This window comes from Hemitrygon akajei, chromosome 5 (genome assembly GCF_048418815.1).
Source record: "Hemitrygon akajei chromosome 5, sHemAka1.3, whole genome shotgun sequence".
NCBI classification, from domain to species: domain Eukaryota; kingdom Metazoa; phylum Chordata; class Chondrichthyes; order Myliobatiformes; family Dasyatidae; genus Hemitrygon; species Hemitrygon akajei.
Genome location: NC_133128.1, coordinates 58829452 through 58973630, shown reverse-complemented (window position 1 = coordinate 58973630; position 144179 = coordinate 58829452).

The window sequence follows — 144179 nt, the reverse complement described above, 5'->3', positions numbered from 1 at the left end:
ATGTTCCAATATATCAGGTGCCATTTCTCTACTTCATTAGCAAAATGAGAAAATGTTGTTTTCTCTTTGACAGGTGTTGGTGTTGGCTATGTCACATGACAAAGAAAATAGTCAACAGACATTAAATGGGCCTTGTAGGGAATGGGCGAAGTGTTGGTTGGCAGTTGATACAGATAGTAGAAGAATGCTGATGCAAAGCCAATGCTGGAGTGGAGCATTCATTCCCTGTGGGAACTGGGAGATGGTTACAATTTAAACTTCAGTAATTTATACTGCTCACAAACATACAGTGGAGTGTCTTAAATAGCACACACTGCAATTCCTTTTGTGTTGGAGTATCTACATGGTTGAAGTAATATCAGTGAAGTGTTGAAAATTGGCCTATTATAGGACTAGTTCAGATTTTTTTGTTGTGTTTATTCATGCATCTCTGAAGGTCTTTTAAATGGGATAACAAACAGTGAGTTATGCATGGAAGCCTGGTGGCACATTGCCGAACATCTGTTTTATATAATTTATACCAATACAATCTCTGGAACATTTTAAAGTTACACAGAATATTTTGTTTAGGTTGTCTAATATGATTTACTGAACAGCATTGATTGTTTTTGCAGAAATCCTGTATATCATTGAAAATGATTATAGTTATTATATAGTGATTACTTGGAACCTGTTCAAAGAAAAGTCCCTTGAGGAACAAGGCACAAAATTTAGAGTGCATAATAATAAGAGGCTTAGTGGCATGGTTAGGTGCTTAGTTTTATCAAGTTTCATGGCTATGAGCATAGAGGAGAGCAGTACTACAATTCCCTTTGGATTAGAATCTTTCTCGAATAATCCTCCTGAAAGTATACAGCAGAAAAAGGTCACATGGTCTGAATGCAACTTGCGAAGAGCACAGAAGTACAATTGAGTTTTGCATGATTGAGATCAAACTGCATTCAGCCACATCCAGTATGTTTGCAACAAAACCTTTCTCATTGAAAAACACTTGACACTCAGTTATTAATTGGGCACCTCTTCTATATAATAACAAGGAAGCTAGTGGTGTACTTTTTAAAATAGTGACGATAACATCAGCTGCTGCTTGATCCCCTTTTGGTCAACTGACTGCCATCAGTTCTCAAAGTTCACAGTTGAAGAGCGGTAATACGCACAAGGAATCAGAAGGTAGCTTATATCAAGGGACTGCACTTGGTTAATGTCTTAAAGAGAAAGTGAAGGGAATTGCTCCTTATCTTTTGTTATTAACGTCACTGTGTCATCCAATTATAAAATTCTTTTACTAGACTGCAGGGAAGGTTATAATGTTGCAGCACTGCACTAGATTTATAATGAAAACTCTTTATAGCTTTATTTGAACAGTAAAGTAAGTTTTATGGAAATGTCACATTCCTATTCCCACGTTAATCTCATGAGCCAGCAATTTTTCAATGTGAAGGTGATTTCCTTATATTTCTGGGCACATTATATATGTTTAACCTAAACATATATAATTTTGTTGTTTGTAAGACCATCTTGTTGGTCTTACAACAACAAAATGTCAGTAAATGGAAAATTAAGAAATAGAATGGAACTTATTGCTGGGAGGGCAGTAGTATTTGAATATAATTGTGGAGTTCAGATGACAATGATTCATAATTCTTTCAGCTTTTAATATAACCTGATTTCAAAATTAAAGCTGCCACCTTCATTACATTTCCCAATCAGTAACATTAATAATATTGTTAACCTTCTAGAGTGTTGTAGCTTTTCACACTTAAACAATCTGGGTGCATCTTCCTAGCTGGAGTCAACAATTTTGATCAGAGCTTCAGCTTTTGAAAATTTCTATACATTTTAGAAATGAACCGCTGAATGCAGATGTTCGAGAACTATCTGACAGAGAAATGACAGATAGAATTTCATCCCAAAGAATATGTGGTGATGCCCAATATAGAACCAACTAGATCTTCATACTTAAAGTTCATAGATGAAGGTAGCAACATGGATAGATAAGCTGGTGAAGAAGGCATGTGGGATGCTGGCTTTCAGTAGCTGAGACTTTCAATCTTAGAGCACAGAGACTATATCCAGCCTTATATTTTTTGGTTAGGCCTTAACTGGAGTATGGTATGCAGTTGTAATAGCCACACTACAGGGAGGATGTGATTCACTTGAGAGGCTTAAGAGATTTATCAGGATGTTGCAGTGATGATGGAATATTTCAGTAATGAGGAAAGAAGATAGACAAGGTTTGTTTAACTTAGTGTAGAGGCTGAGGGAAAGGAGAGTGCTAAGGTGACTTGATAGAGAGACAAAAATATGAGAGATATACTTGAGGAAAATGTGAGAAACTTTCCACAGAATGATTACGATGAGCATTGTTTTATGTAGTGTACCTCTAGTCTTATAAACTTGATCGAGATTTTTGAAGCAGTGATGAAAATAATTGATGAGAGTAGGGCAGTGGATGTTGTTCATGGTCCATGGACTTTTGTAAATGTCCATGTGCAAGGCAGCTACTGTCTTACAGATTTAGTCAGTTTAACCATCAAAATGTTAATGAATTACATTACTCTAAAATAAGGAATGAAATAGATTATATTTTTTGCCAATAAACCACACAGTAAAACAACTGCAGTCTATAATCTTGGGAAAATTATATGAATTTCCTGGAAAATTTATTTTAGAAGCAAGTTAGTACTCAAAAGTGTAGCCAATGTTATTCATTTGTTCATGTAGGGATATAGGAATAGTCTAGGAAATAATAGGGTGCTAAGCGTTACATTGGTGGTAGGAAAGCCTCTGGAGAAAATCAAAGGAACAGGATTTAAGCACATTTGGGAGGATATGTCCTGATTAGGGACAGTGAGCACAGATTTGTGCAGGGCAGGTTTTGTCTTACTAATTTCCTAAGAGTTTTTTTGACAAAGGTGATAAAGGAGATTGCTGAGGGTAAGGCAGTGGATGTTGTCTGTTAATTTCAGTGAGGCATTTGATCAGGTTTCTCATTGTACCCTGATCCAGATAATTAAGACACATAAGATCTATGGTGACTTTGTAGATTGACTTGGCCATTGAAGACAGTTTGTAGGAGTGCAGGGGTGTTTTCTGAATGGAGGACTGTGACCTGTGGTACTCCGCAGAAATCAGTGCTGAGACCTTTTTTCTTCGTGAAGTATATTACTGATTTAAGTCAAAATGTAGGTTAGCTGACCAGTGAGTGTACAGATAATATAAAAACTGGTAGAGTTGTGCTCAGTGTGGGTAGTTAACAAAAGATTCAGCAGCGTAGGTCAGTTGAAGATGTGGGCAGGGAAATGGTGAATGGAGTTTAATCTGGACAAGTTTAAGGTGGAAGGGGAAAATATGTAATTGCAGGACCCAAAGGAGCATTGATGAACAGAGGGATGTGGGGTGAGTCTCTGTAGCTCCCAGAAAATGGCTACACAAATAGATTGGGTGTTTAAAGTCGAAAACAGCACGTTTGCCTCAGTCAGTTAAGGCACTGAGGATAAAAGTTTAGATGTCAGGTATCAGTTGTATAAAAACTTGGTGAGACTACTTTCGCAGTGTTGGATATGAAGGCTTTGGATATGGATTCACAGCAGGTCAAATTATATGTGCAAAATGCTGATTTATTGAATTATTTACATGTTTTGTATTCAAGTGGTGTTTGATCTATATTTTAAGGATTGTGCTTTTAACATCAAAATGATTCTTTATATGTAATGTGTCAAAATAAATTATTGGACTGTTTTCTGAATTGTGTTCTTTCTGTTTCTATTGGATCACTGCAGAACAGTTACATTAAATAATGCACTACTAAAATGCAGGCTTTTTCCCCTTGGGTTGTGTGAGAATAGAGCTGGAAGTCATTGGTTTAGGGTGAAAGGTAAAATATTTAAGGGGAATCTGAGGGAAATTGCCTTCAATCAAGAGGGTGGAGCAATTGTGAACTAGCTGGAGCAGAAATAGTAGATGTAGGTTCAATTGTAACTTTTAAAGGAATTTTGGATAGATGCATGCATGTGAGGGGTATAGGGGGCTGTGGTCCAGGTAGATGTGACAAGGCAAAAGACCAAGCTGGCATGGGCTAGATTGGCCAAAGGCCCTATTTTTGTGCTGTAGTGCTCACTGACTGTAGGACTCTAAACAGCATCTGACAGTGCAAGGGTGTTTGAACTGAAATGTTGCAATATTGAGTTGCTATGCTCTTTTAGACGGAAAGAAAAATGAGTTACAACTCTGTCAAGTTTCAAAATGCAGCAGTTCAAGAGGAAAGTGTTTGTTACAGACATACGATATTGCATGATGTGGTAAAATATAGCGTGTATTTACTTTAATAATATCCTCCATGTGGAAATTGTCTTGCTTATCTTGATAGCTATCCTTTTCATGAGGTTCACTTTAGTTGCCTGCTCTGTAACCTTCATCTTTTGTAAGTTGTTTAGGAGTCCACTGCCATTTCCTTCACAAGTTGGTGTTGAAGATTTTTTTTATGCTGGAATTTTAAAATGGGTCTCTTTTTACACAGCAGCTACCTAAATTTGAGTTTTCACATAATTTCCCTTTTCCATGTTCATCCTGTTCCATTCATGGTACCTACGGTATTTTGTGCAGGAAATTAGTGCTATTATCGTTAGTGTAATGCAGAATGGTGCCAGTGACCTTGGTTCAATTCCACCACTGCCCCCCGATGGCCTGTGTTTCCTCCAGGTGTTCTAGTTTCATCCAACATTCCAAAGACTTACTAGCTCATAGGTTAATTGGTCACATGACTGTAATAGGGCAGTGCAGGCCCATTAGGCTGGAAGAGTCTGATACTCTGCTGTAGCTCTAAATAAATAACATGTATATCTTGCAGGTATGTGAAGATCCAATCGAAGTAATCTATGATTAGATGAAATTGGCAAATGTAACTCATGATATTATAATTGAAATGTACTTTGAATTTCTAAATGGACTTTCACTGCCACTGTTCTCCAAAGATTTAAATTTCACCAAATGCAAAGAAAGTTCCAGAGGAATTGACCCATTTTTAAATTACAGCATAAAAAAAATCTTCAACACCAACTTGTGAAGGAAATGGCAGTGGACTCCTAAACAACTTGCAAAAGATGAAGGTTACTGAGCAGGCAACTAGAGTGAAGTTCTCCACATTCATGTATCCAATGTTTGAAAATTGCCACTACTTTAAAAGAAACAAATTAACGTTTCCAAATCCAAGTGGTCTTATTTACAGCCTTCTTTGATAGGAGCAAAACATTTTCTTCAATCCAAGTTGAACACCAAGACTTCAATGACATGTTTTCTTTTCATTCGTTCTGCATATTATGATGCAGTTTTAGTTTATGGACAACAGAGAAAGTGTGAAGAAAAATCCACATTGAAACTTGCACTGTACTAATAAATCATTTAGTCTGTCAGTTTAATTTTATTTAATAACTTCAAGCTACTTTTCCTCTTTTTTTCTAGGTAAGTGGTGATACGATTGCTTTTTCATCCAGAAGGAACAGAACTTGAGAGGGTGAACATTCTTGTGCAATCAAGTACAACCAAGTATTGCAAGGGTATTCAAATTGTAATTTTATAAATTGAAGCTATTTCTCAAAAAAGGAGTTATCTACTAGACTTGTGTATTGTTATACAGGCAAGTAAAATGCATCAAATATTATCTTCCATTAACTTCTGTGGAGAATATAATCAGGCTGGCTGTTAAAACCATAATGGCCTACAATCTTGTCCTTTTAATGATGAAATGAGTGCTTGTTGACATTGAGTTTGAAAACTTCATAACATTTTATGCAAGTTCTAATTTCAATATGATATTAAAATAGATTTGTGTATTGATACTGTTCTGCTGTGCATTAATGTGAAAACCTACCGTACATGAATATGATAAATATGGTTAAATGAATACAAATGTTGTGTAAGCATTGTGAGCTCCTTTAGTGAAGTCATACTGAAGTAAATATTGGCCTCTGTTGTAAGGGTAGTCATGGGAGATCCATGCATCCTTGGGTGTGAGACAAGGAATTGGAAAGCTCGACGTGCTATTAACCTGCTTCCCATCAGAGATTACTCCTCAAATATAAACAATGCAATCCTCTTGTGACTCCTGCTGGCACAGGTCTATTATCTTCTTGGCCAAACAAGAATACTGATGTTTTTATTTCTGTTACATAATTTCATCTCTGCGCAGTAGCTTTCCATATATAGGGTTTCCCAGTCAGTGTGCACTTAGAGTAATCTAAGCAAGTGGTTTTAAAATGAGCTGGCCTTGCAATATCTCACAAATATATTGCAGCCTACCATGGCATTGTTAACTTCAGAATAGGACCAAAAAGCTCTCATACAGAAATTTCTAAGTTTTTTTTCTTTTTGCACCTTGTGGCATATCAAGTGGCATTTTTTTTTTCTGCTGTTTCCTTAGCATTTGTCTGCTTTTTCATGAGGCCAAGTTGTTAACTCGACACACAATCCAGCATGGATGGAAAGTGTGCAAGAAGTTGGTCGGATTTGAACCGAGGACCATTTGCTTCGAAGTCCGGTGCTGATACCACTACACCACCGGCTGGCTAGTATTTCTAAGAATGACATGGAAAACAAGTGGCTCCATATATCAAAGTCATAAATATAAGCCAGGCTGATCTCTGTTAGTGGAAATATTTGACATATCAGAAATTGGTCACAATATCTATGGTTCAGAAGGGCAGCAGAAAATACACTGAGTGTAGAAGTTGTCCATTTTTTTAGATAAAAGAAGATTTAATCCAATATCACAATAAAATATGCTGAGCTGCTGTAAGTAAGTCAATTTACCAAATATCTGAGTTTGTGCAAGGCCACCTGGAATCACAATCTGATGATGATCAATGTATTGATTTTAGTAGATTGCTTGAGCCATTTGCAGATTCGAGGTTTGACAGATTTAGCACGTCTAATTTCAATTTCTTCTAGTTTCAAATCAAACTTTGGGATTAGTCATCTTGAATATTGACTTTCCAAAAGGAAACACGCTGTTCCAAGTTTTATGTGGTGATTGGTCAGGAGATGGGAAAGCTTCAGCAATATGCAGACATAAGGGACTGTGGACAATGGGACCTGGAGGGAACTCAGTTGCTGGGCGGCCTCGGTAGATCAGGCCGCATCTATGGAGGGAAATGGAAAGTTGACATTTGGGTGAGAATTCAGTCCAGATGGAAGTTCTTGACCCAAAATTTAATTCACCGGGGAGCTTTATGTAAAGAATCTTAAAGTAGATTGTTCATTTTCTTTAATAGATGTTGATTGACCCTTTGACTTGCTCCAGCAAACCGTTCATAGCCTTCAGCAATAGCTGTTTAAATAACTGTTAAACCAATTTCTGATATCTTCAGCTGCACACATAAAATCCATTTTGGTGTTTAAGGTAAATACAAACTAAGGTAAATACAATGGGTCATTATTGATTATAAAGAAGCTTTTGGAATACAACCAAGTGTTGGTTGGGATTTTAATTCCTCACCTGCTTCTCTGAGTTTCTTCTGCAAAATGTTTACTGCGTGGGAAACACTACCTCAGCTGTGAAATATTTCTGACCAGAATTTCAATTCCACCAGAACACAGTGCAGATGTATTTCATTCGAGTATATATTGCAATGGGTCATTAACAATTTCCCTCATAACAAAGGGCTTGTCAGCTGGCTCAAAATTGCAGCAAAATTTTCTGTTAGCTGTCAATAGCCAGCTTCTGTTACTGACATCCTAGCAAGCTTACTTAGAATAATGGGGGGCATATGCATGCTTGTTGTACGGAAGTAAGGACAGATACACTGAAGAATGCATGCATGCTTGCAGTGCAGTATGACTGTCCAGTACAAAACCCCAATGGTATGATAATGAGTTAATCATTTATCCAAAACACTTCTTTTAATATGTTCTGGGGAAAGGGTCTGCACCAGGGTATAAAGAGTGAACTCTCCCATTTTTATGGTGAGGTGTGAATATTCGTAGAGGCCTAGTCCTAGCTTTCTGTGGCATCATACTCGGGCAACGAGAGCCAAAAGAGATCAGTTTCATCTGCAGGAAATGGACCAAAGATGCTGATTTGAAGTGAGTGGTGAGAGTGCCCTTATGAACTGGTGAGATGGGAAAGGTACTATAAAATTAGTATCAATCTGACTCATATGGGATATAATAGAGTAAGTGTATGCCATATATAAAGATAGGTGAAAAACAGTAGCCCCTCTGAAGGTCGATTGTAATTGTACTCTCCTGCCTTGAAGAAATCCATTGGTGTCAGTATTGAGTCAGGAGAAACCCTTTTCCTGAAGCCTGGTGCAGGGAAGTGAGCCTTTCGACACATTATTTCTCCCTTGGGAATTGCATGCTCAGGTGTAATCTGTTATAATCAGTTGGACACATGGTCTGATGGTGGGCAAGCTCGGGGCAAAGAGCCCATAGATCTCAAGGCCATTCAACAGCAGGGCCAGAGGGTCTCACCTAGCATATTGGGGATGGCATTCTAAATTCTCCTGGCAAGCTGCAAGCAGCAAGTTGCACCCAATGGCATCTAACTGGTGACCATGGCAGCTCAAAGTTCATTGCCAGATTGATCTTAACGAGGTTTCAATTAAACTTTTTAAAAAAACTGAAAATGCTGAACAGGCTGCAGCTGTGGGAAGAGAAACAGCATTGATTTTTCAGCTTGAAGATCCTTCACCAGGCTCAAAGCAACATCATCCAATTGCATAGTTGGGAAAACGAACACAGTGTGAAATTGCAGCCACAAAATCTCTTGTTAATTGTTAGATGCAGAAGGAAAAACTGACTGAAGGCAAGAAAGGCCAGAAAGTTAGAGACAATGAAAAGCTAGATTGTCAGTCAAGTAAGGAGAATGAAGTAGAATATCAACAGTTTATTTAATTCACATTAAGCAAGGTTTCAGATCGATAAGCCTGACCATCCATGGGCTCAAATTAAGAGAAATCTAGCTTTATTGTCAGTTGCACACAAAGAATTGAATTTACAGTTTTTTTTCTTTAGTAGCAGAATATTAATTTAAAATAATTATTTTCTGCTGTTATTCACTTACATTGAACTGTTGGTTATTAACCCTACCAGAGGTTATATTATAGTTATTAAAAATCCTTCTTTGAGAATGTAATTACCAGTGGTCAGTTACTAATAGATAGATAAAACAGCATATTTGACATTATAGAAAACCTACAGCACAATACAGGCCCTTCGGCTCCTAAGGTTCTGCCGAACATGTCCCTACCCTAGAAATTACTAGGCTTATTTATCGCCCCCTATTTTTCTAATCTCCATGTACCTATCCAAAAGTCTCTTAAAAGTCCCTATTGTATCTGCCTGCACCACCTTTGCTGGCAGCCTATTCTACGCACTCACCAGTCTGAGTAAAAGATACTCTCTTTAATAAAAACTCCACCCCTGACATCTCAGCTATACCTACTCCCCAGCACATTAAACCTGTGTCCTCTTGTGGCAACCATTTCAGCCCTGGGGAAAAAGCATCTGACTATCCACACGATCGGCACTTCTCAACATCTTATACACCTCTATCAGGTCACCTCTCATCTTCCGTCGCTCCAAGGAAAAAAGGCTGAGTTCACTCAATCTATCTTCATAAGACATGCTCCCTAATCCAGGCAACATTCCTGTAAATCTCCTCTGCACCCTTTCTATGGCTTCCACATCCTTCCTGTACTGAGGCGACCAAAACTGAGCACAGTACTCCAAGTGGGGTCTGACCAGGGTCCTATATAGCTGCAACATTACCTCTCGGCTCCTAAATTCAATTCCACAATTGATGAAGGCCAAAATACACCGTACACCTTCTTAACTACTGAGTCAACCTGTGCAGCTGCTTTGAGCGTCCTATGAACTCGGATCCCAAGATCCCTCTGATCCTCCACACTGCCAAGAGTCTTACTATTAATACTATATTCTGCCATCATATTTGACCTACCAAAATGAACCACCTCATACTTATCTGGGTTGAACTCCATCTGCCACTTCTCAGCCCATTTTTGCATCCTATCAAAGTCCTGCTGTAACCTCTGACAGCCCTCCACACTATCCACAACATCCCCAACCTTTGTGTCATCAGCAAACTTACTAACCCATCCCTCCACTTCCTCATCCAGGTCATTTATAAAATTCATGAAGAGTAAGGGTCCCAGAACAGATCCCTGAGGCACTCCGCTGGTGAGCGACCTCCATGCAGAATATGACCCGTCTACAACCGCTCTTTGCCTTCTGTGGGCAAGCCAGTTCTGGATCCACAAAGCAATGTCCCCTTGGATCCCATGCCTCCTTACTTTCTCAATAAGCCTTGCATGGGGAACCTTATCAAACAAATGCCTTGCTGAAATCCATATACAGTACATCTACTGGTCTTCCTTCATCAATATGTTTAGTCACATCCTCAAAAAATTCAATCAGGCTCGTAAGGCACGACCTGCCCTTGACAAAGCCAAGCTGACTATTTCTAATCATATTATACCTTTCCAAATGTTCATAAATCCTGCCTCTCAGGATCTTCTGCATCAACTTACCAACCACTGAGGTAAGACTCACTGGTCTATAATTTCTTGGTCTATCTCTACTCCCTTTCTTGAATAAAGGAACAACACTCGCAACCCTCCAATCCTCCGGAACCTCTCCCGTCCCTATTGATGATGTAAAGATCATTGCCAGAGGCTCAGCAATCTCCTCCCTCGCCTCCCACAGTAGCTTGGGGTACACCTCATCCGGGCCCGGCGACTTATCCAACTTGATGCTTTCCAAAAGCTCCAACACATCCTCTTCCTTAATATCTACATGCTCAAGCTTTTCAATCTGCTGCAAGTCATCACTATAATCACCAAGAGCATTTTCCATACTGAATACTGAAGTAAAGTATTCATTAAGTACCTTTGCTATTTCCTCCGGTTCCATACACACATTCCCGCTGTCACATTTGATAGGTCCTATTCTTTCACGTCTATGTTCTTTAGAGTATTTAGAGTATTCTTTACTCTGCTATGTTCCTCTTTATATTTCATGTGCTTTCATGTACACGAAATTATCCCCAGATTTGCCACCTTAAACTGTTATGAGATTATTATAAACTCCGCAACCTCTGTTGCTGCAGTTCAAGATGCTTTCACTGTTGATTGTATTTTTATTAAACTGGAAATTTGTACAGAGCTTTAATGCATAACTTGTGTAAGGTGGAAGATGCTGGGAGAGGGATTGAGATCATTAGGTGACATAAAGCTGTGTAAAGCCTGTTGTCTCACATAACCACATAATGTTTATACTGTTCTAACATTCCTGAGGATTGACGGAACTTAAGTTGTGTGATAAAAAGAACCTTCATTGATATACCCACCTCCAGAAGGCTTGGTAGTGCATTGCATTAGAAATTACATCTAACATGAACAAGAACCAAGAGATAATACATTAGAGCCAGGAAAGAGCAAAAGGGAACAGTTTAGAGGATAAATAACAGTAAAAGGAGGATACAAAGTAAATTTATTATCGGATTGGCATTCACAGTACAACAAAGAAATACAACAGAATCAAAGAAAAAGTACACACAAAGACTGATAATCAATGTGCAAAGTAATGAGCAAATACAGAAGTAAACATATAATAAAATACATAAGTAAGTAAATAATATTGAAACCGTGTGTTAATGAGTTCTTGAAAGTGAGTCCATATGTTGTAGAATCAGTTCAGTGTTGAGGTGAGTAAAGTTATCTACTCTGGTTCGGGAGCTTGATGCCGGAGAGATGATAACAGTGAAAGCTAGCACAATCTGTTTTCTGTTAAACTTTTTACTCATACAATAATTGGGAGGCCTATATGCAAACAGTTGGTTCAAAGACAAAACCTTTATAAAAGCGTAGTAAGGGAATAAAATTATTTTGTTTTCAAATTTGATCTTCAATCTTGGAAAATTCACTTTCCAAGTTGGCACATGAACAAACTGGTTAGAGGGACAACCTGACAAAATCAATTCTCTGATTATTTTCATTATTTCAATTGTCTCTTTTATAGTCTTGTGATGCACATAAACATGCAAGATTTGTAAAGCGTTAACAATGGAAAAGTTGGCTCTTCAAAAATATTTATGTTTCTTTAGGTGCACATTCTGCAGTGTTCGGTGAAAAGTTTTTCATATAAACTCTTCTCATCATCTTTTGCTGTTCTACATGTAAAAATGCTTAAACATATTTTCAACTGTTTATGTAAATACTGAGCTTAAGAGTTTTTTTCCTGTTGAAATTGGACGATGGTTCTGGAGCAGTAAATTCCCATTTCCCATTATTTTATTCCTCTGCTTGTGTTTTGCTGCTGACATGAAGATTAGTATTTTTATTCTTCTTGTTAATAGTTGGGTTGATATTAAATGAAGACTAAATATTTCAAAATGGAAAGAGGGAAAATGATGGTGAAAATAACATTTAGTAAGCAAAAGCAGTTACAACTCCCCATTGTTTTACTGATCAATAAAATGTATTTAATGCAACACTTTTCTGTTTCTGTTGCTTTTGCCATGATCCATCCAATGACCATTTGCATGTGGAATGGGCCTGTTTTGTGCTGTGATATATTTCTCCTTGTTTTGGCTGAATTCCACCAGTTTACATGTTGCTTTTCTTCTTTAAGCAGATTCCTCATATAATAAGAAACTTCAGCATACATCTGCCACAGCTTATACATTTTAATATGTTACCCTTAAGATAAAGGAGCAGTATTAGACCATTTGGTGCATCAAGTCTGCTCCGCCACTCAATTATGACTGACTTATTATCCCTCTCAACCACATTTTACTGCGTTTTCCCCATAACCTTGACACCATTACAAATCAAAAACCTATTAACCTTTACTATAAATATGCCCAATAACATGGCCTCCACAGCCATCTGTGGCAATGGATTCCACTGATTCACCATTCTCTGGCTAAGAAACTCCTCCTTATCTCTGTTCTAAAGAGACACCTTTCTATTCTGAGTTTGTATATTCTGTACCTAGATTCTCCCACTTAGGAAACATCCTCTGGATGTCAACTCTATCTAGGCCTTTCAAAATTCATTGACTGTTAGATAGAATTCTGAAGACCCTAGGAAAGCAAGCACTGCAGCCCATTTCACTACACCGTGCTTTCATGAATGCTCAGATTCTCTGCTGTGGTAAAATCGACTGACGGAACAATATTGGCCTCAGACCATCACAGACAGCTCTCGTTCTACTATACAACGATGCCATGGAATCTTTGAGGTGCATCTGTCAACTGAGGGAGCCTTGGATCAAGAAGGCATCTCTAGCAGTCCAACACCTTCCACCAGTGCAAATGAGGAAAAAGCCAAGCTCTTTGGCAATTCCAGCACCAGGAAATGGACCGATCTTTGGGCCTTATGGCATGTGGCCAGAGGTCAGAGGCCCAATGTCTGAGTTTGCGAGTGCGGGCCAGAGACTGGTCATTTGAAGGCATGGGATTGAAAGCAGGGGAATGATGATCATTAACACTGAATTATATCTGCCACTCTGCATTCTGCATCATATCTCCAGATGCAGCAGATCAGAAACGATTTGCAAAATACTCCTAGAATCTGTATCAGAGCTTGTTGCAGAGCTGCAAACATCCTTGGAAGTTACAGCAAATTATCAATGGAGTTTAATGCCAGTTTTGTTTCAGTAAAAAAATCTTATGACCATGAAGCCTATAAAATGAATGCATATTCACTCAGTCACAAGCTAATTCAGATTCATCTATACCTTTATTATTTATAACAGTTACCAAGGAGTCTCCTCTTTTAGAGAAAGTATGCACCTTAGTGTTGTTTGTGCTGTTGTTATAATCCTTTGAGTTCAACCATGCCTCTGAATATTTTATATATTTTTTGTATTTTTGTGCAGTGTTCAAAAGTAGTTGTTACATTTTGTTTTCAATTTCTTCTTTTGAAACTGCAAATTTGTAATATATGCCAGAAGACAAGGCAGGATAATCAATTCTCTTGTAAAATTCTGCGGTTATTCTGATTATTCCTCATGTCAGCATTTCTCCCCTCATCATATACAGTTACCAAGAAGGCAGTCAGGTGACATTTTCCTATCTCCCTTTGGACTCAATTTTTCTCATGCCTGCTAGTAAATCAACTTGAATGGCTTAATAGTTAATGGCAGTAGGCAGCTCAACTGTGCAAATCAGAGTCACAGATTCCATACCCTGTCCACACAGACATGGCTGATCTTGGCCACAGAATGTGTGAAGCTGCTATTATTATTTTCAGATCCCATGTGAAACCAGTCCTTTTAATGGTCTCTATTTGAAATGAGTATCAGGTTTTTCTTTAATTTAGAAATGTTGTTTCAATGGCCAGTTATTACAGAAATTTCTATTTTAGTTCTATGTAAATAATATTATTATTATCATTATTTTAAACCTTTGACCTCATACTATGTTCTCTTTGACCATTGGAAATTATTGCCACCTTAATCTCCTTTCCTAACATGTTCACTATATCTATAACTATATCCTAGGGTCCTAATTAAAATGTTCTACAAATTCAATGTGATCTCTGGGATTAAAATTTAATACATATAGATACATTTCAATGCTTTTATGGCTTGACCTACTTTGCAGAATCATGGAATATTACAACACAGCAAAAGACCATTTGGCCTATCAAATATTTGCCATTGCTTTTTTCATTGAGTCACACAGTGAATGTCAGTTTTTGTGCTGCCATTTACTGAACTGCCTATTTGTTGACCAAAGCCACTTACTGAAATCATGCAGTTCATGGTTTCTCTCAGCCTGGTGCTGAAATATGTTAACATCACAGTGGGAAGATGGAGAATGATAGATTCTTGATAAACAACGGGGTAAAAGGTCATTCGAGGTGCAAGGAGCTGCAGAGCTGAACTTGAGATATGATCGCTCATAGTTTTATGAAGTGGTGTAAAACATTTAAGCAGTCATTTGTATCCCTACTCCTAATTCACATATTCATATGACAAAAGGAGAGCTGAATGTGTAAGCCTCTCCCTACCGGTACATAGCCTCTCCAACAGCAAGCCTCACGTAGTGCTTCCTCGCAGGTGACTCACAGAAATTGAACTCCTTTTGGACTCGGGCTGAACTACAGAGGACAGAGAGGAGGTCTGGCCCCTGCACATGTAGCACGCATGCCCACCGGTGTGCAGACGTGCCCTTGTGCTTGTGAATCAGATCCCCAGCAATGGGTAAATAGCCCCACTGCCTTGTGGACAGCCTTGGAAGAGACAAAAGCTACAAAAGCAAACCCAGACAGCAAATGTGGCGTGGAGACCCTAAGGTGGCTGGATGTCATTGAACATCCTTCTAGCAGCTCCTGCAGCTAAACTGGTGCCCAATGCATTGCTTCATAAGCTTTCCTTTGGACTATACTGATGAGGCTGAGAGGGGGGATCTTGATGGCTGGGCATCTCAGGATCTCCATCCCTTCTGTCCAGGCTTGTAATGATGATCATCACCACCCAATGTCCTTTGAGACGGACAGGTGCCAACCACTACCATATGACATATGTGATACAGTCATTTGTTTGTTTCCCAGAACCTTTCCATCGTGTTACAAAGTGCTTTGACATCAGTCACGTGCTATTGAAAGGTAGTCCCTGGTGTTGCATGGGAAAGGCATCCCAAAAATAGCATTGTCATAATGAACAGGTAATCTGCTTCCAGTGTTTTTGATTATTGGATAAAAGAGCAAGGTAACTTCTTTGAATTCCTAGGATATCATGCCATTCTTAAGATTTCAGCTGATCAGAGAGGAAAGAAGACACCTTAGTTTAACATTGTATCTGAATGATTGGTCCTTCAGAAGTGTGATAATCTTTCAGTGCTGCATTGATTTATTAGGTTCTGTTTTATTGAGGGAAATACTATTTAGGGAGTTAGTTCTAGATTTGTCAGCCCAAATGCACCATCCCCTATTTTCCTAGACCTCCTCAAAATGGCTAATTTGGCAAGGAACAAAAATGAATGTGGAAATGGAAGCCAGAGTGCCACTAGGCTCCAAGAAAAACCTTGACCTTACCTGCCTTCTCTTCCAGAATGTATCGAAGTGATTGAGAAGCCATTCCAGATGTTCCCAGCAGCTGTCTATCTGAACACAAAATCCCATTCTTACCTAGTCATTTTGTGGCCCCATTCCACTTGGACATGACACATAATGATGATGATTCCCACTTACTTTGGGTAAGATTGCGTTCTGCTAAATAGGACCAAACTGTTAAATTGGATCATCTTGCCTGATAAATCAAAAGCTCCATAGAATGCTTTCTCACCGGGATAAAAATTAAGTCTTTCAATTCATTAAAATCATTTCAGTGATATAGGAGAGACTCTTGTAATTTTACAGTGCTTCAAAGTAAGTCTGCCTTGCCCAAACTTCTCTACCTAATATCTATATTGTATTTTGAGGATGAAACACATGTTTCAGTTTCCAAGTTTTTCAGCAAGTGTTTATTCACAGATCTTATGAACTGTTTTCTCTGAGGTTTCCTCAGAATCCCTCCTTTGAACCATCAAGCCACATTGTAGATTAAAATGTGGAAAATAGTAATATCACTGCTGATATAGAAACAAAAGATGTTGCAAACGCTCAGCAGGTTCTGACAAAAGATCTTCAACATGAAACACTAACAGGAACTTCAGCATTTTCTCTCTTTCCTTAAACTGCATCATTTATGTATACATTGTGTTTGAATAACACTTTGGAATACTCATGTGAATCTGAAAAACTTACATGTAAAGGTTCAACACCAGTTTCTTCCCCACTGCATCATGTTCTTGAACTGACCTGAAAAACCTTAATATTACCTCAGAATATATTTTATTTTCACTGTCTCAATCTTGAAATAGTGACATTATGTTCATTTTGTAGTTTATTTTTGCACACCTTTAATGTATGTATAATTTATATTAATAATATTATGTTTTTTATATTTGATTATAATGTACTGTGCTGCTGCTGCAAAAAGCCAATTTTAATACCACTTATATCTTGTGAACCTGTTACAATAATAAATTTAATCTTGGTGATTGGGATTCTCAAATTGACTAAGTTTGAGGTACACATTGAACAATAATCCAGGATTCTGTCTCCTGTCATTACTGAACAACCTCAGCTAGGTGTAAATGAGTGTGAAACTCGAATGATGGATTATCATCAGGTTAAGCCTAACTTTTATGGGATATCTGTTGGATTTTAACATCTAAAAGATCCATATGAAGAATATATGGACATATACACATGATATGCAAAGACCTGAAAACATATTTATTCTAATGTTCTTATAGACTACTTATCAAATTTTCTAAAACATTGTTGTGCACTGATCTGTATCCAAGACAAGCAATCGAGGTGTTCTGGAAGGAGACTGGGATCTATTAAACTGAGCAACTGATGCCGTGATTAGACCAATTTCAGGATTTCAATGTTTTTTTTGTGGATTCTTTGTATCTGCTCACTGGAGGTATGTTAGACCTTGGGAAACTATTGGAGAAGCTAAATAAACATGATTATTTTTTAGCACCACATGAGATCGATGTTTTACCAGCTCCTTGTAGAATATTGTGACAAGATAATTGCTTGTGCAGAGCCCACTGGAGTTGATCCCAGTGGATTGTTAGTGAGTCTTGTGAAGGGTTTCCCTTTCACTTCTCGTATGAGGCCAAGAAAGACAGATTTTTTTAAACAGCATTTAACTATGCATGTAGAGTTTACACAATCCAGTCAATATGACTAATTGATCACGGAAGTGATTGACTGATGTAGAGGTGGTGAGATCAGAGAAACAATCCTATTACTATGGTGATAAGTGAACTTGCTATAGGTACTAGCAGCAGAATGGAAAGTAGAAGAGAAAGAGATACATTGAAAAAGACAGATAAAGCTGGCTGGTTTGATTCAGCAGTTAAGAGTATAATGATTAATCTCTTGCTCTCATTCATTGTCTGACAGCTGCTGTGTCTTTACCTTAAATTTTAATTGACTTGCGTTTCTTGAGTCTTATTAATGGGCAATTTATCCTTTTGTTCAAAAGAAATTAGAACATTCATTAAAGGATTTATGTTCAAATTATAAGAACTGAATTTATTTGGAAATAAATCAGATTTATCTATTATTACTGCATTTGACCTTTAGAATCTTTTTCATTAGATTTATATCAATATTTTTATTGGTATAATTAGACTGAGTGCAAAAAACTGGTTTTAAAACATGAATTGTGCTGCATGGCTAAAATGCTACAAATGAATTATCTTTCATGATTTCTTTTCAATATTATGGTGAGAATGTGCAGTTAAACAATTGGCAAGACCAGAGTAGTATCACAGGTACAGGCTCATTACCTTTCAGCAGAGTGTGATAGGACTTCTTTATACTTCCATTGTTTGTTCCATTAACCTTCCATCAAATTGGAAATCCTATTATGATATAGTCTGTTTAATAACAGTGACCTTTAATCATGTTGACCAAGTAATAAATTGTGAGAGATGTCTGAAGAAATATCATCTTCAGTTTAAAAAAACAGTATTTACTTCATACAATTTGTCCTCAATTTTGTTGATTATCTGAAGAATAAAATGTGTCTCAAACCTATAGGACCTAAATGGTAAATTGTTTTGATTTTAGTGTAAGCATTTCTCATCACCTTGCAAAAAAAAGATGATAATTTTATTTTTTGATTTTTACTAAAATTATATTTTGCATCTTTGTCTCTGTGCTACCTTATTATATTAAGTGGTATTCAGAATGAACCTTTTCTGCATAATTTTAAAAAAATATTTATGTGAGATGATCAACCAAGTTTCCTTTTCAGAGTTAAAATGCCAGAATTTCACCAGTCTTTCTGCATAACTCAAATCAATACTGTTAGTGTTCAGCCCCAAAGCTCACCTCTACGTTGTCAGCAGTACTTGAATGTTTCTTTTGTTTTACTTTGAGCAGAACTGGCCACAATGCTCAAAGAACAGTCAGAATGGAGCATTAAATCGTATCCTGGCTTGTTCTTTTCTCTTAGCTGGGGAGTTTCATATTCAATTGGCTCTGTTATCTGCTGGTCTCCATTGTTCAGAAACATTAAGAATTAGATCTACAGTTACTCCCTGATTTAGTTTTATTTCTTTGCAGTTAAGTATCATTCACGGAGGTTGCATGTTTTTTCATTTTGCCTCCTTGTGGAGTGCAGTATAAGTGATTATCTGCGGATTTAAATTCAGTCAGACTGGGGAAATGGAAATGTGCTCTCTGTGGTTATAGATATAATCCTAAATGAAATAAGTTTAGGCCCAATTTGCTTTCCTGGAGAACTGAATCCTCAGTGGAAATGTGTTAGTTATTGGAAGTAACTACACATTTTATGGTGCTATGAATAACTTGATGTGAGATGTGGAGATTTCATGCTGCTGCAATGGCAGTATAATATTGAACATCAAACTTTAAATACAGTATATTGAGAGCTGGCTATAAAGATGCAGTCCAAGCAGAGGATTTTTAACTGGGTATTTGACTGTTCATATTTCCAAAATTTAGTTTACTTTTTCAGCTCTAAAGAGATCATTTTTCATTGTCGGTGGCTATCAACAATTGGCTAAAACTATTATGTAGAAATGTTGTTCTTATTGTCTAATTATTGCATGTCTACATAATATTTTTATAGATGTGGTTTTCATTAGCAGACTTGCTTTGCAAGTGCCATTATAGATTATGCCAAATGTAGAATTCAACAGATGTTCATGTTTTTGTACAGTATGTTAATATTCCAGTTCATCATCAATCTTAGAAAGCGGGGCAGTAACACATTCAGAGACAGTGTTGACTGAAGATTATGTCATTGATAGTAGAGGAAGAACTCTTCCTAGCTGCCCCATTGCTTCTGTAAAATGAAATTATTTTAACCTTATTACTATTCAATGGGACCAGTTCTGTTCTGACATTACTTATTATTGCCCAATCTTGGCCTTTCCTACTATTAGCTACTAATTTCTTATTCAGTAGTCAGTTGTTGAGTTCCTGAACATCATCTCAAGTTCTATATTTTGCCTTCCCTATTCCACTTGATTCTGAACCCAACTCTTTGGCTTGGTGGTACCTGATTCTATTTTCTTTCTGCTGATACAGCGTCAGAATGTTCACCTCAGCATTAACTGGCCCTGTGTTAGGTCCAAGTACTTTTGTTACTCCTAAGACTATTGGCAGCTCTGGTTTTCTTCCCCCAAGAGATCCCAACCAAGACCTTGTATTCAACAAGGCTAGTGACATGGATGTGTGATGAAAGACTTCCATGAATGTTGGATTGGATAACCGTGCAGCAGAAGGCACGAGGGCCAATAAGTCAGCGAGCCCAGAGCTTGGGGCTTGGTATTCGTATCCACTGATATTAGTTGTGAAATTTATTGTTTTGTGGCAGCAGTACATTACAGATGTAACAAATTATATTAAATTACAACAAAAATAAACAAATGGTGCAAAAGAGGAATAGTGAGATAGTGCTCGTGGGTTCTCAGACTGTGCAGAAATCAGATAGCAGAGGGGAAGAAGCTATTCTTCAAGTGTTGAGGGTGGGTCTTCAGTCTCCTGTACGATCTTCCTGATGGTAGTAATAAGAATAGGTATGTCCCCGATGGATAAGGGGCCTTAATTTGAGCTGTGCCCAACAGTCATGAGTTTAGAGAGAGTAGAGCAGTGGGTTATGCATACATCTTCGAGGTCCACCTGTGTTGATTGTCAGTAAGGAGGAGATGGTATTTGGTCTTCTGATGAGGATACCATGATCTAATTATTGAGGGAGGTACCAGGGCAAAACCACGGTACTCTGGGAAATCACCAATTTACTTGTAATTGTCTTAGTTGTGTAAGTAATATTTATCATAGGAATATAAACAAACAGTGCTGGAACTATTCAGCACATTGAACTGAGAGATACAGTTAGTATTTCAGGTCAGTGATCTTTTATCAGAACTGTGTTTTGGATTATTGCTTTTTACTCAACATGTAACTAAAGGCCTAGATAGAGTGGATATGGATTGGATGTTTCTCTGACCAGAGAACATTCCTTCTGAATATGAGGATGTCCCTTTACAACAGAGATGAGAAGGAATTTCTTTAGGTAAAAGGTGGTGAATTTGTGGAATTGATTTTCATAAATGGCTGTAGAGGCCAAGTCATTGGATATATTTACAGTAGAGTTTGTTAGGTTCTTGATTAGTAAGGGTGTCAAAGATGATGGGGAGAAGGCAGGAGAAAGGATAATAAATTAGTCATGATGGAATGGCAAAGCAGACTCAAAGGACCAAATAGCGTAATTATGCTCCTATGAATTATGGTCTTGTGCGTGATCCATAGCCTTATGCCTATATGTTTCAGTAACTGTTAGTGGAAACAAACCATCCTTGCAATTAATAATGTGTGGTTATGAGCAGAAGGCATGCCCTTTGTGGAAGAGTGCTCCTTATTAGCTCAAGCATGCTGGAAAACATTTATGGTAGTCATAATAAATGACAGCATCGACAGAATTATGAAAAATAGTAGCTCATCAAGTGGTTCATCAAGTTCGATCTGCTAATCAACATCATGACTGATTCCATACCTCAATTTCACTTACTCACCCAGTCTCTATATTTACTGCTCCCCTTAGTATCCCTAAACCTGCTGGTTTCAGCTGCACAACAAATTTGACAACTGGGCATCTACATTCCTTGCAGCAAGTGAAATCCAATGATTTATAGTGCTCTGTGTGAAGGAATTATTTCTCACTTCACTCCTAAATGGATAACCCCACAATGAAGATACACTCCAGATCTGGAATATTCAGCTGTGGTAAGGATTCAGTTTGTATGTAGGAGCTCCACTTGGAACCTAGAGTACAGAGCATAATGAAGTGTAATTCAGGTGATCCTCGCACTCTTGGGCTGCTTTGGAATATGCACACACTTTTACCCCTGAATTCCATCGTCACCTTCCTCCAGCCCCAAATATTTGCTTCTTTATTGAACTTACAAAAATAAAATAAACTTCATGATTTTGTTTGTAGGTTTATTTGCCAATGGTTATAGCCCTTTCACTTTCTTTTAAATCAGTGTTTATCCACAATCTGGAGCTCATAGATTAACTAAAGTGAGCTCTCATCTACAAAACACATTCAGTGGTACGACTTAAGTATGCGGTGGGTCCTTCAGAAACCAGACGACTTGCATTCTATCACTATGAATCTGATTTAAGATAGGGATGCTTCTTTTTGTTATGCATCACCTTTTCCAATGATCTTAATGCAGCCTATGTGTAATTGCTCTGCTTATTATGAGGTTAGAGAATGTCATAAAAAACAAAGAATGACAGTGGAGACACTTATGAAGCTTTTGTGTGATTGAGAATGTCTGGCCACATAATTTATGGTCTTGGGGAATGATTATATTGCTGTCTCCATGCAGGCAGTAGTTTGCATGGACTAAAATGAAGATTCCTTCTCTCTCTGTTGGGTAGCATTAAATTCAAATGAAGTTGAGATTAATTAATGCAGTATGCTTTGTTACGAAGAAATTGATTTCTGTGAAACATGTTTAGCCTATTTTGAATATATTGGGTATCAACTATATTTTTTAAAGTCTTTAATGTTCTTTTTCTAATTAATTTGCTGCTTCATTCAATTTCTCAATTTATCACTTTAAAATGGTGGAAATACAGTAAATACAATTTAATAATGAGATATTTATAATTCAACAAAGCCTCATTGCAGCTGTTAGCTCTCAAGGATGTAGATTTAAAAGTTAAAAATTTTCAGTAACTAGGTTTTATGTTAAAAAAAATTAATTGAGGAAATCATGGATTTATTCTGGTAGCTTTAGATTTACTGAACTGGAAGTACAATCGAATTCTTGTCATTACTTTCATGTTGAAAATCCTGATGGAAGGATCAAAGAAAGCACTATGATATCATGCATTTTTAAGTATTTTCTTCAGTTTTTGAAGAATTTTATTTGATAGTTTTTCATTCTTTCAATATGGGCATTACAAGCATCAGTTGCGACTGTTACAGAGTTCATGATTTGGTTTTTATTCTAAACTTTAATAGGAGATTGCTCTTTCTCTCTGTGACTGGCTGCACTTCTCACTTCACCTCTGGCTTCCTCCCACATCACAAAAGACATACTATAGCCAAATCAGCTTCTGTAAACGACCCCAAGTGCAGATGGAAAGAAAAGGAATCTGTGGGAAGTAGATGAACAAGTGAGAGAAAATGAGTCACAGGGAAATAATTTAAGGACTAGAACATTTGGAGGTGTTCTGAAATTGAGGGTAGTTCCAAAAGTGACCAACCTCTACATTAGAATTTATGGGAAACGTGTAACTGAGAGTGGATGACAATGAAACTAATCTGGAAAATAAATAGCTAACAGATGAATTAATCTGCAATAAAATATGGGAGTTTGAATACCAAAAAAAGTTATAATGGTTGTGACTTCTATATTTAGGGAGTCAAATGCCTTCTTAAGTTGCTGAAGGTGTATTTCACAGAAGCATTGTGATTCCCCGGTGCCAGATGTCCCTGAGCAGTTGTTAGGCAGTCTTGAAGAGTGAAGGTGAAGTTGCTGAATAGCCAGAAGTTGTAGTCCAAAGCTGTAGCAGTGGGTAATGAAAGGAATAACATCCTGTAGTCAGAAATTTGAAAGTCTGGAAATAAATTCAGAATCAGATTTAATATCATCGGCATATATCGTGAAATTTCTGAACTTAGTGGCAGCAGTACAGTGCAATACATGACAATATAGAAAAAAATAAGGAAATCAATTACAGTAAGTATATATGTGTATTTTAAATATTTAAATTAAAAATAGTGCAAAAACAGAAATAATAAAAGTGAGGTAGTGTTCATGGTTTCGATATCCATTTAGGAATTGGATAGTAGAGGGAAAGACACGGTTCCTGAATCACTGAGTTTGTGCCTTCAGGCTTCCGTACCTCCTTCCTGATGGTAATAATGAGAAGTTGATAAGCAAAATGTGAAAGGTAGTAATTTTAATCACATTTACTCTTTATGTTATTGAGTCCGGAAGTACTCCAGATGGTTGATACTACAAATGGTTATGTGAGTTGCGAGTGGAGCAAACACAGAGTGCTTCAGGTTGCTGAGGAACTTGAATCCAGGACCCACTTGTAGGGGAGGGTGGACATGTTAAAATGGACACTTTCAGCACTGCATAGTCAAGAACAATACTACACTAAAGTTTTTAGATTTAGTGGAGAGGGCAGAAAACATTCTGGGATGGTTTAGGATTTTTAATAGGCGTGAAAAGAAGCAAAACTAGAAATGGAAATTTAAAATTAGCAGCAAATTCTGTGAGGCAGAGATAAAAAGATGCTGGAAAACAGGCAATGGAATAATTGTTTTAAATTTCTTTGTAAGCAGTCCTATGAGTAAGGTTGATAAGTTTAGTAGGTAAATAGAAGAATGATTATTACTAAAATTTGGCTTGAAGAAGAGGAGAAATGCTATCTTAGCATTCTTAATCACAGGCTTTTCGGATGAGATTAGAAGGAGATTAAACAAAAGGGATGGTGATATTTCAGAAAAAATTGTGAAGGATAGGAAGGAACTGGGAAAAGAATCATCAGATGAAATCACATAAGTTGAATTGAATGACAGAAGGCTTGAAGTCATACTGCTGAGAGTTAACTGTAGACCTCCAAATTATCAGACAGTCACAAAAGAGCAAACATGTAGGCAAACTGTTGGGGACTTCATAATTTTGTACATCTCTCCCCCTTGGCCATCTCTGCTTCAAAGAAAACAAATCCAACCTATCCAATCTTTCATCATAGCTAAAATATTCTATCGTAGATAACATCCTTGTGAAGCTCCGTTGCATCCTCACCATTGCAATTCCTGATTAATACTTACTATTCTAAATGTATTTTAAATTCTAAATCCTGTCCTTTAGAGTTATTCCTAATAATTTCCCAACAACTGACATTAGACCATTTTCCCATTGTCCAATGTCCTCTCCTATCAGATTCCTTCCTCTTCAGCTCTTTACCTCTTCCATCTAGCACCTCATGCTTTTCACCTCTTTCCCCCTCCTACACTCACCCAACCTGATTTTACCTATCACCTGCCAGATTGTACTGCTTCTCCTCCCTTCATAGTCTTATTCTGGTCTCTTCCCCCTTTCTCTCCAGTCATCTTGAAACATTAAATGTTTTCTTCCTCTTCCTAGATGCTGCCCAACCAGCTGAGTTCCTGAGTATTTGGTGTGTGTTGCTCTGGATTTCCAGCATCTGCAGAATCTCTTGTGTTTATGATGTTATACATAATTATCTGGCTTCTTCTGCTGTCCTTCTTGTAGGAGAAAGATTATTAATATCTCAAGTCAAAGACCCTTTGTCAGAAATTGGCAAAAGAGAAAACAAGTTAGTTACAATTTGCAGAGAGGAGTGGGATGGATTGAATCCAAAGCACATCAGCTTTGGTGAAATTTGATGAAATTTATCTGGGTTGATAGCCTAATAAGCTAGTTAAGGAGAAAGAACAAATAAAAGTTGTAAAATGAAAGTCAGCTATTGTCTTGTGAGAAAGAAAAATGTGTTAGTATAACAAATAGATAACACTCAGCACTCAATAACTGGACTTTTTTTATTCAACAGGGGAGATAGTTTGAACTTGTTTCTGGAAATGAGAGTGAGCAATAGCAGGCAATGTGTAGAAGATTATTTTGATTGCAGTGATCATAAACTGCAACATTCTAGCATGAATAAAGAAGTGGCTGTGGCTGGAGGCAAAGAATGGGAATAAAGGGAGCCTTTTCTGGCTGACTGCCCATGGCTAGTGATTTTCTACATGGGTCTGTGTTGGGATCAATTCTTTTTACATTATATGTCAATGATTTGGATGATGGAAATGATGGCTTTGTTGCAAAGTCTGCAGACAACATGAAGTCAGATGGTGAGGCTGGTAGTTTTGAGGAAGTAGAGAGGCCTCAGAAGGATTTAGATTTGAAGAATGGGCAAAGAAGTGGCTGGTGGAATACAGTGTCAGGAAGTTTAAGGTCTTGTAGTTTGATAGAAGAAATTAAAGGGTTGCCTATTTTCTAAATGGAGAGAAAATACAAAAAAACTGAGGAGCAAAGGGACATTGGAGTTCTTGTGCAGAATTCCCAAAAGGTTAACTTGCAGGTTGAGTCTGTGGTGAGGAAGGCAAATGCAATGTTAGCATTCAATTCAAGAGGACTAGAATATAAAAGCAAGGATGTAATATTGAAACTTTATAAAGCACTGGTGAAGTCTCACTTGGAGTATTGTGATCAGATTTGGCCCTTTATCTTAGAAATAATGTGCTGAAATTAGAGAGGGTTCAAAGGCAGTTTACAAAAATGATACCAGGATTGAATGGCCTGTCATATGAGGAGAATTTGATGGCTCTGGGCCTATGTTCACTGGAATTCAGAAGAATAAGGGTGATTTCATTGAAACCTATCGACTGGTGAAAGACCTTGATAGAGTGGATGTGGAGAGGATGTTTCCTATGGTGGGAAAGTCTAGGACCAAGGGACACAGCCTCAGAATAGAGGAGTCAATAGACAATAGACAATAGGTGCAGAAGTAGACCATTCGGCCCTTCGAGCCTGCACCACCATTCTGAGATCATGGGTGATCATCTACTATCAATACCCGGTTCCTGCCTTGTCCCCATATCCCTTGATTCCCCTATCCATAAGATACCTATCTAGCTCCTTCTTGAAAACATCCAGAGAATTGGCCTCCACTGCCTTCCGAGGCAGTGCATTCCAGACCCCCACAACTCTCTGGGAGAAGAAGTTTTTCCTTAACTCTGTCCTAAATGACCTACCCCTTATTCTCAAACCATGCCCTCTGGTACTGGACTCTCCCAGCATCTGGAACATATTTCCTGCCTCTATCTTGTCCAATCCCTTAATAATCTTATATGTTGCAATCAGATCCCCTCTCAATCTCCTTAATTCCAGCGTGTACAAGCCCAGTCTCTCTAACCTCTCTGCGTAAGACAGTCCGGACATCCCAGGAATTAACCTTGTGAATCTAACATGTCATTTTAGAACAGAGTTGAGGAGGAATTTCTTTAGCCAGGGAGTGGTGAATCTGTGGAATTCTTTGTTTCGGGCAGCTTTGGAGACCAAGTCTTTATGTATATTTAAAACAGAGTTTGATAGATTCTTGACTTGTCAGGGCGTGAAGGGATGCAGGGAGAAGGCATGAGTTTGGGCCTGAGGGGAAAATTGGATCAGCCATGATGAAATGACAGAGCAGACTTAAAGGGCCAAATGGCCTAATTCTGCTCCTATATCTTATGGTCTTATGGTCTAAATCAGTTAGATTCTGCATATTTTTGGTAAAGGCAAGCATTGACTAGGATGAAAAAAAAACAAATCTAATCTGGATAAAGGCTATCTTACCAGGCTGAAATTTCATTTATCGTGGACTTGAAACAATGATATGAAGGAACAGGAGCGATTTAAGAGTAATAATGTATCTATAAAGAAATGTTAGATGTGCACCCCTGAAGATTTATGGATTTCAAGGATAAAACAAAAAAAGGAGACTTTTTTTCTGATATTAAGAAGTTAACACCACAGACCATCAAGAATATTGTTCAATGCTTTGGTTCCCTCAGCTGTGTAAGTCCAGGGTAGACAATCTCTGGCCCCAGCAGAAGTGTGAGACTGAGGTGCAAGCCCACCCCAGAATCCCCTGTTTGTGTGGATATTGCGTGATTCATTACCCGTTTACAAATAAGTATCATGAAATAACAAACAGTACACCACATGCAATTAAACAATTTAGCTTTATAATTCTTAATTTGACTTAAGGGTTAGTAAAGAAAAAGCAAAAAAAGGGCCCATTTTTAATGAAACGTCTATTGTGCACAAGTTGGAGCTCACAGTTTCCCCTTCACCGGTTGTCTTTCGATCTCCCCGGGCTTTGTTGAATCATGGTTCTACCTCCAATTGAGTCCTACAACCTCTTCTCTCCGCCGTCTTCTCCCTTCATCTCCTGTCAACCAAAAGACCGAGCTCACACCAGTGTCAGGCACACAACACGAAAACACACTCCCTTCTTTGAAAGGCTCACATTCCAAAGCACCCGTTATCTCTAACCATAACCCAGACTCTGCTTCTACAGAAAGACCATTACGTTACAGTGAAACCTTTCCCATGGTGTCAAAATTGCAGAAATGCAAGTGTCTGGTAAAAGAAATAATTTAGGAAACCAAAGAATGGGCATGAAAGCCTTATTGGGAAGTAAAATTGAGGAAAATACAAACCTATTTTCTCAGCAAATGGCAAATAAAAAGATATTTTCTCTATAACTGAGAGATGACTTAAAAATAACTAAAGTTTGAACATAACATATGAGAGAATAGTTCTTAACTAATAGTTTTGTACTTTTCTTCATGAAAGGATGTTTGAGATGGATCAGTATGGAACAATGTTGGGTTTACAGTTCAGGAAGTTGTGTGAAAACTGTCCCAGGTTGTTAAAAGAAGGAAGGGAGGAAATAACTGGGGTTCTCTCAATCACTCTCCAGTCCTCCCTGAATAGTGGACTGGACTCCTGCTAACAATCCTTTGATTTTAAAAAAAAGATGTAAGAATTGACAGAACAATTACAGGGTAGTCAGACTATTCTTGGTGGTGGATGAAGCACTGAAAAAAAATTCTGAAGAACGTTCTTGTTTATTATTTGGAAAGGCACACAAGGACAGACAGCTCAGATTTGTTAAGGGAAATTTACATCTAACTAACAAATGGATTCTTTGTGGAGGTAATGAGGAGAGTCGAAATGGTAACATATTTAATACAGACCAACATTTTGATGATGTCCCACATAATAGACTCACAATAGCAGAAGTGTGAAGGACATTGCAAAATGTATTCAAGGATGTAATAGAAAAACATGCTCCCATTCTTCAGTTCATATTTGTGTCTTTGAATAATGCAATTTTTGTAAGATGAAAAGCAGTCTTGAGATTGCTATAAATTACAGGAACCCATGCATATTAATAGATATGATCTGAAACGATCACAGCAGTATATGAGCATGCAGCTAACTTTTTATTATCATGGCCTGAATAGTGAAGCCGTTGGATGACACAAGTTATGGTAAGGGTTTTAAGTTTTGAATCTTAACGGTGAACTCTGCTGAAATGTAGCAATATATAAAATGCACTGAAGGATGTTTGCCTAGAAATTGGATCGTTAAGCACAGTACTTCAGATGCTAGTAATCATTTCTGGATGAAATTGTACCAATTTCAAAAATTGGTATGTGTGCTTCATGTCTGAGTCATGCATGTTATCATTTTACGATTTTCCTCCTCATTCTTGACTTAAGTTGAGGCATTAAAATCCAAACTGTGGCTGCATTGGAACAACTTTAGTATAATATGGTATACATTGTGCTTGCTTGCTGTTTTGTTTGCAGTTTTCATTACTGTTCTACCAACATTAATAGACTTGACTGGGCAGCTCAGGCATGTTCCATAGTCTAGTGAGCGAGATTAAAATAAAAGTGAGAGCTTTCTTCATTATTTAGGTACTATGATACTCATATAGTAGGTGTCAGAGGGGAGAATCGCTGGGGGCTCTTCATTACTATAGTGTTGATTTGAAGTTGGGGGTCAGGGTTCCCAGGATAGGAGGCAAGGCCAGGCATGCAACAAAAGGTCAGAAGTTACAGTGAACGCAGTATGGTCTCCTTGGGAGCCATGCAGGTTGTATTTTGACAGTTTCATTGGTATAAACTGGTCCATTGATATTTCAAACACATTTTTAGGTTAAATCCATAATTTCTTTGCGGAGAACCAAATGGATGTTGGTGCCCATTACTCATCAATTCAACACACAAAAAAATCTACTAAACCACTCTTCTAAGTGCATTTGTAAGACTGCTTGAAAAGAGATTGACACATAACAACATACATTCATCCAGAGATATAGTATTGCTTAGATTTTTTTTAGTTAACTCTTTTTGTCAACTTGTATTGCTTTTTGGAAGTGCTACATACCCCATACTATTATTATTTAGGTATCCCATCCTGAATTATTAAATAAGACATTTCATACCTCTCACTGTTAACTTTGGCTTCTCCATTGTTCCAGCATCACTTCCTTACATATTTTTGGTTTGTATATCTGATTAGATATGTTTTATTTGACCCATGTTTGTTACTTATTCCTTTACATTCGCACCTCTCCTCAAAAATCCAAATGTATTTGGAACAAGTTTTTGAGAGATTCAGAAGAATATTCATCATCTAGTAGCCACTTATCAAGTTCAATTCTTCCACCAGTCTCCTCTGCTGCCACCTACAAAATTAGATGAGCTGCTGTTATAAATAACTTGAGCACAACAACTATTAATAGTGAAATCCTTCTTTTATTATCTTGTCAGCAAGAGAGCACCATGCTCACAAACAAAACCCAAACTGTGCAAGCCTTAATTCATCCAAGCCATCATAAGTTTTTGATAAATTTGGTAATGCTGTTCCAAGGATATGCAATTAATCAATAACCCTTCTGCAACCAAGTTGTTCGTAACTTTCAACATTCCCTCACCCCATTTTGTCCTCTAAAGACAACCTTAATCGTCATCATGTTGTATGTTCATCAAACAAGTAGAGAGCTTTGTGCTCAGTTACTATTGAAAAAGTTAGATCTGGGAACATGGAGATCACTATGGTTTTATAATTCTAGGCATAGTGCTATCTGGGAGATACAGCTCACCACAATTACAGCCAATGCAATTACATTTTATGAGTTGCTTAACAATGCTTCCTAACCACCCCCCAACATCTGGCATTCATCCCCATCAGTCAAAGGGTTTTTCCACTGCCGTTTTATGCAAAATCTTAAAATGCTTTTGTTTTGTGTTATGAGCCACTCTGATCAACAAAGCAACAGGAGGATTCATGGATAACTGTGCAGACTCCTCTGCCAGCTGTCATTAGGAATTCTAAGGCCATATGGTTCTGAGACAGTATTTTAGATGAAGATTTTACTTCAGTTTCCAGGACCTGTATGGGATCCATGGTATTGTTTAATATCTTTTCAATATTGGCTAAAATATTAATCACAGCCTTCTCCAACTCTGACACCCCAAAAATAGGTAACAACATTTGGATAAACTGGTGATACCCAGTGTTCTGTATGGAAAGAGGATTCTTAACTTCACATTTATGGCAATTCTTTCCAGGGAAATGTTTCTGAAGAACATGTGAATGAATCTGCTTTACCTTGTTAGCCTCAGAGGCAAATATTCTCATAGTACATGTTCCAGCCCAATCCATGGGCAGAGTTCTATTGAAATTGGTGCCACAAATTCAGAATAATCTAAGACTAATAAGCATTTGGTACCACTCAGTGTAGTCTGACAGAATCTCATCCATTTAGGGACATAGATAGAAGAGTCACCTGCCCAGTGAAATGTAGACAGTTCTCACTCAACCTCCTATCATGAACTCAAGAGCTCCATATAGAACTGTCGTTTTCTGAGGGAAATCCTAATATCAATGTATTTTTCTCTGCAGTTTTCAACAGAACCAGATATTATTCTGACATCCATTAGGTTGTATGTTAACTTGAGGATCGCTAAAGGACTTAAATAATTAATGTGCAGGTAACAGAACAATTTTTAATTTGAAAGTCCAGGCACTGAAAATATTCAACATCAAGGAGTCTAGTTTTCAGTGCTGTGTTGTTGAAATAGGAACTGGAATAGTCTCATAAAAAGACACAGTAAATTGTTTCTCTTGGCAGTTCTCCATTGCAACCACTTGAGAAAGTGGTTTTGTTTTGTTTCATGACCTTCCATATGTTCACATTGCATCAGTATGTTCATCTCTACCCAATAATGTCATCCAGATCATACTCTATAAATTGAAAATGAGTGGCAGAGAAGGTTGTATACCAGGACAATACATAACTATTTTCACATGTAAAATCACCTTTTAAAGGAAGTAATCTAAAATTAGAAGCTGCAACATTTACTATGTAAACTACAGGAAGTTGTAGAATTCATTCTTTTTGACAGTTAAACAGCAAGAATATATGACTGCATGATAGGTTTGAGTGCTACTTATTTGAATTACTATATTACATTTGAGGTGGGGTGTTAATATACCTATATTTGAAAAAAAAAAACAGATTAATGAAGCAGAGCACTTGAAGGCAGGTTCACATTTGTATTTCTTGGAGAAACAAAGATTTGTCTAATACAGAAGTAAAGTCTCCATTTTGCAATATGCTAAAGCATTCTCCAGTGGTGTAATGTGAAATGTATCTTCAATACATATCAGATTTTCCAAATGGGTTGAAAAGAAACTTAAATAATTTTTGGACTACCATGTATCATAATTGTAGTTTTGGGTTTGGTGGTGGTGTGATGTGTGGGGCTGTAGAGGTGGAGGTGGTTTTGCCTCGACTGGTCTGGAGTAATGTACTTACCCAAAGGAAGCATTTAGTACCTACATAGTTACTCTTTCATAGTAGGGGAGAGGACTAGAGCAGAAATGAGTCTTTTCCACAAAGAAAATAAAAGAAAAGTTAAAAGTAATTCATACAAAATGTAGGTCAGGCAATTATCCATGGACATGAATAAATACAAAGGATCTGGCCCTGATATTTGGTGGAAGTGGTGTTTATGGTTCTTTAGCAAGGCCTTATAAAATGAATAGGAACACAACAAAAACACTGGAGGAACTCAGCTGGTCAGGCAGCATCTATGAAAAAGGGTAGACAGTCGATGTTTTGTGCCGAGACCCGTCTTGTCCCGAAAGGTCGACTGTCTACATTTTTCTATAGACACTGCCTAACCTGCTCAGTCCCAGCAGCGTTTTGTGTATGTTGCTTTGAATTAACACCATCTGCAGAGTTTGTCATGTTTCTTATAGATTGAAAGCCTTTTGAGAAAATAATGTTTGTCACAGAATGTGGAAATAGCCCAGCATCCTGTGTCATAATATTTGGAAACTTCTGCAGAAAACACTTCATATGCAATTTACCAAAATGGTAGATTGGCATTTACAAAGTAAATCTACCACTGGGGCAGGATGGTAGCGCAGTGGTTAGCACAATGCTTTACAGTACAGGCAATCTGAATTCAATTTTCAATTCAATTTTCGCCACTGCCTGTAAGGACCTTGTATGTTCTCCCCATGACAGGGTGGGTTTCCTCCAGGTGATCTGGTTACCTCCCACAGTCCAAAGATATACAAGTTATTAGGTTGATTGGTCATTGTCAATTGTCCCATTGTTCGGCTAGGATTAAATCAGGGGAATGCTGTGTGGTGTGGCTTGAAGGGCCGGAAAGGCCTATTATGTACTGTATCTGAATTTAAAAAAATTTTGGTCATAAATCAAAGATATCGTCTGTGTGCATGATACGTTTCCACCTATCCTGTGCCAATGTTCTAAAGAACAATAATCTTATAATTGCATTTTGTGCCTACTTTCAATCCATCTCAGCATATTTTAAAATTGGAATTTTGAATCAATAACTCGGCCATCCACATTTCCAGAGGATTTCTGAAACAAAGATATACGGGTAGATAGCAAGACTGTGCCTAATTAATGTCACTATTAAAAGTGATCCCTCCGATTTAGGAAATCTGGAAATACGAGGGGTGATTGATATGTTCGTGGCCTAAGGTAGAAGGAGTCAATTTTAGAAAGCCTAGCACACTTATTTTTCAACATGATGAGAGAAAGCTGGCAGGTAACATAAAAACAGACTGTAAAAGCTTTTATAGATATGTGAAAAGAAAAAGATTGGTCAGGACAAATGTAGGTCCCTTACAGTCAGAAACAGGTGAATTGATCATGGGGAACAAGGACATGGCAGACCAATTGAATAACTACTTTGGTTCTGTCTTCACTAAGGAGGACATAAATAATCTTCCGGAAATAGTAGGGGACCGAAGGTCTAGTGAGATGGAGGAACTGAGGGAAATACATGTTAGTAGGGAAGTGGTGTTAGGTAAATTGAAGGGATTAAAGGCAGATAAATCCCCAGGCCAGATGGTTTGCATCTCAGAGTGCTTAAGGAAGTAGCCCAAGAAATAGTGATAATTTTTCAAAACTCTTTAGATTCTGGATTAGTTCCTGAGGATTGGAGGGTGGCTAATGTAATCCCACTTTTTAAAAAAGGAGGGAGAGAGAAACCGATGAATTATAGACGGGTTAGCCTGACATCGGTGGTGGGGAAAATGCTAGAGTCAGTCATCAAAGATGTGATTACAGCACATTTGGAAAGCGGTGAAATAATCGGACAAAGTCAACATGGATTTGTGAAAGGACAATCATGTCTGACGAATCTTATAGAATTTTTTGAAGATGTAATTAGTAGAGTGGATAGGGGAGAACCAGTGGATGTGGTATATTTGGATTTTCAAAAGGCTTTTGACAAGGTCCCACACAGGAGATTAGTGTGCAAACTTAAAGCACACGGTATTGGGGGTATGGTATTGATGTGGATAGAGAATTGGTTGGCAGACAGGAAGCAAAGATTGGGAATAAACGGGACCTTTTCAGAATGGCAGGCAGTGACTAGTGGGGTACCGCAAGGCTCAGTGCTGGGACCCCAGTAGTTTACAATATATATTAATGATTTAGACAAGGGAATTAAATGCAGCATCTCCAAGTTTGCGGATGACATGAAGCTGGGTGGCAGTGTTAGCTGTGAGGAGGATGCTAAGAGGTTGCAGGGTGACTTGGATAGGTTAGGTGAGTGGGCAAATTCATGGTAGATGCAATTTAATGTGGATAAATGTGAGGTTATCCACTTTGGTGGCAAGAACAGGAAAACAGATTATTATCTGAATGGAGGCCGATTAGGAAAAGGGGAGGTGCAACGAGACCTGGGTGTCATTGTACACCAGTCATTGAAAGTGGGCATGCAGGTACAGCAGGCGGTGAAAAAGGCAAATGGTATATTGGCATTCATAGCAAGAGGATTCGAGTACAGGAGCAGGGAGGTTCTACTGCAGTTGTACAAGGCCTTGGTGAGACCATACCTGGAGTATTGTGTGCATTTTTGGTCCCCTATGACATTCTTGCCATAGAGTGTGTACAAAGAAGGTTCACCAGATTGATTCCTGGGATGGCAGGACTTTCATATGAAGAAAGACTGGATCGACTAGGCTTATACTTGCTGGAATTTAGAAGATTGATGGGGGATCTTACTGAAACATATAAAATTCTAAAGGGATTGGACAGGCTAGATGCAGGAAAATTGTTCCCGATGTTGGGGAAGTCCAGAATGAGGGGTCACAGTTTAAGGATAAAGGGGAAGCCTTTTAGGACCGAGATGAGGAGAAACTTCTTCACACACAGAGTGGTGAATCTGTGGAATTCTCTGCCACAGGGAACAGTTGAGGCCGGTTCATTGGCTATATTTAAGAGGGAGTTAGATATGGCCCTTGTGGCTAAAGGGATCAGGGGGTATAGAGAGAAAGCAGGTACAGGGATTGGATGATCAGCCACGATCATACTGAATGGCGGGGCAGGCTCGAAGGGTCGAATGGCCTACGTCTGCATCTATTTTCTATGTTTCTATGTTTAACATAGTCCCCTCCTACATTTACACACTTTGTCCAGTGGTTGTGGAGCATATGGATCTTGGACCTCCAGAAAGTGTCCACAGATAGGTGATTGATAAGTTTGTGGCCTAAGGTAGAACAAGATGAGTTACACAGGTCTCGTTACATGCACATGCAGGTCATCTCTTTGAGTGATTATGCAGAAACTTTGAAGTTAATAACTCATCTCCTTCTACCTTAGGCCACAAACTTATCAATCACCCCTGGTATGAACTGTTACTTTTCAGGTGGCTAATTAATGAAACTGCTTGCTTTATATCAGATATCTACATATTAGGACAATGGTCACTTCTGCAATCAATCACAGTTAAATTATACAGAGCCAAATATGTTGAGTAAAACCTGAACATTCCCATTGATCAGAGGACTGTAAGTATTCCTTATGTTGATGGCAGAGATTTCAGAAGAGTGCTTGTTGACTCAAAGTGTATGACCCAGTTTGCCACATTTATTGCCAGATAAAATCACAGGATCTCTCAACATGGAAGGAGACCAATCAGCCTCTGATGCATTGCTTGGTCTATGAAGAAACATCCCAAATTAGTCCAACATCCCATTTCTTCTTACAATGTTTCTAATTGCTTCCCGACTCTTATTAACATTTTTGTGTATTGCAAATCATAATAGTATCTTTGTGAATTAATGTCTCCTCATTTCCTCTCCAGCCTTATGCTAATTATTTTAAATATATGACCTTTCATTTTCTGATCCACTTCGAAACAATTTTTCTAGAATTGCACTATCAACAAAAATACTACTCAGAAAGCATCAATACTACCTCTGTAAGCTTCTCTGTAGCAGAGAGAACACTTCAAGCTTAATGGGTTTGTACACAAAATTAATTGGCTCATTCCTACTATTGTTGTGACACATCACTGCACCATTTCTAAAGCCATAACATCCTCCCTAATGCATTTTGTCCTGATTTACAGTGAGTATAAATGCAACTCCTGCTGAAGTCTAACTTCCATTGAAGTTTGTAAAAAAAACACGTGCATGACATTTAAAACTTTGACAAACTTCTGTAGCTGTATGGTGGAGAGCATATTGACTCATTGCATCACAGCCTGGTATGGAAAGACCAATACCCTTGAATGAAAAATCCTATAAAAAGTACTGCATATGGCCCAGTCCATTACCGGTAAAGACCTCCCCACCATTGAGCACATCTACACGGAGCGCTGCAATAGGAAAGCAGCGTCCATACTTTGTTAATAAATTTACTTTGAACTTTGAATGAGTTATAACTTTTTAGCGCAACTTATTTGTTTTTATATTCATTATCCCTATGTATATTCAAAATCCTAAATGCATTCTAAAATGCGGTATCAGTTCAAATTTCAAGGATGAATGAGTGTGTATCTTACTCCTTCTGCTCTTGCAAACTACTTCCATGGATAAAATAGGGTGAATGTGCTCTATTTGATGACCCTCCTGCACCAATCTCCCAGTAGTTCTGCAGCTGTATGCCAATGGCTCTGTGGTGCCAATTGATCTTGAATCCTGGCAACTTCGCTCATCCTGTCAATGAAAGCAGAGTGGGTCACAAACAGTGACAAGGCCTCAGTTGGTGGATACTGAATCCCAGACCCACAATGCCCTAATGAATGCTGCAGTTCATTCCATCTGTGTGCCACCACTTGATGCTGAATCCTCTGGTGAAGCTGACAATCAACCTTTAGCTTGTCTCTAAATTCATTTGCATTGTGCAGGCAGAAGTCAGAGATGAATTGACCTGTAAACAGAATGCAGTCAGTACTACTCTGTGAAACTGTCAGCCAGAGGTTTGCACAGTTTGGTCCAAAACATCCATTAAGCAGTTTCTTCCAGAGTTTGTCGTCCTGAAATGTATTAACATACAACTGCTACGCGTCTGACCATTTTTCTCATCCATGCCCAACCGCAATGCTGCTGCCCACTTACTAATTTCATGGCTTGATATGCAACTCTGCCCATGTCAATAAAAATTGTATGTAAACAATTTCAAGTTTGAATCACGTTAACCCACTGACTTCTTTTCTGCGTTCAGAAGAAAGTGTTTACCATTCATATTCACTTCTAATTTCATTACCAATTGGGTGCCAAAGTTCTCATAACACCTTTCATATCATGATACTCTTTATATGAATGATGACTGATGGACATTTTTCCTGGACTTATTTCACCAATTAAATTGTGCTAATTTATTTAGTGCAATGAAATACACCTTCCTCTTTGACTTGAACACTCCCAGTAACATTTCAAAGTTCAAAGTACATTTATTATCAAAATATGTATACTATATATATCCTTGAGATTGGTCTCCTTGTAGGCAGCCACAAAAGAAACCCATTAGAACCCATTTTTTTAAAAAAGGCCATCAAATGTGCAGAAAAAAAGCATGCAAACAATAAAAGTAAGCAAATAACATTCAGAACAAAAATTCATGGAAGTGAGTGCACAGTCACGAAGCCAGTCATCACAGCAGCTGATGCAGGAGCCCGTTAGTAGCAGGCCACAGCCTCAGTTCAGTACAGAGATGAGTAAACGTCGTAGAGCAGCGAGCTGAACACCTCCCAGTCTCTCACCACTAGTTTCAACACCCTGACCTTTGCAATCTGGCCCCACACTTAAATTGGCCAAATGGCAGGTTGAAACTCACTTTCAGACCCAGGCCCTGCTGCTTCGATGTGCGAATTGGCTCATACCTGACTTTTGAATTAAGCCCAGTGCTAAAATCAGTAAAATCTCTTTTTTTTTCCTCACTCTTGGGCTCTGGCCTGCTGTCTTGACTCTGCTTTGTCTCAGTTTTGCCTCTTCAAATTGTCTCCATGTCCACTCCAGTAGTGAAACATCGACTCATTCCCCACTCCTGTACCCTGACATCTTGATTCGGCCCATAATTGCCATGGCACAACTATCCTGCACCTTCAAGATTTTAGTTCACACTGCAAAAACATCAGGTCGTACAGGCGGTTCAAAGGCTTCACTCCAGAAAGGGAAGTTACAGGCTATTGACTGCAATGATCATTTTCAAGAAAAAGTATGATTAATGAAGTAATTAATAGTTGATCTTGTTGCCAGTAAGTCATCGCTGTGCTTCACCAGTGCCAACTCAAACTGGAATTTGGCAGGCATGTCAGGGCCAACAAAAAGAGAATAGCATGATAATCTTCCGAGGATGTCTTTGTTTTCTTTTGCTGCTTTGACCAATTAAGTCTGAGTTTATATCCAAACCAAATGGTATCATTAATTAGATCATGACTTATTTAGTTTATGAAATTCTTCGCTGCTGTGGAGTTCCTATACTTGGTTCTCCATTTATAGGTAATTTTTTAAGAACTCTTATTCTACTGTAATCTTTGAGTTATTTTTTGTACTTAGAAGCCACATTCAGCAGTTTTGGGTGATTTTTAGATTCAAATTAGATTCATATTTATTTACGAAACATGCAGTTCTGGTAACAACCAGCACACCCAATGCTGTGGTGGTGGCACCTTGCAAGTGTCACCCTGCATTTTGCCTGCAACACAGCATATCCACAATGTTCAGCAGCACAATGCAATCAAGAACTGCAGCAAAACCCACCCACGCATTTTTGGGTCCTCTGGCCTAGCTGATCAATAACCCCCTGTAATTTCGGATAACCACATTCAGCATCTGATACCACCTATTTTCAGTGTCATCCCCCAAACTTACTAAGCCAGGCTTTTGAACTGGGCCTAGCACGACTTGTGAGGCACACTGCAACTCACGTGCCTCCAGTCAGAAAGTCAACCTTCCACCCTCTCCTTCTGCTTCTTACCATCAAGCCAATTGTGTGTCCACTGAGCCAGCTCACCCTGCATCCCATTCCCCTGCGCCTGTTTCCTTGTGCTCATCAGCATTCCGGCCACGTGCAGTTCAATCTGTCAGTGCCTCTCGTCCAGCATCAGCACAGCTAGGTCTCTCTGTTCTCTGAGATGATGTGACTTGGTCTCTGCAGTTCCTTTAGCATGCTGGTGGCTTTAAGTGCTTTACACCTGGAATAAGATTACTTGAAATATCGAAATAAATATACAAAGTAAAGTTAGTAGTTAGAACTTGTACTGAAAAGAATTAATCTGTTCCCCTATATGTGTTCCATTTTTCAAAGCAACAGGAAAACTTGTATGTATGTACGCAGAAGTTACACTTGAGGCTAGGCTATTTTATTTTCTTTTTCACATCATTTGGAGGCATCCATTTAAAACTGGTAGAACTGAATGACTGGTTCATACAGCTGCCATGATTCCCCATTTCATCAGCTTCAGAGCATGTAAGTGCATAAATTTGTATTTGTTTTTGATGTGACCATAATTGGATCCACTGTTTGCACTGCCAGTCTAATTTCCATTTCAATACAACAAAACCATGAAAAGTGCCAAGAGTTTTTGTGTGTGTAGATGTCAAAACAAGTTCTGATTGATTATTTCCATGGACTGTCAGACCCTGCTGGACTTATGATAACTGTGAACAGTAAAAATGAAATGACTTGATCTTTATTAAATAAGGAAACTGATGTGCTCAGAATGATTTTACAGTTTCAGATTTTTTTGTGCAAATCCTGCTGAATTTACCCAAGAAGATTTGCCCACTTCAACTGAAATTCTACCATATAATTAACAATCATGGCATCCACTTTAAATTTATCCTTTATTTATTCACTTATATTTATTTATATAAATATACTGCCTTTATCTATTGAATGGGGAGTTCTTAAATTCTGTGCGGCAATTATTTAATAATACGTTAATCAAAAGCTGCCTTCGGTCTTTAAAGAAGCAAAAAATGTTTCAGTCAGCACAGCTTTTAACCAGCTTCGAGTATCTGCAGTATTTTCAGATGACTCATGTTTTGTGGACCTGCCAGGTTTTGAGAATTTAATATATATAAAAGGGCATTTTTAGGAATGAGTAGTGTAACTTGATATATGTGCATCTTTTCATTTTAAGCATATATATAGTATGTACAGATACAAAAATTATCAGAAGTAGGATGTCTAAATTTAAATTGGTTCATTGCTGTCAAATGTATAAAGGCACACCAGCCATACAGGCTATTTCATCATTTCACTTCCTCTTATCAGTGCACTGAGATAGCACAAGGGAAAACATGATCAGAGTTTGAATCATCATATAAAGCATCCCATCTGGATGCATAATGGCTTGGCATGGTAATTTCTCTGGCCATGACTGCAAGAAACTGCAGAGTTGTGGATACAACTCAGCACATAATGAAAACCAGCCTCCCCTCCGTGGACTCTTTCTATACTTCTTGCAGCCTTAGTGAAGCATAATCAAAGACCTCACCCACCCAGATGTTCTCTCTTTTCCCTCTTTCCATTGAGCAAAAATACAAAAGCCTGAAAGCACATGCCACCAGGCTCAAAGGCGGTTTCTACCCCACACTTGCAAGACTATTAAATATGATAAGGTGAAATCTTGACCTCACAATCTTCCTGGTTATTGACTTGCACCCTATTTTCTGCCTGCAAGTGGTTGTTATAATTTTTCTGCATCCTGTTTTTGTTTTACTTTGTTCTACGTCAGAGCGCCAGGTCATGGCTTGATTTGTTGGAACAGTATGCAAGACAAGCTTTCCACTGTATCTTGGTACATGTGACAAATTGAACCAATTCCAATTCTTATCATGGTTACATAGAAAGTGCAATGCAGGAGAACAATAGGGTACATGGCCATAACAGGGAGGTGTTGAGGTTAAGAACTCACCTTATCGTACGACGCAATTGTCCGATAGAGTTATAACAGCAGGACAGAAACCGAGTCTGAGCTTGATGATACGTGTGTTCAGGCTTGTAAATCTACTGCATGATGGGGGTGGGGGGTGTGAAGGTTGGATGGGTTATTTAATTTTGTTGGCTGCTTTACCAAGATAATGATAAGTGCAGACAGAGTCCATAGAGGAGAAGCTGGTTTCCATGATGTATTGACCTGTATCCACAAATACCATATGACCATAAGATATAGGAGTAGAATTAGGCCATTTGGCCCATCAAGTCTGCTCTGCCATTTCAACATAGCTGATCCATTTCCCTCTCAGCCCCAGTTTCCTGCTTGCACCCCATAACTCTTTATGTCCTGACCTTTCAGGAATCGATATCAACCTCTGCCTTAAATATACCCATTAACATGCCCTCCACAACTGCCTGTGGCAATGAACACAGATTTACCACTCTATAGCTAAAGAAATTCCTCCTCATTTCCATTCTAACTGGACATCCCTCTATTTTGAGGCTCTGTCCTCTGATCTTCGACTCCCCCACTATAGAAAAAATATCCTCTCCTTATCCACTCTATCAAGGCCTTTCAACATTCGATAGGTTTCAATTAGGTCAATCCTCATTTTTCTGAGTTCTAGTGAATACAGGCCCAGAGCCATCAAACACTCATATGATAAGCCTTTCAATCCCGGAAACATTTTTGTGAACCTCCTTTGAAATCTCTAGTGTCAGCACAACCTTTCTTAGGTAAGGGGCCCAATGCTGCTCACAATACTCTTAAGTGAGGCCTCAACAGTGTCTTATAAAGCCTCAGCAATACATCCCAGCATTTATATTCTAGTCCTCTTGAAATGAATGCTAACATCACATTTGCCTTCCTCACTACAGACTTGATCTGCAAATTGATCTTTTGGAGATCCTACACAGGGACTTCCAAGACTCTTTGCAACTTGGATTTCTGAATTTTCTCTCCATTTAGAAAATATCTGCTCTGTTATTTCTTCAACCAAAGTGCATGATCATACACTTGTCTACACTGTATTCAATCTGCCACTTCTTTGCCCATTCTCCTAATTGGTATAACTCCTTCTGCAGTTTCTCTGCTTCCTCAGCACTACCTGCCCTTCCACCTATATTCATATTGTCTGCAAACAATTCTGTTATTCAAATCATTCACATATAACGTAAAAAGAAGCAGTTCAAAAACAGAGCCTTGTAGAACATCACTAGTCACCAGCAGCCAACCAGAGAAGGCTTCCTTTGTTCCCAGTTGTTGCTCCTGCCAATCAGCCAATGTTCTATCCATGCTAGTACCTTTCTTGTAAAACCATGGGTTCTTGATTGTTAAACAGCCTCATGTCTGGCACTTTGTCAAAGCCCTTCTGAAGGTACACACCATCCACCAATTCACTTTTGTCTCTCCTGCTTATTACTTCTTCAAAGAATTCCAACAGATTTGTCAAGAAAGATTCTCCCTTAGGGAAACACTGCTGACTTCAGCCTGTTTTGTCACGTGCCTTCAAGTACCCTGAAACCACGTCCTTAACAATCAACTCCAACATCTTCCCAAACACTGAAGTCAGACTAATTAGCCAATATTTTCCTTTCTTCTGCATCACTCCTTTCTTGAATACTGCGACATTTGCAATTTTCCATTCCTCTGGAACCATGCCAGATCAATTGATTCTTGAACGATCATTACTAATGCCTCCATAATCTCTTCAGCCACCTCCTTCAGAACATTGGATTGTGGACTATCTGGTTCAGTTTCAAGGCACCATCCCCTTAGTAATGTCAACTTCATTCGCGTCTGCCTCCTGACACTCTCGAACTTCAGGCATACTGTTAATGTTTTCCATAGTGAGGACTGATATGCAAGATACTTATCTAGCTTGTCCACCATTTCCTTGACCTCTGTTACTCCCTCTTTAGCATCCTTTTCCAGTAGTCCAATATCTATTCTTCCCTTTCTTACATTTTTATATATCTGAAGCAACTTCAAAGACTCAAAGGTTCAAAGGTCCAATTTACTGTCACAGAAATGCATACAATATACATCTTGAAATGCTTTTTCTTCATATAACAGCCACAAAAATGGAGAAGTGCCCCAAAGAATGAACAACAGTTAAATGTGAGAACCCCAAGGTCCCCTCTCCAGCTCCCCACTGGGTGTAAGCGGCACAAGGCAACGATACCTCCCTCCCCCCCAACAAAAAAAGTGCACCTGCTACCGAGCACAAGTGTGAACTAGGTGATGACAAAGATACAGACCTTGCAGTTACCCCAAAGACGATCACATTACATTTGACATTCAACAAACCACAGGTTCTCTCTCCCTAATAGCAAGTGGGAGACATAACAACAACCTGCTGGTTTACAATGTTAAAAAGTCCGTTACATCGCATTTTACAAGCTCTGTGCCTGAAAATCGCAAAGATCTTGGGTCTTCGGGTTCACAGAGAAAGATTCTCCGGCCTCCCTGATGACACACGAGTCTCCTGCCGTGACACAGAACCACAATCCACCTCTCTCCAGAGCCCTGAGATCTTGGGTTTCCAAACACAAGGCCGACTTTCAGGCTGAACCCTTGGTGTGCCGAACAACAACGGCCGATCCTGAAACTCTGAGACCCATTCCCCCAAAGAACTGATGTCTGCATGTAACTCCAGGTCAGGGTCTTCAAAAGAACCCTGAAAAGGAAAAATGAAGATATTAAAGATGGAATAAAGCTGTTTCTGAAGATGCAAGCAAAGGAGTCACCATTTAGCACCATCTTAACTCCACCTCCAACTTCAATCATCTTCAATCAACTGCTTGTATCATCTTTAATATTATTGACTAGCTTACCTTTGTATTCCATCTCTTCCTTCTTTATAACCTTTTTAAATGGCTTCTGATGTTTTTAAAAACATCATAATCCTCTAACTTCCTATAAATTTTTACTCTGTTACAGGTATGCCCTCTCTTTGGCTTTTATGTTGTCTTTGACTTTCTTTGTTAGCCACGGTTGCATCATCCTGCCTTTAGAATGCTACTTGTTCTTTGGGATGTATCAACCCTGCACCTTCTGAATTGCTCCCAGAAACTCCAGCCATTGCTGCTGTGCCATCATCCCTGCTCGTGTTCCTTTCCAATCAAATTTGGCCAGTTCCTTTCTCATGCTTCTGTAATTTGCTTTACTCCATTATGAGACTGATACAACTGACATTTGATTCACCTTCTCAAAATGCAGTGTGAATTCTATCATATTCTGATTGCTGCCTCCAAAGGGTTCCTTTAAATTAAGCTCTCTAATCAATTCTGGTTCATTACACAACACCCATTCCAGAATAGCTGATCCTCTCATGGGCTCAGACATAAGCTGTTTGAAAAAGCCATCTTATAGGCATTCTACAAACTCTCCCTCTTGGGATTTAGCACCAACCAGATTTTCCTAATCGACCTGCATATTGCAGTCGCCATGACTATTGTAATATTGCCCTCTTGACCTGCATCTTTGCTACTGTTCACAGGTCTGTATACAACTCCCATCAGGTTATTTTTACACTTGCAGTTTCTTAGCTTAATCCAGAATGATTCTACCCTTTTGAACTTATACCATCTCTTTCTAAGGATTTGATTTTAATTTCTACCAGCTGAGCAATGCCATCCCATCTGCCTACCTGCCTGTCCTTTCATGACAATGTGTATCCTTTGATGTTAAGCTTCTAGCTATAATCTTTTTTCAGCCACGACTCAGTGATGCCTACAGCATCATACATGCTGATCTCTAACTATGCTACAAGTTCATCTACCTTGATCTGTATACTGTGTGCTTTCAAACCTTCAGTCCTATATTCATCGCCGTTTTTGATTTTGTTCTCCTTTTACATTGCAACTCATCTCTTTGACTGCAATTTTGTCCCATCATCAGTATGCCCTTGCTATCAGTGTTATTACACACTGCCTCTGTTTGGAAACCAACTGCCCCACCCTCAGCCCTATCACTCCAGCTCCCAACCCCCTGCCAAATTAGTTTAAACCCACCCAAATAACTCCAGAAAACTTGCCCACGTGGAAATTCTTGCAGTCTTGGGTGGAGCAGCTACTACACCAAGCAATGATGCATCCAAATAGGATGCCTTCTATGGTGCAGTCAAGTGCAGAATTAGAAATTTGTAATTATATTGCTGGTTGTCTTTTTTACACAAAATGAAGAGGGCTACCTGGCATTGCCATAGGCATTAGATTCTTGAACAATGCATCAAGTTGACAATTCAAAATATCAACACTAAAAGCATTCTTCCAATCCATATAGACACTTCTCAGCCAGATCTTTACATGAGATAACCTTAAATGATGAGGGTTTTTCAGGCTCTGGTCAGGTAAAGAAAGGAATAATGTGTCAAGTACAGGAAGCTAGGATCAAGTGAATCCCTTGGAAAGGAAATTATAAGAACATAAGATCATAAGGCAAAGAAGCAGAATTAGGCTACTCAACCCATCAAGTCTGCTTCACAATTCCATCATGGTTAATATATTAATATATAATACATTAAGAAGAGGGACGCCTCACGTCTTAATAAGCTGGTAAGGAAGGCGGGCTCTGTCGTGGGCAAAGTACTGGAGAGTATAACATCGGTAGCTGAGCGAAGGGCGCTGAGTAGGCTACGGTCAATTATGGAAAACCCTGAACATCCTCTACATAGCACCATCCAGAGACAGAGAAGCAGTTTCAGCGACAGGCTGCTATCGATGCAATGCTCCTCAGACAGGATGAAGAGGTCAATACTCCCCAATGCCATTAGGCTTTACAATTCAACCGCCAGGAGTAAGATATGTTAAAGTGCCGGGGTTGATTGTATTTAATGTATTTAAGTAAACTACTTAAGAACTTTTTAAAAGCTATTATTAATGCTTTTGGAGAGAGTGATTTAGATGCATATCATATTTTTACTGAGTTAAGTATTGTATGTAATTAGTTTTGCTACAACAAGTGTATGGGACATTGGAAAAAATGTTGAATTTCCCCATGGGGATGAATAAAGTATCTATCTATCTATCTATTAAACCCTTTCAACCCCCATTTTCCTACCTCTTCCTGTAACCTTTTGCACTCTGACTAACCAAGAACCTATCAACTTCTGCTTTAAATGCACTCAGTGTTTTGACCATCATAGCCATCACTGGCAATGAATTGCATAGATTCATCACCCTCTGGCTAAAGAAATTCCTTCTCACCTCTGTTCTAAATGTACATCCCTCTGTTCTGAGGCCAAGTCCTCTGGTCCTGGACTCATCCACTGTTGGAAGCAAACTCTCCACATCCATTCTGTCTTGCACTTTTGATATTCAATTAGATCTCCCCTCATTCTTCTGAACTCCAGCATTTGCTTTCTTTACCACAAACACAACCTGCAAGTTACCTTTAGGGAGTCCTGCACAAGGATAGGATTGGATTTTAAGCTCCCAATATCTTTTACAGCCACGACTCATGCTGCCCACAGCATCATATCTGCCAGTCTCCAACTGTGCTACATGCTCATCTGGCCCGTTCTGTATACTGTGTGCATTCAAATATAACACCTTCAGTCCTGTATTTACCATTTTGATTTTGTTCCCATGTTACACTTCACCTCATCCCACTTACTGTCATTTCGCCCTATCATCTGCCTGACCATCCTTACCATCTCACTTCTCACTGCATTCTCACTTCTGTCCCATCCCCCTATGAACTTCCTTTAAACCCCCCCTCCCCCCCAAACAGCTCCAGCAACCCTGCCCGCAAGGATATTGGTTCCTCTCAGGTTCAGTGAAACCTGGCCATTTGGTACAGGCTAGACCTTCCCCAGAAGAGATTCTGATGATCTAGAAATATGAAGTTCTGCCCCCTACACCAATTCTTCAGTCACTCATTCATCTGTACCATTATCCTTTTCCTGTCCTGGCTAGAACGTGACACTGGGAGTAATCCAAAGATTCTTCAGCCTTTTCCATTTCTCTCGCCTCTTCTCACTTTCTATCCATGTCATTGGTGCCAGTGTGCATCATGACCTCTGGCTACTCACCCTTGGCCTTGTGAATATTCTGCAGCAACTCTGAGTCATCCTGGACCCTAACACCTGGAAGGCAACATACATTCCTGACTTCTAGTTTACAACCACAGATTCTCTTGTCCATCCCCCTTACTACTGAGTATCCTATCACTGTGGCTCTGCCTGACTTTACCCTTTCCTGCTGAGCCTCCGAGATGGCCAGAGTGCCATTGGCCTGGCTGCTGCTGCTGTGCCTTGTTACTGCATCACCACACTTCCCCCATCCCCAGCTGAATGCAAGAATGCAAAGAGGTATACTTGTTGCTGAGGGGAGTGATGGTAGAGGAGCCTCACATTGACTGCTCACACCCTTTTCTGCTCCTTGTGGTCACTCAGTTATCTGAAGCCTGCACCCTGTCTGAACACCTCAGTAAAAGACTCATCCATGAGGCTTTCAGCCTCCTGTATGGTCCCAGGTGCATCCAGATACAGCTCAAATTCTTTGAACTGAAATTGGGTCTGTTTCTTGCAGATGCAGACATCAGGGAGACCGTTAGGTATCCTGAAATGCCACATCTCAGGAGCAGCATTCCACTGTCTGAATCACCAGCCTGCTTACAATTATGTTTCTAACTTCTTAAACTTAAATTCTAGCCTGCACCTTTCCGCACCCAAGCCTGTTGAGCCAAAGCCTAATCATTCTAACGTTGTCTGCTTTCACAACAACTGTTCCAGCAATGACCACTCCACTTAAACCCCACTTCTTTTAATTGAGCTTGAGATAGTTAGTGGGTATATTTTGGGATTACGCCACGTTATAGCAAAGAACATTCTGGATGTCTTAAATGTATGAAGGTAGATAAATCTCAAGAGCGTGATCAGGTATACCCAGGAACATTGTGGGAAACTAGAGAAGAATTTGTGGGAGCCCTAGCATCATTGTTAGCAACAGGTGAAGTATTGGAAGATTAGAGATGGCTGATGTTGTGCCTTTAATAGAAACAATGCAAAGAAATCTCTGACATCTATAGAACAATAAGCCTGATATCTGTGGTAGGTAAATTACAAGAGAGGATTCTGAGGGATAAGATATGCATGCAGTTACAAAGATTGGCTGATCAGGGATAGTCAGTACATCTTTGTTCATGGGAGATCATGTTGCATGAATTTGAATTTTTTGAAGAAGTAACTGAGGACGAAGGCAGAGCAATAGATATGGTCTATATATAACATCAGTAAAGCCTTTGATGATGTTCTGAATCAAAGCTTGCAATGCAAAATTAGATTGCATGGGATCCAGGGAGAATTGGCATCCTGGATGTAGAATTGGCTTAATGGTAGGAAGTAGAGGGTAATGACAGAAGGTTGTTTTTCATACTGGAGGCCTGAGACTAGTGGTGTTCCTCAGGACTCAATGCTAGGCCCACCGCGATTTAACACCTTTATCAATGATTTGGATGGAATTGTATGTTTGAAGATGGTACCAAAGTAGATGGCGCCATTGGTAATGAACATGGTTGTCACAATTGGTGGGGTCTTGAATCAATTGAAAAAGTGGTCTGAGGAATGGTAAATGGAGTTTAATTTGGATAAGTATGAGGTATTGCAATTTGGAAAAACAGATGAGGGTAGAACTTTCACAGTGAATGGTAGGGCCTTGAACAGTGTTGTATAACAGAGGGACCTAGTATAATGTTCCCTAAATGTGATATCACAGCCAGACAATGTAGTGAAGAAGGCTTGCACATACTCCTCTTTGTTGATTGTGCCACTGAGAATAGAAATTGCGAGGTTACAATTGTGCGAGATGGTTGTGAGGCCGCATTTGAAATGTTGTGCTCAGTTTTGGTAACACTGCTACAGGAAAGATGCCATTGAATGACAAAAATGAAAAGATCTGAGGATATTACCAGAAATTGAGAGACTATTTTATGGAGAGCGGCTCAGCAAGCTGGGATTTAATCCTTTGGAGCAGAAAAAAACTGAGAGGTGATATTATAGATGCTCGTGAAATTGTGAGGGACATAGATTGGGCACAGTTCTTCCTGGGATTGGGAAATCAAGAAACAGAGGGCATAGATGCAGGGAGAATGGGAAGAAATTTAATGGGAACCTGAGGGCAGTCCTTTAACTAAGTGGGTGAACGGTGGGTGGAATGAGCTGCCAGGGAAAATAATTGAAGCAGGTATATTAACAACACTTTCAAGGAGCTTAGTCAGGTACATGAACAAGAAAAGGCTAGAGAGATTATGGACCAAATTTGGGCAAATGTTCATGATTCATTGCCAAACACTGGTCCCAGCCACTCCACTGTTCAACAGTACATTTACTTGGATGTCTTCTGTTTGCCACCATTGTTGTGTCTGATATACAGTAAATACTTCATAATTCCAATTCAGCATCTCTGAATGAATTTCCAAACTTTGAAATCTTCTTTTCTGTTCTGTCAAATTGCTGTGTAATTGTTTTTATAAGCCTTGGAGCAAAATGACTATCAAAGTCCAACCGTTCTTTGGTTAAGTGGAACAATTGGCTCTTCTAAACTGACAAAATTATGATGTCATTACAATAACTAAAATTATCTCATAATGCTAGAGTTATTATATTAGCATCTGTAGTGGATTAGCTAAATAGTGGGAATAAGCAAATAGGTATCAGTGAGAGAAAGGCGGTTATTTTCAGTTTGTTAACCTGCGACCACCAGGTGTCCTGGGATCAGTGCTGGAACTGCAGATGTTTACAACATGTATCAATGATTTAGAAGAACCGGGTGAATGTATTGCAGTCATATTTGTGGATGATACAAAATTATTGGTGATTGTAAGGCATGAGGCAAATAAAATGGGTGAAAAGTTGGCAAATGGAGTATGATATGTGAAAATATGAAAAGCTTCACTGTTGGAGGAGAAGTGATAAAACATCATTATTTAAATGGAGAACAATTACAGAAAGCAGCAGCACATACAGATTTGTGGTCCTCAAATATGATACATGTGCATATATAACTGTTCATTGGAAAGGTTAATGCAATGCTTGCGTTCATTTCTAAAGGAATGCAGTATTGCAAGTGTTACGTATCCCGTAACTGGATCACTTACCAGCAAAGATAGAGAGGTCCGCTGAAGTCTGATGGTACCATTTTCAAACGTTTTTATTTATAAAGGGGCACAAAAGTAAGGTTAATACAAACATTCAGATACCATAAGTCGTCAATACTCAATCTAAAGCGCAGGTATAGTAATAATCAATAAGAAATAAGCTCTATCGTTGTCTAGGGGTAATGTATATATTGTCCGCTGTATATCTGAAAGTCTCTTGCGGTCACTGCAGTTCCACCAGCTGCCGTCTTTTGGTGGTGTCGCGTTGGTGCACTTTGTTAAAGAGAGAGAGATAGAGATTAAATGAAACAGTTACCCGGCGGGGTTTTTTTCCAACCTTTAGGAGTTCAATTCGTTGAAGCCTCGTTGGGGAATGGACGCTCACTTGTGGCCTCCCCTGTAGCTAAGCCGTTCTTTCGTGGTGAGGTCGCCAATCCCAGGCAAGGAAAAGACGCACACGAACCCCACCACCGGCTGTCGCTCTTAAACGCTGTCGCAGGATTTCTAGCGTGTCTTCTGGTGTGTCTGGGGGGCCATCTTTACAACCCCTCTTTTATCTGAACTCACGGGGTCTCAGATATCAATCAGGTTGGGATGATGCAATCTCTCTCCATCTCTCCACCCACGTTGCCCTGAGGGTATACATGTAGTACATTTCCCAATTCACAAAGGTGTCTCCACGAGACAATGACCACAGTTGCCAGCTTTGCCTCGCCGTGAAACATGGGACACCGCACGTATCTCTCTCTTTTCTTGGGTCATTGACCCCCCCCCCCCCCCCTTCACTAGGGCTCTGGCGATTCTCACAAAGGAGGGGGCTGGGATCATAACACAAGTGAGGTGTACAATGCATTAGTGTAATCACCTCAAGAATAAGAGATGCACCTTGTGCTTTTTATTAAATTAAAGATGTCTATTGTTTGGTGGCTGTTGAGATTGTGTCGCTAAGGTAATCCTGGGTATTGAAGGAATATCTTCCGAAGGTGTGCTTACTTATTGGTGTTGAGAAGAATGAGGGATGATCTTTTAGAATCAAATAACATTTTTAGGGGTTTGAATGGAATAAATGTTGGGCAGATGTTTGGCCTCATAGGAAACTCTAAGACCAGAGGACACTGTCTAAGAATAAGAGAGTGCGCTTTTAAGACTGAACTGAGGAAGAGATTTTACCCCTTAAAGGATTGTAGGGTGAAAATTATTCAAATTCCTTGCCTTGAAAACTTTGAAGGGGAAATCTGGAAATATATTCACAACCAAGATAGATTTTTAATCTTGAAAACTAGAGATTCTGCAGCTGCTAGAAATCCAGAGTATCAAACACAAGATGGTAGAGAAACTCAGTTTGCCAGGCAACATCTATGAAGAGGAATTAAAAAAGTCAACATTATGGGCTGAGACCCTTCAGGACTGGAAAGGCTGAAGGAGCCTGAATAAGAAATTGAGAGGGGAGGGAAAGGAGTACAAATTGGAGTGTGGTAGGACAAGCCAGATGAGAGGGAAGATAGCTGGGTGGGGTAGGGGGACGAAATGAGAAACTGGGATGTGGTAGGTGGAAAATGTAATGGACTGAAGTACAATGGATCTGATAGGAGAAGAGTGTGCACTATGGGAGAAAGAGAAAGAGAAGGAGGAGGAGTGCCAGAAGGAGGTGATAGGCAACTGAGGAGGAGAGAAGGGGTAAGGGAGGAGCCAGAATGAGATATGGGAAAGAGATAAAGGGGAGAGGTGAGAAATTACCAGAAGCTAGCACAACTCAAGTTCATGCCATCAGGTTGAAGGTTACCCAGTGGAATATAAGATGTTAATCCTCCAACATACCAGTGACCTCATTGTGGTAGTAGAGGAAGCCGTGGACCAACATGTAAGAATGGGAATGGGGAGTGGACGTAAAATGCGACTACCTGGAAAATTCTGCCTCTTGCAGACAGAGCAAAGTTACTTGACAAAGTGGTCCCCAAATCTATTAATTAATAAGGGAATTAGGGCTCATGGTGAAACTACACAAAGTGCACTTTGCGAAAGCAAGTTCAGCTGTGGTCTGATTGACTTGCAGAGAAAGATTGAGGGACTGAGTGGATTACTCTACTCCTATTTCTTATCATCTTTTTCTAATAAAGCAGCTCTCTTCTGGCACCTTTCTCATACTTACAGCTATTTCTAATGATGTTGCTATAATGTCATCTTCTGGTTTCTGTACAACATCTTAAATAGGACATTTGTTGCATTGCAAGAAGGTATGTCAGTATGCTATATGCTTCTGCCACAATCACCATCCAGAGGGTTCTCTGAGGGCTATAAACATGTGATTTGTGAGTTCCTAAAATATCAGCTTCTCCTTCATCCTCCAGCATATTCTTGGCTTTAATGAACACATTCATTAGTTTGACATGAAAGATTCCAAGAAAATTTGCCCATTATAGTCATTCAGGTTAGCAGTTGTGTCGCCTTTTGTTCAACAGTGGCACAGCTAAACAGTTGCACATGATAGATGAATTCCAGTGTTCCTTGCTCGCTGTGCTATGGACTCCTGCTGGCTTTCGTGGAGGCCTTACACAAAACAAAACTTTACATGAGTGGTCACAGGAAAGTGTTCCAGGAAGTTTGGTGTTCTGAATAGTGTAGAAGATTTTTGTAGATTACAACGGGACATAGATAGGATGTAAAGCTGGCCGGAGAAGTGGAAGATAAAGTTCAATATGGAAACGTGTGAAGTGATACCCTTTGGAAGCGCAAACTTGAAGGCAGAGTGTAATGTTAATGGCAGGATTCTTCACAGTGCAGAAGCCCAGTGGGAGCTAGGGAGCCACATATATTGATCCTTTAAAGTTGTCGTGCAAGTTGATAGGGTTGTTGAGAAGCAACTGTGTGTGTTGGCCTTCAGTAATTGGAGGATTGAGTTCAAGAGCCACAAAATAACACTGCAGCTCTATAAAACTCTGGTTAGACTACAGTTGGCGTATTGTGTTCAGTTCTGGTAACTTCATCCTAGGAAAGACGTGGAAGCTTTAGAAAGGGTGCAGAGGAGGTTTACCAGGATGCTGCCTGGAAAGACATCATGCCTTTTGAGGAAAGGTTAAGTGTGCTGGGGCTTTTCTCTTAGGAGTGAAGGAGGATAAGAGGTGACTTAATAAAGGTATACAAGATCAAAAAGGGCATAGATGGAATGGACAGCCTGTGTCTTTTTCCTAGGGTGGCAATCACTAATATAAGATGGCATACCTTTAAGATGACTATAGGAAAGTAAAGGGGGAATGTCAGAAGTAGGTATTTTCACAAGGAGACTGGTAAGTGCTTGGAACACGATACCAAGGATGGTGGTAGGGCAGCTACTGTACATTAGGGACATATAAAAGATTCTTAAGCACATGGATGAAAGAAAAATGGAGGGCTATGTAGGAAGGAATATTTGATTTTGGAGTAGGTTAAATGGTCGCATAATGTAGGCCGATAGGCCTTTACTGTGCTGAAGGGTTCTATGTTCTATTCTTAACTCTATTTTAGTAGCAAAGACCCAGCTAAAGCTTGCCAAAGGAGGGTCATCAATATCCTTCAACAATCTCAAATGAAAACCTACAGTTTAAAAGAATAAGAAGTGATTTAATTGAGATGCATAAAATACTTAAGGGTCTTGACTGGATTGAGGCTGAGTTGATGTTTGCCTTGGGCATGGTGGCTAGAACTAATAGTTGTAGTCTTAAAATAAAAGGCTAGTTATTCCAGAACAGAGATGAGAAAGATGCATTCACCCAGAAGTAGCAGTTGGCATGTTATTATTACAACTCGGGGTGTAGGAGTTAGATTTTTCAATATTAAAAAAGGATATGAGGATTATTGCAGGGTAGTCATGCTGATATAAAAGTTCAACTGTGATCTTATGGAATGGCAGAATAGGTACCCAAGGTCAAATAGCCTATGACTGCATCTGTCTTGCGGTCATATGTAACTTAATTGCCATTAGTTTGTAAGTTTTTTTCAGGAACGCATTGAGACTTTGCCTGTATCCCGTAAGGCTGGGTAAAACTATTCAGCCATTTACACCTAATGAGCTGTTGATGTACAGTACAGACAAGACGGCAATGTTGCTACACTGTTGAGAAGCAGGCAGATCACGTGATTCTCCTGTCCAGTAAGATTACAATATGAGTGTGAACCGGCATAAATATTGAAAATAGTATTCTCAATTAAAGAGAGATTACAGTCACATTCACGACCTTCCTTAAGATTTATAGTTAAACAATATGGCATAGTTGTTTAATGCCAAGCAATATTGAATAGGAATACTGTATGTTTAAAATCTCAGACTTTCCCATTTCTTTACAATACTATTTTAATTCAAATTCCTATGTCTCTAATATGGAAGTTCTCATTTCAGCTCTCTGTTCTGCAATTACAGATTTCTTCCACTGGAGGTATTGATTGGAAATGTGATTATAGTAACTGTACTAAGTTTCTATTGTGAACATGATATAGCAGTTTATTACATAAATTTATCATGAGGTCTACATAAATCCTAGGTTCCTTAGTCTAATTTCCACTTGATCTCTACTTGTGCTTCACTTATAAATTACTCAAATTCTGCTGTCCGGAGCTGTCAAAACCATTTCCTGCAGTCTCAGCATCAACTCCTACAACTACGACAGAGGAGGCCCCAAAATCTGATACTGTTCACCCTCCCCCTTTAGAATGCTGTCAGCTGCCAAACAGACTGACTTCCCTTGTCAAGCTGTTATCCCACAAGCAGAATATGTATGAGTTGAGATGTGTTCTACATTGAGGCGGAGTTCATAGCAAAGCAGGGAAGAGTGTTGTGTATTTAATATTTCAGTGGTATTTGAGTAGTATTGTAAATATATTGTTTGATTAAGCATTCTTATTCTTTTAAATAATTCATTATGTAAGAATAAGTGAATTGCATACGTCATGGCGTTACTACATGATTTGTGCCTGCCTCACTTAAAGTAAACACGAAGTTAGACTCATATTTTGGACTCCTGCCTTTTCCTTTTAATCAGTTTAATGTCTTGGAGTTGAAAAACATAACACTTTGTCTCTGTGGTTCATCATTTCGCAGCTGTATCATGCTGTAATCTAATTTCAGTGTCATCTTAATACAAATGTTGCATATGGTGCCTTGTATCAAAGCCTCATAGAAACAGCTGCACAGATCTGCACAGCATTAAATGCTTCCTTGTCATTAGTTCTGTTCATTTAAAATTGATCCATTGCAAATTCAAAACTTGAACTGGATTTGCTCTCCAAAGAAAAAGTAAACTCTAAAATGTAAACAGAAAATTGTGGAGGATGGAGTCTTTTGATTAGTACACTTATTGTGACTTTGTTACATTGTTAAGAATAAAATTGCAATTATTCAGTGTAAAAATTTTACAAGACTTAACTGAAGCATAATTTGATGAAAAGCTGTTAATTTGAAAGTCAAAAATACTCATGGAATTTAAAAGTTGGCTTGTTTTGACCAACAATAGAGATTTGGTTTACAACAGAATGGTCATTTTCTGTAACGTTTTGGCTATGCAGCTGACCAAGTATTTATCAGCATTTTATATATTTTCATCTTTGTATCAGAAAGGTAGTACCAAATATAACAGCACCAAATATAATGTATCAAGATTAATAATGCAGGATTCCTGCAGGACAGCACTGTTGGGAGTGATGTTCTTCAGCTAGGACATTAAACAATTTACATTTGCTTGTTTAACTGGATTTTATGATTGCATTGAACATTTTAAAAGGAAAGCAGGGAATTAGCTGAAACAATGTTCCATAATAACAGTTTTTTTCAGGATGATAAAGATAATGTTTATCTGTGTAATATTCACTTCAAAAATATCTCTGCTAAACATTACAAACGTCATTCATTTCCAAGAACAAAGATATGTATTGTAATTTTCAAATTATGTTTGCAGTTTAATTCAAACAAACAATTTGTCAATGGAACAGTAAGTATAGAATAAGAATAGGCATCCGTTAGTCTCGTGAGACCATGGATTTGCGCCTTGGAAGGTTTCCAGGGCGCAGGCCTGGGCAGGGTTGTATGGGAGACGGGCAGTTGCCCAAGCTTCAAGCCTTCCCCTCTCCACGCCACCGATGTTGTTCAAGGGAAGGGCACTAGGACCCAAGCAGTTTGGCACTGGTGTCATCGCAGAGCAATGTGTTGTTGTTAAGTGCCTTGTTCAAGGACACAACATGTTGTCTCAGCTGAGGCTCGAACCAGTGACCTTCAGATCACTAGACCGATGCCTTATCCACGTGCCAACAGAAGCAGTCCAAAGAAATTTTGTTTTCTCTTTCCCATTAGTAAATGCTTGTTAAGGAAAAGCAGAAATAAAATGAAAGCAGATCAAAGCGAACTGAGATATAAATGGATGAAAATGAAGCAATGGTAAAATGATTTGGCATTATTGGGTTGTACTTTTCCTAATGCTTGCCTTTTTCTGTTTGAAACAATCACTGTGAGAGGCTCAGAGTTTTATAACAAGCTGGTGTGGTTTGTTTCTGTGGACATGAAATTAAATGTTTGTGCTGTATGATCCCATTTCAGATATGACAAGACAGTGCTGCTGGTGGAGAAACACAGAACTATTATATTATCTTTATCATTTTATTTTTCTTTATGAAGTGCTCAGCTGTCCATGTACAAGAATGAACTTTGCAAGAAGATGAAGTGGCAATGATAGACAACAATCCAGTTGGGATTGAGGGCAGAGGGAAATGATAACAGCGGTGCCCTGTTGAAAATAGGTTTTACATCTGGCTGGCTGTTGACAGATGCATTTGTACGTCCATCAGCTGCACAGCATGTTGAGTGACTTAAATTTCCTGAGAGACACTCTGGAAAAGAACTTTGTTGTTGAGCACATCTGTTCAGCATCAATTGCTATGGAAATTTTTCATTGGGCACAGTACATAAGATTTTCTGTCATTTTTTTGAATGTTGAGTACGGCAGTGTATTTGCACTTTCTTGCCGTCCTGAGTAATTCCTGTTCTTTTGCTTCTGTGTTTACTCTTGTGTATGCCAAATCAGTTTTTATCTGTTGCTCTGGGGTCATTTGTTTCATATCTGCTTGCTTCTCTGCCATCAAATTCACTTATGCTCATGTTCCTAAGCCAAACTGGCTTGTTGGTGCATTTTTCTGAAGTCAAAACCACAATCCTTTCATACGTCTTTATTTAACTTGTTATATCTTCCTCTACTCTTGTATGTAGTTTTACTGGTGTGATTTGTTGTACTTCGCTCAGCAAGTAATAATCAAACCCAGAACTTCAAAACCAGAGGGTAAAGTAAAACTTTAATGAACTCTCAGTGATCACAATAATTTATTCCATTGCATGTCCTTGCTTTACCTTTTCTAACACTAAATCCATGTGAAATTCTTCAGTATAGTTTGGAACAGTTATCATTGACCAAATGGTCTGATAACGAATTTCACGAATTATGCTGCTGATATTAAACCAGATTTTGATTCTGATTTTGGAATTTATCTACATTTATGTACATGCATACATCTATACAATACATATGCATTTATATCTATAATATATATACAATTATGTTCAGATATTCTGTGGAATGCAGCAGATATGCTGAGTTGCAGTATACTGCTTTGCTTTAAATGCTAATAGGTTGTCACTACCCAGCTAACACCCTAAAGTAGAATCAAGCTGTAATTGACCAAATGGCTTGTTAGAAGAGAATTGGGAATTGCAGTTATTGATTTTTTTAAGAATATTTCAACATTTTGAATTATGTGATCCACAGAGACAGACAAGAAAAGGTTGCAAGGTTCAGGAGCTTGATTGACATCTATTAACTTATAGCAGTAATAACATCGATATATCCACTTCACTTGACCATAAATTTGTGTTAATTACATCTCCTGTGTTTTATAGTGATACAAAATGTCATTGTTGTTGAAAACACTTTCTTTGAGGGAGACTTGGGGGACAGTATTATATTCTCTCAACCCTGTGGATCCAATTAAAATTAATAGTCATTCTAAATAATATACATTGGGCAATATATGTCAGGTAAACACTGCCTAGCGCTATTTCAAGAGTAGAATGACATAACTGCATTCATGCTTATTTTGAAATCTGTGCGGATTGATGATAATATCTCCTCACTGATGATCAACACTGGTGCACCTCGGGTGTGTGCTCAGCCCACTGCTCTACTCTGTCTATACCCATGACTGTGTGGCTAGGCATAGCTCAAACACTGTCTATAAATTTGCTGACGATACAACCATTGTTGGTAGAATCTCGGGTGGTGACAGGAGGGTGTACAGCAGTGAGATATGCCAACTAGCAGAGTGGTGCCGCAGCAACAACCTGTCACCGAACGACAATGAGATGAAAGAGCTGATTCTGGACTTGAGAGATCAGAAGTGGAGAGAGTGAGCAATTTCCAAGTTCCTGGGTGTCAAGATCCCTGAGGATTCAACCTGGTCTCAACATATCAATGTAGTTTTAAAGAAGGCAAGACAGTGGCTATACTTTATTAGGAGTTTGAAGAGTTTTGGTATGTCGACAAAAACACTCAAAAACATCTATAGATGTATGGTAGAGAGTATTCTGACAGGCTCAATCACTGTCTGGTATAGAGGGGCTACTGTACAGGACTGAAAGAAGAGGCAGAAGGTTGTAAATTTAGTCAGCTCCATCTTGGGTACTAGCCTACAAAGTACCCAGGACATTTTCAAGAAGTGGTGTCTCAGAAAGGCAGCGTCCATTATTAAAGACTTCCATCACACAGGGCACACCCTTTTCTCACTGTTACCATCAAATAGGAGGTACAGAAGCCTGAAGACACACACTCAGTGATTCAGGAACAGCTTTTTTCTCTCTGCTATCCAATTCCTAAATGGACATTGAACCTTTGGACACTACCTCACTTTTTTAATGTATAGTAATTCTGTTTTTTGCACAATTTTTAATCTATAATTATATATGTATACAGTATAAAGTGTACTGTATAATATTTACTTATTTATTATCATTATTATTTCATTTTTTCTTCTATATTATGTACTGCATTGAACTGCTGCTGCTAAGTTAACAAATTTCATGTCACATGCCAGTGATAATAAACCTGATTCTGATTATGTTTGTATTGCTGTTGAAGTGCTGCAGTAATCACATACCATCATATATTGATGCCAGCTACTTCTTGCTATTGAGGCTCTTGCCTTAGAGATAGATGTCTCCTTGGTGAAGAAATAGAGCAATGCCACTGCCATTTGACTTTTGTTCCAAGATGAATGATCACACCAAGGATGTACAAAAACAAGGGGTAAATTAGGCAGTAATATGGCTTAAAACATTTGAAGGAAACTTACAGGATTAGGGTAAAAACCACAAACACACATTACTATTTCAGAAATATATGATTTTTGTGAGGGTTTATGGTACAGTTGTCTTTTGGAATTTCTGCAGAATTATTGTCACATTTATTAAGCATATTGCCTACCAATATTCAGGGACTTCAAATCTGAATGAATACATCACAGTTGTCTTTGACTTCATCAAGACCTGTGTTGATGAGTGTATGCTTTCGAAAACATACCGGACATAGCCAAACCAAAAGCCATGGATGAACCAGGAGATTCATAGTTTGCTGAGGACTATACCAGTGGCATTCAAGACCAGTGATTCATAACTGTACAAGAAGTCGAGGCACAACCTAGGGAAGGCTATCTTAAAGACGAAAAAAAAACAATTCCAGTTGAAGTTAGATTCGGAAACAGATGCATGTTCATTCTGGTAGGGTTTAAAGGCCATCACTTCCTACAAGGTGAAACCTAACATCATGAATGGCTGTGATGCTTCACTCCCAGATGAGTTCGATGCTTTCTATGCACACTTTGAAAGGGGGAAAAGCTACACCCGTGTGAAACCCTGCAGCATCTAGTAACCCTGTGATCTCTGTCTCAGAGGCTGACATCAGAACATCTTTCTAGAGGTTGAACCCTCAGATGATATCAGGCCATGATGGTGTACCAGGCAGGGTCTGAAAATCTGTGCCATCCAACTGGCATGATTATTCAAGGATATTTTCAGTTTCTCACTGCTGCAGTTGAAGGTTCTCACCTACTTCAAAATGGTGACAATCATCCAAGTATTCAAGAAGAGCAGGGTGAGCTGCCTCAATGACTACCACCCAGTTGCACTCACATCTACTAGGTTTGTCATGGCCAGAATCAACTCCTGCCTAAGCAAAGAGCTGAACAGACTACAATTTGCCTGTTGCCACAATAGGTCTATAGTGGATGCAGTCTCACTGGCTCTCCACTCAGCCTTGGATCACCTGGGCAAGAGAAATACCTATATCAGGCTGCCACTCAATGATTACAGCTCAGCGTACAACACAATCATACCCACAGTTCTAGTCAACAAGCCCCAAAATCTGGGCCTCTGTACCTCCCTCTGCAACTAGATCCTGACTTACTCAATGGAGACCACAATCAACGCAAATTGGAAATGTGTGCTTAGAACACTGAATTGAATTGAATTGACTTTATTACTTACATCCTTCAAATGCATGAGGAGTAAAAATCTTTGTTACATCACTGTTCAAATGTGCAAAGTGCAATTATAGCTATTTATAATAAATATTATGAACAACAGGATAGTCATTATAACAGTTGCATCAGCGTGAATAAATCAGTCTGACGGCCTGGTGGAAGAAGCTGTCCTGGAGCCTGTTAGTCTTGGCTTTTATGTTGCAGTTACTGTTTCCTGGGTGGTAGCAGCAGGTGCAGTTTGTGGTTGGGGAGACTCAGGTCCCCAATGATCCTTTGGGCCCTTTTTACACACCTGTCTTTGTAAATGTCTTGAATAGTCGGAAATTCACATCTATAGATGTGCTGGGTTGTCCACACCACACTCTGCAGAGTCCTGTGACTGAGGGAAGTATAGTTCCCATACCAGGCAGTGATGCAGCCAGTCAGGATGCTCTCAATCGTGCCTCTATAGAAAGTTACTAGAATTTGAGTAGCCATACCAAACTACTTCAACTGTCGGAGGTGAAAGAGGTGCTGTTGTGCCTTTTTCATCACACAGCTGGTATGCACAGACCATGTGAGATCGTCGGTGATGTTTATGCTGAGGAACTTAAAGCTGTTCACCCTCTCAGCACCAGATCCATTGATGTACATTGGGTTAGCCTGTCTCCATTCCTCCTGTAGTCCACAACCAGCTCCTTTGTTTTTGAGACATTGAGGGAGAGGTTGTTTTCTTGACACCACTGTGTCAGGGTGATGACTTCCCCTCTGTAGGCTGCCTCGTTATTATTTGAGATTAGGCCAATCAGTGTAGTGTACAGTGCTCCACTCTCTCTATGACAGCGTGGCTAGCACAGCTCAAACACCTTCTGCAAATTTGCTGATGATACAACTATTGTTGGCTGAATTTCAGATAATGACGAGGAGGTGTATAGGAGCAAGATGGACCAATGTGGACTTCAGGAAGGTAAAGTCAAAGAAACACACACCAGTCCTCATCAAGGCATCAACAGTGGAAAGGGTGAGCCTCCCCAACATTGAGGACACCTTCATATGGCTATGCCTTAAGAAGACGGCATCCATCATTAAGGACCCTCATAATTCAGGACATGTCTCCTTTTCATTGCTACCATCAAGGAGAAACTATAAGACCCTGAAGATACATGCTCAACATTTCAGGAAAAACTTTTTCCTCTCTGTCATCAGATTTCTGAATGGACAATGAACCCATGAACACTACCTCACAATTTTGTTTTGCTCTCTTGTTGCACTACTTACTTTATCTAATTTAATTTAATCTTTCTTATTGTAAATTATAGTTTAAAAGATTGTTATGTATTGCAATGTATTGCTGCTGCCAAACAACAAATTTCATGACACAAGAAAGTCTGCAGATGCTGTAAATCCAAAGCAACACATTCAAAATGCTGGAGGAACTCAGCAGGTTAGGCAGCTTCTGCAGAAATAAACAAACAGTTGATGTTCCAGGCCGATTTTTAAGTAGCATTTGGAAACTGGAGTAAGCTGAATTATTCTGAAATAAGATGTGTTATGAATGTACCACAGGTCTGAGGGGCCGAAGGGTGCGGGACCAGCCCCCTCCTTCCGGAGAATCGCAAGATCGCTATTAATTCGGGTCTTGGACCCAAGAAATGAGAGACAATGCAATGGATTTGACCATTGTTCTTAGAGGCACCTGTGTGAATTGCAACTCTATAGTACGTGCCAGCTATCAGGGACATGGACACCCTCGGGCAATATGGGGTGGGGATTGTATCACCCTACCTTGATTGACATTTACAAATCTGCCAGCCATGATAAAACGGAGACTGCAGGAGGCGGTACTCCAGCGACACACCAGACGGAGACACCATCGCTCATCGCTCCCGTAAGGACGGGAAGCTGCTCGGGAGCCACATGTGATTTGGTTCCCCTAGCTAGGGAATCAAGTGGCTAATAACCCCGAAAAAGATTCCGAACTGACAACGGGGAACTCACGTTCCCGATTCCACGATTTGAGTCCAACAGGCTGGCAAGTTTATTTTCTCTCTCCAACCCGTGAACACCCAGCGGTCCCTCAAACGGCTAAAAGCCTTCATGAACTGGCGAGACTTTTTATATTTCCATCGGACAATAGTTTTACCCCTAGACAAACGATAGAGCTACTTTGAATTGTTGATTATTACTATACCCGTGCTTTAGATTATTGACGACGTATATTATCTGAATGTTTGTATTAACCTTACTTTTGTGCCCCTTTATAAATAAAAACGTTTAAAAATGGTACCATCAGACTTCAGCGGACCTCTCTATCTTTGCTGGTAATTGACCCAGTTATGGGGTTCATAACAGATGCAAAAGTAAAATTTGCAATTTTGATTTGACTTTGTACAATTCAACACTCAATTCTGGTGTTTGAAGATTTCAGATGAAGACAAAATTCCAAAGAATTCATAATTTGACTTAATCAGAAAAAACAATAAAAGGAATCAACTTCTGTAAGATAAAATGCCAGCTGAGAGGGAAAGAAAAGCCCGAATGAAAGTTTGTCCTTCACACATTTATGGATTTAATGAATGGAAATGGTTGTCACCTTCCAACAGTAAATTGGTATGATTTTATGTTGTTGTTTTCTGTATCCACTTTAAATGCAAAATGTTGCATCAATTGTATCTATGCAATCAATTAGCTTTGTTGTATCCTACCAAAAAGAATCAATTGTCAATCTGATCAAGGATTTTTTAACTTTCTATTTCTGCTGCTTTTCCTATATGTGGGAAAACTCTCTGCCTCTGAGGCTGGATTTGTGGAAGTGTCTTACATTGACATATACACATGCTAACCCAACAAAGTCTAGGTCCAAGTAAATGTTTACTTTTCGGGAATTTGATAACATCTGTGGGAATTGTTTTCTCCAAAGGATGTGTGTTCTGATTGATTAAATGGCATTTGCTATTGGAGCATTGAGTGCAATATACCTTTCGGACATTAAATAAACAAGCCTACCCAATTGGGAGGGAAAACACGTCTTGGGTCAAATTGTTTTGTGGTGTCAGTAATTTTAGCATTCAGCATCTCCTGGGTAAGTTAGGGACATGCGAACCTGCCACCACCCCAGGATAAGCTGAATGTGAGTTGTTGACATATCTTTCATTTTCATCTGCTGTTGGACTGCACTATTCCCTAACAGTATGCCTTTGCAATCTCACGCTAATTCAGTCTGGCAAAGAATCAGAATTTCCACTCATTATAAGTTGCTTAAGGGATTATCCTATACCTGAGATTGTACAAGGCCATTAATTCTTCAGGTGTACATAGCATATTTTATTAAATGCATAGCAAAATGATGGTACCTGACACAGGAGCCAACTGCGATGTTATTGCTATTTTTAAAAAAAAAGATTTTTCATATTTTTCCCAGGGTAATAGGTGCAAAATTTGCAGTTTTGATCATGTCAAACTTGTCTGATAACAAGAGTTCACTGGATGCCATCTCATCTGCTCTTTGCTTTCGGATAAAATATGATCATGTAAAAAAAGGATAAAGCCAATTTACAATTTAATAGTTTATAACCTTAAACATTCAGATTTAGTATTAATCTAGGTAGGTACAAGTAAATTTAATAATGGTCATAAATTAGTTGCATTTCTAGTGATAGATTCCTGTTAAAGGTATTGAAATACATCATTTACTTCATTGGACATCTATTAGATATATGAATACAGGAACAGTGTGGATATTTCATGATAAGGTTGTTATAATGAAAGCAGTAAGAACAGAAATCCACTACATTAAACTTGGATTTCTTGTGGAAGAAGGCAACCTGTCATGGATGATATCAGACATTCACAACTGATGAACGTAGACTACATTTTGATGATACATAAGCAATGATGTTACTACATCATTCTTAAAAGTCTATTCATTACTTTTCGACCATTCATCATTGTGGTCACAGAATTTTCAAGATGAGATCAATATTGAGCAGATTGGTTCATGCCATCCCATCTGAGATTGCCTGTTTAATGACTCTTGTTAAAAGATTCTGGAAGATATATTACCAAGTTCGACAATATATCTGGAAATTATTAGATTATGTCACAGAAACAGATCATAACTTGCTGTATACAAATTAAAAAATCCCAATGAAAGTTGAGAAATTGAAGCCAGAGAAGCAGTTCGGATAATTGAACACAGATAGCTCAAGAAACTATGCACTCTCAGTTAAAAGATGCAATATGGCTAGAGATTACAATTTCATCCAGTTCAGTTTTGGATTTGTCAGAGTCATAATTTCTGGTTTCCACCGCAAGCTCCATTACTTTGAAACTAATTTTGAGCTATAACCGGCCACTCTCTTAGGCTGAAACAGAGTACTGACAACAGTTTTGAGTCAATTTTATGATATTGGAACTTCTTTAACAGGAAATCCTTGTTAATATCCAAACAATTTTCTTAAAATCCATGATATACAACACAGAAGCAGGTCCTCCAGCCCGTGCAGATCATTATATTCCAATGTACTCTGAATCACTTCAGAATCAGAATCAGAGTCAGGGTTATTATTACCGGCATGTGTTGTGAAACTTGTTAACTTAGCAACAACAGTTCAATACAATACACAATATAGAAGAAGAAATAAATCAATAAATTACAATATATGTATAATGAACAGATTAAAAATTGTGAAAAAACAGAAATAATATGTATTTAAAAAGTGAGGTAGTATTCATGGGATCAATGTCCATTTATGAATCGGATGGTGGGGAAGAAGTTGTTCCTGAATCACTGAGTATGTGCCTTCAGGGTTCTGTACCTCCTACCTGATGTTAAGAGTGAGAAAAAGATATGCCCTGCGTGCTGGGGGTCCTTAATAATGGAGCTGTCTTTCTGAGACACCGCTCTTTTAAGATGTCCTGGGTACTTTGTAAGCTAGGAGTTAAGATGGAGCCGACTAAATTTATGATCCTCTACCGCTCCTTTTGGTCCTGTGCAGTAGCCACCCCGCCCCCATACCAGACAGTGAGGCAGCCTGACAGAATGCTCTCCACGATACATCTATAGATGTTTTTGAGTATATTTGTTGACATACCAAATCTCTTCAAACTACGAATGAACTAAGAACTGTCTTGCCTTCTTTATAGCTGCATCGATATGTTGGGCCCAGGTTAGGCCCTCAGAGATCTTGACACCAGGAACTTGAAACTGCTAACTCTCTTCACTTCTGTTCCCTCTATGAGGATTGATATGTATTCCTTCGTCAAACCCTTCTTGAAGTCCACTATCAGCTCTTTCGTCTTATTGGCATTGAGTACATGGTTGATGCTGCGACACCACTGCACTAGTTGGCATATGTCGTTCCTGTATGTCCTCTCATCTCCATCTGAGATTTTACTAACAATGGTTGTATCATCAGCAAAATTATAGATGGTATTTGAGTTATGTCTAGCCACACAGTCATGGGTATAGAGAGAGTAGAGCAGTGGGCTAAGCACACACCCCTGAGGTGCACCAGAGTTGATCACCAGTGAGGAAGAGATATTATCACCAATCCGCACAGATTGTGGTCTTCCGGTTAGGAAGTCGAGGATCCAATTGCAGAAGGAGGCCAAATTCTGTGACTTCTCAATCAGGATTATGGGAATGATGGTGTTAAATGCTAAGCTATAGTCAATGAACAGCATCCTGATGTAGGTTTACAACCATTCCAGATTCCATCTACCCTATGGGTGAAAATGTTCTTCCTCAAATCCACTCTTAACTTTCTTCTGTTACTTTAAACCTATGTCTTCTGGTTTCAGACACCTCTGTTATGGGGAAAAGTTTCTCAAAATCTACCCCATCTATGTTCCTTATGGTGAAAATTTAGTCAGACTTAGCTTTAACTGATCTGATAAATTCCAGATAATTTCTCATTCCTCTATCTATAAAACTCATTTCACATAACTATTCCTTACCTTTCCTGCATTATCCTATTAATCCACTACCTCTGTCATAGGTGACCCACTTTAGTCCAAGGTTATCCATTGCTTCACTTTTAAAGTTAGAATTTAAATTACATTGCTCCCGGGTCCATCTTTATTTATATATGTATTCAAGCCATCCAGACTCTCAGGAGTTCCAGCTCTGTCCTGTCGCACGCAGGATAGCAGAATACATAATTTGGGATGCGGTGTGCTTTTCCTCCATTGTTTACACAGGACTCTTTGTTTTTCAGATACATGGTTGTCAATGACATCCTGTACAGTCATTGTATAGTTAGAGATAATCTACCAGAATGGATTAATCGATATTTGCCAGAACTTTATTGTAGACCTTCACGGTCAGAAGACAGTGTTGAACATTGAAGGAGAACCTTTGTCTTTGGTTGATAATTTGGTGACCTATTCTGTCATCTACCTCAGTGAAATAAATTAATGCTGACTTGGAGCTTGGCATTCAAACAGGAAAAGTTGGTGTCCAGCACTTCACTGATTAGTGTTTTTCATAACTGGCAGTTCCAAGGGAGCTCCTGAACAAAAAATGGGCAGATGAAGGAAGCAGCAAAGCCAACATCATGGCAGCTTTGGGAAACTACCCAAGCTGACATTGGGGCAGCGCCAAAGGAGCGCCCTGCCCAACACTGGGCAGCACTGAGCCAGTGCTTGGGTCCAACATTGGGCAATGCAACCGAGTACCTGGCTGTACCAACTGAGTGACTAGGCTGACAATGGGGTAGCAGCGAGGAAGTATGTTATCCACCCCATCTCAGCCATGAAAGGTTGACTGCTTATTCCCCTCTATGGATACTGTCTGACAGGCTGAGTTCCTCTAGCATTTTGTGTGTTTTGAATTTTCAGCATCTGCAGAATCTCTTGTGTTTCTGACTGTGATGTATAATCTCTATCACAGAAAAAAGAGTGTAAACACTTAATATGGTATATTTTTCTGGCATAATATTTGATCATGAAAATTATATCATCAGGTATAATTTCTTAGAAATTAGTCATGTTTAGCAACGTCCTCCTTCAGTAGGAACCACTACTTTTGGTATCGTTTAATCCTCCTTGTTGTCGATGTGATCACAGATATTCCTTTTACCCTGTCCACCTTTCTCTGCAACATCAGACTCAATTATGTTCCACCTTTTCTGACATTATTATCAATGTGGGGCATTAACTTCTATTGTGTCTCACAGATGGTGGGAGGCGGGCTGAGTATTTGCGGTGTTTACTAAGCAGTAGGGGCACTAAGTGAATGGAATGTCAACGATTAAATGTTGCTGGATGAGCACTTCATAGTTTTTTTTAAACAAAGTATACTTTATTCAAAAATGATAGCAAAATCTTTGCAATGAAATAAAATGAGTGTGGTTGCTAAGCTTATTTTTTCAAATCTTACTTTTGGCTACACCTTTAAAATAAATGTTTGCAATTTCACTTTGAAGTTTATTCGAAATATGGCCGTGTAAGCTTCAGTGGAATAGTGTAAGTGAGAGATAGTGAAGGCGGGAATGATTGCATATTTTATTCATAATTCGTAATATTCAAACATGCAAATTCAGTTAAAGCTGGAATTTAATTTAAAAATATATCCAAGTAAACTTGCAAGGGAATAGAAGCTACTGCTTCAATTTACTGCTATTATGCTCATTTTTCATTCTTAAACTTGCTTTCTGAAAGAGCCTAAGTGAATATTAAAGATCCTTTCTGAGCTTCCAGGCACCAGCAATCGCATTTAACTGTCCAAGGATTATTCCCAGAGGCTAGCATTTTTCTGAACATGTGATCTCCCCCCCCACCCCCGCCACCCCTCTGCCAGAATAATGTACTATATATTTGTGTGTTGGTTGATTTTTTACGAACTGAGTATACCACATGATGCAATTTTGATGTATTATACCAGCGCTGCTGCCTGTGAAAGTTTGTTATCTTCAGTAAAGAATGGTATCTTGATAGTTTTACTTCTGTTATGTGCCCATGCAAGCAGCAATCCTTAAGAGTGTAAAGACTTTTAGGATTGGCAACAGCATTTTCTTCACAACCTCCATCAGCACTGGTGCACCACAAGGCTGTGTGCTTAGCCCCCTGCTCTACTCGCTTTAAATTTATGACTGTGAGGCTAAGCTCTAATGCCGTATTTAGTTTTCTGATGGACATCACTGTCGTTGACGTAGGTAGTGATGAATCAGCATATGGTAGGAAATAGTATATCTGGTTGTGTGGTCAAACAACAACAAACTCTCACGTAATGTCAGCAAGAAAAGGGAGCTGATATTTGACTTCATGAGGAGGAAACCAGAGGCCCTTGGGACAGTTCTCATGAAGCTTGGTGTCATCATTTCAGAGGATCTGTCCTGGACCAATGCGTGCATAAGTGCCTTTACGAAGAAGTTTGCAAAGATTCAGCAAGTTATCTAAAGCTTTGACAAACTTCTATAGATGTGTGGTGGAGAGTATATTTTCTGGTTGCATCATGGCCTGGTATGGAACACCAATTCCCTTGAATGGTAAAGCCTATAAAAAGTATTGGATACAGCTCAGTCCATCTTGGATGAAGCCCTCCTCACCATTGAGCACATCTACATGGAGCGCTGTCGCAAGAAAGCAGCATCCACCATTGAGGATCTTCACCATCTAGGTCATGTTCTCTTTTCACTGCTGCAATTAGGAAGAAGGTACAGGACCCTAAGGACCCTCACTAGCAGGTTCAGGAACAATCGTTACACCTCAACCATCAGGTGCTTGAACCAGAGCAGATAATTCCACTCAATGTCACTCGCCACATCACTGAACTGTTCCCACAGCCTGGACACCTTCAAGGACTCTTCATCTCATGTTCTCAGTATTTATTGCATTGTTATTTTATTTTTATTTCTTTTTTACTCTCTTTTTGTATTTGCACTCTTGCACATTGATTGTTTGTCCTGTTGGGGGTTTGGATCTTTCATTATTTCTATTATGTTTCTTGAATTTACTGTGAATGCCCACAACCAAATGGATGTTAGGGTTTAATATGGTGACATATATGTATTTTGGTAATAATTTTACTTTGAACTTTGAACATTACAGCCACAGCAATTTTAAATTTTTGCTACTAAGTCCTGGAAGCAGTGATCCTGAGAAGAGTGATGATGAAAAGCTGTGGATATGGTAGATTTGTAGATGAGTTTGAGAGATACAAGCATATTGAACCACTATATAGAAGAAAATGGAAAATTTTCAGAATGTAAACTATATTATGAGTTTCTGAGGGAGGACACCAAACAGAGAAATGAGGAAGGTAATGTTGTTGCTGATCACAGAGCCAGCAAGATTTGAGACGTGGTGAATCTGTTCATGCTGCAATCCTACAGAAAAGGTCTAATGTGAAAACATTATAAAAACATTGAAGAGGGCTTTAAATCTGGTCCTGTAAAATTTTCAAGAGCTACCAGTTTGGCAATCAGAAACCACTGGAAACGGTGGATGAATATATGATCAGGCTGAAGACAGTGACAAAGAAGTACATTCTGCAGAAGTTTTTAGATTGAGTGTTGCACGATCACTTGGGATGCAGACTGGCTGATGAAAGAACTCAGGCAAAACCAGTTAAAATGCTGGATTTAACATCTGAATGAACATGCAAAGTTATCATTACTGTGGCAATGACATTTAAAAATATGAGATAGTTCAACTCATGGCATATTTCCAAGGTGCAAGTAGAGAGCACACAGAAATAGTAATGATGATGTGGCCTTCTTTACTGCTGGATTGTTTGGGTGTCATAGGTTGCTTTGGCAAGAAACCAATAATTCATATCAAAGCAAAAGGCAGAAAGGTTGCAAGTCACATGAACACGACAGATGAAAGGTCTTGTTATGGGTTTTCAGCATCCTTCGAATGCCTTTTCAAAATAGTCTGTTGCAATAATTGTTGCAGTGTTGAATAAAAAAACCCTAAAGGGAGTAACCAAGGACAAGGACGTTGGTCCCTATTAACATTGGATTCAAGGTAAATGGGAACCAATATCTCTGCCCTGCATTTGAGAGGATTAGGTAATGGAATGATAGGAATTATATCTATCATCTCTTTCACACACAAAAAGTATGATATTGTCATGTTCTTTAATAATTAAGAAAGCAACCATAAGCAAGTACATTGATACAGCAGCTGTCAGTCAGTTTTAGGCCAGGGCAAATGACTAAAATGCTTCAGCTACTTTCTGTGATTGTGAGTAAGATGGTGTTAGTGGGCATTTGAACTATTGGGTTGCCAATTGAGACCTATTAGTTCAGTCGTTTTTCATATTTCTGGGTTATGGGCATGTACCAATAATTTTGGAACAAATTTGATAGAGTTACTCAGACTAAGAGACTTAAGTTTTTGTAAGTATTAAGCACTGGGTTGATAAAAATTCAGGATCCACTCATGCTTCTGCTTCATTGGCCTTGCCCAATCACATCACTTTTCATGTGTGTTCATGAAGAGTTTAGAAGTTTCCATCTCACACGTAATCACAGACTGCAGTTCCAATGAAATACTTATTGAAAAAGATTGATGGGTATTCTATCACATGACAGTAAGGGAAAGTCCAAGTCATGTACTGTGTCCAATGTGTAGATGATAAAGGACCAAAACAGTGCAAATGGAATTTGATGGTAGTCCATCAAATGCACAGTGTAAAAATTGGGAAATAGGAAAGTTAAACATGAGACTTTCGTGGGAGGATTGTTGTCTCGTCAGATATCCAGTAGTAAGGAGGCATCTTTAGTTCACTGTGAGTCAGAAAATTTTGTATCATAATAGCAGCAAAATACTGGTGTAGGTGTCTGATTACAGAAGCTCCCAAGCAGTTGAGTAAAATGAGTCAGTTGGTTCGTTTCGTTCTTACACACAAAATGCTGAAGGAACTCAGCAGGCCTTTCAGCATCTATGGAAAAAAGTACAGTTGACATTTCAGGTTGGTCAGTTAAACAACTCACTGAGAAGTGCCCCAGGTATTCTGAGTCAGAGCCAATTGTCAAACAGTCCATTGTGAATAATCTGAATGAAAAGTACTCTTTCTCAGAGTAATACAACTACAGTATTCAGAAATCTCAATGGCAAGTTAGGAAGAAGAGTGTGAACTATCTGAGGGAGCCAGTTCACAGGAACTTCTGAACAGGAATTGACAAACGAGGCAAGAAGCAAAAAGCTCTGATGAGGTGTTAAAGTAAAGTAGTATTAGTCTATCATGGCCAATGTTAATGGAGAGAGAGGTATTGTTAGAGTTCTGGTGTAGAACTCAATGTCTACAAGGAGTCTATTGTTTAGAATAGCTGGAATCAAATACAGATTAAACTGGGTGATTTAGAAAGGACTGTACTGTATTGTGGCAGCAGTTCAAAAGCTCTAAAGGTTCTTTGACGGATAACACAGAGGGTATGAGCTGACTGATGTCAGCCCAATTCAGTGTAGCCAAAATGCAGTAAAACAGCCTATAAATGCTCGGAGCTGAATTGAAAGCATTGGAAATAATCCAGAAAGAGGAGGTGACTGTAACTTCAAATGGGGACAGTAGCAAAGAAGAAAAGTTGGGCATCTGCTGACAATTAGGATGCAAGATGGTTGTGGCAGCAAAAGCACAAAAATAATTTTAAAAACTAAGCAAGAATTGTTAAAAATACGTTTACGGGATCCAGAAAAACCCAGATGCCATGTATAATAGTAATGAGGTATTAACCCTGTTAGATTTTATAATAGTTAGAGGTTTACACCAGAAAATGTCTACAATATATACAAATTCATGATGCTGTTGCATCAGTTACAGAACAGGATGTGAGAACAGATGTGTATGATATGAAGTCTCTCTAGAAAATGATTCACTGGAATTGCTGTTAACAGGTGTAGATGCATCAGAGATGTCAATTGCAACATCTAATGCAGAGCTTTTGTTGGTGAAATTACTTAGACAATGACTTTATAACTCATCATATTATTCTGTGAATAATTGTTACTTAATTCTTCAGTATTCATTATTTAACTCTTGGTGTTCACATGTAAGCCATTAATAATAGTATTATTTTCTGTTGTAACTGATGTTTTTTGCAGGAACAATTAAGAGCTGCGAACACCTTGTGGTAAGACTTCCATTACATTGTTATCAAGAACTGCATTGGCTCTTAATGCCTTTAATAAAGAATGCAATCTCTTCTCAATTACCTGGAATAAATTCCAACAGGCCCTGGGGACTGATCCTCCTTAATTCTCTTTAAGAAACCCAATACTACTTCCTCCTTTACCTCAGAATGCTCTATCATATCAATACACTCAGCACTGATCTCCCTATCCTCCATGTTCTTTTTCTTTTAAATACTGAAGTAAAGTTCTCATTAATAACTGTACCCACATCCTCTGCATCCCCCCTTTATATTTTAGAGTGGTCCTACCCTCTCCCTAGTTACCTCTTGCTCTTGATGTATGTATAGAATGCCTTGGAATTCTCTTTAATCCTTCTTGCCAAGGAATTTTCATGACCCCTCCTGGCTTTCCTAATTCCCTTCTTGAGTTCTTTTCTGGCTTCTTTATAATTCTCAAGGGCTCTGTTTGATTCTAACTTCCTAAGCTTTACATACTTTGCTTTTTCTTCTTGACTAAATTTGTCACCTCTCAACATCCAAGGTTCTCTTCACATTGCCAACCTTGTCCTTCCTGCTTACTGAAACACACCTGTTCTGTGCCACGTGCAGTTGGTCTTTAAACACCCTCTACAGGCCAGATGTGGACTTGCCCAAAGACAACTGGTCGCAATTAACTCTCCCTTGTTCCTGCCCAGTTTATATTAGGGAAGATGAGGTCCTCATGACAACAACCCCTGTTGTTTTTACACCTTTCCTTAATCTGCCAGCATATATGTTTCTCAATGTCCTAGTGGCTATTGGGGAATCTGCAGTACAATCCCATTGGAGTTATTTTTGAATTCTACACATTTAGACTCAGTGGACAGACCTTCCGTTATGTCCCCTCTGAGTGTAGCCTTGATATTGTCCCTGATTAGTAGTGCAACTCCCTCCCTCCACTTTCACCCTCCAGTATCTTTTCTAAAACATCGTCACTTTGAAACATTGTGCATCCATTCCTGTCCCTCTCTCGGCCAAGTCTCTGTAATAGCTACAATATCATAGTTCCATGTACTGAGCCAAGCTCTAAGTTCATTAACTTTACCCACAATGCTCCTAGCATTAAAATACACACACATCAAACAGCCTGCCCAGAGTATCCATTACTTTGCTCCAGTCCCTGACATTTACCTTCCTCTCCATCCCTCCATTTTCTGACCTGGTTCTCTGGTTCTCATTCCCCTGCCGAGCTAGGTTAAACACATCTGAGTACCACTAGCAAACCTCTTGGCAAGGATATTGTTTCCCTCCATTTTAGGAACAACCCGTTCCTCAACTATGTCACTGCTGCCTCTGAAAAGGTTCCAATTATCTAGGAATCTGAAACCCTGTCTCCTGCAAGTTTCTCAGCCTCTCATTTATCTATACTATAATGCTATTACTGCCCTGATGAACACAAGGCACAGAGTGATCCAGAGATTACTACCTCTGAGATTCTGCTCTTCAACCTCTTTCCTAACTCTCTGTGCAAGAACTCTTTCCCCTTTCTACCTATGCCATTGGTGCCAATGAGCACCACAGTCTCTCTGCTCCCTCTGCAGACACTCTGAGACATCCTTACCCTAACACCTGGGAGGCAACACACCATCCTGGCTTCTCATTTGCGGCAGGAAGCTCCTGTATGTCCCCCTAAATATCACGTCTTCTATTGCCATTCTGCTGAGCCTCAGATCTGGTCACTTTGCCAGTGTCCTCACTGCTGATGCTGTGCCCTAATATATCATGCATCCCAGTCATCTCCAAAGGTGTAAACTTTTGGTGAATGGTCATAGGGGAACCTGCATTAATGGCTTATTCCACTTGCTTCTCCTTGTGGTTACCCATCTACAATCTAAAGCCTGCACTCTGGCTATGGCCACCTCATTAAAAGTTTCATGTACGAGGTTTTCAGCCTCCCAGATTGTTCTGAGTACATTCAGCACCAGCTCAAGCTCCTTGATATTGCCAGTCACCTCCTTCAGGGCCGTGGGGTGTATGCCAGATGACTAACCTACCTTTAGACCTTTCAGTTTCCTAAGAGCCTCTCCCTAACAATGGTAACCACACACTTCATTACTCCCGACACCTGGAATAACCAGCAAATAGCTAATGTCCTCCACAGTGAAGACTGATGCAAAATACTCATTTAGTATGTCTATCATTTTGTTGTCCCCCATTACTACCTCTCCAGCATCATTTTCCAGTGGTCCGATATCCACTCTCACCTCTCTTTTACACCACGTATCTAAAGAAACTTTTGGTATGCTCTTTAATTTTATTGGCAAGCTTACTTTTGCATTCCATTTTTACCTTCCAATAACTTTTTAGTTGCCTTCTTTTGGTTTTTAAAAGCTTCCTAATCCTCCAACTTCCCACTAATTTCAGGGTGAATTTGATCATATTATGATCACTTCTCCCTAAAGATTCCTTTACCTTAAGCTCTGTAATCAATTCTGGTTCATTGCACAACACCCAGTCCAGAATAGCTGATTCCCCTAGTGGGCTCAACCACCAGCTGCTCTAGAAAACCATCTCATTGGCATGCTAGAAACTCCCCCTCCTGGAATCCAGCACCAGCCTGATTTTCCCAATCTACATGCCTATTGAAACACCCCCATGATGATTGTAACATCCATTTTCTACCCCCCATTGTAATTTGTAGACCACATCCTTACTACTGTTTGGGGGTCTTTTTACCCATGCAGTTCATTAGCTCTATCCATAATGATTCGACACCTTCTGCCTCTATGTCATCTCTTTCTAATGACTTGATTTCATTCAGTTTTTTACCAACAGAGCAAAGCTGTCCCCTCTGCCTTCCTACCAGCCCTTTCAATACTGTGTGTATCCCTGGACATTAAGTTTCCAGATATAATGTTCTTTAAGTCATGATTCAATCATGCCTGGCTACAACATCATACCTTCCAACCTGCAATAGTGATACAAGTTCAAATATAACACCTTCAGTCCTGTATTCATTCTTTTCGATTTTGTCCACATTTTACATTGTAACTCATCCTGTTGCCCACAATTTTGCCCTATCAGCAGCCTCTCCTGACTACACATTGCCTTTATTTGTAAACCAGCTACATCATCTTCAACACTGTCTTCTGCCTTCCCTATGATACTTCTTGCATTGAAGTATACACAGCTCAGGACACTAGTTGCACCATCTCAACCTTTTGATTCTTAACTTTATCTGAGGTCTTACCAACATCTGCCTCCACAACCTCTCTACTAACTGTTCTGGTACTCTGGTTCTTATCTCTCTGCAAATCTAGTTTAAACACCACTGTGCAGCGTTAAGAAACCTTCCCACTGAGATATTAGTCCCACTCTAAATCAGGTGCAAACTGTCCCTTCTCTACAGATCCCACCTTCCCTGGAAGAGAACCCAATGATCAATGTTGTATGACTCTATGACTCCTGTTTTTGATCTACTGCTTCCTCTCTGAAATAATGTAAGTGATGTAGAGCAAACTAATTAAAGATATCAACTTCATAAATGGAAAATATACTTCATTTCTTCAATATTCCACAATACAGTGGACTCCAGTTAAATGGGATATATCTGGACCAGAACATTTTGACTTAATTAATTGGTGACCCCTATTAGCTTCATGGAAATGAAGTTTCATGGAAATAGTTTAAAAGGTATGAAAAAAAAACTGCCATTTAACTGAGTATCAAGTTATGTATTTAAATGAAATATGGAACAAATTAGACACTACCAATTGCACTACATTATTATAAAGCTGTTTATTAGTTCTCAATAGTTATCGATGGAGGAATTCAGTGTAGACACTTAATTCAGTTAATGAACAGCTGTCATACAATGTTATTGATGATTGCATCCCAAAATCTTCATTTTCACTGTAATTATTCAAGATGATTGTCAATATTTTCAAATTATTCATAGTACCTAACTTGTTGAAATTGTGAAGTCATTTCATTTTCACTCTGCTTCTGACATCTCCACGCCTGAATGCTTGAAACGGCAGTGAGCAAGACAGTTCAGGACTCTCTTACTGCTTATTTCTCACTGCTTTTTGAACACAAACAGACACAACTGACGCTATTTAAAAACTATTGGCTGTACGCATAGTGTAGTGTCTTATGTCCATGCAAGTGCAGGCAACTGATGCTAGTTAGAACTTGTTCAGCAACAGATTCCTGCCCCAAATAAGTGATACTCCCCCAAATAAACCAAGGAAATCCTGGCAATTTTCTCAATGAGATATTTTCCTTAAGAGTTGTCCCAAATAAGTGACTGCCCCAATTAACTGATTGTCCAATTAACCAGAATTGGTTGTATTTTGTGATAATCCACTGTATTTTACCATTACTAAGACATATTTGTAGCTCCAATTGGTTTTCCATTTCTTTCACAACTTGCTAAAGTCAAGAACATCAAGAGGTCAAAATGCACTATAAAAATCTGCAAGGAGGCAAGTAATATGAATGCATTTGCACCAATTTGTTGGTCTCCAAAGGACACACTGAAAGCATTTGAAGTTTGCTAGATTGCAGACAGTTGTTGGCCTGAAAAGTTTTGTTAGAAGTATGCAAATCGAATTTACATCACAATTCCAATAAAGTAATGCCAGTGAACTTCCAGGATTTTTTTTTCACATTTTTGCTTAGCGTCTACCTTGTTAAGTCATGAACACCATCATATTAAAATCCATGCTCACTTTAGGAATATAAGTTTGTAGCTAGAAGTGCAAGATATTTGAACTTACTCTGTTCAGTGAAGTATTACAATGAATAATTAAATATTGGAGAAAGAAAACCGGGCCATGCAGCTGCCCTGCAACAGAGACAATGAGTTGGACAGATCTCTTTCCTGGAATGAATGGCTATTCTGTCACTTCTGAGAATTTGCTCTTAAGCTTCTTTTCTTGAATAATTCCTCATCCATCAGGTTTGCAGTGCATCGTTTGCTTTGGTTGGTAATTATTCACCAAATAATGCCTTTAGCTTCTAAAAATAGCAGCCAAATTATTTTCATATAACTTTTACTTGGAATTCAAGCACCAAACTCTGCCCTTTTGAGTAGGAAGCTTTTATGTAAAATGATAGAAGTCCTATTTAAAAAGCTTTTATAGATTTTGTTTTCATTTTATAAATTGAATCACTTTCTTTTGTACTGCAGCTGTTCTGTAAATCACAAAAGGCTTTTGATGTGAAGTCAGCATTCACTGTAACAAGCTAAACATATAGCAAGCTGATGTATTTGGGTGGTTATATTAATAACTGGTGTACTAAGCTTCATTGGGGCGGGTGGATGTCGATACTTGTGTTCTGCTCATTTTTCATCTAGTGAGCATGCTCATGTCTCAGTGCTAGAGAGCATTTTAAGCACAGTGGTCTCCCACAGGGAGTAATTACGGAATCCAATACCTAAAGCTGTAACACCAGCAGTAGTTAGAATACTTGGCTCAGTGCATTCACTGACATCCCAGAACCCCCAACTGTACTCTACCCTAAGAAAAACTACTACCCAAATTACTCACTTCGCAGCCAAAAACCTTGTTTTCCAAAAGGCTATTCATTCATTTGGGTGTCTTATTTAAAGAAAGTAACAAATGAGTTGAGAACATTAGCGATTCTGCCAATATGGAAGTCCAGAGTAATACATAAAATACTGGAGGAACTCCACAGGCCAGGCAGCATTTATGGAAGGAATAACCCTGAGGCAAGTGCTCTTGACAGTTGAAACACAGGATAAAATAGTCAGCAAGATGCATGTGACCATTACTTTACCCTATCAATATGGGAAATTGCTGAAGGAAGAATTTCCATAAATATTTCTGTTCTCAATGGCGGGAAGCCCAGCATATCAGCCTAAATGAGGAAACAAGTGTTTGCAAGAATCTTCAGCCGAAAGCTCTGAGTTGATGATCCATCTCAATCTCTTGCAGTGATAAATGCCAGTCTCAAATCCATTCGATTCACTTCATGTGATATCAGGAAATGGCAAAAGGCACAGAATGCAGCAAAGGATGTGGGCCCTGATGACACTCTGGAAATAGCACCAAAGTCTCGTCTCCAGAACTTGCTGCACCCTTGGCCAAGCTGTTCCAGTACAACTCCAATACTGGAAGCAGGATAAATCCAACACAGCCAATTAGCCTGCATTTGTTCATAAACAATATGATTGAAGGAACGATCAAGAATGCAACCAAGATTCAATTCCTTAGCAACAACTGCTCACTAAAGCTTAGTTTGGATTCTGCCATAGTAGGTCAGATCCAGAACTTCATTTCAACCTTGGTCCAAAAACTGGATAAAAGAGCTGAACACCAGAGTTAAAGTGAGAGTGATTGCCCCTGGCATAAAGGCTTCATTTGATCGAGTAGAACATCTAAGTGTCCTGGTTAAACTGAACGTGAATCAGGAAAAACTCACTGTTGGTTGGAATTGTGCATAAAACAAAGACAGATGGTTGTGGTGGCCCCAGGGTAATCATCTGAGCTACAGGAAATCACTACAAGAGTTTCTCATGGTAATTCCTGGGTAGCATGGTAGCATAGGGGGTGGTGCACTGGAATAATGGTCAGTGTGATGGTTTACACAACAGTGATTGGAAGATCTGGGTTCAATTCCTGCTGCTGACTGTAAAGAGCTTATATATTCTCGCCTTGACCACGTGGGCCTCCTCTGGGTGCTCTGATTTCTTCCTACGTTCCAAAGATATATGCTGTAGGCCATGGTGGTACTGGAAGCATGGTGACACTTGCAGTCTGCCTCCAGCACGTCTTCAGACTGTGTAGATCGTTGACAAAAAAACAACATATTTCAGTTTATGTCTCAACAAAGAAAGCCAATCTTTAAATCATCCATCTTTAAAGCATGTTATGCTGCCTGTTCAATGACCTTGTGACATGCGATCAGAGGGAGGGGATGTTCGCTGGTGACTTCACAATGTTGAAGTGACTTCACCATTTACTTCTCCTCAGATAATGAAGCAGTTTACATCCAAATGCATCAAGACCTGGACAATATCCAGAATGGACTGACAGGTGGCAAGTAATATTTGCACAATGCCAAGCAATGATAAAATTCAACATGAGAAAATCCATCACTGAATCCCCCAGTATCAACATCTTGGGGACATCATTGATCAGATACTGAACACCAGTATACACAAAATATTGCTGAAAGAGCAGGTCAGCAGCTACAGCAAGGTTCAAGTCAGGAGTACATTGGAATACCTTCCACTTGTCTGGATCAGTGCAGCTTCAGCAATACTTCACACCATACAGGACATAGCAGCTAGCTTGATCGGCACCCTATCCACAATCATTCACTCACTCCACTGCCGATGCACAGTAGCAGCAGTATGTATCATCCACAGAATGCACAGCAGCAATTCACCAAGACTCCTTAGATGACATTTTCAAAACCTGTTACAGTCAGCCCTCTGTATCCGTGGGTTCCGCATCCGTGGATTCAATCAACCATGGATCGGATCGAAAAAAAACAGAAGTTCTCTCTCCAGCACTCACTGTTTGAGCCTTGTTCATCTCACGTCTCATTCAGACTCTACTTGAGTGCCCCCTTTGTTTCTGTGAAAACATGGCTCCAAAAAAGCAATTAAGTGGTCGAAGCAATTTCTCAAAGTCTAAGAGGGAGCGTAAAGTACTGTCATCTAGAGACGATTAAAAGTATTACTCATTGTTTGAGCATTGTTCATTGTTTGAGCATCTTGTTTGTTCGCTACTTGTGTTGTGAGCAAGAGGAAGGAGTTTAAGGCTAGTAAGGGATGGCTGGCTAGCTATGTAAAGTGTTACAGCCTCAAGAACTTAAAGATCATGGGAGAATCGGCATCGGCTGATTGCCAGAAGAGCTACGATGGTTGCGTCTGTACTGAACATCTACAGTCATTTTTTTTCTTTTCATTATTTCCTAAACAATACAGTATAACAACTATTTACGTAGCATTTACATTGTATTAGGTATTATAAGTAATCTAGAGATGATTTAAAGTATACAGGAGGATGTGTGTAGGTTATACGCAAATACTACGCCATTTTATACATGGGACTTGAGCATCTGCGGAATTTGGTATCCGCGAGGGGTCCCGGAACCAAACCCCCGCGGATAAGGAGGGCCGACTGTATCTCTACCAACAAAAAGGACAAGGGTAGCAAGAGGCTGGAAAGACTTCTGCATAAAATTTTCTATTCAAGTCTCACACCACCCTGACTTGGAAATATTCTGTTGTTTCTTCACTGCCACTGAGTCAAAATCCTGGAACTCCTTCGCAAACAGCATTGTCTGTATACCCACACCTCAGCAACAGCAGTGGTTCAAAAAGATAGCTCACCATCGTCTTCTCAAAAGTCACTTAGGGCTGGGCAATTAAATACTGGCTTAGCCAGTGAAGAGAACATCACTTGAAGGAAATACAAAATAAACGAGAAACAGAACTGTTCCTGCATCTACATTATTCATTGGGGATCCTGTCCATTTTGCATTGATCTATAAACAATGGAACAGCACCAGAAATGTTGACTGTACTGTTTTCCATGGATGCTGCCTCGCCTGCTGAGTTTCTCCAGCATTTTGTGTGTGTTGAGCAGCTATAAAGTCATCGGAAAAATTCGCTCCTTCCCAATCCAATAACTAGTGATGTAACTTGTGTTCTTTTTTTGTTTTTGTAAATTCCTCAAACGATTCTCTTGACTCCCACTCTCTCTTAGCCAGAAGGACATGAACAACAGTCAACCTTCATTAAATTGGTCAAGAAGCTATGGTTTATGTCAGAGTATCTATAAAAGGAATAGATGCTCATCGTGATGGGGCATTGTTACTCAGCCCATCTCCAGCTGCACTTGAGAAGTGTTGTTTCACACTGTGTCAAGCCATCGTTGCACATTAATCATCTGCATGGTTGCTCAATATTACTGGCTTGCTTTTCTTCATTATGACTAGTTATGAAAAATAATGTGGTTGCAACACCAGATATTTTTCTCATTGAAATTTAATAGGCCATAATTTTCAGCACTGGGTCGGCTAATGGTATCTAACATTGATTACACTTACCCTGGTTCACACTGAGTTTTAGAAAATTTTGTGTGGCAGACTGCTGAAGCTGCAAGCTGATAATGTCACAGTGAGAGAAATTAGGCATTGGGGATTTGAGTGACTAAGATTAAAACAGATTAAAGAAATGTGCAATAAATAGGAAGGACAATGAAGTGTGCATTTCATGTCAGTTCGCAGACAGGTAAACAGAAGAAAGATTGTCTGCAGGGAGGAGGAAAGAAAGAAAACACAAAACAAAATATTGACAGCTTTTCATTCCTCAACAGCTAGAACCTAAGGAAAAGAACATTAAAATTAAAATTGGGCATTATTTTTTAGTGTCAGTGAGTTTGACTGTCAATCATGCACACTGATTATGTACTTTATCTGAAATAGACTTGATATTTGAGTTTACAACACATCTCCCTGGAGTTGCTCTCTCTTCTCAGTATAAATTTTATTGACTGCCATGAACCTCATCATCATTTCAACAATGAAGTGGGCCCATTTTGTCAATAAAAAGGATTACACACCTCGTAATGGCTTTGTTTATATGCATGTACATATAAATATTAATTATCACCACTTGAACCACCAAAGTTTTAAATCTGAACTTGGTTTAGTTTAGGCTGTTGGCATCTATCTTCCATTTTCACAACAATCATCACAAGAACCATTGCCCTTTTTGGGGAGTCACGAATTATCTATGAGCAGTTCACTTTCTATTCTATCCTGCTCAGATGGAATATTTTAAGGTGGTATGCCAATTTTGTTCTCTTCCAACTGATGTCATCTGACATGCCCTGTATTTCCAGTGTTTTATATTGTACACTTTGTACACCTCTTTGTTCTATTAGCTAGCATGGATGTAAATAACCTGTAAGTAAATAATGCCTCATTAGGCCCTAAAGATACCATAGTTGTCAGGTATTTTGTCACCTCTGCTGTAGGATACCCACCAGAACACAATTTCCGCTATACGCAGACGATCTTATACAATTTATCTCCGAAAGAGCATTTCTGTTTTCTACTAATCCAGCAACTGTTGTTGTAAACTATCCTCTAGAGGGGGTCTGTGGATTTTGGGAACATTGGAAGGAGCATCAAGGTTCTTATTAGACTGAGGTACTCTTTCAGAGTTCAAAGAACTCTAAGGCAGTAAATTTAGATCAGATTTAAATGATGTATGGAAAGAAAATGAAAGATTTGGCACGGGCATTGGAATTAAAGGAATATGCAGAAGGAATAACTTCCATAAATCTCTGAGGTAGAGACTGTTATGATTTTAAAACTATTTTCAAGAGGGTCAAATAAGTTGTTTAATCACCAGTTATCATACTTATTCCACTTACAACGTCTCAACTAGGCAACTCGGCAAATCTTGAGGCAACGATTGTCTATCAAGGAATGTACATTACAAAAAGTGCAGCCGAATTAGCTTAGGTAAATACAGCTTACCATTAAAAACCTACTCCAATATTTAGTCACCCTGGATTTTATTCTAGCATATTTAATGTAAAACTGATGGCGAAGTAATCCAATTTAAATCCGTATGCAGAAGAGGATGTTGTATGGAAGGGAGGGCTGTAAGTTCAAAGGAGAGATTGGATTGTCTGAGTGTATTGTTACTGGAACTGAGTGATGCCCTTATGAGTTTGACAAACTCATGCAAGCTAATACAGTTAACAAACATTGGTTGTATGGAATCACCTATGAAGTTGAGTTGAAATGGTTTGTTTCTGTGTATTACGGTTTTGTGATTCTAAGTGCGCCTGATGGAAAATAATCAGTTAAACATGTTTAAATGAAAATAAGTGGTACACAATAAGTTTATCACATGACCAAACAGAAGACCTGAGCTTTCTGTGCAAACCCTTCTCCGATCTTTTGTTTTTTTCTGCATTTGTTTGGGATTTACGGCATTTGCAGTTATCCTTTCCATTTTATACTTTTCCTTGCTTAAAGAAGAGCCCATTGATTTGTTTATTGCTCTGTGGGATACACATGTGATAAGAGAAAGGAGCATTTTGTTATTAACATGCCGCATCTTCTTTGACAAATGTAACATTGTTAAGTGTAAATAAACAGTTCTAATGATAGGTGGATGCTTTGCAGAGAAAAAAATTTGGCACCAGTGATGAAATTATGGAGGCTTGATTGATTTTCTTTTTATGCAACCCGGTTATTAACTTAACACACTCTGCAGGAACCTCTAATTCGACTGACAGGCAGTAGAATTTATTATAGACAAATGCATGGGCCTGCAGACATTTTTAATCATTTTGTATTGAGCAAAAGATTTCAGTATTTGTGGTAAAATAATTTTGAATCAGAAATTTAAGAATTAAGTGATTGCCTATCAATTATTTTAATGCATAGCAAACCTTTCTGAACTTCATTGCAGCAGCCTGTCCTAATCTGTAAACTCAGACGCATGCACAAATTTTAATGACTGGACACTTATCAATATCCTTGGGAAAGTTTATTTTGATTAAATGGCAAGTGGCCAAACTAATCTATGTTGGGACATTAGTGTTCAGTCATGATGAGGTTCCAAGCCAACTTTCCCTGATGAAATTTAATATTCTAACTTCGAGTACTACACAATCCCAGCAATTCTACTCGTCATCTAAATTTTCATTCAGGAACACAAATATAATACAATTTAAGTTTGCTCAGATTATCTGCTAGTTTATGGTTTAATAATTATTAAATAGAAGGAGGAACTATTATTCCCTTGAGCGTCTCCATCGTTCCACAATATCATGCCTGATATAAACTAAGGTTGAAATTTCACCATTACCCTTCAGCTCAGAAGCCTCTCTCAGTCTTGAGAATTCTCACTCACTCTCTGAAGTAAAAATCACAATGACTCACAGTTATCTGGGGGTAAGAAATATTTTCTCATTTTAGTTTTAAGTGGCTGACCCCCTTTTCTGAGTCTGTGTGAATGAGAGGATTTTCTCATAGCAACCATCTGGTAAACACTTTCAGAAATATATATGATTCTGTAACATTCCACTGTTCCAAAAACTCCAGTGATAATCGTTTTGATAAAATTTAGCCTTCATTATCTGTTAATTTTATTGGCTTTGTGCAGAACAAAATATAGCAGCATAATTGTGCATTGAAGCCACATGATTCAACAAGGCTGAACATAACATGAATCACTTACCGAATATCATTTCCAAGCTTTTGCCATTTTAGAGGCATTGTTATTATGTCACAAGGCAGAATAAAAAATCAAAAGATAATTACTTTAGCTCAATTCATTTCAAGTTAAATCAGCTTTCAACCATACATGAATACCTATGAAACACACACAAAATGCTGGAGGAATTCAGCAGGCCAGGCATCATCTATGGAGAAGAGTACAGTCAACGTTTTGGGCTGAGACCATTTGGCAGAACTGGAGAAAAAAAAGCTGAGGAGTAGATTTAAAAGGTAGAGGGGGAGGGGAGAGAGGAACACAAGGTGTTAGGTGAAACCTGAAGTGGGAGGGGATGAAGTAAAGAGCTGGGAAGTTGATTGGTGAAAGAGATACAGGGCTGGAGAATGGATAGTCTGATAGAAGAAAACAGAAGGCCATGAAAGAAAGAAAGGGGGGGGGGGGCAGGAGCACCAGAGGGAGACGATAGGTGGGCAAGGAGATGAGGTGAGAGAGGGAAAAGGGGATGGTGAATGGTGAAGGGCAGCGGTGGGGGGCATTACCAGAAGTTCAAGAAATCAACGTGGAACACCCTTGTTTCCTTGGCTGCGTAAGTATAGGGAAGGCAACCTCCGGCCCTTCCATACTTATGAGATTGAGGTGTGCTCGATCCCACCCCAAACCGTGGTTTGTGTGGATTCTGTGTCATTTGCCAACCTGTTACAAATTAATGCCATGGAATAACAGACAGTACACTGCATACAATTAAAGGAACTATATTTATGAATCTTAACTAAAAGGATTAATAAAGAATAAAAAACGAAAAGGGCCCATTCTAATTAAACAGTCAAATGTGCACAAGTTGGAGCTCATCTTGAACTTCTCTGTCACTCACGTTCTGGGCCCTCAGTCAACGTGAAAGCACACACCACCTTCCGAACGTCGCTTGCAAACCATCTCGAACAAACGGGTCACACACTGAATTGTATGCTACAACCTGTTCTTCCCAGTGTCTTCTCTCTTCATCTCATCTGGAACAAAACCCCAAGCCCAACCTTGGTGTCCCTGTAATCCAACCATCCTAATTGGATGGCACACCTTTCTCCTCATCTCTTATCTTCAACAATAACCCAAGTATAAGCTGAAAACAAGCAGCTCCCACAGAACAGCGCAAAATGAAATACATACCGCATGACAGTAAAAAATATAAACCAGGGCATTACAGATGTTTATGTCATCAGGTTGGAGGCTACCCAGATGAATATAAGGTTTTGTTCCGTCAGCCTAAGTGTGCCCTCATCACGGCAGTGGAGGAGGCCATGGATGGACATACTGGAATGGGAATGGGAAGTGGAATTAAATTGGGTGGCCACTGGAAGATCTTGCTCTTTCTGGTGGACGGAGCATAGGTACCCGGTGAAGCAGCCTCCTGATCTGTGACAGGCTTCATCAATATATAGGACACCACCGGGAGCACCAGACACAGTATATGACCCCAGCAGACTCACAGGTAAAGTGTCACCTCACCTGGAAGGATTGTTTGGGGCCCTGAGTGTTAGTGAGGGAGGAGGTGTAAGGGTAGGTGAAACACTTGTTCTGTTTGCAAGGCTAAGTGCTAGGAGGGAGCTCAGCGGGGAGGGACTAATGGACAAGGGAGTCGCATAGGGAACGATTCCAGCAGAAAGTTGTGGGGGGCGGGGGGAAGATGTGCCTGGTGATGGTATCTCGTTGGAGATGGTGAAAGTTGCAGAGAATTATGTGCTGGATGCAGAGGCTGGTGGGGTGGTAGATAGGACAAGAAGAACTCTACCCCTGGTAGGGTGGTGGGAGGTTGGGATAAGAGCAGACGTGTGTGAAATGGAAGAGATGTAGCTGAGGGCAGTGTTGATGGTGGAAGAAGGGAAGCTCCTTTCTTTGAAAAAGGAGGACATCTCCTTCATTCTTGAATGAAAAGCCTAATCCTGAGAGCAGATGTGGTGGATGCAGAGGAATTGAGAGAAGGGGATGGTGTTTTTACGAGCAACAGTGAGGGGGAGGAGGTATAGTCCAGGTAGCTCTGAGAGTCTGTGAGTTTGTAATAGGCATCGGTAGATAGGCTATCTCCAGACACAGAGAGATTGAGAAAGGCGAGAGAGGTTTCGGGAATGGACCTGGGAAACTTGAGGGCTGGGTGGAAGTTGGAGGTGAAGTTGATGAGTTCAGCATGGGTACAGGAAGGAGTGCCAATGTAGTCATCAGTTTAGTGTAGGAAAAGTGCAGGACGGTCACCAGTGTAGGCTTGGAACGTAGACAGCTCCACATAGCCGACAAGCAGGCTGGTAGAGCTGGGACCCGTGCGAGTGCCCATGGTACACCTTTTATTTGAAGGAAGTAGGAGAAACAAAAGGAGAAATTATTTAGAGTGAGAACAAATTCCTCTAGGCAGAGGAAAGTGGTGAGTGGAGGTGAAAGAGGCTTACCTTCCTCCACTATTAATGCAGCACTCAACCATATCTCTTCCATTTCATGTACGGCTGCTCTCAATCCATCCTACCACCACCTTACTGGGGTTCGTCTTGTCCTCATCTACCACCCCAACACATATTTCACTGCAAATTACACCATCTCCAATGGGATCCTATGACCAAGCACGTTTTTCCCTCCCTCCTTACTGCTTTCCGCAGGGATCACTCACTATGCAACTCCCCTGTCTATTCGTCGCTCCCCACTGATCTCCCTCCTGGCACCTATCCTTGCAAGTGGAACAAACACTACACCTTCTCCCTCACTACCATTCAGGTCTCCAAACAGTCCTTCCAGGTGATGTAACATTTCCACTGTGAGTCTGTTGGGGTCATATATTGTGACCGGTGTTTCTGGTGTGGCCTTCCATATATTGGTGAGACCTGACATAGATTGGGAGACTGCTTCACCAAGCACCTACACTCAAACCATCAGAAAAAGCAGCATCTCCCAGTGCCCACCCAGTTTAATTCCACTTTCCATTCCCAATCCAATGTGTCTATCCATGGCCTCCTCCACTGTCATGATGAGGCCACACTGAGGTTGGAGGAACAACACCTTATGATCCATCTGGGTAGCCTCCAACCTGATGGTATGAACATCGATTTCTCAAACTTCTGGTAATGCCCCCCCCTCACCATTCCCCATCCCCATTTTCTTCCTTCACCTTATCTCCTTGCCCATTCACCACCTCCCTCTGGTGCTTCTCCTTCACTTTTCTTTCTTCCATTGCTTTCTGTCCTTTTCTATCAGACACCTCCTTCTCCAGCCATGAATCTCTTTCACCAATCAAATTCCCAGCTCTTTACTTCATCCCTCCCCCTTCAGGATCCACCTATCACCTTGTGTTTCTCTTTCCTCTTCCCCCCCGCCCCCAACTTTTAAATCTACTCCTCAGGTTTTTCTCTCCTGTCCTCCTGAAGGGTCTCGGCCCAAAGCGTCAATGGTATTCTTTTCCATTGGTGCTGCCTGGCCTCCAGCATTTCGTGTGTGTTGCTTGGATATCCAGCATCTGCAGATTTTCGCTTGTTTGTGAATGAATACCATTAATACAGCCAAATGAAACAACATTACTCTGGGGCCAAGGTGCAAAATACAGTATTAACAGTCAAACACAGCACAAAGCATATATAGTACATATAAGTTAGCAAGCACATGTAAGATATCAGTAAAATACAGTCACACAAAAAAAAGTCCAAGACTGTGAGTCCATGAATGTTTCAGAAATTTGCATTTGAACACAATACAGCTTGTCATCTGCCTAGTGAACACTGGGGCACAGCACCTACTCCAGGTTGAGCACTGTGCCACACCACCTCCACCGGAGTGTAGCAACATTGATGCTTCTCCCCTGGCTGGCTGTAAGCAGGTGACAACATAGTTTGAGGCCTAGTTCTTCAGAAACATTGGTTTTCAAAGATAATGAGAGGGAGATCCAAGGAGAGGAAATGATTCACCATATTATGCATTGAACTGCCAGAAAGTTTTGGATCTCAAGGACATCAACTTAGAAGGTGCCTGAAGGTGATGGGGAATAAACTGGAGCAGGATCTTACGTAACTTTTGGAAGGATTCCAAGTAGTATTTTTGGTTGCAAAGAAGAAGTTGATCAGATGATCATAAGTCTTTGTGAGAAAGAAGTTTGTGAACTCAGTGATCCTGTTGAACTCCAGTTTGGGAAGTTAAGTTTGAGGACACCATAGGTATCTTTAAATAATGAACCTGGAGACAGAGCTAAAATAAATATTAGAAGTCTTGGAAGTATTTTATGCTGTAGTTTGAAAAACATCACACCCTCACTAAGAGTGATTGAAAGTCCAAAGATGAGTTTTTTGTCATACGCACAAGTAAAAATATGAAAAATTGTAATGAAAAAGTTACTTGCAGCACCATGGCAGGCAAGTTGCATCATATAATAGTGTTTGGTTTATTATCACTGATGCATATTTGTTGTTTGTGGCAGTGGTACATTGCAGTACATAAAAGGTTGTGGTAACATATAACAAGAATTATTAAACAAAACAGTGCAGAAAGAAAGCAAAATAGTGAGGTAGTGTTCATGGTTCATGGACTGTTCACGGATCTGATAGCAGAGGGGAAAAAGCTGTTCCTAAAATGCTGAGTGTGTGTCCTCAGGCTCCTGTACCTCCTTCCTGATGGTAATAATAAGAAGAGTTCATATCCTGGGTGGTGAAGATCTTTAGTAATGGATGTTGCTTTCCTAAGGAACCACCTTTTGAGGATGGTGGGGAGGCTAATGCCCATGATGGTGCTGGCCGAGTCTAAAATCCTTGTAGCTTTTTTTGATCCTGTGAATTGGAGCTTCCATAGCAGGAGGTGATGCAACCCCTTACGTACTCTGCACTATACATCAATATGATGACATATGTAGTATTTACAAGAAAAACATAAATTAGAAAAAAAGATATACACAAGTTTGCAAAAAAAAATTGGAACAAAAATAAAACCATGTCTGTTTTAGAGCAAAGTGGTCAAAGAGGTCATAATTTTGCTCAGCTGCAGTGATTAGTGTTTTGCCAGTTGGTTCAAGAGCCGAATTATTGAATGGAAGTAGTTGACCTTGAACCTGGTGGTGTAGAACTTGAGACTTCTGTACCTCCTGCCTCATGGTAGCTGAGAGAAGATAGCATGGCCCAGATGGTTGGGATTTTTGATGAAAGATGAGGCATTCTTGAGGCTGCACCTCCCGTAGATACTACCAATGATGAGGAAGTATGTGCCTGATATATATTGGACAGAGTCCATGACTCTCTGCAGCTTCTTATGTTCCCGGACATTTGAACTGCTATAATAGACCATGATACAATGAGTAATGGCACTTTCAAAGGATTATCTGCAGAAGCTTGTTATAGTGTTCATTATTCAGGGGTAATCTACTAAGACAGTAAAGATGCTAGGATGGCTAGATTGATGTAAGAATAGAGATTAAGGCAGTTAGGCTTAAGTTTTGAATTTTGAGATGGGTTTTGAGTGAGTGAGGCCTCCGTTGGTCAGGGTCGACCATAAATGTTGCATCCTAGCTGCCTAGATGCACAAGCCCATGCAGTACGATTTGGAGAACAAGCTGTTGCCCATGCAGCCAGCTCCGCCTCTCCACACATCTGATAAGCTCAAAGGAACAGCAGAGACTGATACCATTTGGTACCAGCAGCATCACAGGAGTTACCAGACAGTATTGAACTCAACGTAGGACTGCCTTAGGGATTTCAGTTCCAGATTTTTCCTTCTAGGTTTACCCCTTGAGCCTTCCCCTGAGTGGGTTCAGACGCATGGCATTGGAGGTTTGGGATCAGAACTTTCCTTCTCCTAGATGAGCTGCCAACCATGTCTGATGACACTCATCTGCCCGAAGCAATTGGTTTTAAGGTGCCAGTAATCCGCCTTTGCCCCTTCTTCTATTAGTAGAAAGGGTTCCACTGAGCTTAGTAGCTTAAGCTATATATGAAGGCCAGGAACTGGATTTGTGTCAGAAGCTATTTGAGACACACGCCATTAGGAGCATTTAATAGGTAGTGGGAGCTTGTCCCCATTACCACCATCAGCTATAACAACCTGAAAAACCACAGTGGATCTTATTGATGCTTATAAAGCCCTGTTGGGACTGGACTGACTAGATGCAGAAAGGATGTTCTGGAGTCCAGAATTGGGTGACAGCCTAAACATAAAGGGTGAGCTATTTAGGATTGGGATGTAAAGTGATTTCTTCACCCAAAGAGTGGTGAAGCACTGGAATTCTCTACCAGAGAAAGACAGCTGAGGCCAAATTATTAAATATATTCAAGGAGATCTAAAGGCTAAAAAGATAAAGGTCAATGTAAGTAGAAAAAGGCACTGAATCTGGATGATCAGCTATGCTCATATTGAATAGCAGTGTAGGCTAGAAAATCCAAATGGTCAATGTTTACTTCAGTTTTCATTGCTTCTTATCCCAATGTTTCTCTTTCACATTCCATCATCTTTGTTCTGTCCCATCCTCAATCCTTCTATCTCATACCAATAGTTGGGCTTTTGAGTGGCTAGTTTACCAAAAGCCCAACAAAACTTTGACACATGGGAGAAAAGTGGAGCACATGGGGGAGAATTTGTTTCATCTCAGAGATAATATTAAAACTCTACATATGCAGTGGCCCAAGCCTCCAGGACCCTGAGACAGCATTAACAAGCACCTTTTTCCTGTTCTTGTAGACATCCATGTAAGAGGGAACTGTGCTATCTACCGTAGATGCCGGATTATAAGCCGCTACTTTTTTCCCACGCTTTGAACACTGTGGCTTTTACTACGGTGCGGCTAATGCATGGATGTTTTTCATGCCGCCAAAAACATTTTGCCTCGTAACAGTAGACCAATAAAATTGATGAGTAGTTCACAGAGGTCCAATGAAATTGTACGATATATCAAGCGCACTTTCACAATTAAATTATTGTAAATCAGTCATTTGTACTCACCCTCATCAACATGGAAAACACTCGAAGAAAAGCATTGTGCTGCCTTTATGGCAGTTATTTAGTTTATAATATTTTCGCTTAGTAATTCATTTGTTAGTATTTTCTAGTTAAAGTTAGAAGTGTTTTAACTATATTTGTTTTCTGTACTACATCCCGGGATGCTATGACGTCACATCCGGTTTCGCCGCGTCTTGTGGGAAATACCGGTTTGCGATAAACGGGAAGGTGGGGGCGAGCGGCATTAGACCCGCGCGAGAACGCTGCTTTTAAGTTAAAGGCGATCAATAACTTTTCCTGGTAGGCTGCAGTATATATATTTTTTTACCAGTCGTTAGGAGATATTGGAATGTTGTTCGTGCACTGTTCTGTAAAAAAGTATACGCAACGTAATTTGTGTGTTACCGATACGTATGTATATTTAATATACGTATGTATATTTAAAAGTAGCCGTGTTACAGGCACGGTTCGAAAAAAAGCATTTGCAATATGTATTTGTTTATGTTACCATACGGATTTAATTAAAAGTTAAAAAATCCTCACGTGTAATATCTTTCTGTGTAAATATCTCATATTACAACGTGGGACACCTGCGGCCTAAAATCCGGTGCGGCTTGTACAAGTACAAAATTGATTTTCTTTCTAAAATTAGAGCCTGCGGCTTTTAATCAGGTGCGCTCTGTAGTACGGAATCTACGGTAGTTTCTTCTTACATGTTTGTATTTGAGTGGAAACCAGATGAAAGCACAGAGAAAAGGGAATAAAATGTCAAGGTGATTCCTACATCCTTATAATTTTTGAAATAAATTCCTCTTTGGTTTAGTTTGTAATTGCCATAAGTTTCTGGTTTGCTGTGCGGGGCTTTTGCTAAAGGGAAGAAATCTTTTGTATGCCAGCTCACCCTTTGGAATATTTTTCTGAAAGTAGGGGCTTCCCGTAATTTAATTTCAGCCCTTGCATCATACTTAAGTGTTTCTTGGCCTTTCCATTGTAACACTTTGCAATCAGAAGTGCAATAAAAACTCCAAGTGAGGTGCAAGTAAGGTTCTGTGTACTTTTAACACATGTTTCATTGTTTCCAATATTTATATCCTTACTAATCTGTATTGTTATTATAATGATTTATTTAAAGAATACTTCATGAGATGCTTTGCCACCTATCTCATTTAAACTCTGGTTCAATACCTCCTTGTACAATTGGATTCTTGATTTCATCATTTGCAGACCCTATTCAATTCGGTTTGGTGAAACATCTCCTCCATGATCTTCATCAGCACAGGTGCACCACAAGTCTGTGTGCTTAGCCCCTGCTCTATTCACTTCACATTCAAGTTTGCTGACAACACTGCCATAGGCCAAATCAAAGGTAGTATGAATCAGCATATAGGAGGGAGACTGAAAATCTGGCTGCGTGGTGCCACAACAGCAACTCCATACTCAATGTCAGCAACACCAAAGAGCTGATTATTGACCAGGAGGAGGAAACTAGAGGTCTATGGCCCAGTGGTCATTGAGTATAGGAGGTGGAGAGGGTCAGCAACTTTAAATTCCTTGGTGTTGTTATTTTGGAGGACCTGCCCTGGGCCCAGCACATAAGTGCAATTACAAAGAAAGCATGGCAGCACCTCTACTTCCTTAGGAGTTTGCAAAGATTTGACATGACATCTAAAATTTTACAAACTTCTATAGATTTATAGTGGAGAGTATGTTGACTGGTTGTCTCACAGCCTGGTATGGAAGTATTAATGCCTTTGAATGGAAAATCCTACAAAAAACAGTTGATACAGCCCATCACGGGTAAAGTCTTCTCCGCCGCTGAACACATCTACATGATGCATTGTCACAGGAAAGCTGCATCCTTCACCAGGAATCCCATCACCCACAACATGCCCTCTTCTTGCTGTTGCCATCAGAAAGAAGGTACAGGAACCTCATGACTCACACCACCAGCTTCAGGAACAATTATTACCCCTCAGCTATCAGACTCTTTAACCAAAGGGGATAACTTCACCCAACTTCTCTTGCCCCATCATTAAAATGTTCCTACAACCAATGGACTCACTTTCAAGCATTCTTCATGCTCTTGATATTTATTGTTTATTTATTTATTTTATTATTATTTATTTCTTTTTGAATTCGCAGTGTTTGTTATCTTCTACACACTGGTTGAACGCCCAAGTTGGTTTGTTTTTTCATTAATTTTATTATGTTTATTATTCTATTATGGTATATTGAGGATGACTACAAGAAAATGAATCACAGTGCTATATATGATGACATTAACTCTAGGTACTTTGATCAGAAATTTACTTTGAACTTTGAATTTGACATTAATTTTCTGTTTGCACAGCCAAATACTCATGAATAATTTTATGATGAAGTCATTCTTCGTATTAAGAGACTTTCATACTGCACAGAATTTGCTGCTTTAAATTCAAGTCACTTGGGTAATTATTGAATAACATGGAAAAACAATCTGCTGGTGTAAATGTATCAAGTAGCATCAGTAGAGAGGAATGGGTAATTCAGATTGAGATCCTTCATCTGGATTAAAAGGAGGGGGAGGCAGTTACTCTAAAGAAGTGAGAGGAAGGGGAGGGGCAAGAAATGGTAAGTGATAGGTATACACAGATGAGGAGGGGTTGCCTGATGGACAATTAGAGTGCATGGGTTTAGAATTATACAGTCAAATAGACAAACAACAAACAGAAAACAAAAATTGGGTATTAGTATGGATAGGTGATGAGGCTCTAAACGTGTACAATCATTATCAATGGTCTGGAAGAAAGAAACAAGTTTAAAATGCTATTTGTATTGGTTTATTATTGTCATATATACTAAGGTACAGGGAAAAGCTCATCTTTATACTGTTAATGGAAATCAAATCATTGAGCTAGTAAAATGCAGAATAAAGTGTAAAAGTTGCTGAAGAAGTGCAGTGCAGGTAAATGATAAAGTGCAAGATCATAACAAGGTAGATTACAAGGTCAAGAGTCCAGCTTATTGTAAACGAGGTCTATTCAAGAGTCTGATAGTAGTGGGATAGAAGCTGTCTCTGAGCCTGGTGGTATGTGCTTTCAGGGTGTTCTATCATCTACCTGATGGGAGAAGGCAGAAGAGAGAAGATTCAGAGTGGATGGGGTCAGCTTTACTGAGGGAGTGAGACGTTTTGACAGAACCCATGGAGAGAAGGCTTGTTCTCATGATGTGCTGAGGTGTGTCTGCAACTCTACAGAGTTGCCATGCCAAGCAATATTGCTTCAAGGCAGAATGCTTTCTGTGGTACATCAGTAAAAATTGGTAAAGGTCAACAGAATCATATCAAATTTCTCCAGAACTTCTGATGAAGCAGAGAAGCATTGGGGAAATTTTTTGGCCATGACATTAATGTGATTGGACCAGGACAGACTATTGGTGATGTTCACATGTTGGAACTGGAAGCTCTCAACATTCTTAATCTCAACAGCACTGGTGTGGACAGGAACATGACCATTGCACCCCTCCCAGCTTTCTGAAGTTAATAACCAGCTCTTTTGTTGATATTGTGGGAAAGTTTGTTCTCATGACAGCTTATCGCAAAACTCTCTATCTTCTTCCTGTACTCTAACTCATCACTGTTTGAGTGGTATCACCTGTAAACTTGTAAAGGGAGTTAGAGCAGAATCTGTCCATGCAGTAATGTGCATACGGGGAAAAGAGTAGGGGACAAAGGATGCAACCTTGTGGAGCACCAGTGTTTTGAGTAATTGATGGATGTGTTTTTTCCTATCATCACTAATTACAGTCTGTTGGCCAGAAAGCCAAGGATCAAATACAAACTATGAGTGACAAAACAATTCAAATTGAGCTTAGAGATGGAAATGGAAGCATGTTAACTAGGGCAGGAATTGCAGGTCATCACATCTTACAAAGCAAAACCTAATATCATGAATGGAGGTGATGCTTCACTCCCAGATAAGCTCAAAGACTTTTATATTCACTTTGAAAGGAAAATAACGCTACATCTACGTGAATTCCTGCAGCATTGGTGACCCTGTGATCTCAGTATTCAAGGCTGACGTCAGAATATCTTTCAAGAGGGTGAACCCTCGCAAGGTATCAAGCCCTGTTGGTGTACCTGGTAGAGCTCTGTAGCTGATGGGAGTGTTAAAGGACATCTTCAATCTCATTGCTGCAGTCAGAGGTTCCCAACTTCTTCAAAAGGGCAATAGTCATACCAGTACCCAGGAAGAGCGGGGTGAACTGCCTCAATGACTATTGCCCAGTAGCACTCACATCAACTGTGATGAAGTGCTTTGAGAAGTTGGTCATGTCTAGAAACAACTGCCTGAACAAGCAGCTGAACCCACTGCTTATCACACAATAAGTCTACAGCAGATGCAATTTTACTGGCTCACAACCGGGCCTTGGATCACCTGCACAATAGTAATATGTCAGACTGCTGTTCATTCACTACAGCTCAACGTTCAACACAATCATGCCCTCAGTTCTAACGAAAACACTCCAAAACCTGGGACTCTGTACCTCCCCCTGCAACTAGATCCTAGACTGATCCAACTGGATCATCGAGGTCTCTCTTCCCGGCATTACGGACATTTACACTACACGCTGCATCCGCAAAGCAAACAGCATTATGAAGGACCCCACGCACCCCTCATACAAACTCTTCTCCCTCCTGCCATCTGGGAAAAGGCACTGAAGCATTCGGGTTCTCACGACCAGACTATGTAACAGTTTCTTCCCCCAAGCTATCAGACTCCTCAATACCCGGAGCCTGGACTGACACCTTACTGCCCTATTGTCTTGTTTATTATTTATTGTAATGCCTGTACTGTTTTGTGCACTTTATGCAGGCCTGGGTATGTCTGTAGTCTAGTGTAGTTTTTTTTCTGTGTTGTTTTTTTATGTAGTTCAGTCTAGTTTTTGTACTGTGTCATGTAACACCATGGTCCTGAAAAAACGTCTGATTTTTGCTATGTACTGTACCAGCAGTTATGGTCGAAATGACAATAAAAGTGACTTGACTTGACTTGACTTGTCTAGACTTCCTCACTGGGAGAGCACACTTAGTGCAAATTGGAAGTAACAATTCCTTTTCACTGACAATCAGCACTGGCGCACCTCAAGGATGTGCGCTTAGCCCACTGCTGTACTCTCTCTACACCCACGACTATGTGGCATAGCTCAAATACCATTTATAAATTAATGCTGATGATACAACTATTGTTGGTATCATAAGAAGAAGCGTTGGGAACAGAAGATACAGACATTGAACTACCGGGAATTGGACTGGACTAGAGTTAGGGATGGGACCGGACACAGACTAGGAGTTGGGACAGGAATACTGACTTGAGCTAGGAAAGCGGGACCAGGACGAGGAACTGGGAACTGGGAGCCTGGGCTTGGACTCCGAGCAAGAGACTGGACAAGGACCCAGAAACTGGGTCTTGACTTGGGCTCGGACCCCGGAACTAGGCGAGGCTAGGGTTCTTCGAGCACAGGGCCGGCACTCTTCCTAGGACGCTGGGCCGGGATGATTACTAGGATGCAGGACTGGAATGACTGCTAAGGTAAACCGCCAAGAAAACTGTCAGGGATTCAGATGGAGAGGGGCAGGGAATGGACCAGCCTCAGGGTAACGGCAAGGATGGCCTGACTTACCTCACGGAGTTAAGGACAGGAAAGGACAGATCCAACCGCAGGGTAATGGCAAGGACGGTCTGGCTTACCCCACGGAGGCAAGGACAAGAAGGGAGCTCAATCCGGGATGGCTCCGAGTCTCAGGGTGGCCAGCAACCTTGGCTGGCTACAGAAACAGCCCAATCCATATCTAGCTCAGGGTGGCAGACAGCCACTCAGCTGGCCCCGGAAGCGGCCAAATCCATATCTAGCTCAGGGTGGCAGACGGCCAATCAGCTGGCCCTGGAAACGGCCAAATCCATACCACAATGACAGCTCCGACTAGAGACAACAAAGCTCCATGAAGCGGTGGTCCTCCAGCCAGGCCTAGAGATCACAAAGGGCTGCTCAAGCCTTCCACCGGCAGGTTGCTCCAAGGGGATACTGATGAGAAGAAGCAGCCCCCACACTCAATTCCAGGGCCACTTATATTCCCAGCCCCAAGACACCTACGAGTCAGCCCAACTGAAACAAGGGACAACCAGAAGACCCAGAGTCCGGAGTCCACGGACCAGACCGTGAACCGGAATGCAGACTTCACGGACTGGACCATGACAGTTGGCTGAATTTCAGATGGTGATGAGGCGGCGTATAGGAGCGGGCTTGATCAGTTGGTTGAGTGGTGCTGCAACAGCCTTTCACTCAAAGTCAGTAAGACCAAGGAATAGATTGTGGACTTTAGGAAGGCAAAGTCAAGGGAACACCGAGCAGTCCTCATTGAGAGATCAGAAGTGGAAAGGGTGAGTAGTTTCAAGTTCATGGATGTCAACATCTCTGAGGATCTATCCTGAGCCCAACATATTGATGCAATTACAAAGAAGGCATGACAACAGCTAGATTTCATTCGGAGTATGTGGAGAATTGGAATGTCACCAAAGACACTTGCAAATTTTCACAGATATACCTTGGAGAGCATTCTAACTGGTTGCGTCACCATCTGGTATGGAGGGGCCAGTGCACAGGATTGGAAAAATCTGCAGAAAGTTGTAAACTCAGGCAGCTCAATTATTGTCACTAGTCTCCCTAACATTAAGAGGTGGCATCCATTATTAAGGACTCCCATTATGCAGGACATGTCCTCGTCTCATAGCTACATAAAAGAGGAGGAACACACTCAGATATCAGGAATAGATTGTTCACCTCAGCCATTAGATTTCTGAATGGACAATGAACCCACATTGCTTTCCCTCACTTTTTGCCCTTCTTATTTAATTTATTTTTATATTTATATTTCTTACTGTAATTTACAGATGTAATACTATCTAATGCAAAGCACTCTTGCAAGGAAACAACAGATTTCACAACATATTCTACTGATATTGACGAAGGGTCTCGGCCCAAGACATCGACAGCGCTTCTCCTTATAGATGCTGCCTGACCTGCTGTGTTCCACCAGCATTTTGTGTGTGTTGCTTGAATTTCCAGCATCTGCAGATTTCCTCGTGTTTGCCTACTGATATTGAATCTGATTTTGATTCTGATGTCAGTGTAAGTTGTGAGAGGGCTGCAGAGAGGCTTGAGGAAGATGCACAAGTTACATTAATAGACTAGGATATGGAAAATAATATGACAAATTATAATATCATTCACTTTAATAGAGAAGCAATAGGAAAGTAGATTGTCTTTTCAAATGCTGAGGGACTAAAGGATGTTGGTGTTCTCCTACATCAGTGATTGTCAACCGTTTTTTGGCCATGGCCACCTTAGGAGCTCTTTTCAGGTTCCAGGGCCCCCCTTTCAAACAGGTAGACAGTTGCGATATCAATTCTGTTCCTGGATTTTGTCAAGAAAACTACCTTGCAGAATCCGCTGTCAACCAAATATATTGAGGGAAAGGCAATAGAAGACCTTTGGGCTTTTCCCCACAGTGTTGTAACTTAATTTGGCAGATCGCTCTTGATCCAAAAATCTTTTTGAAACTGACTGAACTGACAACGTGCAGTTATATCACTCTGAAGATCAATCAAACTCTCTTGAATTTCTGCCTCAACTTGGATCGGTAGTACTTCAAATGGGTTCAAAATGAATTCAAAAGCAATGAATTTACCAGGTGCGCTGAATATAAACGGTGTGTTGGAAAGATATTATAAATAGGTGGGAAACTATTGACTCCAATGAAGGTTGCTGCTTGGGTGTTTCATCGGTTCAGTTACCACGGCCCCCATAAACACTTGGGCTCCCCTTCTCACGGTTTTCAGTCAGCAGCCCCCTTCAAATGTGGCAGGGCCCCCAAGGGGGCCATATGGCCCCCTTTGAGAATGGCTGTCCTACATGATACACTGGTCGTTAATGTATATGTTACAGCAAGTCAGGAAACAGTTTGTCTATTAGTCTTTACTGGAAAGGGCTTTGAGTACCCATATAGATGTCTTACGGGAATAATATAATGTTCTGGAGAGACTGCATCTTAAAACTTGTCTATCTTCTTTACCTAAGGATGGATGTACTTGTGCTTGAAGGAGCACAACTAAGGTTCACCATATAGATTCCTGGAATAGGAAGTTTGCCCTGCATGGATGATAGAACTAACTAGACTTTTTTTTGTTGTTTAGAAGAATGACAGTTGTTTTCATTGAAACAAACTGAGTTCTTATGAGCTTGATAGAATAAACGTGGGGAATGATGGTTTGCAAAATAAGGGGTTACCTACAACAGAGGCAACAGAGTTGAGAAGAATTATCTTCATCCGGAATTTAGTGAATCTTTCAGACATTTCACACCAGAGAGCTTCTGGGCTTATTGGATGAGTATGTTCAATTCACAGATTGATTTCCTGATATTATGGGAATCAAGGGTTCTGGTATATATGCAGGAAAGCGTTACTGATGCAAAAGATCAGTCATGATTTTGTTGAATAGAGGAATGGGCATGAGGGACTACAGACCTGCTTCATTTTTCATATTTTTCTAAGATTGTATCTCCTTAGAGCGGTGTTTCATTTAGTTATCTTTGTGATAAGCATGTTATTTTAAGGTAAAATAATGCAACATGCTTACCACAAGGATAATTAAATGAAACACCTCCAGACTGTAAGTTTTGTAACAAAACAACTAAAAACTATGAAGTAACCAAAAGTAAAAACGTGGGAGACCAGGATAAACATGTACTCTTCTTTCTTACTTTCATGAGGTATGCACTTATGACATGGTGGCGTAATGACATGAACCATTCATGTACTTTTACATATAACCCAAAATGAATTGTGTAAACAAAAATGAATGCTGAATCAACAATATATTTACAATATTACTCAACTATTACTGAAATATTAAATACACAACTCTCTGCCCTGCTTAGCTATAAGCATAGCTCAATATAGAATGCATCTCAAATCAAATATGTAACATATTGCTCTCTAATCATCTTATATATATAGTACTGTGTAAAACTCTTAGGCACATCTTGAAACTCCCATTTGCTGTGAAATTTCTGCTTGTGAGAGACCTTACTGATGCAGTATGACACCCTTGTGCCTTGCTGCTGTGTTCACTTTTGCCATGGTGTAAGAATTGATGATTTGAAGGTCAACCTGTCACATCTACAACACCTTCACCTTTTAGTTTGGTTGTCCTTTGTTCAGTTTGAACTTTCTACACCTGTTTCTGTTTCATTTAATCAGTTTATTTCATTCAGTTCATTATGTCATTGATCATTAGCATCTGTTTGTTGTCTTTGTTTAATCATGCACTGGGCTAAATACCTACACATTATTCAAGTTTTTATTTGGAAAATGGTGTAATAATTAATATGTTTCTTTCTTTAACAAAATGTTAAAAATTCTCTGCCACATTAAGTTTTTGGAAAATTAATATTTCCATTTTTTGACTGGCACACTAATGCAGAAGACAAAAAGTAAACATCTGAAACAAAATTTATATAAAAACTCTGGAGTGCCTAAGATTTTTACTATAGAATGCAACTTTTATACAGACAGCTACAGCATAGTAAATTTGAAATTGTCCCAGTCAGGCCTAAAGATTTAATTGCTGTGAAGGATTTCTTACTCTTGAGGGATCACATCTTTCTTGACAAGTCTTACTCTGCTTTGTAAATGGGACTTGTGGCTGTGAAACAACCTCAGGGTCTGGGCCTCCTCTGTGGTGGTTGTCGGAGTTGACTCTGGGACTGCAGCAAGTGGTTCTGACAGCCCTGGGCACCTTTCTTTTCCAGCAATTGAAACTGCTTTCCTCAACTGATCAATAGGTCGTCTCCAGATGACATCAGATGCAATCTTCACTGTAGGACAATGGTGCAGTTCTGCCCTTAATTTTTCCAAGTACTCACTTTTGATCACCTCTGAAGTCCCTTGCCAGGACTGCTTGTTCAGGAATAAAACATTGAATCTCCTTGTTTAAGAAGCTGTCAGTTTGTCTCAGCTGTTTGTCCTGCACACTGCTTCTGAAATTGGGTTTGAGGAGATCTAAGTGTTAGGGGAGGAGACAACTCTGGAATAGCATAGCTGGTGAGTTGTTTGTTGTGGACTTTTCTGCACTATGATATGCAAGTTGGTATAGTGCATACTGCTGACATTGCTTGCCGTGAGTTCTTTAGACTCCAGGCAACACAGACCACCAAGCCGATTGTAGCTGGGTGGTACGGTACTGATGTAATATGTCTTATTCCATTTATATTCAGGAATGACTGGAACTGTTCCACAAAAAACTGTGGTCCATTGTCACTGAGAGGGTGTTCTGGAACATGAGTCCCTGAGAAGACATCAACAGTGTGTGAGGCTGCAGTGGAGCCACTTTCTAGCTGCATCCACTACTAACAAGAAATTTGTGCCCATGAATGGTCTGCCATAATCCACATGAATCCTTTCCAGGGTAATACAGGCCATTCCCAGGGATGGAGATGCACTGCTCTTGGCACCTTCTGAATGTGTTGGTATCGCAAACAGTGCATAGCAAGGTGCTCAATCTGCTGATCTGTTCCAGACAACCAGACAAAGCTTCGAGCCAATGCTTTCATTTTGACCATGCCTAGATAACCGGCATGTAGCTCGTCCAACACTTTAGCTCTTAACTTAGATGATAAAACAACTCTGAATCCTCACATAAGCTTTCTGTTTAGATGTTGCAGTCTGTAATTCCTGACTGCAACTTAATTGCATCTCAGGCTGCTATTTCCATTGATATAGTGACTTCAACTGCTCTTTTAAATGTGAGTTGTGCTTCAGTTAGAAGCCATTTTTGGATGTTTTCTTGTAAGATTATACAATCTATATGATTTCTCACTACATCAGTAAGCCCAACACTGATCTGGCGATACTCAGACAATTTCTTTAGTTTAGCCACATAAGCTAAAATGAACTCTCCTGCTTTTTAATTCCACTTATGAAACCTAAAATGTTCTGTAATCAACTGTATTCAGTTCTAAGTGTTCCTACATTTCTTTCACAACATCATCGAAGATCATTTCAGCTGATTTGTTGGAGCAGCGAAACTTTTAAGTAAACTTTGCTCTTCCACCAATTGCGCTCAACAAAAGTAACTCTCATATCTTATCGGCTATTCCATTTATTTTAAAATTCAGTCAGTTGTCTTTTGTGCAATTGAACACATCTATCTTTCGGATGTAGCCAGCCATTTCTGTTTTTTTAATATTTATTATCATTATCACCTGGTACTCAATGTTTATGAACTCGTGAATTTCATCTGTTTTCGGCCTTTTTTTATCTCTATCATCTCAATTCCCCTCTGGAGAGACACATGTTGAACATTTTATAACTGGAATTTCTCTCTCTTCCCTTCCAAAATTAATCATGCTGCACTTCAGCAGGTAGGTAGTTTTAAAACTTACTGGCCGCAACTGTTACTTTGCAACTCCATAAATGAACTGAAGTAAAAACGGGAGACAGGGATAATTGTGAACTCATCAATTTTACTTCAGTGAGTGCGCACATTTGATGTGGTGGTGTAATGATGTATGCCATTCACGAACTTTTGCACAAAACAGGTAATGAATTATGTAACAACAAAGAATGTTCGATCAAACAATATATTTACAATATTAATCAATTATTACTGAAATATCAAACACACAGCATAGATGATCTGCCTAATCTCACCAACGTTATTCAGCCTCTGCTGTCTTGTTTGAAGAAATGACATTTCCTCAGTTCAGCTGTCACTTGAATTATTTCTGTGCAGCATTTGATAATGATCTGCACCTACATAGTTCTTCCTCTAAGTTTCATTCATATACCTGTCAAGATATTCTTTCACATTGTAATTCTGATCTGAAAGGATGTAATTGACATATAGTTTGCTAATTACTTGGTAATACAGTTTAAAATACCGCTTACTCTGTGGGGAAACAAAGCCCCTAATTCTTTGTCACTTGAGGCCCATTAATTTTGAACTATTATCCTCTTTTCTTCCACTATGACAGTTAAAACTGGAGTTATTTGCATCTATAGGTCCCTAAACACTTGAAAACCTTGATCATTCTTGATTTTCCCTCATGAAATGTTAAGAATTGTGTACATACGATGGAAAAATCAACCCTGTCTATATCGTCTCATCACACATTAAGTATGTTCCTTTGTCACCTATTAATGCTGTGAAAAATAGCATTTGGATCATGCTAGTCTCTAGGTTGTAAAATGATCATAAATCAGACACACTTTAAAATGCATTTTCACTGAGATTTTTATTATTAATCATTAAATGTAGTTAGTGTAGTTATTGTCACATTTTAATAGTTGAAAGAATGGTGATAAATTATAAATTATAACTTTTTTCTGTTAAATATTTTTGTATACAAAGGATATTTGGAGAATAATCCTGGAGATGTTGGTTAACTTAATTGTTGATCCATGCTGTTAATGCAGAAGTAAGTGTGGTAATTTCCCATCTCCATTCCTTCTGTATTTCATTTCTTCGATGATGATGCACTCTTTGCTTCAGAAAAATCTTAGAAGTAACAGTTGGCTATTGCAAGTGCAAATGTGGTATTATTAATCACAATTTTTCATGAAAAAGTGTCAATCATTTGGTGAGCTATACCAAATATTAGGAATTGTTGCACTGAAACCATGTGTGTAGAAGACTTAGAAAGATAAAGTGCAAGGAATTATCTGCTTTGGCTTTCCCTCAGGAAGGAAGATAATTCAAACTCAGTGGATTTACAAGATGGCTGACTCTGCTATACAAGGGGTGGGATGTGTGAATATTTGGAGATGATGTGCTTCTTTCATTATTTATGTTGAGCTTCTCAAGTGCACTTGTTACATGGACTTGAAATCTTCAGTATTATCCCAAATGCTCCTTATCCATTTGAACAGTTATTAGCCAGGAATTTGCAAAAGTCGGTGGGAATGTTGTTTGTTATTTAAAGAGCCTTTGAGAATAATCTTCAATTTTGCCATCTGGTCATCTCTCAACCAGATCGAGCTCAGAACTGTATGATTGTTTTGGGGCTCTGGTACTGGGCATGTAAATGACATGGCCTACACATTGGAACTAACTGAGTGTCATTAGAGCTTCAATGTTGGTCAAAAAATGCACCTGGATTTAGAGTGCATTAACTCTCTAAAATTTATTGAGAAGCTTGCTCTAACTATTCCATCTCACAAATGTACAGAAAATTTCCCTTCTGTAACCATAAGATCCCAAACCTGGCACAGCAAGAGTGGTTCAAACCCTCTTTACACTCCTTTGTCCTGCATAAGCAATTCTTATTTTCAATAGCAACAAGTTTTTCTTCCATATATTGATTTCAGAATTAAAGCTTCTGAATATTATATGGTAACAAGAGTGCTTTTGTCAGAATAAAATTGGTCACAACTTCTGGTGTTTGTGCACCAGCATAAGGAAATACATGGAAATTTGATACTTGCTGCCATTAATATTTTGATCTTCCACAGGGTATGTAATTGCTATCAATACAAAATCAATTAATGTTGCCAGCTTAAAATGATCATCTACTGGTCACTATAAGGATCATACAATGTCTGAGACCTGTTCATTCTGGTATGACTGAGCCTTTAATGGTATCCTTTGTCATCAATAAAATTGAAGAACATGCCTGATCTTGAAAAGTTTTATGAGCATGAAGTCTCAGTCCTTTGGAATAAAATTATTGCACATTTTGTGATATTATTTATATGTTTATGTTTATCCTTTAATCCCAACGGCATGTCACAATCCGTTTAACCCTTTCCTGTAAAAATGCAAATGTCCATCTTTTCTACCTGTGAAGTTACTTCAGCCTGACAGATTGTTCAGTTTTCCTCTTGCTTGCCATGTCCATTGATCCATTGAGTCTTTGTCCTAAAATCCACTAAAAACTTGCAGGCAATAAGCTTTTAAGATGAATAGTTGATGCCATTGCTTCACCACTAATTTCAAAATTTGGGTCATAAACTATCACAAATTGAAGAAAATTCTATGAGCTCATTAAGACTCTATGTGCTGAAATTATTCTCACACAGAAACTAATTACCATAAATACTAAAATTTCCATGCAGTGGAAGCATTAGTTTTCAAATGCCAAGGAATATGTGAATGTACAACCTTTAGTAATGAATGCCCTACATTTTCTTGTAGGACCAAAGGAACAAGCAAAATATGGCTTAACTACACAGCTTGAAATAAAATCATTAAATTCGGGAAGTTTAAAGTATATATCAATCGATCAGGTTTATCATTGTTTCTAAACTGAGTGGAGGTGACAAGCTGATCTTAGAGACAATATTTTATTCACAATGCTAATTCCAGAGTGACTAGCCCTCCGCAGTAACTTCAAACAAGACTCATTCCCAGAAACGTTAAATCATACCCTTAATCTCATCAGTTGTTGAAACTGTTATAGTGCTTGAATGTTTGCAACTCTTGGATGTTCAAAATGGTCAAAAACTATTCAGGTTTTTTTAAAATGTACTTTCCTGCTTTGCCTTGTGGTGTGTTGATTATTCAAGATGCACAGGTTCTTCAAATGCTCTTTCAGTGCAATAGGTATCCATTTATTTTAACATACTGGTGAGACAGCAGACCAACACCTATTTAATCCTGCTGATCTTTTTGAAACTTATATCCAGAAGGTATATATTTTTAACTTTGAATCCCATTCAGTAAGATTGTATTTGAACAAAATTATTTTACAAAGGCTATTTCATTCAATTCTCGCATAGGTGTTCTTTGAAAGCTAGGTTGAGAGAAAGGATTGCAGATGCAGTGCTTTAATACCCAATTATTTTAAAGTTTCCTAAATAATGCCTGAAGTAAGAATATGTGACATTATTAAACATTCAGAATCTTACTCACAAAGATCAATGTAAATTACATAAATTTAATATTAAAAAATCAGAATCAGTTGCTCACTGAAACAAAATGTTCTGTTTTAATAGCTTGTAAATTACTTACTTGGATCTTTTATGTAACAGTATTCATGTGTGCAATTAAAGTTGCTTTTTAATCATCTGTTTTGAAGAATTTCTTGATTTTGACATGCCTTCTTTCTAAATAACATGTCCTTCTTTCTAAATAACTAGTTGTCATTGATGCATGGTGTTAAAAAATTTTATGCTTCAGGATTGCTCCAATCTCTTCAATATGCTGTTGAGGTGGTTATTCTGCAGTCAGAAGGGATATTGGACAGACAATAAATATATTTTGAATCCTTTTATATATACAATCTAAAAATGTCAGAACTGATTATTAAAAATCAGTGAACTGGTAGTTTGATATAGAAAGATAATGGGTTAAAAGTGATCAATTTTAAGCTTTGGTTCCATAGAACATTGTTTGATTGACATAGCAACAGTTTTGCAAGTATTTTCTCTGGTTAATGGATTGGAAGGCATTTAGCACAAGTCCTATCATATTCACCCAAAAATCTCCCTCCATTTTTGAGAATGGATAAAATTATTTTGTCAGTTGTTCCCACGCAACAATGATCCTAATTGACTCTGAAATTATTTTTTTAATCATAATGTTTCCATGTGAGTGAATTCTTGCAGTGAATTTTGCCTTAGTGCATTAGAGATTGATTGATCAGGGAGTGTAATGTATACTGATAGCTAAAGCCTAAAACCATCGCATTGATAATTGGATGCCTTTATATTTATGATTGGACACTGCCAGCTCCTGCTCACTTACTATAAAAAGAATATACATACTTTTAACTTCTTTTTCAGTAAAGTCTGGAAAAAAAGAAACAGAAAGGTGATCTTATTATGTGACCCGTGTTTGTTCTGTTTCAAGTCCTTTAAAAACAGACCTGATATTTTTCTGATATTTTTCCCATGTACCAATTCTCACAACAGAGCCTGATATTCAATGCTGTTCTACATTCCAAATTTTTTAGGAACTGGCAAATGCTCAAACATTTTCAATTCATATCCTTAACTTCAGATGGAACCATTAACATGTTGACATTTTGGGAGAAGCAGGCTAATTAATAGAAAATAAGTGAGACAGTGGGTAAGCCATGCAGCACCTTTTGAGGAAGAAAGCATCAAAAGTATGATAGAATTGCAACTGTTGATGGCATGTTGCATTCATAAGTAATTTTAAATTGGAGATCGGAAACATTGCCAAGTAGGAGGACTGGAGAAGGTGGCACATGGAGAAAAATTCTATTAACTTTTTGACTAAGTTGCTTCCCCCAGTGTTTTGTTGTATCGTGGTTTGTGTATCAATAGCAAAATTAATATTCACAGTTTGATAAAGAAATACAATATGTTAATGGTGACCCTCATGTGAAACTGTGTGCTGTCCCCTAATATATGATGCACATTACTTTAAAGCTATGGTGTTGCTATGTGTTTTCTTTTAAGAAGTATTTTGATTCTTCAGTATTTATAGAGTGGAAATGAATAAATTACTCTCTCATTATAAATTTTCCATATCAAAAAGCAGTCACTGACAGTGACAAGATATGTAATTCTTCTAACATTGGTCAGTTTGTTGATTGTGGAGGCTATTTTGTTTTCAGAGATTTCATAAGAGTGGATATTCAGTAAAAGCTGTTCCTTCATCTATTCCTCTGTTTTATCATCTTGCTTTTTTTGCTGACTGTGAATGCAACACTTTGGTGCAGTTATAATTGTCTAGATCTTGCATACCTACTTCCACTGGCCAGAGTTGTTGCCCAGGGTCTTGCCTGACCATTGCAGATTTGATACCTCTGTTGGGTCGGTGGCATTGTCTGAATACCCAGTACGGTTCCAAGCCCCTGAAACTACCCTGAAAACTCTTATAGCCCACAATGCCTGCTCCAAGTTTTACCGGCTGTAAAAACAGAGAGTGATATTTAAGAGCATTTAAGTGTCTTAGATCTTCAACTGAAGCAAATAATTCTTTTAAAAGCTGTAATTATTTATTGATGCAATGTGTAATTGAAAGCACTAAAGTTGATTTTCTTTTGAAGACAGCAATTTACATTTACTTTTCCATAGACTGAAATGGATGGGATCCTGCTTCCGAATAACTTGCTGCATAATCCAAGAGACAGTATTCCCCAGTATAATACAGAACAATCCCAGAAAAAAAAAATGGATTCCAGCACTGGACTCCAAGGAGCACAATGTGGAACCACCTGCTGAATACTGAGTTCAGGCCTTCGACATTTGGCAATACATGTACAGGAGCCATTAGTGGCTAAATACCAGCAATTCCATTTGGAACTGTTGACCTATTGAAGTAGGTGTAAAGTTTTACAGAATGACAAATTGCTTCATGTAGGTCAGAATTCCACCTCTTCTGAGACAAAGTAAGCATTGTTAAAATCTTTACAAATTATGTTTAATGATGATCAGGCATCTGTAATTCAGCAAGAAGCAAATCAAATTTTTGAGAGGGTAAGTCATTGACTTGTTTATTATTTGGGTTTCAAAAATAGATTTCTGGTAGTTTGATAGACAGATATTCACAGAACGTTTCACTTTTGAAATAAAATTCAAATTGGCTAATTAGATGGGAAAATCAAGTCAAGTCGTCACATTTTATTGTTATTTTGACCAGAACTGCTGGTACAGTACAGAGTAAAAACAAGACAATGTTTTTCAGGACCATGGTGCTACAGGAAACAATACAAAAACTACACTGAACTACGTAAAACAGCACAAAAAACTACACTGGATTACAGACCTACCCAGGACTGCATAAAGTGCACAAAACAGTGCAGGCATTACAATAAATAATAAACAAGACAATAGACAGTAAGGGCAGTAAGTTGGTGTCAGTCCAGACTCTGGGTATTGAGGAGTCTGATGACTTGGGGGAAGAAACTGTTACATAGTCTGGTCGTGAGAGCACGAATGCTTTGGTGCCTTTTCCCAGATGGCAGGAGGGAGAAGAGTTTGTATGAGGGGTGCGTGAGGTCCTTCATAATGCTGTTTGCTTTGCTGATGCAGCGTGTAGTGTAAATGTCCGTAATGGCGGAAAGAGAGACCCCGATGATCATCTCAGCTGACCTCACTATCTACTGCAGGGTCTTGCGATCTGAGATGGTGCAGTTTCTGAACCAGGCAGTGATGCAGCTGCTCAGGATGCTCTCAATACAACCCCTGTAGAATGTGATGAGGATGGAGAGGGGTGGGAGATGGACTTCCCTCAGCCTTCAGAAAGTAGAGACGCTGCTGGGCTTTCTTTGCTATGGAGCTGGTGTTGAGGGACCAGGTGAACACCAAGAAATTTGGTGCTCTTAACAATCTCTATTCAAGCTACAATCTGAGATATGCATTGAGGAATATCAAGATGTTGAATTTTGACGGACAGAGCTAAGTGGTAACAGCAGGTGGAAAACATTAAAAAAATAATGACTATATTTTATTAGAGCTTACCAGTCATTGTTCATTCGAACAGAGTAGGAAACAAAATTAGAGTTTATAATAGTTTATAACACAATAATTCAAATATATCAGAATCATATCAGAATTGAGTTTATTATCAGTGACATACGTTGTGAAATGTTCTTTTTGCAACATTGAAACCACATTTGGATTACAGTGTGCAGTTTTGGTTTCCATATCCAAGGAATGTTTTTGTTTAAGAAATTCAATAGATTGATTTCTGGAATGGTGGAGTTTCCCCTGAAGAGGTTGAGCAGGATGGACCTGGAATATAGAGAATGAGAGGTTGTCTCACTGAAACCTTTAAGCATTCAAAGGGTGGATGCTGAGTGAGATTTTTTTTCAAGTTGAAGAGCCTACAACAAAGTTTTCAGATAACCATTATACATTACTGACCTAATAGGATATGAATCTTTGGAACTCTCTCTCATGGAGCATTATGGATTCTCAAATATTGTATATATTCAGAGCAGAGAGCAGCAATTATTATGTTGATTTTTAAATTAACCACGATATAAGGTTGTGATTAGGAGTAATCAGTAATCTAACTGTGTGGTGAAGTAGGCCCAAGAGTCTTTGGCTCATTCCTGCTCCTCTTTATCTCATGATCGTCAAATGCAAGCTGTGGTTCAGTGATAGGATTTTTGATTTGAACTGCCAAATTTCCACTACTGAATCACGGTATTCTCATGTAATAGTGAAAGTCATGAAGGAAGCACAACAGCAACTATACTTTATTAGGGGTTTAAGGTTTGATAAGTCACCAAAGACCCTAGTAAACACGAGGAAATCTACAGATGTTGGAAATTCAAGCAACACACATAAAATGCTGGTGGAACGCAGCAGGCCAGGCAGCATCTATAGGGAGAAGCACTGTCGACGTTTCGGGCTGAGACCCTTCATCAGGACTAACTGAAAGGAAAGATAGTAAAAGATTTGAAAGTAGGAGGGGGAGGGGAAAATGAGAAAATGATAGGAAAGGACTGGAGGAGGTGGGGTGAAGCTGAGAGCCAGACAGGTGATTGGCAAAAGGGATACAGAGCTAGAGAAGGGAAAGGATCATGGGATGGGAGGCCTAGGGAGAAAGAAAGGAGGAGGGGAGCACCAGAGGGAGATGGAGAACAGGCAGAGTGAAGGGCAGAGAGAGAAAAAAAACAACTAAATATATCAGGGATGGGGTAAGAAGGGGAGGGGCATTAACAGAAGTTAGAGAAGTCAATGTTCATGCCATCAGGTTGGATGCTACCCAGCTGGTATATAAGGTGTTGCTCCTCCAACCTGAGTGTGGCTTCATCTTGACAGTAGAGGAGGCCATGGATAGACATATCAGAATGGGAATGGGATGTGGAATTAAAATATGTGGCCACTGGGAGATCCTGCTTTCTCTGGCGGACAGAGCGTAGGTGTTCCTAGTAGAAGACCCTAGTAAATTTCTTTCGATGTACTGTGTGAGTATTCTGACTGGTTACATCACTGTCTGATGTGGATGCTCCAATGCACAGGAGTGAAAGAGGTTGTAGACTCAATTACCTCCATCATGGCTGTAAGCCTTTCCACCATCGAGGACAGCTTCAAAAATTCATTTAAGTCACTTCCATATTTATAAAAGTAATGTTAACCTAGAGAAATGGAAATCTTGTTCATTAGCTATATGATTCAGTTTTGACTATCAATAGCATTGATTGGATGTAATAGAATATATTTTTAAGCAATCACAATAATGTGGGTTGGGATGTAGGGTACAATATGGACGAAATGACACAGAAGAGGGGTAAGAGGGGAGCCTCATTGGGGAATGATCATATTCTCATCAATTTCTCCAACATCCACTAATTTCTCACCCCTCCCGCTTCTCTCTTTTTATATTCCCCATTCTGGTTCCCCTCATGCCCCTTCTCTTCTCACCTGGTTATCGTTCCTCTGGTGTGTGACCACCATTCCTTTCTCCTATGGTCCACTCCACTCTCCTATGAGATTCCTTCTTCTTCACTCCATTATCTTTTCCATCTAACACCTCACAGCTTCTAACTTCATTCTGCCACCCCCCCCCCTCCTCTGGCTTCACCCATCACCTGCCACTTTATATTCCTTCCCCTCTCCCACTTTCTTATTCTGGCTTCTTCCCCTTTCCCCTCCAGTCCTGATGAAGGGTCTTGGCTCAAAACATCAACTCTTTACTCCTCTCTATCAACACTGCCTGGCCTGCTGATTTCCTCCAGCATTTTGTGTGTATTCCTAAGAAAAAAGTCTTCAAGGCTGTGAGCGAGGAATCAGATTTGTAACCAGGGTTGTGGTGAAAGACCGAAATGACCATTATGCAAATTACGGCATGAGGAATCAGGTATTGCTGAACAAGCAATTCAGTCTTACTTGTTGGTTCCCATGAACATGAATTTTCTGAGCTGAGAAATCATATTTGTTAAAGGAATTGTGCGAGCTACATGTAGTAGTAACATGAAGACAACTGAACAACATGGAGTTACGCATCTGTTGAATTCTTCAGGAAATGTTTGTTTACTTATGATGAACTTAAACAATCTTGCCACAATAAATATAAAGAGTAACCAATTTTAATGTCACATTTCAGAAGAATTAATTGGATGCAGAGTGCTTTGGGAAGTACTAAGGCCTTGATTGATCTTTCATAAATGTAAATCCTACTGCATTCTGCATAGCCATCATTTGTACAAATATGTTTCTTGTCGTTAGATTTTATGTCATTTGAAATGTCATCCTTTAAAAGTGTATGCATACCAATTAACTCTTTAGATTTGACATGGATGTTTTTGGTATTCTCTGAAACCCACCTGGATGCCAAGGTCTTTCAAGAGAAGTCCAGAGACAGCATTCTGCTCTTGCTGCTCATTGGCTTTGCTTCTGTCACAGATGGAAACACCTTTAACTTTCGTCCTCATCACCACATTCAAGTATGTTGTTTTTGGAGGTCCCTCTGCTCCAGAAATACAATTGATCAAACAGATGAGTAATTATCCTTTTAGAGACAGATTTGCCATCAGATTTCTTTTACATTTTTCTAAATCCTTAATTATTCACGTCAGCAATGCCTGATTTCTCAAGCCAGAGTTTTCATAAGGTCACTTCAGTCTTTCACCACAACCTTGACTGCAAGTAAGATTCCTCACTTGCAGCCTGTAAAGAATTTTTTTTTCTGCAGTTTGCTGCTCAGCCTGGTTAATGATACTTTTTCCAATCCTATTTGCCCAAACTACAAAATGATAAAGTATTACAATGAGATTAAAGGCCCAAAGAATTGTTGCACAAATCTATCCATGTCCTGCTGAGTTCATGGACTTCAGTTCATTTTAATTTTGTTGCTATCTCAGGAGCCCAAGCTGATGAAGACAGTTGCGGAATCTGTGTCATAACAGCAAATACTCAACAATTATTTTTCTTGTTGTAGGAAAATGATTGTTTTATCAATAATATATTCAGTTTTTGATACATTGAAAATCATTACTTATTTTAGGAGTGGTTTGGTGATTATTCTTGAGTGATCGTTATTGAACTAAAGTGTTTTTTTCAATTGGAAGCAGAGTTGAAAGGTGGGTGGTGCATTTTAACCCAAATTCAGGTGGAACCTCCAACAATACTATGATGGTAGTAACAACACAGGATACAACGAGCATGAGTTAAAAACCTATTCATATGAAGAACCCTTACACATGACAGGTTGATTCCATCAGTTTTCCAGTTTCATCATTCACCTGACATTTGTAATTTCACAAATCTGTTTTGTCAGTTGATCTCTTTGGCTCAGGTTCCCGGTAATAACTGCAGTTGTAATTCAGTCCCTGTGCCTTTCACACTCTTCACAGCTCAGATGCACTAAAGTCAATTATACTATTAAAGAATTACTAACACTTGCTGTCTGCAGAAAAGCATATCTCAGCCAACAGTAATAAGAAAAGATGCAGCCTACTCATTTCTGCTTTGTATTCATGCTAACCAATTTAAAAATGTTAAGTCATCCATATCACATATTAGTTTACAAATCAATCCCACCTTCTTCATTCAACCAGCTGTCTCAAAGTGAGGGAGCAGCAGCGGGGAATCATGGTAATTAAAATTTGATTTGGCTCTGGTTACCTACTGATATGTTGCAAGAGGACATTAAGCATTGCATGATTGAATGGTTGGATGGATGTTCGGACACATAATTCCCCTGGAGTAAGGCTTTGACCTAATTTAGTCAGATGTAGGAGGAAAAAGACCTGAAGGGAAGGTGAAACAATTTAACACAAAGCCATGGGGGAAGATCATGAGAGAACACATTCCCCATGTTGTTGTGCACATTCTCTGTTAACTGGTTATGTAGACTCTTGAAAATGCCTACAGGCAAGTTCCCTGATTCCCACTAGGAATTGATGAGAGGTGAAGAAATGACCAAGTCCCCAAATAAACTGAAAATGAAAATGAACTAGTAGTATCAATTGTAAGTGAAACAAATTGAAGGTTAAATATTTTTGGTATAAGACTTTAGAGTTTGGTCACAGGAATTCACACTAGCATTCACATCTTAGTTTGAATAGCAGTATTATTCCAACATGACACTTTCAGACTGTTTGCAGAGCTTTCTTTTAGTAAACCTCTACCTGCAAAGACTCTGTGATGCACTTCCAGAGGAAATGATTGATTCTATTTTCTTGGAACTGAATGTTTCTTAGAAAGTCTTCTGTGAGAATAACCTTTGCCATTTTCTTTTTAAAAAACAGACAAATCCTAGACTTGGCATGCATGACCAGCTTATATTGCCAATCCATAAATATTCTTTGAAGATAATGCTTAGTTGCTGCCTTGATTTGCAGCTGCTCCTTTGCTGTGGATACTTCCAGAATGTTTTTAGTTAGAGAAGTGAGACTTAGAGACAATAATAAAAGATTGGAAATGAAAATCTATTAATAAGATGCACATTAATAATTATTAATAATTAAATGCACAGTTTAAATAATGTTTTCTCCCTTTTCATTGATAATTGTCATTATCTTAAGGCTACTGATTCTTTAGATTTAAACTTCTCATTCCTGCCTTCAAATCCCTTGATAAACTGTGGTCCCTACCCCCACCTCCCTTACCATGGATCAGTAACCTGTTCCATCAACAATAACTGTAAGAACTCTGTTCTTCCACTTCTGGATTTGTGCATGTTCAATCATTAGCAGCCGTGCCTTCAGCAGTTCAGACCTTGCACTTTGATTTGTTTAATTTTTGCTGTACTAACTGTATTCTTTGTTGGGTATAATTTATGTTATTTATCTTGTGATGTTTCTTATGTGATGCCATGCTGGGTATGCTACTGCAATTAAGTTTTTGATTGCACCCGTGCACAAATGTACTTCTGTATATGACAATAAACTTCCATCTTAAACATTTGTCTCTCTTGTCCCAATTTAGACACTTACAAAAACTGACCATACTATGTTCATCTTTGAGATTGTCTCTTACTGTGCTTTATGGAAGAAGCATTCTTTGTATGGTATAGGAGAGCAGATCAGCAAAAGCAAAGATCAACAGGGATAGAGATTTAATCCCTGAAATCATTATTTGGAACATGGTTGGCATGTCTATGCAGATTTCTAAATATGTGTTTTAAAATTCCCCATTAAACTGGTCATACTTAAATTCCTGCAAACTGTCTGGGAGCAGTTTTTTTTTAGTCTGCTTATGCTGCTAGATAATTCAAGTTCAAATTTAGTTCAATAATGCCTAGGAGTATTTTTTCATATGGAAACTGGTGTGTAAATGTTAGGTTGTGTACTGCTTTCTGGAAATTGAATTTTTTTTAAAAAAACTGTTTCTCTTTCTCTGATTAATTTTAAATGCTGTATTTCTGATATATTATATCAATAAGTCACAGTGATATTTACAGCAGGGTTGATAACAATAGTTTAAATAGTTAATAAGGCCAACAATACTATGAAAAAAATGGGAGCAGTGTTAAACAGCTAGAGTCCTACTGCTAATAGATGTGTTTAGAAGGATGTATTTGCCTCATATTTTTAGGAACTTGCTTTTGAAAGTATTAACAGAGGTAATTAAAGTGCATTTTTTTGGCTGAGCATTTGGAAATGATAAATTTGACCTTTCCAGATGCAGCAGATTGTCTGGTTGCTTCAGGTGGAGAGTGGCCCTATCCGCTCAGTATATTTCACTCCAGGCATGTATTTTTACACTATGATTAATGATATAGAATATTACTTCCGGACACCTTTGTCTTCCAGTCTTCAAAAAAGAGCAACAGAAATACAGGAGATTTGTCACCTTCTGTATTTTGTTTCATAATTGATGGCTCTTTCCAATATTAAAGCAGTGAAGTTCTACATATCCTTTTTGTGTAGCATCAAAGGGAGAGGAAAGTGCATTTAAAGAGATTTTAAGAATGAAATCCAAAGCGAATAGAAACCAGTGACACACAACAGTTGCTCACATTTGCAAATATTACTTTGACGTGACTTGCATTGTCAATATTTATCACCAAAGTGTCAACATTAGCTACAGCTTGGTGGGGGGCAGAATGAATAGCAATGGCAGCTGCAGTTTCATGGATTGGAAGAAGCTAGGATACTTGCATGTGAAAAGCGTATTTCTGCCTGTTATCATGAAAAGCTTATTCCTGTCTTCATCTAATTGAATTTGTGTAGACTGGGGTGCAAATAACTTTAGAAGTTCTTTGTTCCACAATGCTGTAACATTCATGTACACACAATATTACCACTTGTAACCATGCCTTCAATGGGGGCAACATAAACCAGGAGGTTAGTTCACGGTGTTACAATGCTGTCATGGCCTAGCTTCTTTTAAAGACTACAGAGTCTGCTTTGAGATAAATGTGAAAATGAAAATATGAATCATCTTGATGAAGTACATAAGACCATAAGACATAGGAGCAGAATTAGGCCATTTGGCCCTTTGCATCTACTGATCCAATTTTCCTGTCAGCCTGAATCTCCTGCCTTCTCCATGTATGCCTTTGTTCCCTGACCAATCAAGAATCTTCCAGCCACTACCTTAAATATACATAAAGACGGTCTCCACTGCTGCCTGTGACAAAAGAATTCCATGGATTCTAAGGAAATTCCTCCTCATCTCCATTCTAAAAGGGCGCTCCTCTGGTCTTAGACATCTTCTCAACATCCATTCTGTCACCATTCGAGAGGTGAGAAACTGAGTCGATCACGCCCCGTCTCCAGGCTTCTTGGCCTCCAGGAGCACACTCTGCTCAAACTCCCACAGAGACAGTAAAGCGCCAGATCATTCAATCAGCCTGAAAACACACCGTCAAAATGTCAATTACAGGGTCCAGTCACACGTAAAAACTTCACACCAGTATCATATTTGAAAGAAGAAGTAGCAGGAGTAGTTTTGTGAATGGTCTGAAGAATGTCGCCTTTAGCCATATTGTTCACTGGTGCCATCTTCTTCCATTATTCAATATTAAACAGTACTAGTTAAGTTTCATGGATGAATAATTACGCTATAATTACATGGTAATAAATCAAAAGAAAATGATTTGATACAGGAAGTTCACTTCAGGTTTTCTGAATATTTTCTGTAACCTGAAATAGCTGATTAATCTAGGACACTTTAATTCTTTCACATATAACTTGATAAGCTACATCAGGTAGACCCAGCCCCAATCAACTGAATTTCATTACAGCTGCACAATCACTGTTTTGCCAAAACCACAGATTGCAAACTCAAGATGAGTTCACAAACTAATGTCACTTAGGTATAAAATAAACTTCTCCTTGTAGAAAGGAAATAATGTAAACCTTTAGAAAATAACTTGCCCTGCTGTACAAAATGAAATGCTTACTTTTCCTGTTTGATTACTGTGAGTGTAACTGTCTTTTTATACAACATCAGAGAGTTAAATATAAATGTCAGAGATTGGTGTGCAAGAAGTGAGTTTGAATTTGTGGGAAATTGGCAACAGGACTGGGGAAGGAGGGAGCTGCTCCAAAGAGTGAGCTCCAACTGAACCATGCTGGGACCAGAGTCCTGGAAAGTTGCATGACCAGGGCTGGGGATAGGGCTTTTAACTAAACAATGTGCATGGTGGGATGTGTGAGTTCAATAAATTGAAAAGGTATGGTTAAATTAAAAGGAAAAGAGAAGTTACTGAAATCTCTAGAATAAAGAATAAGACCAAAAGCTTACAAAGGGATAAGAATTTAGCTTCAGACAGAATGGAGATAAAATTGAAAAGAAGGGTGATGAATACAGGACTGAAAGTGCTTTATCTGAATGCATATTGTATATGAAATAAGGTAGATGCTCTTGTGACTCAGTTAGACATTGGCAGGTTTTGTAGGCATCACAGAGTTGTGGTTGAAAGAAAATCACAGCTGGGAGTTTAACATTTGACAATACACATCGTATCAAAAGGATAGGCAGTTGTGCAGAGAGGCTGGATGGCTTTGTTGGTAAAAAATTAACTCAAATCCTTAGAAAGAAGTGTCTTAGGATCAGAAGGTATAGAATCCTTGTGGTTAGAGTTAAACTGAAAGGGTGAAGAGACCCCGATGGGAGTTGTATACAGGTCTCACTCAGTAGCCAGGATAGGGCACAAATCAAAATAGGAGATAGGAAAGGCAAGTAAAAAGGGAAACATTGTGATAGTCATGGGGTTTTCATTATGTCGGTAGAATGGGAAAATCAGGTTGATGCTGGATCCCAAGAGAAGAAATTTGTGGAATGCATATGAGGTGGCTTTTTTAGAGAAGCTTTGTGATTGAGCCCATTAGGAAAAAGGCAACTCCAGATTGGGTGTGTGTAATGAACCAGTCTTGATTGGAGTAAGGAAAAAGAACACTTAGGAGGCAATGATCATAATATGATAAAACTCACCCTATAATATGAAAAGGAAAAATAAAAATTGGATGTATCAGTAATACATTTGAGTAAAGGTACTTTCAGAGGCTTACAAGAGGGGCTGGCAGAAGTTGATTGAAAGAGGACATTAGCAGGGATGATGATTGAACTGCAATGGCTTGAGTTTTCATGAATAATTGGGAAAATGCAGGATTAGTTCATTCCGAAGAAAAAGAAGCAATCTAAAGGGAGGATAAAGGAACAAGAAAAGTCAGCGGCAGCACAAGAGCAAAAGTGGGAGCATACAATATAGCAAAAATTAATGGGAAGCTAGAGGTTCGTTAAGTTATGAAAATTCAACAGAAGGCAACTGAAAAAAGCAATAGTGATTCAAAAGACAAAATATGAAGGTAAGCTAGCCATAATATAAAAGAGGATACCAAAAGTTTTTTCAGATAAATAAAGAGTAAAAGAATGAACATCGGACTGCTGGAAAATGACACTGAAGAGGTTAAATTAATCAATCATTTTAAGACCACCTTGTGCAATTGGATCCTCAATTTTCTCACTTGTAGACGCCAGTCAGTTCGGATTGGCAACAACGTCTCCTCCACGATCTCCATCAGCACAGGTGCAGCACATAGATAGATAGATAGATAGATACTTTATTCATCCCCATGGGGAAATTCAACATTTTTTCCAATGTCCCATACACTTATTGTAGCAAAACTAATTACATACAATACTTAACTCAGTAAAAATATGATATGCATCTAAAATCACCCTCTCAAAAAGCATTAATAATAGCTTTTAATAGGCTGTGTGCCTAGACCCCTGCTCTACTCACTATATTCTTAAGACTTTGTGGCTAAGCACAGCACTAATGCCATATTTAAGCTTGCTGGAAACATCATTATTGTTTGCTGAATCGAAGGTGATGACAATCAGCATGTAGGAGGGAGATTGAAAATCTAGCCCAGTGGTGCCACAACAACAACCATTTACTCAATGTCGACAAGGCCAAAGAGCTGATTATTGACTTCAGGAGGGCGAAACTGGAGATTCATGACCCAGTCCTCATCGGGGGATAAACAAGAATCAGAATCAGATTTAATATCACTGGCACATATTGTGAAATTTGATAACTTTCTGGGAGCAATAGAACAAAATACATGATAAATGCTGTAAATATAGAGGAAAAGACTGAGTTACATTGTGTGTGTGTGTGTATTACATTGTTAAATTAAAATAAGTAGTGCAAAATAACAAAAGTAAAATAGTTGTGAAGTAGTATTCATGGGTTCAATGTCCATTTACAAATTGGATGGCAGAGAAGAAGAAGCTGTTCCAGAATCGCTAAGTGTGTGCCTTCAGGCTTCTGTATCTCCTTCCTGAAGGCAACAATGAAAATAGAGCAAGTGCTGGGTGGCGGTGGTCCTTAATGATGGATGCTGCCTTCCTAAGGCACCATTCCTTGAAGATTGGAGGTTGGTACCATGACGGAACTCACTTGCCTTCTTTATAGCTGCATCAATATGTTGCGTCCAGGTTAGGTGCTCAGTGGTATTGACACTCAGGAACTTGAAGTTTCTCACTCTGTCCACTTATGATCCCTCTATGAGGATTGGTTTGTGTTCCCTCATCTTACTCTTACTGAAGTCTACAATCAGATCTTTGGTCTTGCTGACATTGAACGCAAGGTTGTTGCTGCAATATTACTCAACTAGCTGGTATACCTCACTCCTGTATGCCCTTTTGTCACCATCTGAAATTCTGCCAGCAATAGTTGTATCATCAGCAAATTTATAGATGCTGTTTGAATTAAGCCTAGCCACACAATCATGGGTGTAGAGAGAGTAGAGCAATGGACAAGGCACACATCCCTTACCTGAAAGATAAGGGGGGAGAGAGTCAGCGACTTTAAATTTCTCAGTGTTAACATTTCAGAGGACCTGTCCTGAGCCCAGCACTTAAGGGTAATAATGGAGAATGCATGGCAGTGCCTCTGTTTCCTTAGAAGCCTGCAAAGATTTGGCATGACTTCTAAAAATTTGACCAACTTCTATAGATGCGTGTTGGAGAGCATATTGACTGGCTGCGTCACAGCTTGGTATGGAAGCAACATTGTCATTGAATGGAAAAATCCCGCAAAATGTAGTTGATATGGCTCAATTCATCACAGGTAAAGTCCTCCTCACCATTGAGAACGTCGACACAGAGTATTGCTGCAGGAAAGCAGCATCCATCATCAGGGGCTGCAGCACCCTGGTCATGTTCTCTGCTGCCATAATCAGGAAGGTACAGGAGCCTCAGGGTCACATCCCCAGATTCAGGAACAGTTATCCCTCAACCATCAGGCTCTTGAACCAGATGGGATTACTTCACCTGCCTCATCACTGAACTGTTCCTCAATCTAGACTCATACTCAAGGACTCTTCATCTTATGTTCTTGATATTTATTGCTTATTTATTCTTATTATCATTATTTCCTTTCTTTTTTGCTTTTTTCATGCACCGTTTGGTGTCTTTTGCACACTGGTTGACCTCCCTGCTGGGTGTGGTCTTGCATTGATTCTATTATGGTTACTAGACTTATTGAGTATGCCCGCAAGAAAACACTTCTCAGGGTTTTATATGGGAACATATATGACCTTGGATAATAAACTTACTTTGAATATTGGACTTTTTAATTTGGAACAAAGAAATGATGGATGACCTGAACAACTATTTTTTGTCAATTTTCACTGTAGAAGATATGAGCAGCCTACCAGAAATTTGAGAGTGTCAAAGGGCAGAAGTGAGGGCAGTTACTATTAGTAAGGAGAAGGTGCTTGGGAATTTGAAAGATCTGAAGGTAGATAAGTACTTGGACCAAATGGACTACATCTCATGGTTCCAAAAGAAATAGCTGATGATGTTCTGGAGATATTCAGAATGATCTGTCAAGAATCACTAAATCCTGGAATGGTTCTGGAGACTTGAAAATTACAAATGTCACTTCATGCTTTATGAAGGGATGCAATGAAGAGAGAATGGTATTACAGGAAAGATACAAATTCGGACAGAAGATTAGTTGACTGGCAAAAGGCAAAAGGAGGCAATAAAGTGGGCCTTTCCTGTTTCGCTACCAGTTACTAGTTACGTTCTGCAAAGTTCCATATTGTGTCTGTTACTTTTCATGTTGTGGATGTAACCCTTGATTCGGCTAGCGGCTTAACCTAGGGAGTGACAGCTGCGGCCGGGCCAGACTTGGTGGATGCTGCGCAATTTGTCCCCTGTTACAAATCAGTACCACGAAATAATAAACAGTGCACAATATGCGATTAAATAATTGAGCTTTATCATTCTAATCTGATTATATGGTTAGTAAAAAAAGAAAAGGGCCCATTCTCATGAAACAGTCTAAAGCACAAACGTCAGACATCACAGTTCATCCATTTGTTCCCGTCGACCTCCTCCGAGCATAGCCGACCTTCGCTCCTCAGTCCACTCTGGCGGTCTACCAACTCTCTCCATTCACGCCCTCTCTCTTCATTTCTCGCCAACAAAAGACAGCAAAATCCCTGCTCCCAGACACACAGGACAGAACAACATCCCGCTCATTGGCTAACATGCCCCGTTATCTCTAGTCATAACCCAAACATTGCTGCTCCAGAGAAACTATTACATTAGCCTTAGCAGTGAAACCTTACAGCATGTTACACTCTCCCCCCACCAAATTTAGTCATGTCCTCATGACATTGGGATAATTCGCCAACCCTTCCTGCAAAACACAAAGTCCAAACCAGGTGTACAAACCAGTGACATAGCTCCCCAAAACAGTAGGTGTCATACCATGTTCCCCTGGTACTAAGTAGGCCAGCCTATCTGGTGGTCTCCTAATTCTCTGAAACCTCTGCACCCACTCACCAAACTCTTCAGGTTCAGACACTACTGGGGATACTTCCGGTCTACCTGGCGAGGCCTCCCCCGATCTATCCCTCATGCCCACCTGCAAGTTAGACCCTTCTGAATTGTGACCAAGCCCTGGTTCATTTCTTGTAGGGTCCCGCTGCAACCCAAGCTGTCCACAGATAGCTCCACACACTTCACCTGACTCAGTGAGACAAGGGCTGGAAGTCTGTTCCTCAATCAATGGGCAATTGGCAAAAGACAGCATATACCACACATCCAGGTCTTCATCCTCTGAATTAGAATCCCTCTCAGGAGTGGGGGGCAGCCTGAGTTAATCAGCCCCACAGTTGCCCCGGGTCATAGTCTCACGGGATGGAGTAGCTACAGATCTGGATAAGATAGAGCCACTTGGCGAAGACCCCAGGCTGTGAGCGCTCTGCGCTCATTCCTCAGGTTCTGTGGTTACTATCAGAGGTTCGTGAAAGGCTATGCGAAAGTAAGTCACCTGTTGAATCAGCTTCTGTGTGGTTACCCTCCCTTGGGGAAGAAAGGGAAAGGGGTAGAAGGACAGGAAGGTGGAGAGTATCTTAGCCCGTTGGAGCCCTTTGAACCAATGTGGGATGCAAAATGTGAAGAGGTCTTTCAGTGGCTGAAGGAGCTGCTGACCCAGGCACTGGTGCCAGTTTTTGTGGACCCCTGATTGCTGCATGTACTGCATACGGATGCCAGCCAAGAGGGTTTAGGGGGTGTCCTGTATCAGGATCAGGGCACCGAGTTCAGACCCATAGCATTTGTCAGCCGAAGTCTGTCGCCCTTCAAGAAAAACTATCCTATGCACAAGTTGGGAATTTCTGGCGTTGAAATGGATAGTGGTGGATAAGCTGAGTGACTACCTCTGTGGGGCCAAGTTTGAGATGAGGACGGACAACAATCCCCTAACTTATATCCTGACCTTAGCGAAACTGGATGCCACAAGCGATTGGTGGTTGGCAGCATTGACTGCCTATGATTTCAGCCTGAAGTACCAGCCGGGAAGCAGGAACATTGATGTTGATGCTTTATCCCAGACAAGCCCCAAACAATTGTAACCCTTGGTTTGGCTAGCAGCTTAATCTAGGGAATGATAGTCCCACCCCAACCAAAGTTAAGAAATCTTCTTTGGGTGAATGCTGCACAATTTGTCCCCTGTTACAAATCAGTACCACAAAATAACAAACAGTACACAATATGCGATTAAACGATTGAACTTAATAATTCTAATTTGACTATATGGTTAGTAAAAAAAAGAAAAGGGCCCATTCTCATGAAACAGTCTAACAGTCGCGTCCTCCCTCTTCATTGCTTGCCGACAAAAGACCATGAATTCCCGGCTCCCAGACACACAGGAAAGAACAACATCCCGCTCATTGGCTAACATGCCCATTATCTCTAGTCATAACCCAAACATTGCTGCTGCAGAGAAACGATCACATTAGCCTTAGCAGTGAAACCTTACATATGTTAATAATCTGAATGACAGAATTGATGGCTTTGTGTCCATGTTTGCAGATGATACAACTACAGTTTGAGGACCAAATACTGTTGAAGCAGGGAGTCTGCAGAAGGACTTGGACAGATTGGGATAATGTACAGAGAGTTGGCAGCAGTGAGAAGAGAATATCTTCTGGATGGTGGTGTCCCTGATGATAGCTGTGCTTTCCTGTGACAACGTTAAGCATAGATGAACTCAATGGTGGGGAGAGGTTTACCTGGAATGGACTGGGCTGTATCCATTATTTCTTGTAGGATTTTCTATTCAAGGGTATTTGTGCTTCCTGACCAGGCTGTGATACAGTCAGTCAATATACTTTCCACTATACATCTATGGAAGTTTTAGATGTCATGCTCAATCTTCACAAACTCTTAAGGAAGTAGAGGTGTTTCTGTGCTTTATTCATAATTGTACGTTACATGCTGGACCTAGGACAGGTTCTCCAAAATAATAACCCCAAGGAATTTAAAGATGCTGACCCTCTTTTCCTCTGATCCTTTGATGAGGACTGGCTCATGGACCTTTGGTTTCCTTCTCCTGAAGTCAATAGTCAGCTCCTTGGTCTTGTTGGCATTGAGTAAGGGGTTGTTGTTATGGCACCACTCAACATTCATTTTGAGAGGATTAGAATATAAAACCAATGCTGAAGCTTTGTAAGGTATTGGTTGGATCTCATTTTGAGCCTTGTGAGGAGTCTTGGACCCTACCTTAAATAAACAATGTGCTGCCATTGGAGAGTATCCAGAGGAATTTTATGAGAATGATCCCAGAAATGAAAGGGTTATCAAAAGAGGAAGTATTTGAGGCTCTGGGCCTGTACTTATTTAGATTTAGAAGAATGAGCAGGGGATCTATTTGAAATCCACTGAATATTGAAAGTCGTAGATAGACTGGACATGGAGAGAAAAATTTCAGTAGTGGGAGAGTCTAGGACCAGAGGGCACAGTCTCAGAATCAAAGCACGCCTTTTGGAACAGAGATTAGGAGGAATTAATTTATCCAGGGCATGATGAATCTATGGAATTCATTAGCACAGATGGTTGAGGAGGCTATTGATTATTTTTAAAGTGGAGTTTGATAGATTCTTGAGTAATAATGGTGTTAAATGTAACAGGAGAAGGTAGTTGAGAATGAATATATATCAGCCATGATCAAATGGCAAAACAGACTCGATGGGCTGAAGGGCTTAATTCAACTCCTATACTTTAAGGTCTTATGCATTTCAATTACCATTTCAAACAGCAACTGGCTTTGACAAATCAAACCCATTAGATTTGGGCACTATGAAATCAACAGGGAGGAAGGTAAGATTTTTAAATTTTGCAAATTGATAAATTTTAGTTGTAACTGATTGCTGGCAGTTTGAGGCGGATTTTATTTTGGCAGCTTGCTGTTTACATTTATACAGTTAGCTATTGGCATTGTGCGTATATTGGTGTTCCTTATCACAGTGCCAGCTGAAAACCAAGCAAGAAATTATATTAAACAATTATATTGCTGTGTGCACATAATGGGCCAGAGATGCTGAACGCTCACTATCAATTCTGTAAGGAACCACGGCCTAACTGCTGAGTATATGGCAACCATTCCCAGTCTAGCGCCCTGCAGAATGGAAGTTGGGAATATGCTGGAGGTCAGATTCATGTGTGCTTGTTCTGCCTCCACACTCCTCACTGAATCAAAAAACCTTTCATTAGTTGATATGCAAGGGGCTCCTTAGCTTTGTGCCAGCTATAGTTGAGACATTTCATGTTTCCCCACAACCCCCACTACATGGATTGAATGTGGAATTCATTTAAATGACACACTTCAATGAAAAAGTAAGCTTATGCAAGGTTTTTATTTATTTGTTATATCACTATATATTTATTTCCATGAACAAATAGCAGTTACTAGAGTATTTTAAAACTGTTATTGATGGCTCACTGCACCTCATAGGAGTGGAAGGCAGTGATGCCAGCATTGCAGTGGGAGCAATTTAGTGCGACAAAGAGCTGGTGTGGCCGTAATCATTGGGATAAGACCAAGAACAGGGCAACTTGGCCCATTGCTTTAGGTGAAGATTTTGAAGTTATTTAGTAACTATTTTATGAAAGATTCTAACTGTAGAGGATTTACTGATTTGCTCCCTTGAGAGAATGCTTGTGAATGGGCTGAAACATTTCAGTTTAGTTTGATGTTTTTATTGGTTTAACTCCACTTTTAAGTTATTAATACTCCAGCTGTGGGCTTTCTTGGTTTAACAGAGAGCAGTTCAGAGGATGAGGCCCATGTCCACACCTGCTGTCAGTTATTTTTTTGTAGGTTTTGTTTATGTCTGAAAGTAGCTTTATCATACTTCATCTGATCTGCCTGTAGTTTCAAAACACTTCTATGGTAATAACGTTACTATGTAGATTGGTTAATGCTTACATCAAACTAAAAAGGTAACTTTTTAAAGAGTCATGACTTCCTGGTTATTTAAAGTCAAAATATAAATGACGTCATCTCTGGTCCCAGGTGAACTGCCTGCATTGAACACTGGGAACTGAAGTTCTTTATTTTGTGCTTACCTAATAACACATCATCTCCCTTTTCAGAAAACAAACACAATACTATGTTTTTATAAACCTGAATGGAACAATAGTGCTTTCCAGCAAAGATATTTACATTAACTTCAATTGTAATGAGCAAATACATTCCCAATTCATTCATCAACTCTCAGTCAATCTCTGTGCTGCTTGATAATCCTTTTTGGTCTGCTATTTGGTCTGAAAAGAACTACAACTTCCTTTCTTTCACATCCTTCTGCCAAGGTCCCATTTGTTTGTCTCTGTTCTTGTTCTTGCTATATGCCGATTATTTGCTCCGCATACCTCATAATAGTCCCCTGGACTCTATCCATGTGATCAGTGAGTCTTTGCACAAGTTCCAAATGATTCTGTCTCAATTCTTTCTGCTGGCTGCATTTTATAGATAGTAACTCCTCCTGTTGGTCTGTGTTGAACTATTGCTGTTGTTCTGACCTTGGGGTCTGTGTGGTCTCACCATCTTCTTTTTTAATTTTCCTCTTCAAACTTGGAGAGGATCATGGAGATTTTTTGATTTCCAGTCTTTAAATGGAAGTTGGTGAGAGACAGATTCTGAACTACAGCTGCACGTTCTGGAAACAAGACTGGCAGATTCTTCATCATGATCGCTCTGTTTAGCACTGGCTTCCTGATCGTCATACTGGTGTAGCTGGTCCGGACGTCTATGGAAAGTGCTTCTCTTGTGTAACCTTTCTCGAGCTCTTATGGATACTGTTACGAGTTTCCTGAGTGACATCAGGTAAGCATCTGAGCCCCTCAAAGACACCTGTGTACTCTTCCATGAGATTTGTGTGTTCATCTTTGGTCTGTGAAGCCACTACGAAAACTCTTTCCCCCAGGATGAGCTTTTCACATGCACAGAGCTAATATTGGTTGTACTCTCTTTTCTACGATCAGTAGCTTTGCCTTTAGGTACTGTTTCTTGTGCTTGAAGCTCACTATACAGATTTATTTTACTGGAATGTTTTCTGCAGTGTAGCCTGTCACTTTTAGCTTCATTGGGTGAATCTTGCTCTTTACTGTGAGAGTCTTGTAACCATCCATGGATAACAGTTTCACCTAGGCTCCACTGTTAAGCTTTAATGGAATTACTGTCTCATTCACAGTCACTGGAACAATCCATTCTGTCTTACCTGCATCAACAGTCTGTAGAGAATCTATAAAGACTGCCTCCATTTCCTCAGCAACACTGTGCACTTTCCTCTTAGTAGTCCCCACTTTGCAACACTTTGCAAAATGATTCTTCTTCCCACAATTATTGTTGCACTTTCCGTAAGCAGGACACATCTTTGAGAAGTGCCTACCTCTACATTTGCTGCATTTACTGTTTGCATCTACCTCTTTGCTATGCTGTTGCTTTGGGAAACACCTTGTGGTCTCTGCCCTCTGTTTTTAGAGAGCTTGTTAGCTCGTGATTGTGTGGTCTCTGCTGCCCTACACCTATCCTCAGCCTTTACCAGTGTTAAATCTTTTTCACAGAGGAGCCTTTCTCTCATTCCATTATCTGAGATTCTGCAGACTGTTCTGTCTTTAACTTGTCTCTCAAATCTGCAAATTCACAGGATTTACTCAGTGTGTGAAGCTCAGCTAAGTATTGGTCAAAACTAACACCTTGTTTCTGTTCACAGGAAAATCTCTCAAATGTGATATTTTTACTTGGGACAAAATACTCAAATTCTGTCACCAGAGCCTTCAATGTCAAGGCTGTCTCATAAGCTGTTGTAAATGTCCAAAGCATCTTCAGCAATTACATATAAAAAGATGGGCACTTTTTCATCTGCCCCTCTTGCTCTACTGGCCACTAAATATATATTGAATCACTGCTTAAAGCTTTTCCGGTCATCAGTTAGAACGTTGGCAAGCTGCATAAGTGCGGGAGAACTTAGCTTATCCATGACAGGCATTTACCTGGACTTGTCTTGGCAAATCTGGTGAACTTCTGAACACAGTGTGCACTGTTGCCATGCTGGCTGTCTACCTCACTAGCTTCTATCATAGTTTTTTTTAATCCCATCAGAACTAGTGCCTCTTTCTCACTGATGCACGGTTCATTTATGCTCCACATTTAGACCTCATGCCGACTTCTAACACCATGTTATGTTTGTTCTTAATAAAGACAAACAGCATGGGTAAAACTAACACATATTTACCTACTGGACACTCCAGTCAATGCTTCAGCTCGATCTGAGTGCGTGCAACCAGCTCACTGATGTCACTTCCAGTCCCGGGTGAACCACCCACATTACACATTGGGATCTGAAGTTCTTTATTAAGTACACACTGTTACGTTCCCCAGTAACCGGGTAGTTTTCCAGCAAAGATAGATGGATCCACCGAAGCCTGATGCTACTATTTTCAAACGTTTTTATTTATAAAGGGGCACAAACGTATGGTTAATACAAAACATTCAGATCATATACGTCATCACAACTCATTCTAAAGCACAGGTATAGTAATAATCAATCAGAAATAAGCTCTACAGTTGTCTAGGGGTAATGTAGATATATATTGTTTACTGGATATTTAAAAGTCTTTTTGCGGTCACTGCAGTTCCACCAGCCGCCGTCGGTTGTGGTGTCGCGTTGGTGCACTTTTGTCAGAAAGAGAGAGAGAATGAAACATGTACCCAACAGGTTTTCCAACCTGTAGGAGGTAGTCGGAAGTCTCGTTGGGGAATGGACTCTCATCTGTGGCTTCCCCTGTAGCTAGGCCGTTCTTCCGTGGTGAGGTAGCCAATCCCAGGCAAGGGAAGGACGCACACGAACCCCACCACCGGCTGTCGCTCTCAAAACGCTGTCGCAGGAATTCTCGCGTATCTTCTGGTGCGTCTGGCGCCCCACCTCGGCAGCCCACCTTTTATCTGGACTGGCAGAGTTGTAGATGTCCATCAGGGTAGGGGGGCGAGGCAATCCTTCCCCCATCACCCACCTCACATTGCCCTGAGATTTTGCACGTAGGCCAGTTCCTTATCCCACAAAGGTGTCTCCCAAGACAATGGCTATGTCCGAGGCTTTTGTCTTGTTGACCAGCCCACTTTGCCCGAGGGCTTTACACGTGGTTTTCATGAGACAATAGTCAAAGAGTCGCTTTATTCTGCTTCCCTGGGGAACGTGGTCTTCAGCACATCTCCCTCTCTCTCTTGGGTCATTTGACCCCCCCCCCCCTTGACTAGGGCTCTTGCGAATCTCACAAAGGAGGGGGCTGGGGTCATAACAACACGTAATAACCCACTACTCTTTATAAACAAGTCAATTTTATATGAATACATATGCAGCAAGGGTCGAGTCAAGAACGTTTCAGTTAATTTAAGATATTAAGCAGAGGAATGAAGAGTTAAGAGGAAAAGGCAGTTGGGAGATCTGAGTCCATGGACAGATATGCCACGTTCTGAGGGCAACCACTGGTTAAATCATTCAGCTTGCATGGTTTACAAAATGTGCCTTTACTTAAGTAGTCAAGAGAGGTCATACATTGCTTCAAAACTAACACACTGAACATTTTCCCCACCCTCGCCAGCAATAGTACTCCCCTTTAAGTGTTTCAAATATGTGTAGTTGTTTTCAGTAAAGGAAAAGTTTTTATTGTGATTTGTAGAATGATTGAAATATGCTTTTGCCTTTCAACATTTTAATGTGGGTGCCAGTCATTTATTATTCATGTTTTCATAAAATGATATGACCTACTAATATTATGTTTGCAATACATTCATCCATTTGAAGCAAAATTGCATTTGCTTTCGATCTGCTCCACCATAGCTGTGAAAGCCACTTCACATCAACCTAAGGACATGAAGCACACATCACTGGTGCTCAAGTCTGCCTTTGTAATGCAAATGCAAGGAAAAGCTGGGGGAATACAAAGATATCTCATTGCTAAGAAAAAATAATTTTAAATTGTAAAGCAATTCTCTTTACCAACAGTCCTCATCTTCTAGCGCACAACCCTTTTCTTTGCTTAGCCATTGTTTAGACTTCTTTTACTGCCCACAGTCTGGCCTCCTGTGAAAGCATTAGTTCTCTTGAATCTTGATTTTTCAGTCCGTAGATCTCATCTATTTAAATTTGGTGCACATATGAGCACAAAATTCTCATGCCTGAAAGATCATTTAAATTGTATCACTATTTTGTATGGAAACCGCTGAGAATTTTTTTGCACATTTCACAGTTAAGTAGAAATATATTAGTTGCAAGTGTGAAAGTGTTTCTCCACCTATACCCATAAAATGATGAAAATAAAGCATAAATGATGGGTTTCAACTTCACTCACAAGGGGCTGAAATGAATGTTGAAGGATGATCAGCATGCCCTATCATCTGTTATGGTCTGTAGAGACTTGTAACGTAAATTACTTGTGGCATTCCATATTATTTCTTTAGAATTCTTGCAACAATAGCAAAAAATTGCATTTATATAGTGCCTAAAAAGTGAAGAATGTGTCAAGGTGCTTTGCAGAGGCAGAATTTTAAAAAATAAATAAATTTATAAGCAAAGTTATTTGTACATTAAATATACAAAACTGCTGGACATAGCCAGCTAATTGGGCAGTACTTTTTTCAGAGAACTATACTTAGTGTGCTAGGTTGTTTAGAATTGGAATTTGTAGAGGATTTTAAGCAATTGCAACCAGGTTAAAGGTTAAAACTTCCAATGCATTTAATGGCTCTTGGGAGCTGGAGGGGAGACATCCAGTTAACCCTATTCAAGGGCTGGACAGAGCAAAGAAAGTAAAATAGGACAGATAAAAGGAAATAAATTTGAAATTAAATGCACAGATTGCAGAATACACTAACTTTTAATAATGAGGTTAAACATTTTATGGAAACATCTCAATGTAATATTAAATACATCAAAATGAAGCAATTCTTTTAAATATAATTGTTATTAAACACAATTTTCTGGCAGCACAACTGAAAGGGCAATTATATCTAATGATATTAATGGTTTAGGAAAGAAGGGCTTAATTAACCATTAGTTCCCAACTTTATTGCCTCAAATTTGATTATAGTTTTTCATTTGCAGAAAAGGTAAAGATGGCATTGTAAATAAAACTGAGTTGCTTACATAACTTCTGGGGCCCCACAGTTACTGTGTTATCTCATAACTTATGTGGCATACTGACTGAATATATATAGATCGTACCAGAAGAATTCATGTGTTTGATGCATTAAACTTAAAACACAAAACTGAACTTGATATATCACAGTGAAATGGAGTGAATTATTTAAACAAATTGTAAGGATTCATCAATGCCCTGTGATACTCCAGCAAGGAAAGAGAAGAATCTGTGATATTTGTACCTCACCACTGGATCAGAAGCCCAGAGTAATTTTCCAATTCCCTTTCTATAAATACCTACCTAAGCTGCTGTGGAACATACTTTATATAACAAGACTTAGATTAAGAACTTAAAACTGTTGAAAAATCATTGGCATACATTAGCATTCTATACCTTCAAATATTCAGGATGAACCTCTTTTATGTGGACTTGATTCAAGGCAAATCGAACAGTGGGTTTGTGGACAAAGGTACATATTTTGGGGATGGTGAAAGGTTGATGCACAGAGATTTATTCATCAATATTGAAGCTCTCTCTACTTCTACAAAGGCCACTTTAATTTCTGTTTTGCCTTCTCTTTGTAGCAGAGTTTGAGCCTTAATAAAACAACCGTATGGGATACAAAATTGGCAATAATTTTTGAACCAAAGATCTTGGTATCATCACTTTCCAAGCTCCAATTGCATTATTATTCATTTGAGTTTCAATGTGGTTGCAATGCAATTTCAAAAAAAAAAATCTGGCATTGCACTGGAATTGCTGTTATGCTGAAATACTTCATCAAGAAAAACTATTTATACTAGAACTTCCTTTCCAACTGTTTTTTTTTTTTGCCTCCTTTTAAGTTCACTGCATGTGATGCAGGTTCAAAGCTGCCAGGATCCCTCCTAATCCTCCTGCCTTTACTGACCTGGGCATGCAAGGGCAACAGGCTATTTCACTTAGTGCAGCCACTCTCTCTGTTGCCTCACAAAGCAGTAAATGACAGGTTTTGCAGATGGGTGATGATCTTCAGTAGAAATGTTTTAACTAAAAGCATATGACCCATGGAAGCAACTTTGGGAACTGCTGTGGACCAAGTATAGATCTGAGTAATTGTTTGCTTCAAGAGCACTGCAGACACTGATGGCAAGATCATCACCATCACTTACCACTCAGTGTATATTTTTTTAATTGAATGGGATTGGATTATTTAATTGATTTCTTTAGATCAGAAAAGAACTTGCTCCCTTTACATCATATATTGAAAAAATGCATTTGGACTTTCCGTAGTTCTGACAGAATGTGATGACATTACAAGTTCAATGTATTGTCTTCTTGATCATTACAATCAATATAAATTGCCAAATACTGGTACAGCATTGACTATAAGATGCATATGAGAATAACTGGTCAATTATTGAATCTATATGCAACTTCAGTTTTGTGCCACCTTACATCTCTTTTTTTTTCAGCTATATATTTGCAGATTGAATTTGTAATCTTTTAAATGTTTGATCTGAATCTGTTCTTTCTTTTTTGAAGGTCTATTGTGTTTCCCTTATCAGGGAACTGGGTAAAGTCTGGACAAATTTGCATGCTGTTATGTTGCAGTAATTTTTATTAATTACATTGCTTTCATCCAGAGGCAAATGTACTTTTCTATAAATGGTTACACGGGTTTTTGAAGCAATGTATTTTGGAAAGAACTATTAAAGGGCAGTATAATCAAAATGATACAACTTTAAATGGAGTGTAAAAGAAGAGAAAACTGAAAGTTCTTATCTACACCCTTGTAAATACCAATGTATGTTGATAGGTGGAAGTTTGATGCATAGCAAAATATTCATTTAAAATCTAAGTGCTATCTGGTTCTGTGCATTCTACTTGAAGATCCTTTTTATTCTACAATGGCCACTTTTAAGATTCAATTGCACAATTGGGATTCATTGTAGTCCCAATGCAATTTCAAAAGCAAATTCTGGCATTGCACTTGAAATACTGTTATACTGAAATGCTTTACCTACAAAAGCTTGTTATCCTAGAAAATCCATTTCAACTTCCTTTTTCTTCCTTTAAATGTCCCTGCATTTAGTGCATGTTCATAGTTACCGGGGTCCTCCTATCCTTTCTGCCTTTGTTGCAGTGGCAACAGGCTATTTCCCTTAAAATGTGTCAGCCACTCCTTTTGTCTCATTATTGGCACTTGAATTAGCTCTCAATCTGATTTCACTCTTTCATCAAATGAAGATGTTTTGCTTGTCAACATTCTCTCAAAAAGTACAGCATGTCATGAAAAACAGCACTGGAGGTCCAAAAATGACACCTGATTCTACCCAGTTTGTCCCTCCACACATTCTGGGTACTTTTGTTACAATGATTGTATTCTTGTATGCTTAGCATGCAAGTCACAAAACAAGTTGCAAAGCTGTTACTTAGGTTTCAAAATAATTTGCATCTATAGGGTACTTACCATGTAATAAGCAGCTTACACATCAAAAGAGCAAATGAAGAATTTGATGGAAAATAAGGACATTATGTCATGACTAAAGAGAAAGCTTTATTGAGACTTTTGAAGGCCAGGAGAAATTACAACAAAATTGGTTGTAATCAGTGAGTAGCTGTATGATAGATGATACATAAAACCAGTGGAAAGAATAAGAAGCAATAGAGAGCAATAGGATAGAGTCAGGATGTACAAATATAGAAAAAAGGCACAAAGTTTAAAGGGATTCATAAGTGAGGATAAGGATCATGACATTAGTTTGCCAGGTTATAAGGAGCCAGTAGATACTCAAGTCTTAGTGTGAAAATGAGCTTGAAGCATAAGGTTTTAGCTGAGCTGAGATTTGCGGTTGATGGAGTTATGAAGATCAGCATTGAGGACATTTGAGATATCAGCTTTCCAGATGATGAAGGTTCAGATTGTGGTTTCAGCAGCAAAGCTGTTGAAGTAGAACTGTAAACAGTTATTATTCAGGAAGACAACCTTGTGAGCTTATCTTAAACAAACAGGCATGAGAGATGATACAGAAAAATCTCAGTGGCACAGTGATGCTAATACATGCTGAACAGATTTTTTTTTAATTTTTCTGCGTTTGGACTGTCAGAATGTTTGGGTAATGCAGGACTTGGTATTGAACAGGTTATCAAATAGTACAAAGCTCAAAGTAAATTTATTATCGAAGTGTATATATGTCACCACATACAATCCTGAGATTCATTTTCTTTTGGGCATACTCAATAAAATAAAAGAATAACAACCATGACAGAATCTGTCATGGTTGTTATTCTTTAGAAGAGAACCAACTGTGCAAATAAGAAAAAGAAAGAAATAACAGTCATAAATAAATAAGCAATAAATATCAAGAACATGAGACAAAGAACTCTTGAAAGTGAATCTATTGGTTGTGGGAACATTTCAATGATGAAACAAATGAAGTTGAGTGAAGTTATCCCCTTCGGTTCAAAAGCCTGATGGTTGAAGGGTAGTAACTGTTTCATGAACCTAGCAGTGTGATTACTGAGTCTCCTGTACCTTCTTCCTGATGGCAGCCCTGAAAAGAGAGACTGTTCAGTGTAGTGGAAGTCCTGATGATGGATGCTGCTTTCCAGCTACAGCTTATAATGTAGATGTGCTCAGTGGTGGGGAGGGTTTTACATGTGATAGACTGGGCCATATCCACTACTTTTTGTAGGATTTTCCATTCAAGACCATTAGTGTTTCCATACCAGGCTATCATGCGCCCAATCAATATATTCTCCACTATACATCTATAGAAATTTGTCAGAATTTTAGATGTTATGCCTAATCTCCGCAAACTCCCAAATAAGAGAAGGTGCTGTTGTGCTATCTTTGTAATTGCACCTACATGCTAGGCCCAGGGCAGGACCTCCAAAACAAAAACACGGGTATATAAAGCTGCTGACCCTCTGATAAGGACTGGTTCATGGACTCCTGGATTCCTTCTTCTGAAGTCAATTATCAGCTCCTTGATCTTGGTGATATTGAGTAAGAGGTTATTGTTATGGCACCTCTTAACCAGATTTTCAATTTCTATCCTATATGGTGATCCATCACCACCTTTTGCTTTGGCTGACGATTGTGGTGTCATCAGTAAACTTGAGTATGGCATTGGAGTTGTACTTGACCAAACAGTCATGAGTATAAAGTGAGGAGAGCAGGGGGCTAAGCATACAGCCTGTGCTGATGGAGATTGTGGAAGAGTTGCTGTTGCCAATTGGAAATGACAAAGGGTCTGTAAGTGAGGAGTACTGCACCATCCCCAAAACCAGCGGTGTTATGGAAAAGAAGGGCTGGAGTCACTGGTGCAATATACAGAGGTGACCTCCCACCAATGAGTGATGATTCCCAGAGGGTAATATGTAGAATTAATTTGCTGCAATAACTGTAAATTTGTCAAGATATTTCTTGTACATAAAATGTTTGCAGAAATTGAAATGAGATAAAATTATCATTTAGCATAAAGAAGTGGAAGAATGCCCTACTTTCTAAATCAATAGTGGGTCATTAAGTTCATGACAAGGAGTATTTATCTTTTTACTTTTTGACAGATTTTAGGAAAGTCATTTGTTTTGGACAATTAAATTTTGTGGACATGTCCAATGGAAGTCTAACTTAATTATGTGATTTTAATGCAAACTCTTGCACCTGTCAGGCATATCATGTTTTTAACAAACTTCGATCCAGAACAGTAATGCACAATAAATGTTGGAGCACTTCCTTGCTGCTCCGGGAGAGATGGTGATAATACAGACATCCAATACTTAGTGCATTTTTGTTCCCTAATTTGGTTCATGTAAGTACTCCAAAATGAAATACATGTAGGTTTTCCAAAACCGATGACTACACTTTAAATTAGTCTTTCGCTTCAAGGAAAATAAATAGGAGTCAAGGCCTATTAAGTGGCTCAGTCATGATAAAGTTATACAGCTATTTACTGGATCTGTTAATCTGTTTCAGTTTAATTTTTCTGCTACCTTTTTCACCCACACGTGTATGGATATTTAAATGAATCCATTCATGTATTTGATTGATGAATTAATTACTGCCTGAGTCACAATAGAACACCGAATCTCAGGGTAATAGGACCCTCAGTCTAGTATGCCTGTACTGAGATCGATACCAGTCCAAACTAATATCTCTGTCTGCACATGGTCCATATTCCTCCTTCTCCTGACTCTTCAAGTGTTTGTATAAATTCTTCATAAATGTAGTTCTATATTACCTAGTCAAGGTATGATTATTTTAAGTACTCCATCAGGTGGATAGATTAGTGCAATTACATTTATCTGAACAGTGTGAATTTATTGGCAAAAATACCTATTCCTCTTGAAGTTTTAAAATTATTGTCGGTGGTAAAATGGCTGAATTGGAATTGTTATTCTGATGTTTACTAAGTGTGTCAACCTGCAGTGTATACAAACAATGCCAGCTTGAAAATGATGCTGAAGGAATTGTTTGCACTTTAATCAGATCTTGGCTGGTCCTTTCCTTAGTGACTTCAGCATTTCACAAATGCTTCAGCACATGTCTAAAAAAGGTCAATGAAAGTCAGAGTTAACATTTTGGGTTGAAAAGACCTTATACAAAATTTGAAAGATAAGAGGACAGGTTAGATTTAGGTTGCAGCATGGTAGGGGTCAAGAAACAGGCAAGACAAAAGAAATAAAAGAGCAGGTGTACCCAGGTGATTCCAGTGTTTAAAGAACTGTCTGGTCATTAGGTTCATGAGGGAAATTGGAGGGAGCAAAAAACAAATAGAGACTTATTACTGAAACGTGAAATCCAAAGAAGAAAGCTGGAAATGCCCTGTAAATCAAACAATTACTATAGAGAAGCAAAAACAAAAGAATTGATATTCCATATTCATAACTTTGGATCTAGCTGCCTCAACAGAAAATGATGTACTTTTCCTTGATACTGATTTGGACTCCATTAGAATCATGTAGAAGATCATAGACGGTGTAGCATATAAGTGGGACAGAAAACTGAAGTAGTAGGCAACTGGAAGTAGTCTTAATGGAAGAATTGCACAAAACAATCACCCATCTGTCGTAGAGGGGGTTTCAGACTAACCTCATTGAAAAAATGGCATTTCTAGTTCTGCAACATTCTTTCAAATCTGCATTGGTGTATCAGCATAAGCTGATTTCCTAGAAGTTATTAGAAAAACTTGAACCTTCTGACAAGGCAGTTCATACTGAGCCACATCTGAAGTGAATTTGGGGTTCTTAGTCAGCAAGGCATACAGTATTTCAAATACAGTACATCAGCAACATTTCTTAGTTCCATTGTGCATACTGATTCTAGTAAAGCAACAATTAGTTTGAAAACATCATAATATATTTCTGTAATACTGTGATGAAGCTACTAAGTGTTTAAAATCTTGCGTTAAGTTTCATTGTTGTAAGTAAATGAATTTCTCACATTAGGGTTAAGTGGTTAGTGATGCATAACTGTGAAATAGTTAATTTGGAGATTTGCATTTAAAAACAAAGTGAAATAATTAGCTTCAAAATATTATCCTAGGGTAACATATTATTCTTTCATCCTTGCAGTCCAGTTTAGATTTCTTTTTAACATTGTTTGAATTAATTAATTTCTTTTGTACATGAAACTTGGACATGTTCTTTTTGAATACTTATTTGAACAATAAGCATGAATGCAAACACAGCTTATTGTTTGCAATGTAATAATATAAAATGTTAATGAATTCTGTATGACATTTCTACTTGAATGAACATGGTAGTCTGGGAAATTTCATTGTCAAACAATTGGGTCAGTAATTAAGAAGAGTGCAGTAGTGAGGCTTCTGAACCTCACACCAGTGGGGTTTCATTTGTGTTACAGATAGAAGATTTACTGTACCACATATACCTTGCTTATGATATAACTGACTATGATATAATTGCCTTTTATTCATTTCCATCACCTGCATAGAGTCATTGCCTCTATAACTATAATGGGAATTGAAATCAGCCACACATAAGTAGTGCATCCAATGACAAAACCAGTTCTAATTTTTTTTAAAAATCAGCCTTCACTTGCTACCTTTGTCGTAGTTTGATTAAAATCCAAGAGTATTTGTCAGACTTCATGTTTGTTGAAGCTGTCAGTGTTGGCATTTCCTGTTGATTAACATGGCTTAGGTCAGAAACTCTCAGACAGCATTGCTCTTCAATTATTGCTAGAGCAAATGGGAGATTTTGGTTCAGTGTCATACTGTCTTCTCTCTCTTATGTCTGAGATGATTTGAGAAGTTTTCTATTTTAAATAATATTAGATGAATTCATTTTATCCCCACAGTTATATAGCACAGAAACGAGTTTCTTCAGCAAATGCTGACCATTAAGTACTTATCAACACTAATCCTATTTACAAGCACTTGGTTCAAGCTTCGATGCTTTGACAATTCAAGTGCTCATCCAAATAACTCTTAAATTTTGTGTGAAGATCTGTTTCTACAGCCCACTCAGACAGTGCATTCTGATTTCCAACCATGCTCTGGAAAAAAAATTGTTTTCAGATCATTTCTAAATCTCTTACCCTTAAACTTGTTACCTGATTGTAGACTCCTCTGTGACAAGAAAGCATCTGACTATTTGCCCTGTCTATGTCCTTCATAATTATGAAAACCTCTGTCAGCACCCTGTTAGCTTCCTCTGTCCCGAGGAAAACAAATCTAGTCATCCAATCTTCATAACTGAAATGTTCAGTTTATGGCGTCAACCTGCTGAAGCTCCTCTGCATTTTCCTCGCTGCAGAACCCTGCAAAGTTTGCTAGCTGTAGCTGAAACAAAGGTATATGATATTGTACTGTGACTTCTACTTTCACAAATTCTTTGTTTTGGCTAGTGAAAGGCATGATTCCGTATATATTGTTGACCACCTGATCTAACTGTACTGTCTCCTTTTGAGATTGTCCAACTTCTCTTAAATTTTCCAAATAACATCACCTTACACTTATCAGGATTGGAATAGGTTTATTATTGTTACATGTACTGAAAAACAGTGAACATTTAGTTCTGCAAGCCACCCACACAGATCATTTCAAAACATAAGTGCATTGAGGTAATATAAGGAGAAAGCAAAATCAGAATGCAGAATCCAGTCCTGTTGAAGGGTCTTGGCCCAAAATGTCGACTGTTTATTTATTTCCATTGATGCTACCTGATCTGCTAAGTTCCTCCAGCATTTTGTGTCTGTTGCTTCAGATTTCCAGCATCTGCAGAATTACGAGAGTTTTATGCAGAATATAGTGATACAGTTAGACTTTTAAATCAGCAGGATAGAAGCTGCCCTTCAGCCTGGTGGAGTTAGTTTTCAGGCTTGTGTATCTCCTGCCCCATGGAATAGGGCAGAAGAGAAAATATCTGGGGTTGGAGAGATCTTTGATTATGATGCCTGCTGTTCCAAGGCAGTGAGATGTGTAGACAGAGCCCATGGAGGGGAGACTGATTTTGTAATCGACTGAGATGAGTCCGCGACATTGGAATATACTTAGAATAATACAACACTACAAAGGCCCTTCAGCCCACAATGCTGTGTAAACTAGCTAATTTTTATGTAAGTAATAGCCCACTAAGCCACTCTGTTCTGCTTACATGTTCAGATCCTCCCATTTTCTGCATATTCATGTGTCTATGAGCCTCTTAAATGCCCCGATCCGATTTGCCTCCATTCCCATTCCTGGCAGTGCATTGCAAGCACCCACCACTCTGTGTAAAACAAAAAAAATCTAGCCCCACTCATCTCCTTTGAAGTTACCCCTTCTCATCTTAAATGCATGTCCTCTAGTAGTAGACATTTCAACAGTTTGACCATGGGAGAAACGATACCAGCTATCTACTCTATTTGTAGCCTTCATCATCTTAAAAACCTCTGGTGGTCATCATTAGCATCTGCCACTTCAAACAAAACTTGAGTTTGTCCAACTTCTCCTTTTAGCAATTGTCCTATTCAGGTAACATCCTGGTAAACCTCTTCTGCAGTCTTGCCAAATCATCCACATCCTTACCATAATGGGGTGACCATAATTGAATTCGGTACTCCAGATGCAATCTAACCAGAGTTTATAAAGCCACAACATACCAGTACCTCAACTAACAAAAGGCAAGCTTGCCATATGCCTTCTTTACCATTATATCAACCTGTTTAACCCCCTTCAGGGAGCTATGGACTTGGACCCCAAATTCACTCTATCCATCAATACCGGTAAGGGTTCTGCCATTAACTGTCTTTTATCCTTTTACCTTTGATCTCCCAAATTGCATCACCTTACACTTTGGCCAGATTAAGCTCACTTCTCTGCTCTTATCAATTGTACGTAATCACAAACAGCAGGGATCCCAGTATGGTCCTGCTGGAACACCACTGGTTGTGGACTTCCAGCCATAATATTCCCATTTGACTTCTACATGCTGTCTTTTATAAGAAAGCTAATTCTGAATCCAAATTGCAAGTGATTGTGGATCCCATATAGTTCAATCTTCAGGATGAGCTCACAATGTGGCATCTTGTCAAATGTATTTTTAAAAGTCCTTGCAGGCAACATCCACAGCTCTACCCTCACCAATCACCTTCACCGCCTCCACAAAAGATTGAATCAGGTTAGTAAATCATTACTGATCCTACACTAGGCCATGCTGTCTCTTCCCAATTAAGCCATGTCTCTCTGATTTCTTGTGGTCTTGGGCAGAGCTATTGCTGAACCAAGCTGTGATGCATCTAGATAGGATTCTTTCAATGATACATCTATAAAAAAATTGGTGAGGGTGTACATGAATATGCCAAATTTCCTCAGCCTTCTGAAAAAGTAGAGGAACTGGTGTGTTTTCTTGACCATTGTGTCTAAGTAGTTGAAACACAACAAGCTATTGGAAATGGATATATCTATTAAATTTCATCTACTATCGCTCTATTCAGTCTACCAATTTACCATTATCAGTCTGTAGCCTAAGCCTGTCTTTGTCACTTTCTATAATTCAGTTTATTTGCTGACACTGGTTTGCTAATATTAGATGCTTTACAGCAGATGAACTAGATTTTTGAATGTGGATTACTGAGAGAGAAAGAAAACAATTAATTGCATTTGTTAAATTGTGGCCCTGCGTGTACGATCAAGGATCCTCTTCTGTAATCACAGTCTTTTTGAGCCTGTTGCTGCTTGTTATCCAGTACAATATATCTGTTAATTTCAAAAAGGCATCTATCATATAAAAATACTATTATTTTGACTAAGGATGACCAATTTGCCAATACATTAGTCACTAATCCCAGTAGGGAAATAAATCAGTGACATTTTTTAAGAAGCTCCTTTGAGGGATATTACTCCTTCAATAATTACTTGAATTTGGATTATTCTTAAACAAAGATGATCTTACCTATAATTTGGATTGTTCTTAAACAAAGATGACATTCCCTATCCTTTATTTTGGCTGTCAAAAGAAAAACAATAACTATTAGAGATTGAGATGTTCTAATCATAGTTTTACAGGATTATCAGATTGTTTAAGCTTTGTCACGCTCACAAGAGAGGATTTGCTTTTTGAGTTTGGAATGGGAAGGTTAAGAGGAACATCAATGAATAAAACACATTTGAACAAGTGTTTCAATAGAGCTCTTCTTGGAGTAATGCCTTAGTCAGCAGTACAGTTCAAGGACTCTGATGTGATGATGTCAGGCTAACAAAATGCATGCGAATATTTTAAATGTCAAGTCAGTATCCTAACCAGGAGTAATATCTTTCCACTGAACACAATTCTTTTCAGTGACTCCAGTTACCAGAAATCAATCTTTATTTTAACTGTGTGATCATCTGTCTCAGCTGAGGTCCAGACAGATTTTAATATGATAAAAGAAAATGGGATAGTGACATACAAATGACTCCCATAAAAGTAGAATTTAAAGCAACAATCTAGATTGATGCTATGGATCCTGGCACCAACTCAGACATTGCATTTATATAAGTCAATCACTGCAGCTCATATAAGTACCCTCTTTATCACTGTCACAGTCAGCAAATGCTCTGGAGATCAGTAATTTGTTTGTTCTTGCTGTGAGATGCTGTCTTGCAGTTTCATGTTGGACTTGCGGGATTTGCTAGAGACTGATGTGTGCCATTAAAATGGGATAACAATTGAGTATTCATTCTGAGTATGTCAGAAATTTAGGAGTATGCTTTTTTTTGTGATTTTAATTGCCTTTTTCAGAGATCCAAGTAGTGTCCCTCATTCATTCATTTGCAATGAAGCACAGATAATTTTCATACCAATGTCAGCTGCTGAACCATAATTGCACAGGGCAATCTGGTCAGTGCAGGTCGGGGTGGGGGGGGGGGGGGGAGGAGGTGAAATGGCAATTTTCTGCCCCTGACCATGGTCCAGTAACATCTGTTGTGTGCATATGCCTATTAAAGTGTGGATCAGGATATCCAAGTACCCTGCCAATATTCACTAGCTCTGGCGCAAGTTAAAAATGTTTATTTAGCAAGACAGCTGATCCCGATGCTTAGCACATTTTCAGATGGAAAACTGGCAACCTATT